Source organism: Nelumbo lutea, chromosome 5, assembly GCF_056320005.1.
Source record: "Nelumbo lutea isolate HS-2025 chromosome 5, American lotus-T2T, whole genome shotgun sequence".
NCBI classification, from domain to species: domain Eukaryota; kingdom Viridiplantae; phylum Streptophyta; class Magnoliopsida; order Proteales; family Nelumbonaceae; genus Nelumbo; species Nelumbo lutea.
In genome coordinates, this window is record NC_142688.1 from 24508395 (window position 1) to 24623433 (window position 115039).

Consider the following 115039-nt stretch of genomic DNA (forward strand, 5'->3'; position numbering starts at 1 on the left):
ACCCAGCTATCTGGGCTTGGGAAGGGTAGACTGGATACAGACCTAACCTCTGGCAGTTTTTTCCCCCAACAAAGCAACTGCTTTCAGACTTGAACCAACATTCTCATGCTTGTCATCCCAAGGTTTTACCATTACACCAAGGAATAGCCCCTATGATTTTTGTCAAATTATATGTATCTTTTCTCCTTCATACTTTTATTATTATTGTGTGCTTTAAACTTGTCATTTTATGTTGTTGAAGCGAAGATGTTAGATTGGTATGCTTCTCTTTTTTCACCACTTCAATGCTTTTACCTACATAGAAATCATATTTATGGTAGAATGTACTACACTATATTCCTACATTCATGGTAAGTGTGTTGCCCATAACATATTATTGTTGTTTATAAAAGGTTAATAGAACAGGATTCCATGTTCATGTGACCACAGGTTATAAAAGGTTAATAGAACAGGATTTCATCAAACACAACTAACTAACCCTTGTATACCACACCACTTAATGCCTGCCCATATGCCACAACCTAAGACACAGGTAGGGGAAAATGAGTTCTGCTTGTCTGATGTTCCTACTAATAGAAAACCTACTTCTACCATTAGTAGCACTAGCTGGACTCTTGTAAGTGATGCCTTCATCATTTTTGACAAGGCAAATGAGAAATGAGAACTTAAGTGTAAGTTTCAAATATTTGTACTACTCCTAAGTTTAATACACAATTTTAATAAAATCATTAAAATAAAATTACTCAAGGTCATGTGTATTTTAGGTGTACAACAATAGGAGTAAAAGATAAGAAAAGCAAAAAGTTGTATGAAAAATTATGGGAAGACAAGAATGTTATAATATTTACCTCATGTATAAACAATCCCCACAAAACTGTCCTTGGACAAGGTTGCATTTACTGCAATGGGTACGAAGACCAAGAGTTTTCTGCCTGCAAGAAATTGAGTCAATCCCTGAGTAGAGTATGTAAGATGTAAAGAATGTTTCCAAGTTAGGATATTATTGGTATAAGGAAGTAACTTAGCATGTATTAGATAAGTATAGTTTAGTACTTCCACAGTTACACTATGCATATTGAATTAGAATCAACGCCCAAGGATGTTGTAATCAGAAAGTAAAATGGGGAATTGAGTAAGTGCAAGGACATGAACAAAGATATGTATAAGTATGATATTATAGTTGCCACAGTTACATCACAAAGGTGGTAGCCAAAAGTTGCTCGAAGTTCTTCCAGAATATATGGACCACAAATTCCTACTTTGTGGCTAGAATACCTTTTGCTCAAAAGCCTGCCTGAGTATCTAGAATTCAAAACCCTCATCTTGCAAAGAGAATCTTCAAGAGTATGTAAACAATCACCTGATATAGATCTCCGAGAGGCTTAACCAGTCATAAGATATCTGAACATCAGCTTCTAAATTGTCTTATAGTCAGGCTGTATTTTCTAAGTGCCTAATTTTTTCAGTATTTCTTTTCTTGTATGTGAATTTTAAATCATAAAAGCCAGAAGATGAAGATGCTGATGACAAATTATCTCCCAAGGTAATAATAAGCTTTTATCGCTTCAAGCCCATCAGAACAAACTCCCAAGGTGTGGAAACAGAAATAGCAATAACAGTAATAGAACTTAAGAACATAAAGGAATACCATGACTTTGAGAAATTATTTAAACCATCTCCACATGGAGATGGGAGAACATAAACACGGTATGAAATGCAGGCCCAGATCTGTAATTTAAGATTAAATAGTGGCATAACTAATTAACAAGAAGCATTAGTGTCCTGAAAAATTGGAACAAGTAATAGTGCTCAAGGACAAAATGATGATCTTTAGAGGTTTGGTGCACAGGTAACATAATACAAAGAAACTTGTAGGCATAAAAAAAGGCATGATTTATAAGCCATCATTTGGGCCTGGTTTGACAAAATAGGCCTCCAAAGTGGACCTCTGTTGGTCCTGAACATGAGTCTTAATGGTTAGGCCCACAACCCAAAATTCCAATTGTATCAAGTTCAGTTAGGCCCATGCCTCAATGCAATAAAGGTGAATCCCATCACAAAGCAAATTACTTCCCAAAGATGGGGGCAGTACACAAGCTAAGACTAATACCCACTTATATGGATTTGGTTAGCAAAAGGGATGAGGAGGTAGCCACAACCCAAGCTATAATATAGGTGCCTAGGGGGCATCTGGAGAGATCAGCAAGCTTGCTCCAAAGTATGGGAGAAGAGAACTAGATGAATATATTCTAGAGAAAGATTAAGTCACTACCAAGGCCCTTTCTTAGAGAAGCATTCTAAATCGTCTTCATAGTCAATCAAGCATGAAGTTTAGAGCAAAGAAAAATAGAAAATCTACGCCAAAAATCCAAGAAGCATGAAAAGCATGTCTGAGGGCCTGAGGGCCTTATGTTTGGCCATTAATCAGAGGTTGCTCATGTTACTGAACAGAATCAAAGAACCACATCCCTTTGTATTTTCATTATTACAAATTTGACTTTGTAATTGTCTCCATATTTGGGATTAATCCAATACAAGAAAATTGTGTTGATAAAGCTGTAGATTCCAAGTCATGTGAACCAACATGCACACAGTAAACAAAAAATCATGAGACACATCAGTGAACTGCAATGAGAGAAATATGAATAAAGTCTGCCTAATTATGATGCAAATCCAATCTGGGGAAGAAGCAAGGAGGGAAAACCAGGCTACCGATAGAGATAAGCGCTCTATAACAATCCAATTAAAAAGAAACCCATAGCAGATACACCTTATTTACTACCTCCAAACCAATCACAAACTCATGTATTTAATTTGGATTTAGGATGAAGGGTAAGACCACTCAAACATTTTCAAGTAAAGCAAAGCACGAAAGTTAGTTTAAATAACATGAAATCATGAACATCAAATCTCCAGAGTTTCATTTGACCTTTTACCTTGCCAAAGGTCAGCATTTTTTTAACCTTCTACAGTTCTACTACATATTTTAGTTTTTCGTCAATGACGTTCTAACTCTTCCAAATGCACAGAAACAAGTTACTATTCAACACCCAATTAAAAGTTTCCCATGTGCATTAAGAAAAGTAGTTGATAAAATGGTTGTCCATACAACCACAACTCAGATAAGCAGATTTGATATCCAGGTTTCAAATAAAAAGAAACGCAAAAAAAAAAAAAAACAATAATAAAATCGTGTATTCGCAGCAGGGGGGGACTTGCCTACACTGGTGACAGGTCTTCCCCTTCACAGGATCATATATTCGCTTCCCGTCCTTGCCATATCCATCGACAAAGAGAGTCCAACTCGTCTCGCACGTACCTAACAGTTTGTCGTGTTCCTCGGTATAAATCTCAGGCTTTGAGCCTTCTCCTATACGAGGCTCTTCATCTTTCTCCAGTTTCTCCTTTCTGGGTACGCGCAGTTCGGTGTAGCTGACTGGTGTCACATTCTGTAACCTTGATTAACCAATAAAACCAAAAATAATATAAAAGCTTAGTCATTCGTCAAACCAGATTGATGAAACCCTGAACCCCCACCCCACCGTTTTAGTTGGGGAAAATTAATCAAAAGAAAAGCACAAAAGTTAAAAAAATAAATTAGGATTAAAAACACATTAGAGAAGAAAAACAGCAGACAACCATCTCCACGCAACGAGAGGCTCAACTTGGAACGGTGAAATGCCGGAAGATGAGTACCTGGAAGAACGTCTTGGGGGTTCAGAAGAGGGTAGTGGCGAACGCTGAGGAATTTTCCTTTCAGACAGGTTTCTCGGAGTGCGCTTGGGAGGAAGTTCTGCCTTAAGCTTTAGCGAGAGATCAATAATCCCGAGTTTCTGCATTCTCTGCATGTTTTCTTTGATCCTTTGATCTCTGAACTGCTCGTATCCAGAAACTTCATTGGCCCTTGGGGTTTGGATTTCTTCATTGTCGACTTGTTTCCTGTTTGCCGGGGTTACTAGGGTTCGAGCTCTCTTCCTCGGAGTCACCATTGTTTCGCGTCCAAGGGGACTCTCTTCACTCCAACGGTCGACTGAAGAAAAGACGGAAGAAGAAAAAGAGTCGCACGCCTTGTTGTCAATAATTCTGTGCGGTGTACAAAATCCAACCCCAATACGCCACTATCAACCCACTCAATTTTCCAATCGACGGTCATTAGCGACTGCCAAGTGCCAATTGCCAAATGCAAAGAGATCACCAATCAATGGTCAATAGTCCATACCATGGCATGGCGGGAAACTTGGCTAGGCGCCTAGGCTACTGTGATCTGTGAATCCACACCGCTGGAGCTGGATCGGTGGATTAAAATATAAAAATCTCCCCCCAAGTTTTCTGACAATAATAAAATCCTATGCTTCAGTTTTGAAAAATCAAGCATTTACCTCCCTTGTCCTATTCTGCCCTTATATCTATTAATTCAGATATAAATTCATTAAAAATATCCCAAAATACTATTCATCTTCTTCTCCAAAAATTAAGATGGTGTTTGATAAATTTGAAAAGTTAAAAATATATTATTTGTGTCTAAAAAGTTAAAAAGATATTATTCATCTTCTTCTCCGGATCAATAAATTTGTTTGTGTTGGATCAACCCTTTATCATCTGAAGTTTATTGATTTTATTATTTTACCCCTAGAACAAATTATTTGGAAATGTTGAGTTCAATTTGCATTATCTCATAAAAAAATAATTTTCAACTTCAAAATAATATTCAAACAATACAAATAATAAATAATAAATTAATAATTAAAAATTAATATTTAATAAATGAAACTATTCAAATTAAAAAAATAATTAATGACTATAAAAATATTAAACTAATTAATAATTTACACAAATAAAAATTAAAATAATTTTTTAAAATTAATGAAATAATTAAAAGTTATTAATAAATAAAAATAATTAATAATTAATAAATAACACAAGTAATATTAATAAAAAATAATTAATGTTTAACAAAAAATAAAATAATTAATAATTAATAATTAGTAAAAATAATTTATAATTAATTATTATTATTAATTATTGATCCCTCACCCTCTTGATAGCAAGCACCACTACTGAGAGAGAGAGAGAGAGAGAGAGAGAGAGAGAGAGAGAGAATGGGATAAGAGTAATTTTGACTTTAGGCCATGCATGAAACACATTTGAGCGCATTAGATGACGGGCCTAGATCTTTCAATTTTAGATCTAAAAAAACATTTCAAATCATATTTTAGGTGCAACACCAAATAAGCATTGCATTTGAAAAGTAGATATTTCAGACTTCAGACGTCTTAAAAAAGTGTTCTCAAATGCCGCCTAAGACAACCTAACAATTCATCCCTACATCTTTTCAACTCCCTCCCTTGAGTTTTTACTTATTTCCCTTATGTTGAAACAAGCATCGGTGCATTTATTATGAGCGGTAGCTAAATCATCCTTGCAAGAATAGCCCAATTCAATGGGAATTTCAAATTCCTCATTAGTTCTCTTCATTCTCAAAAGACAAACCTTGCAATCTTTGTCCACTTTAACCAAATGCACCTAATTTCCGGTACACCACTTTACAAATCTACCTTGACTGAACAATTTAACGTCGAAGAATTCTGGCGGTGGCCCAAAGTCCCCCAATCTCAAGATCAAACCTGTTGGAGAACCTATGCTCATCATACGACCCACTGGTAGTTGGTAGTAGAACGGAGAAGCAGATGCTTGCCTCACTCTTTTAGCGTTGCTTGCAACAACAAAATGACGATGACCTCCTTTTTCTAAATCAACATGGGAGTGAGGCTTCTCTACGGTTGCCATTTCCAAAACCCAAGACCTGAAATTTCATATCAAAGTAGTGAAGAGCAGGATAAAGGCAAAAAGAAGAAAAAAAAAATCCAACCAAATTTGGAATTGCAGAGATTATAACAAGTAGGTATCTGAGCATGAGATCTCTTTCTCACCTCTCATATTGTCGTTATCTAGTAACAAACAGAGAAAAAGATGTGCAAGAACTTCAATTTCTGCAACAAATAAATAGCAGGCTACAACTAGAGGACTTGAGGCAAACTTCAGTATTTTTTTGCAGTTCATGACGTGCTCTGTTCTGATTTCTAACAAAGAAATTTGGATTTAAGCCATGACACAAACATTGTAAGATGATAAAAAGTTAAAAAATGGGGTTTTGTAGAAGATTTGAGGGAAATGTTTGATAGAGAAGGATAGCGCCGAATATTTTCATATACTTCCATGGAGTGACGAAAATTTGTAGCGTACCAAAAATGGGAAGAAGTATGTTATCATTACATCATACTAATCACAAGGAACAAGTAAGTTATCAATATATCATACCCATGTCCGTTTAGAAGAAAGGCCATGGGTCTGTGATGGAAATGGCAAAGAGTAGGGTAGAGTTTAGAGAGAGAGAAAAAGGTAGGGATATTTGACATAGTAGGGAAGACGAAGTGGTTGGACAAGAATAGAGGTGTAAAGTGGGCTGGGCCGGGCCGGCATGGCATGGCCTCTGCAAAGTGTGGGTCATGCCGTGCCGCCCTCCCCGGTGAAAATTTTGGCGGTTGGCCCGGCATGGCCCACGGCCCAGGCCTGTGTTGTGCCACGGGCCGGGCTGACTCGTGGGTCGAGTCTTGGGTTAGGTCGGGCTGTGCATCGAGCCAAAGCTATTTATTTAAAAAAAATTGACAAAAAACTTGAAATTTTAATTTTATATGAATTTTGTGTATAAAATTGGTTATATATATAATAATTATTAATTTATAGATAGGAGAGAGAGAGGGGGGGAATTGAAACGATGGAGGGATGAACGATTAGGTTATCTTTGCTGCCTCTAATTCTTAGTTCTTGGAGGAAGAAGATGACTAATGTTCTGTGAATATTTTAATATCTTAATTAATAGATATAAGGGCAAAATAGGTATATGGGACGATGGAGGAAGGGAGGTAAGTGCATGGTTTTTCAAAACTACAGGGCAGGATTTTGTTAAAGTGAAAACGTAGGGGAGGATTTTATGTTTATCAGAAAACTTAGGTGAGTTTTTTGTATTTTACCCTAAAGTTAAAAAAGTCAGGATTGGTCAATGAATAGAGAAACCGTTGGGACAGGTTTTGGTTCGTTCCAGTTCAACCGTGACTCTTTCTCTGACCCAATACAAAATCAATGACATGGCATCTATTGGAAAATGCTTCCTACTTTATGGTAGTTTCCTACAAGATCTATCCTGTCTTTTGTGATGTGGATGGATGATGCGGCAGATCTGATCCGTTGATCATGTAAGACCCTTTGGACTTGTCAACAAATACTTGTAAGTAAAAGTTATAAGAATTAGCAGTAATATCTTCCGATAAAAACACACTATGTTACCAAAAATTAACACAAGTACAAAAATGTTACTATGCAAGACTGCAAGAACTGTGAGAATGAAATACATAGAACGGATTTTGTGAGGATGAAATCTGAATTAAGTTATATAGAATTTGCCTAACTTTTGGAAGGTGCCAACAGGCTCGTTAACTTCTTTGGTTGGTTGTAGGGATCCAAGCAAAAAGTCTGTGCACATGGCATCCAACCTGACATCAGGAATGGAATTCACATCTGCACCCCACAGCACATCCCAACCGTGTATAGGGAGCATCTCTCAGGCACTTATGGGGTGCAGATGTGAACCCTCAGGAATGTCCCTCTTATATATTTCAATACGTTGGGTTCGACACGGGTTTGCCTCATCCCTAACCCAACCCTCCAATGTCTCAATTTGAACGGGTCTAATCCGATAGCATTCCAATTATATTTTTAACACATTTTGAAATCCTAAAAGCCATTAATTTAAGTTAGAAATTTGTTTTATAGATTCATAAGTATCATTTTTTCATTAAAAAAAAAAAAAGAAAACCAAAATCATAATATATAAAAAAATCTTAAATTTTAAGAATATGGAGTTCGAAGTCAAAAAGTTACAAAAATATTAGCAAGGGTATCATGACCTGACAGGGCAGGTCAACCAAAGCCCAAACCTGGCTCACATCAAAGAATCAAAAAGATGAATTTACCGTTTAACCCAACCCATTGACATCCTTTGCTAAGTCTAGTTTTCTATACAAGTTACAGCCCATTTTTAAAGAGCAGATACCTTTACCTCCATCGTGTAATCGTGCTATAGACACGGTGGATCAGTACGCTTCATGCCAATATGCAATGTCTTCTCGTGTACCAAATTTCAGTCTGTATAAATCTGATTATCTTCGATTGTTGCTTTTTGCTAATTGAAACCAGAGAATTTATTAATCGTTGCTAACAAATCACAGAAATGCAAAAGCCGGGTGCATGCGGACAAAACACCCAGACTGTATGTGCATCCCAATTCCCAAACTCTGGAGGATTTCAAAACAAAACTAACCACCCATTGTGTTTACAATAAAGTAAGATCGTCATAAGCACGAGGGCCTCGTCAATTTATATGGTTATCATTCTTATCAAGGGAACAAGTTCCCACAAAAAATTAAAAATGAATGCTTAGCATGCTCAATCAACTAATCAACTCTACAGATAATGTGATAAAGTAGGTACCATGTAGAAGCGGTCAAGGAAACAATGGGTGACTTGAAATATTGCTGTAGATGGGACAAACAAAATATCGGTTCAGAATAATTATGAAATGCCAGAGTTCTACATGCATTACAGGTAGAAAACCAAAGAAAACCTTTGATTACGTAATTGAATTCCAGTGTAAAAAGTCTCAGCTAAAGAATGATTGCGTGTGTTGGTTGAAGTGGTTATAGACCACTATGAACTATACAGAGACTAAATATACAATCTGTACAGTTTGAATTAGAGAGATACAGGGCACCTCCCCAACGCTCAAAAAAGAATTTCAGTCATCAAGCAAGAAGATTCCGAACTCCCCCCCCCCCCCCCATTTCAGAATGTACAAAATAGGATAACCCAAGCACGAGTATCATCATAATTGTAGATGTTTTGCTGCTCTGAGCATCTGACCACTTACAAAAGAAAAGAGAGCACATTCTTAGAAGCTAAAGGTTTTGCCGCTTATTCTTGAGGTTCCTATGCTGGTTCAACATGCATGCTCTTATGTACATCCATAACAAGATCACGCAACTCAGGAAAGACTGAAATGAGCAGTAGTTCCAACATCCCATATGCAAGTTGCTTAACACAGATGGTAGACTGTAGTACACAACAAAACCAAAGCATGATCTTTGATATAAAAAATGAAGGAAAGAATAAAATATGACAATGGAAATTTAGGTTAGGATTAAACATGGTGCACAATTTCATCAAAGGTTTACCTGAAGGAAATAATAAATGTCCTTTGCACAGCGTCGATACTGTTTATGTCCTATCAAGCTGACTAAGGCAGTTGGAGCTCCACCTGACATCAACACGTTTCTGTTAGTTTTGTCTTGTAATAGTATAGCTTCTTGCCAAAGCAAAGACTAGACACTGGAGGGCAACGTGGGAGGGAAAGGGGAACAAGTAGATATATTTCCAATGAAATTGTAGGATTGAAGAAATTAACAAAAACATAGCAAATTTTAATGAAATTCCAAGAATGTTAAGTAAAAGCATACCAGATGAAATATCATCTTAACTGTCAGACTATCAGTATTGGAGGGCACCTAATCAAGTAATCATGGGCCTTATTTAATTTTCTATCCATGACATCAATGTTTTGGGCATAAGAGGAGTTGCAATAAACTGATTGTGGGTGTGAAAATGAGAAACAGATGAATGTCCATGGTGAGTGGATAAAAAATGCATATTCAGGCATTATAATTGTCTAGGCACTAATTCAAAAAGAACAGGAAAAGAAGAAAACAATTGACATGAGAGGACTTGAATTCAACTGATTGTGGGTGTGAAAATGAGAAACAGAGGAAGAATGTGCATGTGAATGGATAAAAAAATGAATATGCATGCATTATAGTTGTCTAGGCAGTAATTCAAAAAGAACGAGAAAAGAAGACAACAATTGATCACTGCAACAACAATATCTTTAGAAAACCTAGACGGTACATGCTTCATCTAGTGTAATGGACTCGCAAAAAAAAATCTTGTGTTTTTTTGCTGATGGTAACAGTAACCATAATATTCCTATTACCATCATTGCCTGTGCCACAAATTATGATCATTAAGGCATCCTCCTTATTCCAATCTCCATGTTTCCATATATTTCCATGACATACTTCTACTTCCAATAGAACCAAAACGATGTATTAAAAACGGGATAATCCATCCAACCAGAAGTGCTCCAATTCACAGTTCAACTATTTCAGTTGTGACATCAGTAATACACCTTAAAATTTTTTAGTACAGAAAAAGGGCATCTGGGTTCAGCCATGCTTTGTCCAGGTATTGACCAGAGTAGATGATTTTGGTTATATTCCACCTTTCCAGGCAGTTCATATTTAGGAACCCAGTTCAACAGCTTGTCTGATTTTCAAACGCATAGTATAAGATTTTTTTTTGAAAAAGATGGTACACCAATGTCCCACTAAGCAATGGATTTTAAACTTCTAGCATCTCGTGACAGTTCTAATGGTTCAGCAAGTTATGCATGGAAAGAACTCTCATAATTAACATCATATCCCGAGGTGTTCTGTTTTCTATCACAAAATGCAAAATGGTAGCTTCTTGTGACATAAAGATTTTATTCATAACTTGCTAAACAGATGAGCGAAAAAAAATTATACAAACTCCCAAGACCAAGTCATGTTAAACCAAACTTAAGACCAAAAATAACAAAAAGCAAGCATAAAAGGATGGACAATACAGTAACCATCATTTTATGTCCTTGATGCATTAAGGAAAATATCATTTACCAGAAATCTTAACAACAAAAGCAAATTCATGTTTAATGTTCAGATTCTCACCAAGGATCATTTTTTTGACATCACTAGCTCTGCGAGTTGCCTCAAGCTGTAGTTCAAATGACCCTGGTTTAGAGAACTTATTGCCAGCCAAACTGGTTGCACCATGCTCTGGTTTCTGATTGGGCTCTATATCACCTTGATTATTCTCTAATTTCAAAAAAAATGTGCCATTAGGCCAGAGAACCTGACAACAAAAGGCAAAGGCAAAACTTAGAGCAAACATACAAGAGCTTTAGCTCCATTTATGTTGAACAATCAAAAGAGTTTTATCATGATGGATGTTTACAAATGTCCTCTCCAATTTTCAAGTTGTTGCTCCAGGAAGCAACTTCTAATTTCTCCTAGAACATCAGACTTGATGTATCAAGAAATAATTATTATGAGTGCACATTCTACAAGCCAGGCCAATTTGTCAAAAGAAATCCTATTAAATATCATAGACAGTAAGATGAAACTTATGTGTAAATCTGTTTTCATGCATTATTTAAATTATACGCATAAATACCATAGCCCTATCTAAAGAAAAATTACTGAATTACTCGCTGTGGACGCTTTCGGAAACCTTTCCATCTTTGACACTTACATGATGTATCTAAGCAAAAAATCATTGACCTCTCTCACCTTGCAAATGTAAAACAACCAATCTCCTAACTGCTAAAGTCCCATCAATAATATGTGTAGAGTTAGTTAGCATGTTATTTATGTTGCTGTTAACATGTTAGTAGTGTTAGTAAGTTAGTTATTTCAGTTACTTTTAGCTGCTGTTTATTTATGTTAACAGTAGGGGCAATATTGTAAGTTTACTATGTTTTAAGTCAATATAAATAGCTGAGTGGGGCGACAATCATTATCTGACCCACACTCTTTTTCTGAAATCTCCTCTCTCTCTCTCTCTCTCTCTCTCTCTCTCTCTCTCTCTCTCTCCTGAACTTTCTCTTGTTGAATTCTCATCTAGAGTAAGACTGATTACAGTCTCTATAACACAAGTTGGTACCAGAGCCAACCTAGGGTTTCTCATGTGAGTCTAATCAGGCCGACTGCATGAGAACTTCCTAGGGTTGGAAGTTTTAGCAAGAATAGTCCATCGGCTGGTTCTTGGAGATCACTGGTTGAGTGCAGCAGCATTTCAAGAGGTTGTAGAGCATTGGAAAGTGTCCACTGATCAGGAAGGATCAGAGTGAAGGAAAGAATTTCAAGATTAGGGTTCAAATAAGGATTGGAAGTGGCGGCGAGGCCTTTCTGATTAAGTTTCAGTTTGTTGGTTAGAGTGATCTGGAAGGAGTGGCTGGTTTTCTCTTAATTTCTCTGAACTTTTTTTAGGGTTTTTTCAAACATATGACCAGTTCTAGTTGGTTAAACCCCAGCATTCTGATTGTTATTGGTTTCTGGGTAACAGTTAAGTCTTTTTTAGCATTCCAGATTGACTAATAATAATCTTTGGGAGATTATTAGATCTGTTTCAACATTTCTGGGTAGTTGGTTAAACCCTAGCATTCTGATTGTTATTGGTTTCTGGGTAACAGTTAAGTCTGTTTTAGCATTCCAGATTGACTAATAATGATCTTTAGGAGATTATTAGATCTGTTTCAACATTTCTGGGTGTTTGCTAGACCTTTTTCAACATTCTAAGTTGGCTGTTAACAAATTCTGAGTGATGATTACTTCTGTTTCAGCATAAAAAGGATTTCCTTTGATAAATTTCTTGATAAAGATGACAGGAACTGAGTTAAAGACTCAAGGAGAAGGTGTGTTGGGGGTTGGAAACTAGACTGAAAATACTTTTCAGATTACCACTGTCAAATTTGATAGATCAAATTATTTGAAATGGGCTCAGTTTAGGGGTGCCCATGAAAAACTGAGAAACCGAAGCGAACCGAGAAAACCAAACCAGAAAATGCGGTTAACCGAACCAACCAGTATATATATATATATATATATATATCTTAAATATATGTCACATATTTTCTATATGTTATATGTAAATATATGTGCATTATATATATAAACATATACATATATTATATTTATAATTAGGGGTGTACATGAAAAATTGAAAAACCAAACCAATCGGTTCGATTTTCAGTTACCCTAGAAAAAACTGACAGTTAACCGAACCGACTGATATATATTTACATGTATATTTTATATATCTTAAATATATGTCACATATTTTCTATATATTATATATAAATATATATGCATTATATATATAAATATACATATATTATATTTATAATAATCTATTTATAAATATATTATATATTTTTATAATATTTATAATATATTTATATCATTTATTAGTTATAATATATAATTATACATATATTTATATAATATATATTATAAATATAAAAAACCGAAAAACCAAATCGGTCAAAAAACCAAAACCGACGGACCAGTTAACCGGTGGTATTGGTTTGGAGAAATTGAAAAACCGATAGGACCGGTTTAGTTTACAAAAAATTGTCCATGGTTGAGTTAACCAAACCGTGGACACCCCTAGCTCAGTCAACTATGATGGACATTAGGAGTAGAGGGAAATTAGGCTATGTGATGGGGGATGTAAAGAAACCAGCCAAGGAAGACCCATTATATGCCAAATGGGTTCAGGAGAACTATTTGGTCATGACTTGGGTATGCAATTTGTTTGAGTCAGGTTATGCTTTGTCATAATTGGTTAGGTCATTTGTCATTTAGGTCTTTGAAGAGTTTATTTCCCAATTTGTTTGAGTCAATTCAAATGTCTAGTTTAAAATGTGAAAGTTGTGAACTTTGAAAAGCATCGTAGAACAACCTATTCTTTGAGCAATAAAAGTAGTAATATTCCTTTTGAAATTGTACATATTGATGTTTGGGAACCATATCACATCACTGCTATGGGTAACATAGATATTTTCTGCTATTTGTTGATGATTACACTCGTTTCTCATGGGTTTATCTTATGCGCTCTCGAGATGAGGTCCCTACCCTAACGGATTTTCCACCAAATGGTTTTGACCCAATTTGGAGTCAAAATCAAAGTTTTCATATTCGATAATGCCAAAGAATATTTTGCAAAACCATTGGCTTCATACTTCCTTGACCATGAGGTTATCCATCAAAGCACTTGTCCCCATACACCTCAGCAAAATGGGGTTGTTGAGAGGAAAAATAGGCATATATTGGAGGTGGCTAGAAGCATTATGCTAAACTCCAATGCTCCCACATGTTTTTGGGGGGGGTGCTATCCACACTATTGCATACCTCATCAGCCGAGTTCCTTCACGGGTCCTAGACATGAAAATTCCTTTTAACCTATTATATCTTGATAGAACCTATTTAATATTCCCCTTAAGACCTTTGGATGTACTTACTTTGTTTAGATTCTTAGGCCTCATCGCTCCAAATATGATCTTCAAGCTTCCAAATGTATTTTTCTTGGGTATGCACAAAATCAAAAGGGATATTGCTGCTACGAACCTATTTTTGGGAAATAGTTTGTTTCTATAGATGTCATGTTCTTCGAGGATGTACCCTATTACCGTAGAGTTTCTTCTTAGGGGGAGAGTAATGAGATGGGGCCACGTTCATTAGAAATTCCATTACCTGTCCCAATCACTGAAGGGGAGTGTAATGAGGAGGGTTGTCAAAGATACTAGGATTTAAGGGTGTATCACAGGTGGTGGAGGCAGGTTGATTTTGGTCATCAGTAGTCCAAGCCAACTCCAATTACCTCTACGGCTCCAGAACCAAGTAACACAATTCCTCTATCTTCCATTACAGATGAGATACCTCCCATTGTTGAGCCTTCTCCTCCATTATGATCTTCATCTTTCAATTGTAGTCCGTAAAGGGGAGCGTCGTACCTCATCTACAACCCGTTGTATTTCCCAAATTTTGTCTTATGATCATTTATCTCCATCCTATAAATCCTTTTTGCCTCTATTGTTGCTATTCCCATTTCTAGAACAGTGCAGGAAGCCTTGTCAGTACTTGAGTGTAAGGATGCAATGCAGGTAGAGATGAATGCTCTTTTAAAGAACAATACATGGGAGTTAGTTGAGCAGCCCAAAGGAAAGAAACCGGTTGGGTGCAGATGGATGTTTGCAGTGAAACATAATGTTGATGGCTCTGTTGAAAGATATAAGACCAGATTAGTTGCCAAGGGGTTTACATAGACATATGGCATAGACTATTTGAAGACCTTTGCACTAGTGGCCAAGATGAATACTATCAGAGTTTTACTATCCATTGCAACAAATTTCTCATGGTCATTGTTTTAGAGGAATGTCAAAATGCCTTCCTCAATGGTGATTTGTAAGAAAAGTTGTATATGGAGTTACCTCCTAGATTTTATAGTACAAAAGCAGGGAAGAAGGTTTGCCGGTTGAATAAAGCCATATATGAACTAAAACAGTCTTCAAGGGCATGGTTTGACAGATTTAGACAGGCCCTTGAAAAATTTGACTATGTTCAAGCTCAAATGCTCAATCATATTAAGAAAAAGAATTCCTCTTTGACCCTACTTCCTGTATATTTGGATGATATTGTGGTGACAGGGAATGATATCCATGAGATCGACTCTCTTAAGTAATTACTTCACCAAAAAATTGAGGTAAAAGATTTGGGAGAACTACGGTATATATTGGGCATTGAGGTAGCATGATCTAAACATGGGATTTTTGTTTCCCAAAGGAAGTATGTTCTCGACCTTTTGGAATAAACTATGAAGCTAGGTGTTAAACCTGCAGAAACACCTATTGAACAAAATCATAAGATAAGTTTAGAAGGTGGAGGGCCCCTTGAAGACAAGTTTATGTTTCAACAATTGGTTGGGAAACTCCTTTATCTTTGCCTCACACGACCAGACATTTCTTATGCGGTCAGTGTTATTAGCCAATATATGCATTCCCCCAGAACCACTCATCTTATTGCAGTTGAGAGGATCCTTGCTTATTTGAAGAGATGTCTAAGCAGAGGCATAATCTTCAAAGATAATGGTCACATGAAAATAGAAGTCTACACAGATGCTGATTGGGTTGGGTGTGTTGATGATAGAAGCTCTACCTCTGGTTATTGTGCTTATGTAGGAGGAAATCTTGTCTCTTAGAGAAACAAGAAGCAAAATGTTGTTGCTCGTTCCAAGGCTGAAGCTGAATACAGATCTATGGCAAATGGTGTGGTGTGGTTGAAGTATTATGGTTGAGACCCCTATTTGAGGAATTGGGCATTACTTATGAGAGGCCCTTGATGCTATACTGTGATATTCAAACCGCTATAAACATTGCCCATAATCCAATTCGACATGACAGAACTAAGCATATTGAAGTGGATCGACACTTCATCAGAGAGAGTTGCCTCTCAAGAAGTGTGTCTTCCATATATTGCCTCTAACATGCAGCTTGCTGATCCCTTCACTAAGGCAGTGCCAAAGATCAAGTTGGAGACAAATGTACGCAAGTTGGGAATGATTGATATCTACTCTCAACTTGAGGGCGAATGTAGAGTTAGTCGCATGCTATTTATGTTGCTGTAAGCATGTTAGTAGTGTTCATAAGTTAGTTATTTCAGTTACTTTTAGCTGTTGTTTATTTGTGTTAATAGTAGGGGCAATATTGTAAGTTTACCATGTTTTAAGTCATTGATATAAATAGCTGAGGGGGGCGGCAATCATTATCTAACCCACTTTTTTTTCTGAAATCTCCTCTCTCTCTCTCTCTCTCTCTCTCTCTCTCTCTCTCTCTCTCTCTCTCTTCTATTTTCTGAACTTTCTCTTGTTATTCTCATCTAGAGTAGGACTGATTACAATCTCTACAAGCCAAGTATATGTACAGGTAAAATCACCTTTTCTCAATTTCGTAGTGCTTTTTTGACTTTTTAAATTGGCTTTACCTAGGGGTGGCAAATGGGTGGGTTGGGTTGGGTTGGATAAGGGTTGAATACCAACCCACCCATCTTGACCCACCAACCCACCATGACCCATCATCAATGTTTGTTAAAGAGTCATAACCCACCCTAACCCTGACCCACCCATATTAACCCACTTGACCCATTCATATGACCCTTGCCCACCCTCACCCATACTAACCCACCTACCATCGTATATAAATACATAAACAGGTCAACCCAACCCGTTTACCCTAAACAACAATTTTTTAGAGAATCAATTCTCCCGAGACTGTCAAGTGGTATACACGGGTTGGATTGACCCATGCACCCGAAAATAACATTTTTGATGAAACACCTCTCAATGATGCCACATGGTAGAAACGGGTCGTGTCAGGCCGTACACCCAAAAAAACAACTTTTTGAGAGAAACAACTCTCCCGAGATTGCCATGTGCTATAAATAGGTTGGGTTGTCTTGTATACCCAAAATAATAGAAAATACCAGAAAATGCAGAAATTAATAAAAAAACATTGCAAAAAATTCACAAAAATGCAGAAAATTGCAAAAAAAACAAGCAAATGCAGAAAAATACGAGAAAATTGCAGAAAATGTAGAAAAAAAGCAGAAAATACCAGAAATAGCAGAAAATGCAAAAAATAGCAGAAATTTTCAAAACAAATACTAGAAATTGCAGAAAAATAGTAGAAATTTGAAAAAAATATAGTATAAAATTGCAAAAATAGCAGAAAATTCACAAGAATTGTAGAAAATTAAAAAAAAAACCAGAAAATAGCAAAAAATTCAGAAAATAGCAAAACAAAGCAGAAAATTGCAGAAACTTGACAAAAAATGCAGAAAATTGTAGGAAATGCAGGAAAATAGCAGAAATTATAGAAAATATCAGGAAATAACAGAAAATTGTAGACAATGCAGAAAATACCAGAAAATGCACAAAATATAAAAAATACAGAAAAATACCACAAATAGCATAAAATTGTAGAAATTACAGAAAATTGCAGGAAAAGCAGAAAATTATAGAAAATTGCAGAAATTTCAGAAAATAACAGTAAATTGCAGAAATACGGAAAATACAAGAAAATTGCAGAAAAGTACCAGAACATATTACAAAGTTGCAGAAAATAGCAAAAAATGCAGAAAATTTCAGAAGTAGCAGAAAATTATAAAAAATATAGAAAAAATAGCAGAAAATACAAAAAATGCAGAAAAATAGCAGAAAATAAAAGAAAATTGCAGAAAAATAGCAGAAACGCTGAAATTTTCAGAAATAGCAGAAAATGTAGAAAATACCAGAAAATTACATAAAATGCAGAAAATAGCAGGAAATTGCAGATAAATAGCAGAAAATACCAGAAGTAGCAGAAAATAACAAAAAAATTGTAGAATTGCAAAAAAATAGCAAAGAATACCAAAAAATTGAAAACAGTGATTCCTACTTCACTATGCCAATCACAATATAATATCTATGATATTCAAGACGATGAAAAATGTTTAAAGACTTACCTATCCAAAGCTTCGATTGAGCTCTGAGAAATAGTAGCGATGAGAACAGAACTGAGAAAAAACTTCAATGGCGAGAGGCTTGAAACCCTAACAGCTTTTGACCTGCCCTCGATTTGGTGACCAGTGGAACAAAGAAAAAAAAAAGGGCTTAATCTTCAATGGTGGAACAGATTTCTCTTCGACTGTTCTGGCTTGCAGTTGTAGCAGATTTCACTTCGACTGTTCTGGCTTGCAGTTGTAGAGTTGCAGGTAAACAGTGTTCTCTCTCGACCCTCTCCCCTTGAACCTCTCTCGACCCTCTCCTTGACCCAACTAATCCTAACCCATCACGACCCATTGGGTACCCGTGACCCAACCCACCCTGGCCCTCTTTTCCTGACCCTAATGGGTCATTTGACCCATATGACCCACTCCTGAAATGGGTGGGCTGGTAAAAACTGTACCATATGAATCTAAAATTGAAATGAGTACTAATCTTCCAGAGGTAAAAACTGCACCCCTAGCTTTGTCTCAATGGTTCTGATTTCTGAATTCAAATCATTAAGTTGTAACCAATAGACATCAAACAGAACTCAAATTCAATTTTTTATTGGTTACTTCCAAATTTTATTAAATTAAATAAAATAGTAGTATGCTACAAGAAGATTGTGCTCAGCATGGAAGGTTAGCCTATGCTACCTTCTGATGTCTCATGTCCAAATTTGATTTGATTTGATATGTTTACAGCCCTACAATTTTTACAACGTCACTGTTACTTGTCAGTTTTGTCTATATTTCACTATAAATATATGTTACCTGTTATGTATTCACGAAGCTGATGATTTAAAGGGAAAAAAAAAGCATAATTTAAAGTCATTATTTCAAACAAGAGAGACTACATATCAATATATAACCAAAGTATCTAAATCAATAAGTTGGAAACACCCATAACAATATGGAAAATAAAGAAAGCTATGACTTAGTGATGCCAATGAGTGGGGTTCAGTTAGGATCATCTGCCTTGAGTTAACTCAACATAGAACAGATTTGCTTGACCAAAACCCAATCTGATAGAAACAGGTCAAGGCAGTTTACCGTTTAAGTTGACCCATTCGCATCCCTACTTCTTTGGGGGCTCAAAGCCCATCCTCAGAAGTGATTCAACAGAGCTAAAAACTTTAGGTTCACAAAATAATCATTTTTAGCTCAACTTTCAACCTTCAAACGTTGAGCAATAATATCCCTACATCTTGGACCTAATGCTGTGGTTCAAGAGGAATAAAAAAAAGAAAGAAATCGGTTGTCCTTACATCTTGGACCCAACAAATCCCTTGAGCAATAACATCATCTCTCCGAAGCCAATAAATTTGCCTCAAGAGCCAGTCATCAATAGAATCTTCCATCATCAACTGTAGAATTTGCTTTGAAATCCATAGGACCTGTCTTCTGTGGAAAGTTATAAGCACATGCAGGGTTAATAAATCATGGTAAGTAAAGAAGAATGTAACATGATTGTATGTTATGTAGCACTCAATGGCAGTGCTGGCAGTCAATGTTTTTCAACCTATATGACTGGTGAAAAGAACAGAGTTCCTAAAAAAGAAAATTATTGGGTGCACAGCATTGCTTATGAGAAAATATGCACATTTCTAAACACAAATCTTAGTATCCTACAGTCCTTCACTATAATTTTCTTAATGCTGAATTTAAAAAATGACAACTAAAGCACTACTTAAATGAGGTCTGTACTAACTCACCTTAGCCAACCCCTTCTCTTTAGCTGAAAAATATTATCAACTAAATTCAACAAAGGCACACTAACATTAGGGGGTGTCCACTGCAAGGAAGTCAGAGTATGAACACGTCAAAAGAGTAATACATACAACCCTGAAATTGAATGCTTTGATAGAAATGGGGAAAGAAACCAAAATAATATGGTTTTTCTTTGCTAAACATGCAAGCAATAATATAGTTTGAACCACAGATACTGATGAAAATTAAATCTATTCCCACATCTGTTTAGTTACCTTAAAACAAAAAGTGGGATGAGGTGATTAGTTGCATCTTGATTTTTTGAAGACAGTTTTCCCCATCCCATGGAATAGCATTCTAATTATTATCCCCCCTAGAATTTTTATATATTTTCCCTTAAACTTTGTTATCGTTACATTTAATAGTATGATAATTGATTATTCTCATATATCTTGTATTACAATTTCACTAATAAATAAATAGCATGTCAAATTCTATTATTTAATATTTGTAATGGTTTCTCTTCAATTTATCAAAATAAAAAATGGTTTCTCTTCAGTCTTCCTCATGTCTTCAGAGTAGGATACCCTACTCTTTTGCGACTTTTTTATTAGTGGATAAGCAGACAAATTGTCAAGAAAATGGCTCATCGGACCATCCACAAGCAAGCATGTGGAAGGCTTGATTAATGATCTTATAAAAAAATTTCTAGTTGAACAGTCCTCGCAATTTTGTGGGCTATTGTATAATGCTGAACAGTCCTCACAATTTTGTGAGTCATAGAAGTCGTCAACCATGATATTATAGTTGCATTTTCCCTACACCAAGTCCTATAACTTGGTTCATCTTCCTTGGGCTCCTTAATCTTCCCATCAATGTAACCTTATAGTTCATGGCTCACTATGAACCATCTTGCTGAAATGACTCATTCCCTATATTTGTATTCATCTAGCTACACATTAGTAATCTGTACCATAGCTTCACATTACTAACACTGTCAACGGTCCTAGAACCTCTAGAGGAGACCTCACTCGTGCTGGAAGACATTATGAACTCACAAAAATCTGATATTTAGCAAGTAGAATAGGTCTAACAGCACTTCCCTTTACACAAACTTCGCAAACAAGCTTGGCTGGACTGTATACTAATCTCCTGGACTGATACTACTAGCAGTCCAGTAGCTAGACCTGTTGAATAGGTCTTTCTAGTAGTCCATACGACTACTCCACAGTATCTTGCCCTACCTGGGCATATCAGCAACTATTTTGGGTCTCCTTGGAGTTTTCCAAGGACAAAACCCTTAAAAAGCTTCAGCTAACCACAACCAGCAGTAAAACTCCTTGTTACTCCAATAATAAAAAAGAGAACTTAAAGAAGAAAGGTGATGTGAAGAAGATAGGCAAGCAGAATGAGATCGGCTTAATGCTCTGATACCATGAAGAAGACGAAGAAGACGAAGAAGAAGAAGAAGAAGAAGAAGAAGAAGGAGAAGAAGGAGAGAGATTTAGAATAGGGTGGCAGTCCTATAACCAGCCCTTCAAACTAATATTTATATTAGGGCAACATTAAAAAACATAAGATTACAACTTTACCCCCCATTAGTAAGAGGTAGTGTAACTTAAAATAAACAAGCCCAGGCCCATTAACACTTAATAACAGAAGTATGGCCCAACAATAAATAGAAAGACATAACATAAATGGGCTGAGGCCCACACTGTTAAGTCCCACAATACATATCAATCCACCTCTCCCTACAACCTGTGTTCCTGTCTCAATAGAGAGGAAATTGGCAAGAAAAATTATATCCTAAGTCTCAGAATTTGCAATGCAAATATGGAATCCAGAAATGACAGTATAGGCCTTTTATGAATCTGTTCCTGACCCTCTACATATCATCTCAAACGTGTGCAAGACTTATCAGCTGATGAAGACAACTTTGCTGACAAAATTTCCAAGCTATGGAGAAGTGACTGAGAGTGGAGGCAATAAATATTTTCTGCAAACTGCCAATGTATTAGGTTGTCAAAGTATGGCAGTTTCAAGGGAAGTTGGGAAGCTGCTGTTCCCAAAAAAGGACCTTTCCACATCTCACATCACAACGGAGAAAATTAAGAAGGGAAGTACCTCAAAAATTTCTTTCCAAGGGGAGTTTGAAGCTGCCTGAGGTGCTAGTTTTGCACTCCAGCCGTTGTCTGCTACACCATTGATGATACCAATGACCTTGTGCCATAATTTGTAGCCTTCTAGGGGAAACCTCCAAAGCCATTTTCCTAGGAGAGCTGTATTTCTATTAACCAGATTCCCTAGACCTAGTCCTCCTTGATCCTTGGTTTTACACACTTGTTCCCATTTTACCAGGTGGTCTTTCTGTTCATCTCCCGGTTCCCATAAGAAGTACCTCATTATTTTTTCCAGTTGCCTTGCAATTTTTACTAGGACTCTAAAGGTGGACAAGTAATAGGTGGGAAAATTGGCTAGTGTGGATGATGAGAATAAAAGTTATCATATTTGTATCCCTCAATATTCAGTATTTTATACTTAATTAGTACCTAATTGGACTCACTATTCTTGTATTTCGATTTAGGGCATGAAAGAAGGCGTAGGGTGAAAAACAAGGCTAATCGGGTAATTTTGCACAGTTTCGGCGCTGCGTGATAATTTGGGCATAACTCTCCCATCCATACTCCGATTGAGATGATTCAAGATGCATTGGAAAGATAAGGAAAAACTCTACAACTTTCATGTTTTGAGTTTTGATAGATTCAGACAGCGTCAAGGTCAAAATCGGGCCCGAATTCTAAGCGAATTCGTAGAGAAGCCCAGTTCGCAGCTGAAACCCAGTTCGCAGAGAAGCCTTGCAGCAGTCCAATTCGTTGAAGAAGCCCAATACGAATGCAAGAATAAGAAACATCAAAGAGTCCTATCAGATTCAATTTTCTATTGTATTTCTAGAAAGATAAAAGAGATTTAGATTACCAGTTAAGAGATAGGAGTAGATTAGATCTAATCTAGGCATTATCTATTAGAAAACTGAACTCCCAATGGGGAAAGAACTCCTTAGAGGACCGGGAGACAGCTCCCTCCTAAGTCTATATAAAGGGAGCGAACTAGAACCCACGGGGATCATCAAATCCTCCAAGAGAGCTTCAGCCTTCAAGAAGAGCAATCAACAACCAAGGAGGAAGAAGCAGAATTTGCTCCCTCTCATCTGGAAGTTGTGATTTCATCATGAAGTGCCTGTAAGGTTTTAATTTCTGGTTGAAGGGTTAGGGAAGCTTTGATTCTATAAACATTGTGAGATCTAATTGATTTTTATTTTAGTTCATTGTTTATGGGTATTCATATGTTTTCTGCGATTAATTGTGAAGATTATTTTTATTGATTAAGCAAGAAGGCGCCCTTGCTCATTCAATGAGAATAATCTATGGCTGATTGAACCTCCAGTTTCGTATATGATTGGTAGGTTTGATCATGGTGGCAACTAACAGAAATTGACTGCAAAAAAGTTTTCGATCTATGCTAGGAAAATGTATGATCTGGTTTAAACGGTCCGAGCTTGTGAGATCGCTAACCAGAATTGGGTCTCTCCCCTCTTAATGCTATTAATAGATTAAATCCTAAGAACTTGTTTAGGACTGTCTATTAATAAGAGAAGCAATCAAAGAGCTTGTTTTGGTTGTTGAATAATACGAGTAGAGGCTGGCTGTTAGAGCTTGTTAATGGCTATAACCAATTTATTCGTAAACATATGAATTTATCCTTGCATCGAGGATCAATGATAAGAATTAAAGCTGAACTTGTCCCTTCAACCAGAAATTATCTCCCATCGATTTGATCCTTGCTTTCTGTTGTTTTCTTTTATTTCATCTTATTTTCCTTATCTTTACAACCCCCTACTTTGTTTACATGGAAATAAATCCACCCAATCCCTGTGGAGACGACCTTGCTCACCACTATATACAAATATTTAAATTGAAAAGGACATTTATCTTTGGTTGGATTCGACACCCACCAGTGGATCTCATCAAGGTGATTGTTCCCCCTATAGAAATGTAGTTCCTTTTCCACATGGCTAACTTCCTTGCAAATCTTTCTATTATTGGTTTCCAAAAGCTATCTACTCTTGAATCCCCCCCCCAACCAAAAGGCATGCCAAGATAATCTAGAGGCCAATTCTTTACCTCACAGCCTAGAATTCCAGATAACAAGCAAACTTCTTCCTCTCCCAAATTCACACCTGCCACACAGCTCTTTTCCCAATTAATTTTTAAACTTAAGGTTCTCTGGAAACAATCCACCTTCAAATGTCTTAAGCTGGATTCCGAATAGTCCTCACAAAAAATGATTATATCATCAGCAAGTTGCAAATGAGTCACCACAACCTAATTTCTTCCTACCTGCCAACCTCTCAATTGGTTTCCCATATCAGCCTTTATGTGTCATACTGTCATCTATTCTCCTCAAATGGTTGAAGCATGAACAATCAAAAAAGGCATTCTGCTAGCAAGGTCCCTAAATATGAATAATATTGTGATGATATACTACTGCAAAGAATTGGTAGCTGCTTTGTTAAAAGATGGGAGGAATGCTCCAATTAAAGTTTTCTCATCCTCAAGGATATTCTTTTTGTCGCTAAAGATATCAACTACTGTTTTGTTTTTATAGGCAGAGAAGGTAGACCTGTTCATAGGCCAGGCCAGGCTAGGTTTGGGTCGGGCTTTCCCTCTTTATTAAGAGAAAATGACCAAGCCTGAACCCAACCCTTATATAAAGCCCGAATCCCAATCTGGACATGTACATATTATTAACAATATATTATATATTATATTATACTATCGAGCCAGGCTTATTTGAGAAAGCCCAACCCCGTGCACATAAAACTTTGTCCAAGCCCAATAAAGAATTTGCTGGGGCTACCCAGTAGGGGTGTTCACAGTCCAGTTTGGTTCGGTTTAGAGATCTCAGACCAGACCAGTAAATTACAGTTTGAGAAATTCTCAAACCAAACCAGACCAAACTGTTATAGAATGGTTTGGTCTGGTTTCTAATACAATTTGGGTGATTCTATTGGGCTTAACCCAATTAGAAAGCTGAAATAAGATGCATACCTACATAAATAACAACTCAAATATCAAATTGAAATGTCAACAAGTACCACCTATTACTATTATATAAATTACATCCACACTTTCTCAAACATAAACAACTCCTTGGACATCAAATTACAAGTTAAAAATTGAAACAAGCATCAATAATGTATGAAATGTTAGATGAATACATACATATGTCTAACCATATGTATCATATGTAATATGAATTAATAAATATATTATTAATAATTTGGTTTAAAACGGTTTATGGTATGGTTTGGTTTCTAAAATTTTGAAAACCAGACCAAACCAACAATTTTGGTTTGGCTTGGTGCAGTTTGACGGTCTAGACCATATAATGAACACCCATATTACCTGGCCCATGAACAGGTCTAAGAGAAGGAAACTCAGTAGCACATCATCAATGGGCTTTACAATCCCATACACCTGATTCAGGAATCCTTCCAATTGGCTTGATGCATTAATGTTGGAGTATAAATATGGTGGAGCTCCGTGGCAGTGCCTTTATGAGTCGTATGTGTTGTGCCTTTTTTTTCCCCTCTTTTTATTGTTAGGCTTTATTTAGTTTTTTTTTTTTTTTCTGTTATCGTTTGGTCTGGTCTCTATCTTCATTGTATGCATTTTCATTTATCCAAAAAATCAGGTAATGACCCTTGATTTCATTTATGCTTCTAAGCATTCTACAGTACATAGCCTCTAGGCCAAGTGATTTAAAAGGTGTGCCTAAGCGAACAGGTGAGGTGCATTTCAAGGTGGCCCAGGCGTAACTCCCTTAAAAAGGCATGTACTCGGTGCATCTTGCGCCTCAGCCCAGGCATTCACTTAGTTAAATTTTGTGCTTTTTGCTTTTTTTCAGCAAGGCCACTTGTTTACTAATGTTGTTCATTTGTACTTAATACAAGATATATTTTTTTTTTAAATATAAAGAACTATAATTAAAAATTAAAACCCTATCTTTTATGTATGGAATAAGAATTTAAGACCCTAGATGGACATAATTGGGCTTGCCTCAAGGGGCTCAGTACAAAGTGGCTTATAGAATTAGGGTAATGGGATTAGGGAAGAAATAAAGAGATTGGAAGTTTAACATGCCTGAACACATTTTATATGTTATGTTCATGTATTTTAATTTTTTGTGAAAAGGTAAAATAAGTAGTTTATTGATAGGATTTTTAATTCGAACTAATAGGCTTTTTTAAAACATTTAGTTTAAAATTTAAGTACACAATTTTTACTAAAACTATTTATTTTATTTATTTTTTATTTTTTGCTTGCTTTTGCTTTTTTTTGTTGAATAAAAAAAAAATTGCATTTCACTTCAAAAAGGCATGTACCTCACCTTGTGCCTTGTGCCTCGGTCACAAAAAGCCCCTTGCAATTTCAAAACAGTCTAGGCTAGTGGGCAGGAGTTATCAATAAGGTAAAGCTTATACCACTTCTAAGAGGCAAACTTCTGAGTTCTCTAAGCTACTCCAAGGTGGAGGTAGTGCGAATTCTGACGTGGTAAAAAGAATGGTTGTGAGATATAAGTGATGGTTCACAGTTATATTCATAATAGTCAAGGTATTGCCTAGGTGGCAACTGGCAAGGTGCCCTTGAGTTATGTTAAAGAACAATAATTTAGGCAACAAAAATAACAAGGTAGGCACCCATTTGCAATTTTATTACTGGAGGAGCATATCTTATTAGTATATATACTGATACAACTGTATAAATTGCTTATGTTTTATTTCCAGTTTATTATTGAAACATCAAATAACTTTGCCAGTCTGAGCTTGTTTTACACCACTGGTCTCAAGCCCAGACCTGCATCAGGTTAGCAGTCAACATTAAAATTTTTGGTGAACTATGAACATGAATCTTGAATGGTTTGTGCTCATGCTAGGGCATTACCAAAAAAAGTGGTTAATGACACCTTAATCTGAGTGCGATGAAAAATGGGCAAGAGTAGACCATGGTACTCTTCAGAAACAATATGCTACAACATCTGGTTGTGGTGAGAAATAGGCAAGGATTTTTGCATCCTTTTGGATTGGATGAGGGTGGATAAAAAAGTTAGTCCAAGAAGCATGAATTTAAATGGCCACTTGAATGAATATTAATAGGAAAGACTATGGAAGTAGTAGATACAATGAGAAGAGAAGGATTAATACAGCATGCTCACAAGAAACTAAATGGGAGGGGAAAGCTAAAAAAATTGATGGCTATAAACTACGGTACAAGGGAGAAATAAATAATAGAAATGGAATAGCAATAATAGAAAATAATTATCTAAAAAATGAATTTGAAATACTTTTTTGGTAATAAATAAAAAAAATTTAATGACTTGCTTAGGTTAGGGAATCATGGGCATAATTAGTGCATATACACCTCAAATGAGTTTAAAATAAAACATTAAATAAACAATTGGAAAAAACATAGATGGGTTAATTCAATAAATTTCAAATGAAGAGAAGATTTTTATAAGAAGATATCAACTATGGAAGCCATATTTTTATTGAGACAACTGAAAAAAAAAAAAAAAAAAGATTAAGAGAGATCTTGATATGGTATTCATTGATCTAGAGAAAGCATATGATAAAGTTTCTAGAGATGGTGAAAACAAACTGGTATAGGAAAAAGAAACAAAAGATAGATAATTAGTAAGATGATCTAAAGATGCCAAGAGTCAAAAAACTGGTAATCCAAGTGGACGTCTACGAACAAGGAGTCCAAGATCCCAAGTTTTAGGATGAAAATAGAGAAGTTGGATCTCCTGCAAGCAAAAACTCTGCATACATAGCACCCAGCCGCACATTGGGAATATCTCCCATACATACATGTAAAATTCACGAGGAGATGTTCCTAATGTGCAGCTGGATTCCCATGTTTGCAGAGTGTGTGCAGAATTTTTGCATGTATCCTAAAACTTGAAAACCAAGATGTATAAGACACCTATTATGGATTTATTCCCCCAAACAAATAATCCATCTTCCAAACACTTAAATGGAGTTTAGAAGGAAAATATGGAGGAAATACTTTTAACAACTTAAAAAAAGAAATATCAAATCCAAGTACAGAAAAATCTTCAAGATGATCAGAACTCCAAGTAACTGCACACATTCAAGTGTGCATTGATTTCTAAAACCAGAAATAAGATGGCTTTTTTTATGAGTAGAAATAAGATGGCTTCATAAGCACACAATACCTCGGGTGGCACTCCAACAGGATCCTCTACAGAATCATAGGTTAAGGAAGAACTAGCTAGAGGATATCCATCTGAACCAATCCTTTCAGCTTGCAAATCCAACCTTTGGCTTTTTTCAGAACCTAACCCTCTGGAGTCATTGCGACGCTTGACCACTCGAGGTGGGAAACCTTTAGAGTTCAATTCATTGTCTGAATGCCAACCATTAACTTCTGCCTCATATCCTATTCCCCCATGGCCACTGCCTACATTTTTGAGACTTTCCTCAAGATCAGATAAGCAATGTGAATTTTCCATGTGGTTGTAGCTTGAATCAGGTTTATTTGCAGAATGCCTACTTATGTCATCTGCACTCAAGGATAAACTCTTGCTCATAATTGAAGGAGAAGCTGCATAAGGTAATGAAGGTGAACCAACAACTCTACGCATCAAACCATCAGAAACCCCTTTAAATTGGCGCACAATGTCATCCATAGCATCATCTACATTAACTGCAAGCATTATTAACAAGCTAGTGTGTCAACCAGAGTTGGGTAAGAAGAGGATATAAAACAAAGTAGATAAATAAAAAAGATAATATAGAGAGTAGATTATCAGCAACCATATCGATATGACAATCAACTAAAGGTAAATAAACCAGAATGTTGGCCCCACCGATGAAAACAACAACCTAGAGCATGATGAATAATGAAGAATACACTATACTAAATAATGAAGAATAACCGGTCAAAAGTAAATAAATAAATGAATACATGCACAAAATAGGCCATTAGCATCAATATCAATATGACAATCAGCTATACAAATAAGGTGCACACACAACTTCCATGATTTTTTTTAAGAGGTTAAGTATTATGTTCATTGATCGCATGGCAAAAGATTACAAAGCTAGCACCCATGTACACTAAGGCTCTGCACAGTGGGAATGTACAATTCAATGAGATCTTTTAGGAGTTATAGTTTATAAACAAATTCTCATAACCAAAATATTAAAAACTTGTATAATAATCCTTAAAAAGCTTTGCATACCGGCAATCAAGAGAAAATGGTGCTGACTGCCCTTTTCACAATGATTGCTTCTGAGCATATCTCATTTTCAAATGTACAAGCATTCCTCCCCTCCTCCCCCCACCCAAAATGTTCTACATAATTTCAGCTGGTATACTTTGCCAAACAGCCTTTCCTCTTCTTCTTAGTCCTTTCAAATTCCAACTATGGAGAGCTTCCAGTGTTTATGGGAGACATCCTTCAACTCCAAAAATTCTGATGCATTTTACCTATAATAAGTTTGCCACCTTGCAATGAATGATCAGGTTACCTGCTATTCTCCATTGCTGCCAAAAACATGGTACACTGAAATGAGTACAGCACCACATTTCTCCTACTTAAACTGTTCCTTCTCAAACACTTCTCTAATGTAGCTGACCATACCAAAAAAAAGACAGATCGTTGCTCAAAGAATGTTTTATCCAATATGGTTGGCGATCTCCATTGAAGCAGCTCTGTGGTTGAAGGCTCGCAGAAGGGAGGATGAAGGGTTTGAGGTAGACTAGTTTTGTAGCGAGCAGGGATTGGTGAATTTCAAATTGGGTGAGGCTTTTCCAGATTTGGAAGGGCATAACAATTAACAAAGGAGGTTCAAGAGGTGGAAGTCAAAGAGTTGAGATGACTCACCTAGTCACCTAGGGAAGTCTGAAGGCGTTACATGTGACAGTTGCTTTCCTCTGGAAGTTGGCAGAAAAGGAGAAAAGTTAGACTCTTCAATGGCCGAGGCATGTGGGAAGAAGACAGACAGTTGGAGTCCTTTGAGTGATTCAACTCATACTAAATTTAATGGGTGGGATGGTGCTGAACCAGTAGAGTTGAGTCCAGGAGATCATGTGCTGGGTGTCAAGGATGGACTGGAATTAACTGATTGTGGACCTCATTTTAGGGGTCCTAATAAGCCCAAAGCTTCTACAAGATCACATGACAAGTTAGGGGAGCACATGAGGTGAGGATTCTAGTGCGATGATGATGGACCAATCTTTGGATCTGTCATTGCCTTCTTCTAAACCTTTCACAGGAGTCTGTTCACAGCAGAGAATTCCAAACAGGACTTTGTTTGGATAGAAAAGGAACTCGATGATGTTTAAAGGAAGAAAATCGGTAGGAGCCAAAAAGCTTTTATAAAAGTTCAGAGTGGATAAAAGTATAGGCAAAGAGGGTGATTGGGTACTAAATAGGCTTTCTAGAGTTGAAATTTCGAGCAATTTGGGTGGTATTGTGAATGAATCTCTTTCAGAGGAAAACCAGGAGTAGGCTGAGGAGATTTTTGGGTTGGATTCTACAAGCTCCATGAACAACAAACAGATTTTGGGCATAAAAGAGGTTGATAATTATCACATGTCCATTGGAGATGATTTAGGGGAAATGCAGATGGTGGCAGGGAACAAGATTGACTGGAAGCACGGCTTAAAATGCCCCTAATTTCCCTAATATCTCCACAACATATTCCCGTTTCAATGGAACTTTTACAGGAATTGACATATTCAACAATGAACATTACCAGCATTATGTAGAGTACAAGAAATAGTATTATAACATAAGTTGGTGACAATATTGTAGATATGTGGAGTAACAATGTTATTGCCCGCCTAACTTACATGATTACCACTTCAAGCCAGCTCAATATTCATTTCAAACATGAAATTAAATATTAGTTTTTGTTTGTGTAATAGATTATTCGGTTGATATATTACAGCCATTTACATTTTGAGTTTAAATTTTGTTTTAACTCATTCTGTCATTAATCTCTGAATCTTTGGCTCAGTTTTTTTTTTTTTTGATAATTGAAATGATTTTATAAAACAGCAATAGACAATAGTACAAAGACCTCAAGGAAAGGTACGAGTTGCAACCTCTCCGGGCTAGTCAAGTACAGATTTCCAAATTAATAACAACTTACATAGAAGCACAAAAAAGATCTTCCCTAGAAACTCCCTGTTTGGCTAAAGCATCAGCCAAAGAATTAGCAGACCTACTAACCCATTTTACCTCAACTCTCATATTACTGGTTAACCACTTTACTTTTTTTATGAGATCTTTGTAGCCCCAAATGGTGGTATCCAAGTTTCGGAGCCACTTGGTTACCACCTGAGAGTCCCCTTCAACTAGGAGATGCTCCACCCCAAGCTGGTTGGCGATCTGAATTCCTTGTACTGCAGCAAGGATTTCTGCCCTTGTGGAATCCCCCACTCCCACCGGTCCTGAGAATAGGGAAATTATGTTGCTGTCCTTATTTCTCAAGATACCCCCTATACCTGAAGGCCTGGGGTTGCCTTGGCTACTTCCATCAAAGTTCAGCTTGATGACACCTTCCAAAGGTGGAATCCATTCTGACAGAATTCTATCCTTCTTTGTTGAAGTGTTAGCTATTACTAGCCAATTTCTCCACAAATCATCAAAGGAGAAGTCATCAAAGATATCCACAGTTTTCAGCCAATGGATTGCTCTTGTTAGGATACAATCCTTCATTTCATCTAACCCTCCTTCCTTCTCTAAGAAAATTCTTGCATTCCTTTCCTCCCAAAGAGTCCACAGAGTGGCTGCCCTAACACATTTCCACATGACCTTACCTCTTCTAGTGTGCCCAAACAAAGACAAATGGATTGAATAACAAGCTTAAATCAGAAGGCAAAGACCACCTACCTCCATATAGTAGTGATTTGGCTCAGTTTGTAAAGAGTACAAATACAAATATGTACAGTGCAAATATAAATCATGAAGCTCTACATATTTGTATTTGTACTCTTTCCAAACTGAGCCTTAAGGCTTACAGGGCAACTTCAAAACGTATTCTTTTGTCTATAACCTTAGTTTCTTGGCTCTGTTTAGTGATTTGGAACAAGATAATAATTTAAAAAGGTGTGTTTATGCTTCTTTCATCATTTCATAAAATATCATTCTATATTTTGCATTATCTACAATGTTCCCACCATATCTATAATTTTTACAATGTTTCTGACATGTTTCTTATATTTAGGCAACCAATATTTCCACACTACCAACATTTTAAACCTTGCCTAGACATATAGGCAGGGATATGGAGGAAGACTAGGAAACCAATATTTTCTCTAAAGAGTTAGGAATGATTTTGGGTTTGATCATTGAAGCTTCAGTTTTGATCTCTGAAGTTAGCAACTTGAGTGCGGAAAAGGAAGGTCAAGTTTTCACTAATGCAAATGAAATTACTAGGGAAGGTGGTCTCACTAGATCATCTCAATGTCACACAGGTTATTCTTGGAAAGTTGGGAGTGGACTTAGGAATGAAAAGAATATAAATCTGTTAGAAGCAAGCTTTAAACTTGTTAGGGCTAAGGCTATGTCGAGAAAAATCAAACCCCCAAACACTGGACAACTAGTTCATGTTACTAAAGTTTCTTAGGCGCTGACACCTTTGAGGCGTATGCCTCGGGTGCAAGAGGCATATGCCTCATAAACTTTTTTCATGAGGCATGCTAGAGGTGTATGCCTCATGCACACATCATGTAAAAAGACAGAAAAAAATGAAAGGGAAGAGCAAGAAAAAAGAAAGAAAAGAAAAAGAAAGGGAAGAAAAGATAAGGGGAAAAAAAGTGGGTTGGCTGGACCCCTTGGCTAGGGGCTTTGCCCCCCAGCAAACCCCCCCCCCTTCAACTAGTGCTAAGCATCTTCATTCTTAATACAAAAGATTTTAAAACTCATCCCCCCCTCCTCTTAAGGAGTCTTATGCCTCCTTGTGTTCAGGAGGCTTATGCCTCTTTACATTCTGAACCATGCCTCACACCTCTAGGTAGTGGAATGCCTCATGTCACGCCTCCGCGTTTGAAAACATTGGTACTTAGTACAACCTCTTCAACTTCTATCAGTTTGGAGAGGCTTTGAAAAAGCACATGCAGATTTTATGGAGGGAATTACATACAAAGTAGGAAGGGATGATAGAGTACACTTCTGCTTAAACAGTTGGTGTGACAGCAGGCCATTGGGCAAGCACTTTCCAACTTCTGGTTAGTTGCTTGTCTTTCTCTGGATATAAAGGAGAAGGTTGGTTAGGTGTTTGATTTTGGGGCAGGTGGGGATTATTGGACACCCAAATTCAGAAGGAATCTACATGATCAGGAAGTTCAAGAAGTGCCCAGTCTATTGCTCAAGCCCCAAGGCCATGTTTCTAATTCCAATGGCTCAGACAGAAGATGCTGGAATGGACAACCAATCACTACTTCCAATTCTGTTGTCAAGCACTTAAACCAAGCTAATGGAAATTCTTTTCCCCACAGAGTTGTTTGAGAACCTGCAGCACCATCTAAAGTTGCTGGTATGGACAGCCACCTTTTGAAAATGCCTGACCAAGGACAAGTCATATAGAAGTGGAATGAATATCCAAATCCTAGTGTTTTTTCTCAAGTAGAAAAAGAATCTCCATCCACTGCCCAATGGCTTATTTCCTTTCAGTCATTAATCTGTACTGGACTATGCCCCACTTAATCAAAGATACACTGGAATAGGGGTGCAAATGAATCGGATTGTGATCCGATCCGATCCTATTTGATTGAATTTGGATCGCCCTTGTTTGGATCTTTGGATCGGATTCGGATCACTCCTATCCGATCCAATATATATTATATTTACAAATATATATATATATATGTTATTTATTTATAAATATATTTTTACATTATATTTTATAAATTTGTTTTTTATAAAAAAAACATGTATATATATGATGACTAATTAAAAAATACTTGTATTTTTTGTTTTTACTTTATTTAAATTAGTATATTTTATTTTTCTTTAATAATTTATTAACTTTTAAGGAAAACAAGTCGGATCGGATCAGATCCGAAGATCCGAATTACTGATAGGATTCGAATTCAAATCGAGTCCTATCAGATCCGATTGGATCAGATCTGACATGAACAGTATTGGATCGAATTAGAATCCAATCCCATCCGTTTGCATCCCTACACTGGAAATAATGGTAGACGAATGATCTGTCTGAAACAGGAAAGTTGTCTGGCACACTATACTAGCAGCAATTTTCTGGTCAACATGGACAGAGGAACAACAGATTTTTGAAAACAGAACTCTTATGGAGGATAAGTTGGTGCTAAGGTGGTTGGCAGAACAGGCACTCGAGTGGTTGTCAACAAGTGTTTTCAGAACTCAACGATTTGAGAGTATCTGGCTGGGCAGAAACTATTTGAGGAATGATGGACGTTGTTTTCCATCTTACTTTCTGTTGTTTGCCATGGGGATTAATACAGTCTCTCACTGTACGGTTGGGATTTTCCATTCATCCTTGTACTTCATGCTTATGTTTACTATCAATAAAATTTATTTCACCACCTTCAGCAAAAAAAAAGAAAAAAAAACTTGAAAAAAAAGCTATATAATATCAACCAAATATTTGTTTCATGGTTTTCAAAACTGGACCGGACCAGACCAGACAGTTGGACCAGAAAAACCGGGAACCGGTCAGGTGACCCACCAAAACCGGATTTTCCATAAAAACTGTTGATTTTGGTCAGCAAACCTCTGACCCGGACAGTTAACCGTTCGAACAGTTTTGACCGGTTTTCATTTTTTTTTAATTTTTTATTTTTTTGTCAGAACAGGCCGACTATTCGGTTCGAACAATCAGACCGTTCGACCCGGTAACCGGACCCCTGACCAGTTTGGTCTCCAGGTCGGTTTTAAAAACCATGATTTCTTCTATAGGGATGACTATTACAGTAAATGAGCAAAAATGACTGCTAGTTCCAGATAGTGACCAAGAACTTATGTTGTCAGTCAGTGCACATGATCCCCCAGCCCTGTTCCTTTTCACAAGCATATATGTATGGATATGAAGTGAAATTACAGAAGCACACTATATTTTACAACAACCCACAAAATGCTACTCAAATAGAAGCCAGAATTAGGATAAAATCAAAGAATAAGAACTAAAATCAAAGAATAAGAACTACATACCTGCCAACGTTCTCATTACTGAGGTAGATTTCCCAAAGGAATAATTCTTCAAAAATGAAAAGATAATTATCAGAACATCATACATTACTTGGATGAAAGAAATAAGTCTTGATGCATATCCATTAGACCTGTTCATGGGCTGGGCTCAGGCTTAGCTTTTGCCAAAATTTGAATGGGCCCGGCCCATGAACAGGTTGAATATCTATCTAAAAACTAGCACAATTGTATATCAAGAAAAAGCAAACCTTTGAGGAAATGCTTAAGAAATCCCACACTTCATGCTGCTCAGCAACATTGGCTATTGACAAAAGGTCCTGAAGAATGGAAACATGAGAAAAAGGATATACAAGTTGAACAAACACTTAATAGGGAAATTGCATTAGGAACCAGATCATACTTGCAAATATTTGTCAAGTTGAATGCAACGTTGATGAACAAAAGAATCATCAGTACTTGATGAAAGGAACCGCTTGGGAGGCAAATGTAATGTATAATTTGGTATATCCTTAAGGTGTCGGTGCAGGCGCTCAAAGTTACTGTACCTGCTCGCATTTACGTTCCAAAGCATCAACACAAAGAATGCTAGAAATAAGTCAAGAACGTGAGGCATAATCCCGGGAACTTTATTTGTGCAATAGATGATGTAAAACATTCTATACTTCCTCCACAAGGGAATACACACACACAATTTAATAAAATTGTAACATTGATACGGTAAGAAGGGTAAAAGTAAATAGAAAACAAGGTACCTTCTTTTCACAAACCATGTGTTTTTTTCTGCATCTGTCACAGCAATGGAATAAACTGCAAAAGATTTTGACCCATGTTTTTCAAAATATGCTCCAACAACCTGCAGAAACATTATAAGCACCAGAAACTGAAAATGAGAAAGTGGGATAGAAAAATAAACAAGGGTAACAGTATAGCATTCAGATGGACATGGGAACTGAAATCCAATCATCTGTCAGGAATCTGACTCGGAAAAACTAGAAAAAAAATTTGCTTGCTGACATATCTACAGTGAAATATATGGTTAAAAACAGTCCACATTACTTTTACAAATTTCTAGCAACATATTCATTAGGAAATATGACATTTATTGTGCATGTTGGCTTCTCACTTAGAAGAGTGTCAAGAATCCATGGAGTATCTGGTCTCAAGCAACTTGATGTGGAAGGTGATTCTAAATGCAAGTAGTTTGCATGCAATCTAACAGCTTGGGGATTTGGAGCCATAGGCAAGCTATGAGTGAGGAGAGATGTTTAGCAAGGTACATGGGGGTAAGGTTCAGATGTGCTAGAGATTTTTTTTTATCAGTGAAAGATAATTTTATTAATTTAAAAACAGATTACAAGTACTTTCCAGAGTAAAACAGTATAGAAAGTCCCCAGAATACAAAAAGATCATCTATCCTCTATTTTAACACATTCAGCTACAGTTTTTCCCAAAGAAAGAGAAGGCCTATCAACTCCCTGTTTTGCAGAGTGTCTGCCAGTCCATTTGCTGTCCGTTTGGTCCACCCAAATGTAGAGTTAAATTTCTTGGTCAGTAGTTCAATCTCCCTGAATGCAAATATGTACTTCCATGGAGCTGAGATCACTTGCTTAGCCCAAGAAATGACTAACAGTGAGTTCCCTTCTACTTCCAATTCTCTAGCTTCTAAATGCACTGCTAATTTCAAACCTTGCAAGAGTGCCATTGTCTCTACCTGAACTGAGTCTCCTTACCCAATTGGTCCTGGGAATAAAGCCACAATCTCTCCAAGATGATTTCTGAAAATTCCCCCTATTCCAGCCCTCCCCGAGTTCCCAAAGGAGGAGTTATCAAAGTCCAGCTTCAATTTATTTGGCTCTGGTGGTTTCCAATCCACCTTGGTTCTTTTTTTATGCAATTCCATTTGTGCCACCTCCTTCAATTTTCTTATTATATCATTTGTTGAAACATCTTTGAAGATATCTAATGTCATTACCCAGTGTGCAGATCTGATTTTTATAGTTTCAATTACCTCCTCTTTAGGTCTGCTCTTCTCAGAGAAAATCCTTTGATTTCTTTTTTCCCGTATCATCCAAACTACAGCTGCTCTTGTTGCCATCCATAAGCATTTGGCCCTTTCTTTCTGTTGCCGCAGTACATTGGATCTAAAATGACTCACCACGTCTTGTGGAGGATTCCATCTGCATCCAAAAAGTGAGGAAAAGTAATCCCAAATGCAAGATACAAAAGAGTAGGAAATCAGTTATTATGATTCGGCCTGCCCTTGAGTTCTGTTAGTCTGATAACAACCAAGAAGAGATAAGAAGAAAGAAGAAAGAAAGAGAGAGAGAGAAAAGATGAGAATGAGAGAAGAAAAGTCTAGTTCGAATAAGAGAAAAAAAAATTACCTCTCCCATTTGGCCAGACATGTTTTATATTACTAGCAAAATGGAAAAGACATGTGCCCCTACTTAAGTGAGGGACATCAGTTCTAGTATAGTATTACAGATCAGCAACCTCAACATAAGTATAAAGACAGAAATACCCCTACACTAACACTCCCCCTCAAGCTGGTGAGTATATATCATATAATCCCAGCTTGTTACATATGTAGTCCACTCTTCCCCGACTCGACCCTTTTGTAAATAAGTCTGCCCATTGGTTCACTGTGTTAACATATGCAGTGTCTATCACTCCATTCAGCACCTTCACTCCTACAAAGTGACTGTCAACCTCTATGTGCTTGGTTCTTTCATGAAACACCGGATTAGAAGAAATATGAACTACAGCCTGATTGTCACAATAGAGCTTCGTTGGAGTGTTAACATTGCATCCTATCTCCTGTAGAAGGTTCCTTAGCCACACTAGTTCACAAGTAGTATGTGCCATAGCTCTATATTCTGCCTCCTATCAGACATAGAACCGGCCCAGTCAGCATCAGTATATCCTTCTATTTCAAGTTTTCCACCACTTTTGTAGATCAAACCACGACCAGGAGCCCCTTTTAAATACCTCACAATTCTTAGAACCGCATCCCAATGAGAACAAAGGTTTCTGCATGAACTGACTTACCACACTAACCGCAAATGAAATGTCTGGCCAAGTAATGGTTAGGTAGTTCAGTTTACCTACAAGTCGTCGGTATTTGCCAGGGTCTTTAAACACTTCACCCATATCACTCTGTTCAGCTTAGTATTTGTTTCCATAGGTGTTTCAGTTGGTTTAGCACCTGACAAACCTGTTTCCTCCAGCAAATCAAGCACATATTTCCTCCGACACAAATTAATACCATGCTTAGACCTTGCTACTTCAATCCCCAAGAAATATTTCAATTTACCAAGGTCCTTTATTTGAAAATGTTCCTCTAGAAAAGTCTTCAACCTGTCAATGCCCATTTTATCATTCCCGATAATAACAATATCATCTAGATACACCACCAATAGGATTTTTCCTGCCTGAGAGTCATGACTGAAGACGGAATGATCAACTTGGCACTGTTTCATACCGAACTTCTTTACCACCTCACCAAACCTACCAAACCATGCTCGATGAGACTGTTTAAGTCCATAAATAGCCTTCTTTAGTCTGCATACCTTACCATCCTCCCCCTGAGCAACAAACCCCGATGGTTGCTCCATATAAACCTCCTTGAGCAAATCACTATGCAAGAAAGCATTCTTGATATCAAGCTGATAGAGGGGCCAATCATACATAGCAATAAGAGAGATCACAACACGAACCGAACCTATCTTAGCAACTAGGGAGAAGGTCTTTGTGTAGTCAATACCATAGGTTTGGGAGTACCCTTTTGCAACCAATCGAGCTTTCAAGCGCTCTACACTACCATCAGGTAAATACTTAACAGTATAAACCCACTTACAACCAACAGCCTGCTTCCCAGGAGGAAGAGTGGTGAGGTCCCAAGTATGATAATGAGTTAGAGCTGAGAATTCTTCTTTCATTGCACGGCACCACCATGGAGAGGCAAGGGCTTCCCAGACATCCTTAGGGACAACAACTAAGGATAACAAAGAGAAAAACAGGCGATGGGAAGTGAAAATGTGAGTGAGTGAAACATAATTAGAAATAGGATGAAAGGTACAAGTGCGTTTACCTTTCCGCAAGGCAATGGAAAGATCAAGATCAAATACTGGGTTTGGGGCTGGTGTGGAGATAACTGCTGGATCTGTCAACGTTGATGGAGCCAAAGGAGTAGCAAGCAGTATATGTGGGCGATGTGTATACACTTGACAGATAGGTGGTCGTTCAACAGGTGGTGGAACTGGAGGCAAGGACTTGGTCATGACTGGAACAAGGGGAACAGAATCCGCAACTGGAAGTGGAAGACGAGGAGGTGATGAGGAGGAAGAAGCATCACCAGACCCCAAGAAAAACAGAGTAGACTCAAAGAAGGTAACATCAGCACACACAAAGGAACGTCAAGAACTAGAATGATAACACTTATACCCTTTCTGGGTCCGAGAATAGCCAAAGAAGATGCACTTAATGGACCGTGCATCTAACTTGTCCTTCCCGGGGCCTAGATTATGGACGAAGCAGACACACAAAAACCCGAGGAAAAAGAGGAAACGGAGATAAGGTGAGAAACAAGGTAGTGAATGGGGAATGACCATGAAGGATAGACGTGGGCATCCGATTAATCAAGAAGCAAGAAGTAAGCACCGCATCTCTCCAAAAGGGTTTAGGAACATTCATGTGATGCATAAGGGATTGAGCTGTTTCCAAAAGATGACGATTCTTTCTCTCAGCCACCCCATTTTGTTGTGGGGTGTAGGTACATGAGGTCTGATGTATAATGCCATGTTGGTCCAAAGATTCTTGAAATGATGAAGAGAAATATTCACGGCAATTATCATAACGAAAAATTTTAATGTGAACACCAAATTGGTTGCGAATCTCAGTATAAAATTTTTGGAAGATGGTAAACAATTCACTCATTTCTTTCATTAAATAGAGCCACGTCATCCTTGAACGATTATCAACAAAAATGACAAAATATCTATATCCATTGTATGACATCATTTTATAAGGACCCCAAGCATCTGAATGAAACAAAGAAAAATGACTCGACACACGGTTATCAACCCTAGGACTAAAGGGAACACAATGATGTTTCCCCAACTAACATGACTCACAATCTAAAATAGAAAGTTGACTCAATGAAGGAACCAAAGATTTCAAAACTTTCAGCGAATGATGACCAAATCGACAGTGTCACTAGAGAGGTGAAAGAGATGACTGGAGAGTTGTTGATGTTCTTCCACTACTGTCAAGATAATACAATCCACGAGCTTCATGCCCTCTACCAATCTTCATCCCCGTCTTGAGATCCTGAAAAACACACAAAGAAGGGTAAAAAGTATAAGGCAATTGAGTGACTTGGTCAACTTACTAACAGACATAAGGTTAAACGGAAATTTAGGGACATACAAAACTGAGGATAAAGATAAGAGGGTCATGTTAACATTGCCAACACCACAAATCGAGGATGTGGAACCATTAGCAAGGGTATCAGATTGTGATGTTGAGCAATGAGAGAGGGAAGAAAACACACCTAGAGTTCCAGTCATATGATCGGAGGCTCTAGAGTCAACAATCCAGGGATTGGGTGTGGATGCCAAACAAGCCATACCTAAGTGTGCGAAAGTAGTCGTGTTCTGCTGAGATGTGGATTGGACAAACCTCTCATACTCATCACGGGGAACACTCACCATCTCCTTCCCAGGAACATCTGTGGATGTAGGAGGCATCTGATCAGCTGAATGACTCTCCTGTCTGAAACTGGTGTCACTAGTCAGGGCATGATTGGCCCAAGTTGAGGGTGGACCATGCAAGTCATAGAAATAATTAATGGTATGTCCATCCATACCACAATGAGTACATTTCCTCGGACCAGAGCCACGTCCTCTGCCACAAGTTCCCCCTGAATCTCTACCTCCAGTACGACCATCACAATGGTTATATGTAGGTCCACCACCACCACTTCGGCCATATACCGGACCACTGCTACCACCACAGCTAGACTGAGCTCCTCGAGCTCCACCTCTAACACCACGGCCCCTTGATACTACAAAGGTTGATCTATCAGAAACATTAGAGTTCTCAGTAGATCCAATGGAAGTCCTCCGAAGTCGAGCAAACACCTCAGATTTCAGCCCCACCAAAAATCGAGTCACATCAAGTTGTTCTCTCTGTTGTTGCTGAATTTTGACATTAGAAGTGAGGGGGTGATAAACATTCAACTCATTACGAATGCTTCTCATATTAGCATAGTACTCCTCAAGACAATATACTCTAGTTGTATTGTCTTGACTAAACCTGTTCATGGGCCGAGTCGGGCCGGGCTCGGACCGGGCTTTGACTCTTTATTAACAGAAAATTGTTAGGCCAGAGCCCGAGCCCAGCCCAAGCCCGGCCCGACCAACGGGCCTATAACTTGGGCCCGAGCCCGGCCCTGATAAAAAACCCGAAGCCCGAGCCCGAGCCCAAAGCCCGACCTAATAAAAGAAATTCAAAATTTTCCTTATTCAAATGGACATTTTTTATTTTAATTTATATGTTTTTCCCCTATTTAAATGAACAATGAGCTTACAAGTGAATCAATGACCTCAAATAAAAAAAATTATTCAAATAGACATCACATAGGGTTTTTACTTAGTTTTAACTATAGGTCGGGCCGGGCGGGGCTATTTTGGCAAAGCTCGAACCCAGCTCAAATTTTATGCGGGCCGGGCTTTTTGGCCCGAGGTTAAGCCCGCGGGCCAAAAAGCCTATTCAAGCCCGTCCGGGGTCGGGCCGGGCCGGGCCGGGCCCGCCCGTCCGGCCACCTGGCCCATGAACAAGTCTAGTCTTGACCATAATACAACTTCTTAGCATGGTCCCACACATCTTTAGTAGTGTCAGGAAACATGAAATTTACACTAATATTGGGTTCCATATTGTTCCATAACCACGTGATAATCTGTGCATCCTCTTGTTCCCAGTCATCATACTCATGAGAATCAGTGGAGGGTTTCTCCTCCCTTATGTGTTTTACCTTTTTCTTTGCCTTCAGAAAAACTTCTACAGATTTAGCCCAAGGTACATAATTCTCTCCATTCAGTTTAATGGAGGTCATTTGAACATTCAGGTAGTCAGTAGGTATCATCACATTAGATTTGCTATCACTGTTATCTCCCATTGCTGAATTCTGTTATTACTGAATTCGGCACACTGCACACTAGTTTCAGCACTTGTTATTGCTGAAGATTGCACTCTTTACACCACAAACCCTACCCTACAACTACCTAAAATCTCACCACTATATGAGGACCACTCCCCCTACAAATCACACAAAAAAACAGTATAAACCCTAGCACACTACAGTCTGAAATCCCATCATACGATCTGAAGCATACTTCCTATTTGATTCATAACAAATATATGCATAAAAATCTCTTACCTCATCACCCGAAAAACAAACCACACAAAAAGAAAATCAGACCACACAAGACACCCACTGCACCACACGAATCAGCCCTCTTCATCAATTAGGGGAGGGCTTCTTAGAAACCACAACAACCGACCATGAACAGCACAACTGGAGGCATAGAAACCTCCAAGGGAAGAGGGCGACCACTCCTTTTCAGCCCTTTCCCTTATCTCCAATCAAGAGAAAACCCTAGATTGAGTGCGCAGAAAACAGAAATCCGGGCAGATCCGAGTTGCTTAGTTGCACTCCGATACCATATTATGATTCGGCCTGCCCTTGAGTTCTGTTAGTCTGATAATAGCCAAGAAGAGAGAAGAAAGAAGAAAGAAAGAGAGGGAGAGAAAAGAGGAGAAAAGGAGAGAAGAAAAGTCTAGTTAGAATAAGAGAAAAAAATTTACCTCTCCCATTCGGCCAAACATGTTTTATATTTTACTAACATAATGGAAAACACATGTGCCCTTACTTAAGTGAGGGACACTAGTTCTAATATAATACTACAGATCAGCAACCTCAACATAAGTATAAAACAGAAATACCCCTAAACTAACATCAGTAAATGAGGAAGGGTCTCACCATTAGCCAAACAAAGAATACAAACACAAGGAGAAAGGCACTTTGTTGGCCTTCTTTTCTGTAGCAAGTCATAGGTGTTCATCTTTCCAATGAACACTTCCCAGCACAAGAGCCTACACTTTGGGTGGGATTGGCTTTGCACCAAATTTCTTTCACGGGGAAGTTCTCTCCCGTGGGCTCTGATAAGGGTGAGGATATTGAAGGAAACACAAGAGAACAAACCATCCAAAGAGGGAGACCATACTCTGCTGTCCAAGGAATTTTGGACCATGAAAACCTTATCCAGCTTTGAAAGCAAAAGAACAAAGGAATCACACTCATTATCCCCCAAACCCCATTTGAAGCCAAAGTCCCAGTTTAAGCCAAGTTCTGAGGGTGAGCCAAACCTGGCAACAGGTTCATCCTTATAGTCTGGTAAAACATAAAGCTAGAGAATTGTTGTTTCAGGGGTGAATCCCCCAACCAAAGGTCTTCCCAAAAAAGGACCTTTACACATCCTACATCACAACAGATAAAATCAAGAAAAAAAGGAGTACCTCAAAAATTGCTTTCCAAGGGGAGTTTGAAGCTGCCTGAGGTGCTAGTTTTGCATCTCAATCATTGTCTGCTACACCATGGATGCTACCAATGACCTTGTGCCATAATTTGTCACCTTCTAGGGGAAACCTCCAAAGCCATTTTCCTAGGAGAGCTGTATTTCTATTAACCATATTCCCTAGACCTAGTCCCCTCCTCGATCCTTGGTTTTACACACTTGTTCCCATTTTACCAGGTGGTCTTTCTTTTCATCTCCCGGTTCCCATAAGAAGTCCCTCATAATTTTTTCCAGTTGCCTTGCAATTTTTACTGGGACTTTAAAGGTGGACAAGTAATAGGTGGAAAAATTGGCTAGTGTGGATCTTATCAAGGTGATTCCCCCCTATAGAAATGTAGCTCCTTTTCCACATGGCTAACTTCCTTGCAAATCTTTCTATTATTGGTTTCCAAAAGCTATCTGCTCTCAAATCCCCCCCCCCAAAGGCATGCCAAGATAATCAGGAGGCCAATTCTTTACCTCACAGCCTAGAATTCCAGCTAACAAGCAAACTTCTTCCTCTCCCAAATTCACACCTGCCACACAACTCTTTTCCCAATTAATTTTTAAACTTGAGGTTCTTTGGAAACAATCCACTAGGGACTTCAAATGTCTTAATCTGGATTCCAAATAGTCCTCACAAAAAATGATTATATCATCAGCAAATTGCAAATTGAGTCACCACAACCTAATTTCTTCCTACCTTCCAACCTCTCAATTGGTTTGCCATATCAGCCTTTATGATCAGCCTGCTTAGTACCTCAACAACAAGGGTGATGAGGAAGGGGGAGATGGAGTCTCCTTGCCTTAGTCCTCTTTTGGCCGAGAAGAAGTCTTTTGCCACTCCATTTATCAGAATTGATAAATGAGCCGAGCTTAGGTGGCTTTTGATCCACATTTTCCATTTTCCTCCCAACCCAACTTTTTCCAATAATTCCAAGAAAAAGAACCAGCCCACCATATCATAGGCCTTTTCTAGACCTAATTTGCACACTAATCCTTTACCTCCCTGTTTTTTCTTTTCTGCCACACATTCATTTGCCACAAGGATATAGTCAATTATTTGTCTCCCTTCCACAGAAGCTCCTTGATTTTGTGTGATTACCAAGGGTAAGATGCTCTTGAATCTTCTTGGCAAGACCTTAGCAATTACTCTATACAAGCTACCCACAAGACTTATTGGCCTACAATCCTTCGGAGATGTAGTTTCTTTCTTCTTGGGCAATAGAGTAATAAATGTTGCATTTGTTCCTGGGGAGATCTTCCCTTTAAAGTGGAATTCATTAAAAACATCTATGAAATCTGATTTTATAATTTCCTAGCAATCCTGATAGAATGCCATAGAGAAGCCATTTGGTCCAAGGGCTTTAGATCTCGCCACTGAGAAAATTGCCTCATGAATCTCTTCCACACTAAAATGCTTTTCTAGGAGATCTTCCCTTTAAAGTGGAATTCATTAAAAACATCTATGAAATCTGATTTTATAATTTCCTAGCAATCCTGATAGAATGCCATAGAGAAGCCATTTGGTCCAAGGGCTTTAGATCTCGCCACTGAGAAAATTGCCTCATGAATCTCTTCCACACTAAAATGCTTTTCTAGGAGAGCTACTTGCTCTTCCGAAACTCTAGTCCAGTCCATATCCTCTACCTCCAAACTCCTTTCACCTAGAGTGGCAAAAATTGACTTGAAATGATCCACAAAAGTCTATACTATGTCATCCTCTGAAGTTAACACCTGACCTTCCACCTCAACACTAGAAATCAGATTTTCCCTCCTCCTTCCTCAAAATTTCCTCTAATTCTACCTTTAGGTGCCATCTCTCCGACCTTTCCTGCTCACTACACACTCTCTGAGCCTCCTTTTAATCTAACTCCTCAATCATTTTAGCAATTAAGTCATTTTTATCTTCAATTCTCCCAAATTCTTCTTTATTCCAATCCTTTATCCTTTCTTTCAACCTCTTCAGTTTTTTCATGAATCCCACTCCTTTATTATTGATATTGATCCCATCTTCCATCCACCACTCCCTTATTGTTTCAGTGAACTTTGGAAGCTACTCCTTACCCCATAGCTTGGGATACTTGGCTTTTTTTGAAGAATAAAGAGAAAACGTCATTAAAATAAAATGTCATACTTGTGCTGATACCTTATCACCGTATGTTGTACTTGGCATATTGTAATCACTTTTTATTTCTTTAACACAATTCAGTGTTTCTGATCAAAGAAAAAAAAATCCATGCAGTGTCACAATCTGATGCATGTCTGATGTGGATGTTCCATCCATTTAGGCCCTGTTTGGCATCCATTCAAAGAATCGTTTCTAACGATTCTGGCAATTCTCCGAATGAGAATGTCGTTTGGGTTTGACTAATCTTCAGAATCGCTTCATTTCAAGATGGAATCTCTACTCCAAATTTGCGATTCTTGGAAACGATAAAAAGTCATTTCTAAGGATGAGAATCTCTCATCCTTAGAATTCTTGCTACATCCTCTAATAAAAATACGAACATGTGTGCCCATGTTTCATGTGCAAACGTGTTCAGTAATTTCGCAAGAAAATTACGATAGGCTCGACAAAAGCCCCAAATCCTCTTCAATTTGGCGTGTTTTTCTCCAAGTTCCAACAGCTCTCTCTGCAACTCTAAAAACTCACTTTATCACTGTCATCACTCCTCCTTGTCAATCCAACCTTCTTCTCATTCTCGTAAGAGAATAACAACTAAGCGAACCACAATCAAAGAGCAAAGCAGTTCAACTGAAATCAAGGTTTTAGAATTTCTTGGATCTTTGCAAAAATGTCTTCAACTTTCAGTGGTGATGAAACTGCTCCCTTCTGCAGGTCAATCGGAGCTGCAGCAGCCCTCATTTTTTCCAGCATGGGTGCTGCATATGGGATGGCAAAGAATGGCATTGATGTTGCATCAATGGTATGCGGCCTGAGCTTGTCATGAAATTAATCGTTCTAGTTGTTATTGCAGGAGCGTTGGGTAATTACAGTTTGATCATTGATGTTATCATCAATACAATGATTAACCCTAAGGCAAAGTCATATGTTTGATGGGTATGCTCACTTGTCATCTGGTCTTGTTTGTGGGCTGGGCTCTCCACCGGAATGGCTATCGGTATCGTCGGTGATGTTGGTGTTAGGGCCAACGCATAGCAGCCCAAGCTGTTTGTGGGTATGATTCTCATTATCGTCTTTTCTGAAGCTCTTGTTCTGTATGGGTATCATTCTCTCATCTCGAGCTGGCCAATCTCCAGCAGATTAGTGAAAACTTGCTCAATTTTCTATTTTTGATGTATTCTGTATCTATACACCTTATGTATTCACATACCCAATTACTCGCTTAATCCTCTACATCAGCATAAGCAGAATACATGTGAGAATCAAACTCAAAAGAGGTCAAGTTCAGTTCCTGAAGTGCTTCATATTCCCTATCCTATATTCACATCTTTCTGAAGGAAAATCAGAGCTCTACTGGTGAACAGACCATGCAAAGACACGCTAAAAAAGAAAGAAAATCCCGCATACATCATATTCTGAGAACACAAAGACTCTCCCTAAGACCTTGTATTCATGCTACAACAATGAGTCAAGCGTAAGGGCTGAGCACCTCCATTCACACCCATCTCCCAGTCTACATCGTACTGCTTCCTGCAGCCAGGACAACGCCCATCAGCCTCAAGAATCCTCTTGTGGCAAAACAAACAGAGACGAAATCCACATGAGCATGGTAGAAAACTAGAGTCCGTGAGATCAAGATCTTTGTAGCAGATAGGGCACAAAGAAGGCTGTGAATTAAAACTGTGGCAGGCCCAGTTAATGGTTCCATGACCGCAACGCCTCTCCGCGTTCGTTGGAAAACTATGCTGCTTTGAGAGATTAGACAGACTCTGCGAACGGAAGACATCATCAGGCCTCCATGCACAACCGTTGGGCACGGACCTGGGGACTGTTCCCTTGGATTCCGGTTTCAAAGTGCCCGCTTCAGAGGTTTCATTGGTCGATTCAGGAGGAACGGCTGATGTAATTGGGATTTCAGGTTGAGTTGGAGTTTCAGTGGTTGGGTGTTGCTGTTTCTCATTTGCTGTTAAGGCATCGGCAACGGCTTCCCAGTCATCCAAGCAATCATCATCGTCTTCCAACTTGCTCAATTTTCTATTCCATTTATAATTTTAATCAAATTAACAAAACTTGATGTAAAAAAATAAGGCTCCCTACGTTTTCTTTTCAAAGGCAACCAATAGGCTGTGTGATAAAAATCTCATTGTTTCATTATGTTTTCTTCAATTTTCTTTGCTATCATACATTCATATTTTTCTTTTTTTCTCTTTCAAACATCCTCTTTGCCTCCATTCTTAAATTTTTTCCAGTCATCTTCAAGCTCTATTGTTTTGGTTCGTTAGATCTCAAAACCCACCACAAAAATTCCAGGTAAACTATCTTCTACTTCGCTTTTTTCTTAATTTCTATTGTATTGGTTTGCTTTTTTTATCTTTCAAGCATTTTCTTCTCTTATTCTAGACATTTTCAATGTTTTCTCCTCTCTTGAAAAACCTATACTGCAATATCAGACGATGGCTTTTGGGTTTTTTCATGCTTTGTGGTTGTGTTTTGCAAGTGTTATTTGGGGCCGCATACTTGTGAATCACCAGTTCAATGGATCTTTTTTTATGCCTTTTATCTCTAAAACTATAGTAGTAGTTTCAGAGATATTAAATTTTTAAGTCAAACTATAATCTACTTATCCTCATAGAGAATGTCAAAAATGCAATTGGCTATATATTGATAGAATATCTTCTACAGGAATGTCTTTTTATCAGTATGGTAAGGTTGAACCATATATATAGCAGATAACGTTACTGGATTAAGATGAAACTAAAATCTAGGGAGAAACAGAGAAAGGAAAATACTACTAAGAGGTTCAGAGATCAAGCAGTGTAACATGATTGGATACTTTTGTTCTATAAGCAGAGAAAAGCAAATTGTTGTGTTTTATTGTTCGTATATTACTTTGACACTGCTTTTATATCAATAGTTGATTATTAATCATTTAATACTGAGGCAGCATATTGCCTATAAATTACTGGAGCATATGGTGGATATGATGGATTCTATGAGTTAAATGGGAATTCATGACTGCTCCCAAAGAAGCAGAAATTCACCATTGCTTGATTTGGATTCCTTTATCATTTTGTGAGGCTAAAAGTTGTTGAACTTGAAAATTCAGTAACAATGGCAAGTAAAACAGAGACAGGTATACTGGCATAAGAAAATTTTCACATGAAAGAGTTGGTTGGACTCAAGGTGTTGGTAAGAATTTAATGGATAGAAAGCCAAATCTTCTTCCTCTGGTGAAAGTTGCAGAAGTGAAAACATGAATCTCAGATAGAGAACTGTTTGGATTGATGAAAGACTACTATAAAAAACATTGATGAGGCATGAAATTCTAGCTTTGCAGGTCTGAACCCATCCTCTTATTTAAAAGTTCAGTTCAACTGTTTTAAACCAAGGACAGGTCAGTTGGAATAAATTTGAGCCCATCCTCTACAGGACAGGTCAGTTGAAATAAATTCTAACTTTGCTTTAAACCAAGGACAGGTGAGTTGAAATTCTAGCTCTGCAGATTTGAACCCATCCTCTATAAGACAGGTTAGTTGAAGTAAATTCTAACTTTGTTTTCATTTAGAATATTGATATGAGGAAACACGATGATGCCAAACGTGATTCTAATTCTGAGAAATAAAAATCAGATGACCGTGCCAAACACATCTTGCAGATTCTTTGGATGAGAATTCTCAGAATCCATTCTTTTCTGGATGGATTCTAAGAATCAGAATCTGGAGAATTGATGCCAAACAGGGCCTTAGGAAGTCTATGCAACATTGTTGAGAAGCAGCATGCTCAGCCCACAAAACTACATGGACTTCAACTTCTCATTTCTTACAGACAATTTTTAAATCATATTTCCAGAATTTTTTCAACAAGCATTTGTAAATGGTTCTTACCCGGCACTTGAGCTTGGGGGCATGTTGTAGTCCTTCACTACAGAATACCACATCAGGGTTGCTGCTAACAATATAATCTTCTTTATGTGATCCAGAATTTGGGCTGTAGAAATCTTCAGATATGATAGAGCGTCCACCTACACCTATAAATGTTTTCTCTACATCAGGTTGGGTGTTCAAAGAAGAAGTACTATTAGATCGCTTAAGATGAGCTTTCTTGTCATTAGTAGCTACAGCAGTATTTTTTTTATCAGCAGCAGCTACAGCAGTATTATCCTCCAATATAGCATGCTCCCCTCCAAAAGATGGTCCTTTGTTCAGATCCTGAGATGACTGTATTTCAATGTCAGTTCCGTGACTAAATTGACAATCAAGGTTTAGTCCCTGTGTGAATTGCACATTAGCTTTATCCTCTGTTCCTGTAGGACTTGCATGAATTTTGGCTGGCATTTCCTTGCTCAACTTACTGACAAGCACAGTTCCTGGAGGCTTAATTACAGATCCTGGTAATGATCCTGCTTTAGCAAGCTTCTCAGCTTTATTTTTGTAATTTCTTCCCTTAGTCCACATGTTCTCGATATTTTCAGGAGCAAGAACTTGAGTTCTTCTCTGAGTTGCAGCCTCTAACACCCTAGCCCAATCTGCAGGTCGTGGGTGAATGCGGTCTTCATTAGACATGCAGATATTGCTTTTTGCATAAGTATCCATGCCCATGCCTCCTTGGTTGCTGCCTGTAGCCAATATCATGCCACTTGGTTGATCAGAGGTTGATAATTTTTTCTCCATTGTAGGTTCAACAACCTGTGTAGATCCAGTTGCACCAGAATGATCATGATGATGACCATCAGCTGACCGATCACCACTTGCCTCTCTATTGTCACCATCATTTGCAGCAAGGAAAAGATGTTCAATTAACTCATTGATGTACCTGCAGAAAAGAAATATACTATTGTAGTTGTAATATTCAACATTAGCATCTAAAAGAAGACCATTTTAACAATCCGGCTACCCTTTTAAAAAACATAGTGGCAGCTACAAGGATCAATAGTAAAAAATAGTAAATAACTGTTGCGCTTTTGGTTTACAGCTTTTTATTTGAGAGAGAGAGAGAGAGAAGGTAAAGTATTGTATTATATTATAAATGAAAACAAAAACTCATGTACAGCATGATACACAGGGGCTATACAAAAGCTGTCTCTACAGCACTATACCTCCAAACCCCACTTTACAAAATGCTGTTTACAGATTGTTTTTTATTTTTTTACGGGAAAATCTATGATGCAGGAAAGATATGGTATAGAAAGAGTTTTGACCAATCAAAACCCACTTATGAATTTTGATAAATAACACCTGATTGCCTACCACATTTATGATTCCACTTGATTGATCAGATGTTTTTGGGATATCATATCTTTTCCATATCATAGCCGAACCCTTTTTTACCAGTAGTTTACAGCCTTTACTTTTCTTGGAGTTGATATTTGTTTCTTTTTATTGAGATTAGAAATTGGTTGCCCGTGCATAATGTATTTAAAGATGACACTTTGTCTGCTTCTTTTTTTGTAGGGCCCTAAATGGATATAATGTACAGAACCTCATTGTACAGAGGTCCATACATCTTTGCTTTTAATGAAAATTACCTTACCTTTTCTCAAAAAGAAAATAATGATCTGTAAACTCTCTTAAATTCTTAGTGGAGATCCAATGAGAAATTCTCACAAGATCAACAAGGACGTTGGATTATCTCTCCTTGTTTCCAAAGATTCCGGAATTTCTCCCACTCCACAAGATGACCTTATACACTTTCAAATAATCTTTTCCTTTTAGTTTTGAGGGGAAGAAATGTGAACCAAATAGTTCTGATATATCTGATGGTGGGGACCATTAAACATCAAAAAGAGAGCCAAAATGGTCCCACATATCTGATATGAAGGGACAAGGAAAGGAATAGGTGGTTGCCATTCTCCCCACTTGACATGTATAAGGCACAAGGTGAAGATTATTAGATTTCCAACTATGTTGGACCATGTCTCAAGTATTGATTGGTTTCAAACTTCAAATAGTCGTCCCAGCAAAAGGCTTTGATCTTTGGCGGGGTAAGACTAACGCTGTAAAGCTGTATCCAGATAAAAGATTGAGGAGAAAAGGAGAGACATCTAAAACTTTGAAAAAAGGAATATCAACCATCACCTGGTATGTGGGGCGGGTAAGCACATGCACCATAAAAAATAGGACCAAGAAAAGGGCCCCAAAGTATCAATGGATGAATAGTTGAATACTCAAGTCATGGCCCTCACTTTGGTGAAAAACATCTTTTAGAATATGGTTAATAACCTCCACATTTTCAAAGTCACGATTTTATTAATAATGAGAACAATCCAAAAGCTGTACAAGAATTGACATACAGAGTAAAAAATAAAATAGAAAAAATAAAAAACAGCATAATGTTGAACCTTTAGACCTTTTAAATGATCCTCCTTTCCACCTTCTCTATTTGTTAATTCAGCCGACTAAGGCATCATCATGAAACGCAACAAACATATTGACAAAGATCAGGTTTGAATATGCTGCCAATATTTTAATTTTCCAAGTCTTTTTATAGATATCTTATTTTGATTATATCATCCAACAACATTTTATATTTAACTAAAGTCATTTTCTCCTGTCAATGATTTCTAGAGACTGACGTCTCAGTTACCCATCAACACCTAAATGCTTGTCACAGGTGCCATGTACCAAGTTAACAATGCTAGAATTCTACTAACAATAAAAGATAAGGAAATTAGAAAGAAGACAATTTAGCAAAATCTTACACAGGGCTGGCGAAATTCATGACAGGTTGCATCACCAAGCAAGTTAGAAGTTCCCTGCTAATGCATTGAACTAGAGGACATTGCGCCTCTGCTGGACTTAATACCACACTCAAAACTCCTCCCATGAGCCGTTGAAGAACCTAATAGGGAACAGTAAATATATAAGCATGCAAATACATAGTAAAGCAGAAAATAATAACCAAAATTTATCAGAACACTCCACTCACACCTTGTACTCACACTCGGGAGATATCAGAGCAGGGTGAAGGTTCTTAGATGCCATAAGGTAATGTTTCAGCCTCTCATCCTTTTCCTCACAAGATAGTGTTGCCATGACATCCGCACCAATGGCAGATTGATTTTTTCTGTAAAGATCAAGGTGGTCACCAATCAGGTCAACCATATCCCTGAAACATTAGAAAGTCACTTAGCTCTGATGGTCAAGAACTCATGTCCACCAAACTCAATAAAAGATTATTTGGTGACTTACAAAAGTAACACAAAAGCACCTTGTTAGCAATTCGACAAGGTTGATCTGTTTCACCCTTCCTGATATTTCACCTATGACATTAGTGATTATTAGGCGTATTTGCTCAGGTGCCTCTCTGTCAGGAGTGATCGAAGAGTACCACAAATCTATCACAAATTCCTGCAAAATCTTATTAATTAATTCATCAAGAGCAGCTTCCACCAAAGGAGAATCAATTTTACTCGTCCATTTTGATGAGGGAGGTGGAAGAAATGAAAGGCGAGGATCATCCAGAGACAATTGTTCCTTCTCCAGGTGAGATAGATATGTCTGCCTACGAACTGGTCGAACCCTCCAGCGAAACTCCACCTCATTAGTTAGAATGCGCAATCCAGAAACCAAGAGAATTGATATGGGAATATTCGTCCACATTGATTTACTTGTATCTGCAGTAAATAGAAAAGGATTTTGAAACAAAGTTGTCATTGAACAGATAAGAAGTACAGCAACTTTATAGCTAAATAGGGGAAAGATGAAATGGATATCCCAAGTGTCGGCATCTTTGTAGAAAAATAAAAGGTATTTAACATTGAATAGATGAAATGCATAAAAGAAAACACAATAAACCGGGGCAAAAGGTTTAATCGGCACCTACAGGTTTTCAGATCCATGGTAGGAATATTAGAAACCTAAAGAAACCATGTAATAAGTTTGTTGTAGATTAGCTAGATTGGATTTGCAAACTATGCATATAATAAGTTTATTGTAGATTGGCATTGGTAGACAAGCAGAGAGATGGAAACTACTTAATCTTTTTTATAGATGAAATAGAAAATGAGTGCGAAGTGCACCCATCAGAGCAAAACACTATAATAAGTACGAACAAAAGGCACCACTATATCTACTTAAAATACTTGTACATAATCGTTATAAGATTGTCAAAGATTGCTAATGCAACTACCAAATTAAACGAACTTCCACTGTAAAACCACACTACAGCATTATAGTATGATTAATCAAATGCTACTAGTAGAATTCCAGATAGTCCTCAGAAAAACCATAGAACCCAAAGCAATACAATATAAAATTGCAACATTGAAACCCTAATCGTGGTTAAACCAGTTAGCTGCAAACAACATTGGAGTCAAATTCTATATTTGTTGAATTCATACGACAGACAAACAGGTTCTCGCAAAATTTCCATTAACCAGAAGGAAAGAAAGAAGAAAAAGTAATCCCAGAAATCAAAGTAGCACAGCTTACGCGACAAGAAGTACGATACGGAGAAGATGACTAACGCCCACCACACAGTTCGAATCTTGGCTTCCTCGATCAGATCTTGCAATGTCTCCATGGGCTTCATGGTTTCAAAACTATAGAAATCGGTTAATCTTTCAATTCGCGCCTATTCGGTCCCAGGCAACAAGAATTGGCGCCAATACGATGTTTCCCTTTTAGCCTCTGTTTCGAAGAACTTATCTGATGAAGAAGTATTTATGAACAGAAAGAAAAAGTAAGATTATTTCTTCCCCTCTTTTAATTCCCTGAGATCATGCAGATCATAGATACTGTGGCAACGAAAACCCTTCCCCAAAAGACCAGGTCGGTAGACTCTTGGAAAGTTGGAAACTTATCGCTTGAACTCTCGCAGCTGGTCTATGGGGGAACAAAAGACGAACCTCGTCATTTCACGTTTGTGCTCTGTGGAAGATCACACCAGACCACGATGACTAAATTACCCCCACATTTATATTTTATTTTTCTTCTGACGTGGCATGTGTTGATTGAATATTAGAAAAATTATTCCATACAGCTTCTTATTGTTGGGAAAACAGCATTTATAATCAAATGGGTAGAAATACGCCACGCGATCTTTTTTCTTGTACGAGACGCTTTTCATCATTACCCCACAGGCCCAGACAAACTGGCACATCTTTTTTCAGTTCATATGGGCCCCATCTTTGTGTGCAACGATATTTGGTGTATGATACGCTCAAATATACAATAACCTGTATGCTTTGTTGTTTCCTCACTGTTGTAATGTTTTTTTTTTTTTTTGTAATTTTCGTGAGTTGTTATGTTGTTTAAATTCTGGTTCGATTTCACATGTATACCGAATAAAATCGCTCAAGTCACGGTGCGATGCACGTTGAAGGGATTCGAGCGAACCAATAAATGGTTCAACTAAACTGTTGCTTAGTTTTATTTAGGCTGCATTTGGTTGCAATATAATTTCATTTACACCAGTAAGGATTTAATTCTGGGGGTTTTACTTTATTCTGCTTCAATGTTACGAAAAAAAAAAAGGTAAATTTTACACTCTCCCCCATAATTCGGGGTTTATTTTAAATTATTTTCTGTGTGGAATTTGTGTCTGACAAGGCATATAAGTATATTTTGTATCTGGTTAGTAATCAGGTGAAAGTTTGGGAGAAAACTTACAGAAAAAATGGTTGAGGTGAGAAACTCCCCAAAGGCCCAAACTATCGGAGATTAATTTGGTTGTAGCGTAATAATTATAATAGAGCTTTTATATGACTTTTCTATGATGTTGAATTGATCAGATCGAGCTGGGCCAGGGCTGTGTTAAGGAAAATCGGAGGTGGCGCGTAAGCGTAACTGGTCTTGCGTCTAGCGATGTGGGCCAGTGTGGAGCACGGAGCACCTATTTGCGATCATTCAGTTAGTACCGAATGGTACAGCACTCAGCGATCATTCTGTAGCCTTCGGATCCCCACTCCCCGTTAAGCAGCAGTGTGAAGGACCCAAAAGTGGGCTGGACGGATACATGGATCGAGCGTGACAATTGACTGCATCTCATACCACACATCTAGAATGCATCTAACCATCGATCTGCCCTTATCATATGGGCAATGCATAAACCTCATATCATGGTTTTCAAAATTGGACTGGACCGGACAATTGGATCAGAAAAATCGAGAACGGGTCATGTGATCGGTTCCATTTTACCCCAGAACTGTTATTTTCCTAAAAACCATTGATTTGATCATCAAATCGTTGATTCGAGTAGTTGATCCGTTTAATGGTTTGACCTTTTTTTTTATTAGAATGGACTATTTGATTTGAATGGACGGACCGTTCAACCTAAACAGTTCATTGTCCAATTCGATTTTAAAAACCTTCTCTCATATAGCAGGGGCTGGACCTGTTTTAGATAAAATAAATTGGGTCAGAAGCGAGCCAACTACTGTCAGCCCAAGGATAATCTGTGCATGAATTGACATATATTGTTGGTCCAAGGAAGGTCCCTATTTGACCCGGTTATCCATGTTCTCTTATTACGCAAAATGAACCCAAAGTCCCAAAGGTATTGCTATTGGGCTATCAATAGCCAATAGACTCAATACTGATGGTGGCGGGCTGAGGTGGTTACTGGTTAGTTCTCCGACTAATTGTACTTGTAGCGGAAATTGGGATCAAATCGTGTTGCTACCCAGGGTTGCATTGCATGTAAACCGAGTTGACTAATGAGTCCACTCTCCCTCTTTATCCCAATTCTTGTTCCTTCTTCATAATCAATGGCTGGCCTGTCGAAATTAGAAAACCTCCTCGAAGAATCTTATCTACTTCCGTTAAAGCATCAAGAAAATTGGCTGGTTTCTCTTGTTAATATATTAGTGAAAGCGATTGATGACAATTGGTATTTTGCTGCTGTCTGCTGAATCCGAAATGCCATCCTAATCTTTCATAATCTTGCCACTGCTGTTTAACATTAAACCAGTCAAGCAACATCAAGGTCCTCTTCTTTGTTAATGGCGACTGTGTTCAATTTTTTTTTTCATATTTGGGAAAAATATCTCTGTAATGAAATATACTTTGAAGCCAATAAGCTCTCTGCTTTTTTTTTTTTTTTGGAATGGTAGGAGCAGTATTTTCCAGTTGACCGTCTTTCATCTTCCCACCGTGATCCACACAACATGGTATGGAGTGAGAAATAATGGATAAAGCCGCAAAAAGTATAGTTATTTCTGTAGGGCCAATTGTGTCAAAAAAATCATAAAATAACACCAGCAAACGAAGGTTCGTGGATGCCACCGAATGCCACATGAATATTACAACACTCCAAACTGGAGTAATGTGCATTTATTGTAAGGGATAAGTAGACTGTGCTCGCCCTCAAAAATCTGAAATTGCCTCACACCAACCTCATAGTAGGTTTAGCCATGTATCTAGAACTTTAAAATATTTAGTCATGGGAAGGCGCTTCCATGCATGGATGAAATAGATGAAACGTGCTGTGATATTGGTGTAAGGTTTTTGATAAATCTATACTATTTATAAAAGAGCGAATGCCCTTTTTTCTGAAATTTTCATTAAATATTTTATATTCTCATTGTCTAAACATACAATGGGCATAAAAAGGGCATATATGTCTGTTATTCTCATTTTAAAAACTATTCACTTATAACTGTCTAGAAATTACCCACTTATAACGGTTCAGAAACTGTCCATGAATTATAAATAGTTTTGTCTTAGAGATATTGTCACGTGCAAATGCATGTACATGTTTAATAGTAATTAAAACATTCTTAAGGCTCAATTTGGAAAGAGTACAAATACAAATATATATAATGCAACTACATGCAAAATGATACAAGATATAAGATTGTGTACTCTATATATCTATATTTGTACTCTTTCAAAACTAAACCTAAGGTTTTTAGAAATTTTGATTTTATTAAGGTTGTATTTGGTTTCATGGGTGTTTATCTAAAAAATGCTGCCATAGTAGCACCACATAGGCATTGGCGTTTATTGCAAATGAAACAAATGAGTCATCCGGTTGCTGTGTTGAAGTTGTGTGTACTCCAAGGGAAGCAAAAACCCCATTTATATAGATTTTTAGATAACTGTAATCTCCAATTGTGAGAGAAATGGTTGGAGACTTCATGGGAGAGTTCATTCTCAAACTAAACAGAATAAGAGGATGTGAAAAATATGTTCTTCTTTCTTGTTTCTGAGAAAGAAACAGCATAGGGTATTCATAACCGAAAGAATGAGGGTTTGAGGAAGAAAAACTTACCAAAGGATTCAAAATAACTAGAAGATAATGTTTTCTTTCTCGGTTCCAAGAGAGAAACCAAAGAGGAGACACGAAGTAGTGGGAGAGAGAGGATCTAAACGAAACACTCCTACAGTGATAAACATATATTTACCAATTTGCCCTTCATTGTCTAACGAATCAATTACACACACACATATATATAGTATTGGCCCCTTTTTTTTAGTTCCACTTTTTTTTTTTTGTTCAGAGGGGCCGGTTTAAGTCCTGGCTACCCTCTGAACCAGGCCCTGATCTAATACAACCCCTATAGGGGCATATCGGGAAGGGCCCAATACGATACGTATCGATATGAAACGATTTTTTGAACCTTGGGCACAATCTAATCCCTCTCACCTGGATAGTCGAACTGGTGGCCCATGACCCAAAGGCAAAAATGGCTTATTCTCCATGTCGATTTAGGGTATTTTGGTTAATTCAATTATTTATAACCCTATGAATACCGTACATGCACAATCTTATGATGACCCTTATAATTTTAAGGTACCAAGAAAGAAAGATAGTGATGTTTGAAATTAGTTTACCATCGATGTAGCGGAAAAAGGGCATGCGAGTTGTTTGGAATAAAATATAAATGTGATTTTTGTTATCAAAGCAGTGTTGGCACTAACTATTCGAAAAAGGCATAGGAAAATAATTATCCTATACTTGACGCTATGGCACATGATAATAAGCCCTCCAATGTCCATAGTAGATAGAAGAGAGGATGAGCTAAATGATGGATGAAACATCGAAATATGTGCATTTTTCCAAAAGATTTGTTGAATGCAGACATGACATGTCATCGAAGTATGTGCATTTTTCAAAAGAGGACATGACATGTCATCTTGTATCACGACTTAGAGGGACTTGAAGAAAACTTTTTATATTATTGTAAAATTTGATATTTTCATCAATTTTATTTGTACCTGGAAAGTTATTTGTAATTTTTTTCTATTTTGTTATAGAAATTTTCAATTTTATTATATATTTTTTAATTTTATTTAATCATCTTATATTTTTATTGTATAAAATAATTATTCACATGAAATGAAATTTTAAGATTATTTTTTTTTTCAAATTATTGTTACAATCATTGAATTTGTAATTTTCATTATTTTTTGTGTTTGAGCCTTTTATTTTTTTACAGCAAAAACAAAAAAAATAAAGAAAAATGAAATAATATGGGATGGCTCAGTCTGGCGCAAGGCCCACGGGCCACAAACCCAGACTTGTGCTGCGCCCTATCCCCAACCTGCATGGACCATGCCGGTACAGCCCATAACAGTGCAGGCAACACAAAAATGTAGGTCGTGCCAACCTAACACATGTAAAATGCCCTCTTTGGGTTTGTCTCCCAAGTATGACCGTGTGAGAGTTCAGCTGTCTCATCTTCCCCATGCTCTCCCTCCTCCTTCTCCTCTTTCATTTTTTTTTTCTTTCTCTTTTATTCTATTTCCTTCCTCCACTTCTTCACCATTGAACATAATAGAGGTGGCAATGAAAACAAAAATAGCTTATTGCTACACCTCTTTCCTCTCTTTCTCCTCCTCTTTCACCCTTATAAGAACACAGTGCCAGAAATATTAAGAACTCCTTTGATGTAATTCTTGTGGAGGTTCATATATTTATACTTGTAAAGAATTCAAAACAAACCTGTACACGTGTCACATAGTATCTGCAAATGGTTACAACAATAGAATGAGAGGTTAAGTTACAAGGAAATTAAGACTTCATGAGTTATCTCAATGTGCATGTTTATCCTGTTGGGGAGACAACATTGGACTTGATCTCTTGAGAATGGCATGGGGTGAGTGGCATGGTTACATTATATCACTAACACCCCCTTCAAGTTGAAGGTGGGGATAGCAATCTTCAACTTGCCACAAATAAAAGAAAGGCGAGGACTAGCAAGGGACCTAGTAAAGACATCAACAAATTGGTCCCAAGAAGAAATGAAATGGATAGTGATATGGCCAAAACCGACCACCAGTTAGAAACCAGCAAGTGACAGCATATTGGGGGCCAAAGTTGCCAATTGACGAGTTGACCCAATCTTGACGAGTTATGAGCTGATATAGTCCTAACGAGCTGATCTGACACCAATTCATAGCATGCACAAGCAACACATGATTGAGCTAATCAAAATGTCAATGCCAATACACTCAATACAGGCCCACTGCCTACCACGTGCACACAGCATGTCAATTGAGGGCATGACAGGTGAACTAAGCTCCGACCACGTGTGAGAGACATGTCGATTCTTCGATGAAGCCTCTCTCCTATAAATACATGAGTCCCCCATTCATTTGGACACAACGGAACATGGTAGTATGCTACTATGAACAAGACAGGCCGGACACCTCAACACATAGAGTTCACAAGCTCCCCCTATGAGCTCTTCAGCTCATCACATAGATCTCTTCAGCCCATCCATAAGAGCTCTCCTGCTCATACATATAAGCTCTCTAGCTCTTCTTACGAGCTCACTAGCTCTTTATACGAATTCTCACCTCATCTCACTAAGCTTTCAAATTCACCTTATTTTCCTTTGACATTACTGACTTAACCATCAGAATCTATGTCCTTGGGATCACCTAGGGCCTCTATGCCGAGGTGCCGAGACTAGATGACACCCTACTCCAATAACTTTGCATCCTTGCCCTTGTGGTCAATTTCGATCATTTTCAGATAGCAAAGCACTGAAACTGAACGTGCTGACACGCAATGTCCTCATACGTGTTTGGAATGGGTGTGAAAAACTGGATTAGATGACAGGTATATAGCGCTGATGCCATTACACCAGAGCACCAGCGAAGAGGAGCTTAGATTGTGCAATTCATCTAAAAATTATTGTAGCCAAAGTACCTCGGAAACTGTAATAGCAAGGGTGCGGTATTCAGCCCAGGTACTCTAACAGGAAATTGTGGCATGTTTCTTGAAGGACAAGGAGATGGAATTTGAGTGGTTGGGCCCATGAACCACTTTTGTGACTTGTTGTCATGGGGCAACCTGTCCAATCATCATCGCAATGTGGAGATAATGAGAGATTAGTAGAACGATCTATGGTGAATACAAAGTCCAGGTATACTTCAAATAGCGAAGGGCCCAATGGACATTGGTGGGACTATGCATGAATTGATTCACTTTAGTGTGAGAAGAATATAATGAAGGGCACCCATTGTGCGTGTGTACTCATCCGGTAGGGCTGTTTATGGGTCAGGTTTAGTCGGTTTATTGATGTTTTTCCAACTGGCCCGATTTAGTCGAGTTACTTAAAATTGAAACTGAAATTGATCCTGTGTTAAACAAAACCGACTTGATCGGTTTGAGTTGATTTGGGTTGGTTTCGGCTCTACTTAGGTGACTTAGTTGTTGTTCAAGTGTTCATTTCTGGCTCTACATTCCCAAAGGAAACCAACATTTCCTTGATATTTTGTGGCCCATCCATAGATCCAATTGTGGAGGGAGCAGAGTTTGAGAGACAACTTAGTTAAATAAGTTGTAATTAGGATAGAGACAACTTAGTTAATTAGGAACTAAGTAGATTGTAACTACTAACTAGAAACTAACTACTAAGTCGGTTCGGTTCGAGTCAATTTTGGTTTTTACACATGAAAATCGAAAACGAACTGAATCATCGGTTTATGATTTTTTATAACCTGAAACCGACCTGTGCTAAAGAAAACCCGACCGACTCAGGTAGGGTCAGCCCAGGTTGGTTGGTTTGATCGGGTTGGGTCTTCTTATGAACAACCCTATCAGCCGGGTCAGGGAGAGGATCGCCATCAGATTTAGACAAGGAGACACCTGCTGGTAATTTAATTGTAAATTACGAGGAAATTATTGATATTTTTCTTCTTTTAATTTAACCATAAATTAGTAATAATTATTGTAAATTACCATATATTAGCTTTCTTTTTTAAATTCAACGAGAAGTTACAATGAGTTATTGTTTTTTATAATTAATATTTAATAGTAAATTATCAGTATTTCCTATAAATTAACCAAAACTAGCATTATAATAACCTAAAATTAATAGTGGTAAAAATTAATTTGAGATTTATAATTTTATGAAAATTATTTTTGAGAATTTTCTTAATAACAATAAAACTATTGGTTTTTTATTTTAATTAATTATTCGTAAATATTAGTACTTTTTTCTTTTATTGTCAAGGAAAATTACATTTTCCCAAAACCTATTTTAGCGCTCCTTTTACTTTAATTTCCTTAAACCTATTTCCCATGACCCATGTCGTGTACATGAGAGAGTTAGATGGTACATTTTAAACAAAATTCACTTAATATCATTATAATAATTAATTATAACTTGGATAATTTAAATTCCCTTTAATTATTCAAAATAGATTCTATTGAAAATAAGGTAGAATTAATATATGATTATTATTATTATCATTATTTTAAGATTAATTAGTAAAAATAAATTTAATTTAATAATTAACAAAAATTAATAAAAAACAACATAGCCTATCCAACCATAAAATAATGCCTTTACTTGACAAACAAAGGGCACTAGTACTATACATAGATAATGTTAGGTTAAGTTACATATAAGGACTTCATAAATTATATTGCTGTACATGTCTTGAGACATCATTGGACTTGTGATACGTTTGGGATTCCTTTATGTTAAAAATAAGTGCTTATTCAAATAAGCAGTTATTAATTTTTGGCATCCAACTTTTTCAATCGTTTATTTTATATTGGGCGTTTGATAATCTTTTTCTCTAAGAAGCACTTAAATAAGCATTTGTGACTAATTTGTCTTTCATTTTTTTTTTAATTTCAAAATATACCTTTATGAAAGTACTTTTATTAAATTACTTTTATAAAAATATTTTTATAAAAACACTTTTATAAAATTAAACTAGAGATGATTTTGAAATAAAAAAAAATGGAATATATATGCTTATTATATGGGCTGTGAGCTGTAGATTACTTTTTCCTATTATATACAGGTACGATTATGATATAGAAAATATATGATATCTGAAAAACTTATTACCAATCAACTAAAATCATAAACCGGTAGCCAATCAAGTATTATTTATCAAAATTTATGGGGTGGATTTTGATTGATCAAAACGTTTTCTATATCATATCTTTTCAGCTTCATAGATTTGAATTTGAACTTAAAAATAAGTCCTTATTTTTAAAATAAACATTTATTTTAGACTTATTTTCCAAACATGAACAAGTATTAAATAACCTTAAAAAAAAAAAACAGTATTAAATGGTGTTATCTGACTAAATAAACACTTAGCACTCCCAAACATGGCCTTGATATCGTGCGATGCGTGGAACGGTGGAATGATAAGTGATAACACCTCTAACACCCGTCTCTTCTTCCTCTTCCCTCTTATTTTATTGCTTCTGTTCCTTCAACCTACAACCTTACCTGTATGCTGTTACCCTAAACCACCGGTCCCCTATTTTAATCCGCTATGTCGTCCTACTACGTTATCATCCACCGGGCACCTGTCCTCTGTCTCAAAAAAAAAGTGCAACGATAACGAACGACTATTTATTGAACTTCTACATTCGGTGGTTATCCGTTTAGTTCACGCAAACCGCCCACTGTTTCTCCAATTCACGTCGCCGCGTTCATCGTCACGGAGAAGACACTCCGCCTGATATTCCTACACTTGCTCATTTTAGTACGCAATCCGTACGTCACTCAGTTTAGCTTATTAGCTTAAGGGAATCCACCCCTACGAGACGCTGTTTGCCTTCAAAACCAACGGCTTAGATCCTGTATTTTCCCTCTCTTAGCGATTATCCATCGGCCATTGAGAGTTATGACATAACCCCCTCTTTTAAAAACCGGATTTAGAATTTAACGATAATAATAAAATATTATTTTTTTCATCCTTATCCGTTGGCTACAACGTCCTTATCCGTTGGCTACAACGTCCTTTCTTTCCTTCAATCAACGGCTTCTCCTGTTTTGTGTTAATATAAAGGACATAACTTTGCTCTGAGAAGCATGCATTGATGAAACCAGAACGAAGGAAAAATGTTGAGATCTGTTCCTCTACCTTCGTCGTCTAGCAGTTCTGCAATTCTGGAATCTAACGATCTTCACCGATCGAGGTCATCTTCGAGAGCTGTATCGACCATCTGTTCTTCTTCGAGAAGCCATGCTTATATCCCAAAGCTCGAACCTTTCAGCAGAAGCAAGATCGATCGACGTCTTAAGGAGCCCTCCCTAATACAGAAGACTGAAAACGATCTTGCCGGTATCCCAAAACTCTTAATTATTTCCTTTTCATTCCGCTCGTAATCGGTAGAGATTTTGTCGGTTAGGTGTTTGTTCTGTTTTCTAACTTGTATTCGTAATTTATGGGTTTTCAGGTTTTTAATTTTCATGTGGAGTTTCGTTAAACTGTTTATGTTTCTTAATTTTTCCTTCAGATTATTGTTCGACGCTTGAAGGAGATGCGTCCTACAGCTGTTGGAGAGCCTATTTCGAATTGAAAGATCTCGAAGTGAGTCGGCTTTTATAATTTTCTTAGAGTTGATTGATAATGGGGCGAGACAATAATTAATGTTGAAAAGTTTTATGATCCTAACTTGTAATACACAGAGGAAGTTGCCTAAAGAAGAAATTGAGAAGCTGCTTATTCAGTCGGGAGGAATTAAGTCGCTCATCGACTGCGTTCACGGGATTTCGGCTATTAATAAGAGGAAAAAGGAGGATGCTGAATCGAGGAAGCAATCGAGCACTGAGAAAGAAAGAAAGAAACCTTTTCCGGTGCCAGACGGACTGCCCAAATCGCAGGAAGAGCTGGAAGAGGAAGAGAAAGGCAGAATGCCAGACTCACCCTACACCAGGCTCCTCAGAACCAAGGGTAAATTCCCCGCTTGGTATTCACCTGCGCCAGACCACGAGACAGATTAATGAAACGAGTCAGGACTCAGGAGTCGGCAGGGAGTGAAATGGACCAGTTGGTGCCCTTTCTCTGTTTGCGCTTTCTGTTTGTAAATACGAAAGAAGTTAAAGCTGTCAACTGTGAGTCTGTGAAGTTGATTCATATATACTAGCTGGATAGTATAGTATAGGATAGCTAAACGATGCCAAGTTTTTCTGGTTTTATCTATAGCCGGATCCTCAACCAAAAGGCATGGAAGATGGGGTTGTATCTGCTTTGAAACCACATTAAATTAGAGATTCTAACTTGTAAGTTGTAAATTTGTAATTAGTTGGGTGTCAACCATGTATTCTGATGTTGTGCCAGACTGCCAGCTCTTGTAAATTATAAGCAAGGAAACACTATAGTATCAAGAGCGAGAGAGCGAGAGAGAGAGAGAGAGAGAGAGAGAGCGAGAGAGAGAAATTCTCTTGGTCGTCTAGACGTCAAGCTGAGGCAAGCATTGGTGTTAATGAAGATGAAGATAATATAAATGTGACATTTATAAAGTCTTCTGCTTCGACTTGTGGGCTGCATATAGATGAAGAAAATCAAGCTTAGGCTTGGATTTTTGGGTTTTAGCCTTTTAGGTCGATGTTGGGAGTCCAGATCATCTGCCTATAAAATCTCAACTCCGAACATGGGCCTAAAAGGAATTGATCTCAACTGAGATAGGATGGAAGGGGTTGAATTCAATTCCAGCCCAACCCAAGTTGTTCACTTGTTTGAACACCAAATTTCCAAGGCTCAATTATTTCCCAAATCCAATAACCACTATTTTTTTTTTTTGTTTTCAAAATAAGAACCAAAACAAGCTTTTTTTTGTTGTGCTTAATTGCTGATAATTCTAACTTAAAGAGTCGGGGGAAAAACACAGTTAATATTGCTAAACATCCTCAATGAGCCCGACTCCATCTTAGCATTCTCTCTTCTTTTAATATCGATTTAACCTAGCGTGTGTTCGTCATTATGGTTGATTATTTTTTTTTTTTCAAAACAAAGGTTGTGTTATTGAGGTCTAAATTGGGCCGGACCGTGCATACATCCGAGCTGTGTTGGGTTTGGATTTTTAAAATGTGTAATAATGATTAAATATATTTTTATATATACATTTTTATTTTTTATTATATTATATTATATTATTTTAATTGTATTATAATTTTTTAATTTATTTTTTATTTCATATATAAACAATAATATACATCAATATTTCATATAAAATAAAAATTTAAGTTTTTTTTTCAAAATTTTATCTATTTTATTAATTTATTTTAAAATGTTTATTATTTTTTTTTCATTTTTTTAAATATGCCTTTCATGGCCTAGCCTGCCTACAACACAACCTGACCTGGACTGGGCCTGCTTGGTCTCGTGCCGTGGATTGTATTGGGTCTGACCTCTAAAGGATCTTGGAGGAAGCAGGCACAACCTACAAGACTTATGGCTAGCTCACTAAAGAATGGGTGGTCCACAAAGTTGTGTCATATTGGTCTGACACGACTTAATTTATACTTCTAAACAAAAACCAATATTTTAAAAACTGGACTGGACTGGACAGTCAAATTGTTTGACTTGAGAATTAGTCATGTTTTTTTTATCTGTTTTTAGATTGGACCGATTTAGAAAAACATTGAATTGGTTAGAGAACTGTTGATTTGGATGGTCAAACTTTTAAATCGCTTGACTCCAATAGCGATTTATAGTTTAATAAAAAAAATATTTAATTTTTTAAGATTATTAATAGAGAGAAAAGGAGATTGGTGGGGGAGGAACTGGGACACGATCTTAGATCATATCAAAGAGAGAGAGAGAGCTCAGACTGATGAGATCAGAGAGATATATGTTGCCGTGGTTGTTACCATTACCATCATCATCACTATTGCCTTCTTTTTCTTTTTTTTCTTTCTTTCACTCTTTCTTTCATTTCCCTTTTTTCCTCTTTTTTCTTTTTTTTTTTCTTTTCATTCATTCATTCCTTTTTTTTCTTGTTTTCTCAGCCAATAGCCACCTAGCTCTCTCTCTTTTCTCATACAAGAAGAGAGATACAACCCTAATATTTCAATCTAAAACGTCAAAATACTTGAACCGTTCCACCTGAACATCAGAACTGCTAGCCCGAATATCAATGATCAAAATGGTTCTATTTCTGAATTGGTTTTTAAAATCTTGACAAAAACAACCGCCATGTCAACAAATTCATGTTCAATTTGCTGAACAAAATTAACCATATGGGTGAACACAACCTAAGTCCTCAAAAAACCTAGCTTCTGCCTCGGTAAACATAACCATCGGTTCTACTATCAGCGAACTCTACCACAAACACCATTCTCCCCTCAGCTATTATTAGTTTCAACTTTCACATAAACCTTCTTGAATTTTCTGATCATGGATTATGCCACCATTTTCGGCCTCGATGTAATCTTTGTCGTCTCCAATAAAATATACCCATACAACCAAGAATATATGTTCATAAACGAACTATTTTTTATTTGCTTTTAAATCAAGGGGTGTTTGGTGTGTGGCATTATCTTTATGGTCTGTTTGATTGTCGAGAAAGACAGATGAGAAAGGAATATATTTTTTTCTCAATTTTGCATCCCATATTTATTTTTCAAGAAACAATATGATTAAAATTCATCTTCCACGTTTGTTTTCTAGGAAACTTTAATCAACAAAATACAAGATCCATTGATCAACATTCCCATTGCAATTCTCATTTATTAATGTTGCAAGGGACAGGCCAACACACCATTGCTTCATTGGTGACAACAGAAACCGAACTGTATAGGAGTACACAAACAAAAACTGATCTGTATAGGGATGCACAATAAGGGATTTGTTACTTCAGGCTGAACCGATCGGAGGATCCCACTTGTTTTCTGATTCAAACTGAAAAAAAGAATTAAGGAAAACAAGAATAGAATGAAAAGAAAATTGAAGACATGAATCCAACGGGAAAACGAAGGAGATGACCACTGCATATGAACCTGGGCGGGAGATTCCTGTACATAAATGGTAGATCTAGAATGCCGATCCTAAAAATGGTAGTTCTGAAACAACTAAACGATGGGAGATATGTTCAATCGATAGAAAATACGATGCTAACAATGAAACCTGTTGTATTATTATCAAAAATAAAAACACCAGCATTAGAGTTCGGACAATTCCCATTATAAATGAAATACTTTTTTTCTATTATTCCAGATCTGCCAAGCAACCACAGAGAAATGAAAAATTAAGTTCCTTTTGTCCATCTTCGAGAGGGAGTTATCCTTAAGCCAATGAGGTACCAGGCCACGAACTGATAAGTTTAAATTCTCATCAAAACAAAATCCCAGCTGGGAGCCCATCCACACGGGTTGCAGCACTACAACAAATTAAGAATAGTATGAGCAATAGATTCATTTGGATTCATTTCTGGCGTATAGGACTACTAGCAGACGGACTTTTTTCCTCTTGTGCAGATTGCTCATAACAGGGAGGCTATCCTTTAAAAATTTTCCACATAAAAATCTTAATTCTAAGGAATGGCTCCTACTGTGATTCCAAATAACAGAGTTATCAGAGGTTTGATTCAAACTAGACAAATTCCTCAACTCCCCATCCAAACCATTTTCATGAATTATGATAAGTAGATCTTACTGAAAACTGCCCATATCTACTAAACATCCAAACAAGTCTGTCAGCCACAAAATCGTGAGGAATGTTAACATCTCCTCTACAACCGGGGAAAAAACACTGTTAAGCTTTTGATAGTCCCACTCACTCCCAGACTGACACAACAGGTCATTCATAGTGCGGTTAATCGAACCGATTGGTATATATATAATATGTCACATATTTTTTATATATTATATATAAATATATATTCATTACATATATAAACATATACTTATATTATATTTATAATGATCTATTTATAAACATATTATATATTATATATTTTAAAATATTTATAATATATTATATATCATTTATTATTTATAATATAATATTATACATATATATTTATATAATATATATTATAAATATAAAAAACCGACAAATAAACCGATGGACCGGTTAACTGGTGGTATCAATTCGGTTTCGTTTAGAAGAAATGGAAAAACTAGTACCACTGGTTTGATTTACAAAAAAAAGGCCATGGTTTGGTTATCTGAACCATGGACACCCCTAGTCATTCACCTTCTCCAAAGTGCAAATTGGGACTATGGATCTCTTGCCCACGCCTACCCACAATACACCACCCCCGTGAATTGGGAACATCTCCCGCTACATAGTATTATGCAGAGGATGAGATGTTCTTCATGTGTGGCTGCGATAAACATGGGCGGGGTTCTTGTAGGCAGGAGATCCAGGCTCGCAAATTGGAGGTTTTACCATAGGAATTTTATAACCTAGAAACGTAGGTATCCAAGGATATGTCCACATATTAACCATTCGTCGAGCTTTTCCATTTGCGTCACGCGTAAGTAAGAAATTAGACCTAAGGTTTTAAAAACTGACCCGGAAACAGAACCATTTCAGCTACGGGTTTCCGGGCCAGCAGTTCGACCATCCGGGTCAAACGGTTCAGACAATTCATATTAGGAAAGGCCAAATAGTATATGAGTCGTGAGAAACAGAGAAAGGAGGACTAGAGGAGTGGAGAAGAGTATTTTGTCGATGGAGAAAGAAGAGAAGACGAAAAGAAAGAAAAGAGAAAGGAAAAAAAAAAAGAAAAGAAGAGAAAGAAAAGTAAGGAAAGAAAGAGGGAAGGAGGGAAGAAGAAGGAAGAGGAGGAGAATGATTCGACGCTCACCGGTGACTGCAACAACAATAGCGGCGATGAGATGGTGACGGTGACAGCGGTAACACAACGCAGATGACAGATCTCATACGAGATCTCAGATCTGAGATTGATTTTTCATTTTTTTCTCAGATGTAAATCTGAGATCTTCTTCTTCTTCTCTTCTTTTTCTGAGATCTGCAATTTTTTCTTATTCTTCTTGGATATCAGATCTGAGTTCGTGTCTCAGATCTGCAATTTCTCAAACCGTGAACTGCTGTCTGGGTCAAACGAATCGACGGTTCAACCACCTGGGTCAATGGTTTTCTGACCAAGTCAATGATTTTTTATCCAAGAACGGGTCAAGGGTGAAACAGAACCGGTTACTTAAACGGCTTTCAAGCCGAACGGTTCGACCATCCAAATCAACTACGGTTTGAAAACATTGATTAGACCATATCACTGCCACGAGGACCGAGGCCCATTTTTTTCCCCTAAGCTATTATTAGGTGAAGCACTTCCTCGCTCTAGTGAGGTCATCTTCCAACTTGATGACTTAGGAGCCCTCTCCCACCTAAACCAAGGGCAAGTGTTGCAAATTCGTAGACAGATTTTACCAGGGTTGACTTTATTATCATTCAAATAAAGAAAATTTTAAAATTTTAATTATTTTTAACTTGTATGAAAAATCCTTGTATAATATCTTTATTTATACAATAGTGTATTGCAAAAATTGAACTTACATTTTTTATCAGGAAAATTCTCGATTAATACCTTATACTTTGGGCCTAATGCCACTTTGGTTTCTGAACTTTAAAACACGACAATTTAATAAGTGGCATTTGAAAAGACATAAATACCCTTTTAGTGTTATCTAATTCTCTTTATCAACAATCCAAACGTTGATAGAAAACATGGTTTTCAAAACCGGATTAGACTGGATGGTCGGATTGGAAAAAATGGATTTCCCCAAAAACCGTTGATTTTGGTCAGTAAACCACTGAACTGGGCGGTTAACCGTTTGAACCATTCGAATGGTTTTTATTTTTTTATCAGAATGGGCCAAGCATCCGATTCAAATGGTTGGACCGTTTGACCTAGTAATCGGACCCTTGACAGGTTTGGTCTCTAGGTCAGTTTTAAAAACCATGGTAAAAAATGAACAATCGCAAATTTTTACCTTTTTCTATTTAAGAAAGTTGGGGTCACGTTTCAATGGGACTGATCATTTTTTATCAATGTTTGAATGATTAACAAATAAAATTAGATGACACTCCAAACGTGTTTGTGTCTTTTCAAATGTTAGTTAACGGATGGTTAATGAAAGATTGGTACGTTTTGAAAGTTGTACACTACACTAAACCCAAAATACAGGGTATTAATCGGGATTTTCCCTTTTTATCAAATAAATTGGATGATCGGATTGGGCACTGGATTTTTGGATTCTGTTGGTAGCCCTAAGAAAATTCTTAATCTGCCTATGGCGACAACCAAATCTTGGCCTGACTTTTTATTTTTGCCCAAATCCAGCTTGGATCCCGAAAGCTCAAACCCAAGTACCCAACTACATCGTTAGGCTCAAGTTGGGCCACTCAATTGCAGCCCTAGTTCACTTTCTCCCCCTTGGAAAAAGGGGAGGATCATCACAAGTTGAAAACATGGCCACCACCAAACCCATGTTATCAGGTCAAGTGAGGTTCACCCACTTGCATAATTATTATTGTAGTGAGCATAGATTGGGCTGTCCTCTCACATGTCAATTCATAGCTTTCATCATTTCCTCCCATTACTGGTGTAGCGTAGCGTGTATGCGGTGATAAAGAACATATCAAAAACCTACACAGAGAAAGCAAGTTGATCTTCGTACAGCTTGAATTGGGGATACTGCCATTAGATCTGTGATAGATAAAAAGAACGGGCAGTTGTGGAGTATAGAGAGGGGTCATCATGCTTCATTGTAAATCAACATCCACCGCCGATTAGGAGTACAGTTTGGGTCGATCGGGTTGGGTTCGAAATTTGCTAAAAATTTTATTGGGTCAAACGGCCCAAACTTTAATTCAAGTCCGATGAGTGAAATTCTTTAATTTGGGCAATCCAACTTGCAACGGGAAAGCCACTTTGGAGCAGCAATGTCTCGGAAGGACTCGATAGTGTTTGGTTTTTTTCAATTTTCTAGATTTTAAATTCTATGGAAGGAAGAGGTTTAATGGATGGTGTGATAGTGGCCACATGAGAGAGAAGGTTTTACGCAAAGATAGGACAGTTATTGCCATACTATTGGGTTAGTAAAAAGGATGTGAATTTTCTCCTTACATCCACCTGACAGACTGACAGTATGTTGCAGCCACACGTTGGGAATATCTCCCTTCCCCCTACTTGTATGTTTTCATTCAGGGGAGATGTTCTCAATCTATGGCAGCAAGTGCTGTGGGGTGGATGTGAGTACCACTCCTTGAGGGAGATATCCGGATTCAAATAGAACATCCTACCGTAGTAATATGGATAGTGGTGTACCATATCATATCAAGGGGCCTTTGATAAGTGTTGAACTGTTGAATTTGTTGATGATTTATTGCTTTGCATTTTAGTGGGTAAAAGAATTGACTGATAAAATATAATCAAGGATATAGTATTCTTCCAGCATCAACTTCAGGCTTCAGCTATTAAGGAGCTCCAAAACTCCTTAATTAAAAACTTATTGAAAGACAAAGCAATAAGCTTTTCAGTTTAATCATTTCAACTGTTACCAAACGACCACTAATGTATATACATATAGTAGGAGGAAAAAGATAACCCATACCAAGACGATTTCCTCTAGGTGGTTGCCATAAAAATATCTTAATAAGACCTAACACAGCTCCTTTTTGGTAAACCTTGCCTTAGGGTCCATGAAAAGACATAAGGGTGACCTATTGCTCAAGGTTAAAAGTATGGAAAACATAAGGAATATTGGAATTTGGAAAGACAAGTGATCAGTATAAGAGCAAGTGTACAATTAAATGGTAAAAATATCATTTGCCTTATTAAGAGAGTCAAAAGGGGAGAATGGAGATGTAAGAGGAAAGAAGGGATTTCATGGAGGAGGGGGTTGAGAATGATTTTATTAGAAAATTTTAAGATCTAAGGGAGTTTTCATTGTAATTCCTTACATTTTATAATTTATTTAAAAATAGATAATTACATATGTGAAAAATGAGAGGAATAGAAGGAGCGTATGAAGTGGCTAGAGAACCCCCTCACTTACCCTCTTTCCTCTTTCTAATATAGATATAGATATGTATTAATACATGTTTTGGATGCATTGGAAAGACTTTAACCTAGTATGTCAAAAAATTATGATTTCTTCCCTTCAAGCTTTGGCTTCAACGTAGCATTGGCCTTTGAACATTTTGCTTTGAAAGCACAGTACTAAGCAACTAGTTTTTTGTAGGTGTTTGGCATCGGTATTGAGAACATCACACCGTTTTAAACAGTATTGTACATGTGGAATTATAAGCACCATTTTTTTTTGTTTGGAACTTGTGCTGTCATATAGTCATTTTTTTTTTAGAAAACAACACTGGTTTTGTTTGGCGTCATTGGCAGGTGTGCACCGTTTTCCCAGAAAACATCAAATCTGGCATTGTTCTATAACACACTTTCCTGATTTCCAAGGCATGGTTTGGAGCAACATTTTTTTTTTTTTCTAAAAAAATGATACCAAACAAGAGGGTGTTGCTTCTAGCATACTTTTCTCTAATATGGTGCCTACATGGCACCATTTTCACCGATGCCAAACACCGCCTTTATTTTTTCTTGCTTTTTTAAAGGATTTGCTTTCAAAAAGCTTGAACAAGTGGGTATTTATTAATTAGGGTATTCCACAACATATAAGTTTTTCATTTGTCGAAAACAATCCACATCAGAAAACACCTCCCAATTTCTGATAGCAATTTGATTCGTCATTGTGGGGCTCCACCCCGCCCTTCCACGTTGCCATTTCTCCTCCAAGGCCTTGTTTATTCATTGATATCTCATGGGGGTACGTTAGCCAATCATACTATTGACCAAATTATTTGCATTCTCGTACTATTATTATAGTATCATTGAAAATGATTTTTCATGGAAGTATCTATTACAGGTAACTGATACTTCCTTACACGGTGGATAAGTTATTTATCCTCTTTGCTTAAACGTAACCCACTCAATGGTTTTTAAAACCAACCCGGTGATTGAACCGATCAAGGTCCGGTTATCGGGTTGAATAGTTTGACTGTTCAAATCAAACGCTCGGCTCATTTTGACAAAAAAAAGGTTAAAACTATTAGAATGGTTTTAACGGTTAACTGCCCGGTTCAGTGGTTTGCTGACCAAAATCAACAGTTTTGGAGGAAAATCCGATTTTTGAGGAAAACTTTGGGAAAAACAGAACTGATCACCTAACCGATTCCCAGTTTTTCCAGTCCGATCATTCGGTCTGGTCTGGTTTTGAAAACCATGATCCACTCCTACATTGTACATTACCTAAATAAGTAATGGCACATAAGAATACTTTATTTAAAAGTTATGTAGGCAACTTTTGCTAAGGAACCACTTGCCCCGGGAAACACGTTATCAAACATCGAAAAATGAATGAGGCCCAAATGTTAATCGTCTAAGCAATTTCTAAGTGACAAATAAATTGAGAGTACATGATTCCATTGTATAAAAGAAAAGGGAAAATTTCACTTTAGTACCCTTAACTTTGGGGGTAGTGTCAAGTTAGTACCTAAACTTTCAAACGTGTCACATGCAATACCTAAACTTTCAAAAAGTGTCAAGTTGATCTTTGTCGTTAACTGACCGCCAGTTATCTATTGAAAATGTCAAAACTACCTTTCAAAAGAAGACAATGTTCATTGTCTTCTACCGACTAAACCGGTTGAGGTGTTTGGGATTGTAGATTAATGAAGTCATTGTCTTCTACCTTTAGATCTAAAACACATTCTTGTCTAGATATATATTTTTTTCTTTCAGTTATTATTTCCCTGTTTTCTCTCTTTGATGATAATTAGTTCAGTCTCATGGTAGAAGATAATGAACAATGTCTTCTTTTGAAGGGTAATTTTGGTATTTTCAATAAATAACTGACAGTCAGTTAACGATAGGGACTAACTTGACACTTTTTGAAAGTTTAGGTACTATAGTAACACATTTAAAAGTTCGGGTACTAACTTAACACTACCCCCAAAGTTCATGGTAATAAGGTGGAGTTTTCCCTAAAATAAATTGAAAGTATGTGATTCCATTGTATAAGAGAGAGAGAGAGAGAGAGAGTACGTGCTAATGTGCTACAATGTGATACTAGAGGCACAATACAACACAACACAGTTTGTTGGTTGTTGTTTAGGAAAAATTTAAGGGATTCTAGCCGATAAGGGCAACTTTTTGCCTTAAGTATCAATAAAAGATAATGTTTTTATAAAATAATCAAAAGAAGATAACTTTTTTTTAAAAATCTCAAGGAAGGGCAATGACACTGTTCATCGTCTTCCTCTTCCTTTGCTTGTATGACTGTTTTTAATCGATCATCAGGGAAGGGCAATGATCACTTCTTGGAACCAATAATTTGATTCATCAGCTTGTCTTTGATCTCGAATCGGGCTCGCTAGACCTTATCTGCTAGAAACCCTTATATTATAAATCATTGTTGGGGACATGGCTGAGCTGGCCATGAGGCCCCTCGCCATCTATACAGCTCGGCCATGTTGGCAGAGTCCGGCCGAGCTACGTCATTGCCATGATCCCGTCGAGCACATCAGCTATGCCCCATGGATAAGCCTGCCTAATGGATAGGGATGGGAAGACAACTCTGCCGAGGAGTAGGACTCTATCCCCTGTAACCTCAGCAGGGAACTCTGCCCCAATTTCCCTGGAAACCTACTCCACTTAGGATACGGATCCTCTGGCTATAAAAAGGTATTCCATGCTCGAAGTAAGGGACTTTTGGACTTCTAACACCCACACTGCTAATTAGCCTGGACCAGCATCCCTATAGCTTGGTCCGACCATCCACCACCTCCTACTGACTTGAGCGTCGGAGTACTTACCTAGGGGTAATTCCTCAGGCCTCTGACTTCTTGCCTGATCACAGATCTTGAAGCATGGCCTTGTCCTTGAAGCTCGGCCCCGACCTGCCAGCAAAGACTATATGATTTCCATCATCGGTTCGTGCATTACCTCGGATTGGCCTTTCCCGAAAGTCTCATCCCTCGTCGTGTAATTAAGAAAGCGATTAAGATGCCTAAAAACCAGTTTGAACGATCAGCTGGTCATTCCCCGTCTCGAGAGAACCAAGAAGCCCCACAACCTTTGGCCGTAGTAGATTCAACGCAATTCCGAGCCATGTAGGAAAATGTTGATAAGATCTTCGAATTCGTGCAAATACTAGGGTATGTCGCGCCACCCAACCGGACTGCCCCCCCATGCCCTGACGTGCATGGACGATCCTCGGACCAATGACCCCAAAACACGTTGGTCAAACGTAAGGGGAGAGCGGTCCGAGCGTATGAGGCAGGACACGACCTGAAGGCCCGCCGCCACTACCCGTTCCCGTGGGCGGGACTACCATAGCCAAACATACCAGTCAGCGCACATCCCCGCCAAAGAAAGGTTCGGGAAAAGGACACTACCCTTCATAGTCTCAGTCGTCGTCGCCGCGTCAAGCTCGATCAAGGATCACCTCACATGACCCAAAAAGGGAGGCCATACACACTGTAGTCCCAAACAACAGAGATGCCAAAATTAAAGAGGTATGCCAATGTCTAGAAGAGTTAGAGCGCACTTCTACCCACAAGAGCGCAATTCCCACCGTAGATCAACCTGTGCAGGCCACCATGCAATTCACCAAGGAGCTACCCTTCATCTAGGATATAGTGGACGAGATACCCCCTGTCGGATGGCGAGCCCCCCAATTCGACAAGTACGATGGGAACTCTGACCCTTTCAACCATGTCGCGACGCTCAAAGCCCAGATCATGGTGCGTCGGAGAGACTGATGTGCAAAGCCAAAGACCACAAGTGACAAGATCGCCAGACTGACTATAGGCCTCGCACCCCTCTGCCGACCTATCGGAATTTCACGCCACTTAATACTCTGCGGTCTGAAGTTCTGATGCAAATTCGTGACCACAACTATGTTAGGTGGCCCGAGAAGATGAAGATGCAAAGTAACAAGAGGAACCGAGACAAATATTGTGAGTTCCACAAGGACCACGAAGAACTATTTTGACCTGTGCAACCATATCGAAGATCTAATTAGCCGCGGTTATCTCAGCGACTTTGTAGACAGAAAGGAGAAGTCAGCCCAAGAGGAAAGAAGAGCGGAGAAGTCAGCTCAACAACCTCTACCCCGAGGCCCCCCCAACTGGCATCATCTACGTGATATCGGGAGGAACCACCTTCGGAGGGGAAAGCAGCTCGGAATGGAAAAGATATGCTCGACTCTGTGAGATCGATGACTGAGGTCACGGGAGGAGGCGTCACAAATCTATCACCTTCACTAACGATGACCTCTGAGGGGTCCAGACACCGCACGATGACGCCTTGGTCGTCATAGCCAAAGTGGCCAACTTTGAGCTATGACGGATCCTAATTAACACAGGGAGTTCTACCGATGTAGTGCTTGAAGATACATTCAAAAGGCTTGGCATTGACAGAGAACGGTTTACACCAGTTAGCACTCCCTTGATGGGATTTTCGGGAGAGTCCCTCATGCCCACTGGGAGGATAACTCTTCCTCTCTTGATCGGAGATGACGATGTGATTGCGACGGTCATGGTAGACTTCATCGTGGTGCGTTGCCCCTCCTCTTACAATGTGATCCTCGGTAGGTCGACCCTCAACGCCCTATAGGTCGTAGTGTCAACGTACCATGTCGCCTTGAAATTTCCAGCCAAGTATGGCATAGGGGTGGCATGTAGAGACCAGAAAACAACTTGATATTGCTATTAGTTATCCTACCGAGGACTACGTCCAATGACCGAGACATTGATGGTGGAAGCATATGACCTCGTCCTGGTCCCCCAATTTGAGGAAGATCCCGAAAAGACGGTTCAAGTTGGCTCCCTGCTAGGATACCAACTCTGAGAGGAGCTTGTTCGACTACTGAGGTATAATGCTTATGTATTTACTTGGTCGACAGAGGACATGTCTAGAATCGATCCCGAAGTTATCACACATCGGCTGAACGTTGACTCTCGTTACCGACCTGTGAAGCAGAAGAATAGAAACTTTGCCACAGAGCGGTGGCAAGTGATCACTGATGAAGTACAGAAATTGCTCAACGCCGGCTTCATTAGGGAAGTCAAATACCCCGATTGGCTGGCCAACGTAGTGATGGTGAAGAAGGCCAACGGAAAGTGGAGAATCTGCATCGACTTTACCGACCTAAATAAGTCTTGTCCCAAAGACAGCTTTCCCCTGCCAAGGATCAACTAGCTCATCGACACAATAGCAGGACATGAGATCCTAAGCTTCATGAACGCCTTTTCAGGCTACAACCAGATCCAGATGGACCCGGACGATCAAGAGCGAATGACCTTTATCACTGACTGCAACCTGTACTGCTACAAGATAATGCCCTTTGGCTTAAAAAATGCTGGCGCCACTTATTAATGGATGGTGAACGAGGTATTCAAAGAATAACTTGGTAGGAACATGGAGGCATATGTCGGCGATATGCTCATGAAGAGCAAAAAGGCCGAACACCACTTGGCCGACCTCTGCGAAGTTTTCGACATACTTAGAAAGTACAAGATGAGGTTAAACCCAACCAAGTGCGCCTTCGGGGTTGGCTCCGACAAGTTTCTGGGGTTTATGGTAACATAGAGAGGAATCGAAGCAAATTCGGAGAAAATAAAAGCCATTCTTGACATGCCATCTTCCCGGACCCACAAAGAAGTGCAACGACTCACCGGGAGAATAGCCGCCTTTGGCAGGTTTATGCCCAAATCCACCCCTCATGACTAAGCCGAGCTCAGGAGATGAGCTATTGCTCTAACTCTTGGCTGGGGATGAGGTCGTCAGCTCAGTATTGGTCAAAGAAGAGGACCGGGTACATAGGCCGATCTACTACACTAACAAGGTCCTCGGCGACACAGAGACCCGGTACTCCTATCTCAAAAAGTTGGCTTTGTCCCTCATCACCACAGCCAGAAAACTCAGGCCCTACTTCTAGGCCCACAACATTCGAGTACTCACCAGCGAACACCACTTGGTCGACCTCCGCGAAGTCTTCGACATACTTAGAAAGTACAAGATGAGGTTAAACCCAACCAAGTGCGCCTTCGGGGTTGGCTCCGACAAGTTTCTGGGGTTTATGGTAACATAGAGAGGAATTGAAGCAAATTCGGAGAAAATAAAAGCCATTCTTGACATGCCATCTTCCCGGACCCACAAAGAAGTGCAACGACTCACCGGGAGAATAGCCGCCTTTGGCAGGTTTATGCCCAAATCCACCCCTCATGACTAAGCCGAGCTCAGGAGATGAGCTATTGCTCTAACTCTTGGCCGGGGATGAGGTCGTCAGCTCAGTATTGGTCAAAGAAGAGGACCGGGTACATAGGCCGATCTACTACACTAACAAGGTCCTCGGTGACACAGAGACCCGGTACTCCTATCTCAAAAAGTTGGCTTTGTCCCTCATCACCGCAGCCAGAAAACTCAGACCCTACTTCTAGGCCCACAACAATAGTGATGTATGGGGAAAATATTTGGCTCAAATTTGCTTGCTCTAGATACCAGAAGTGTGAGTCAATAACCTCCAAATCTGTTTACCAAACATGTCAAGTTTGGAGTTCGCGGTTTGGGGGAGAGTTGATGTGGTCATGGTTAGACTGGAATGGATTGCAGCACTGGCTTGACTAAGTTAGTTCTTCCTGCTTTTGATAAGTGTTTTGAGCTCCAAGACTTTATTCTTGCCAATTAGAGATTTGCTGACATGTAGGATATGAGAGAAAAATCTGCGGTGTTGACGAGGGATGTTTCGACCAAAAAAGATGTTGGACTTGGCATAATTTGTCTTTTGGCTTGACATGGATTCAAAAGAATTTTGTAAACTGACAAGAGATTTTACTTGTTCAACTTCAATTTTGCAGAAAAGATGCAGTCATTAGCAAAGAAGAAATGTGTAATAGGTGGACCGTTGTGGCTAATCTGTGTCATTTCAAGTTGACCCAATGATGAAGCTTTGTTTAGAAGTTGAGTGAGAACCTCCATATCTATAATGAATAGGTAGAGAGAGATGGGATCACCTTGCCTTACCCCACGCTTCAGAGTGAAGTGGTCATGGGACTCACCAACTATTTTAATGGAGAAAGATGCAGTGTACATGCTCTTATGCAACATATTACCCCATTTACCTGGGGAATTCATCTTTTTAAGCACATGGTATAGAAAAGACCATCTCATTCTATCAAATGCCTTGGACATGTCCAATTTAAGGGCAATGTATCATTTACTTTTTTGCTGAAGCTTCATCTTATGTAGAATCTCCTTTACCAAGAATATGTTATCAGAGATTTGCCTCACCTTGAGAAAGCTCGATTTATGGGAGATATCAACTCTTACAAAAGAGGTTGTAGTCGCAGTACCATCCACTTAGATATAATTTTGTAAAGCACATTACACAAGCCAATGGGCCGATAACTTGAGGCATCCACTCGTTTATTGTTTTTAGGAACAAAGACCATATTAGTATTATTGATTTCTTTCAACAGGTATTATGAGTTAAAGAATTTCAGCACTATGGAGTAGATGTCTTGGCCAATCAGATCCCAAAATTGCTAAAACAAGAATGGGGTAAATCCATTCGGGCCAGGGGCTTTATGAGGACTGAAATGTTTGAGCCATAGTTCCCTGACTTGGCTCTCCATAGCTGTTCTTCCTTTAATAGCCAATAATTGTAGTGGTTGGTGAGTGACTGAAGCTTATTTTGTTCTTCACCATTTAAAGCTATCATTTGCGGTGCTGAGATTCGATCAGCTATTTTTTAGATATGGCTTTGTACTTGGCCAAATTGACTTTTATTCCAGTTTTTTAGAGTAAATTTGCAAGACTTCAACTTAATGATGGCTTGATGTGCAGGGGAGCTGTGTATGAATTGGTTTCAGGACTCAGAGACAATTTACTTACAATCAGGGTGTTCTACCCAGAAAGGTAGAAAATGAAAGCGTGGTTTACTCTGCCGGGGTGGTGAGGTGTTGAAAAATTTTCAGTTAAAATAGTTTTTTAACACACTATTAAAATCTTTTTAGTTAAAAAAGTTTTTTCTTGGAAAGAATACAAATGTAAATATATATAATATAAATACATATAAAATAATACAAAATATAAGATTGTTGTACTCCGTCTAAACTGAGCCTTAAGTTTTAACACACTATTAAAGTTTTAAATCCTTCCCATAAACAGGCAAAGTAGGTCCCACAGCTCACAAACGTGAGGACCTTGATCGGTTTCTCTCTCTCTCTCTCTCTCATTGTATAAATTGTATTGCGTACCCTAAAGCTCCTATATCACTATATTCACTTCCAGTTAGAGCTACTCTCCCCTCAGCTATTATTACTTTCAATCATGATGATAACAGAAGCGATCTCAGATTTTCCGGTCATGGCTTATGCCACTGTCGTCGGACTGTGTCTCGTCGCCGTCATGTTTGTTGTAAGGCTTCTCTCTACCCAACGTAGATCCTCCCAATATCCGCCTCTACCAGGTACTATTTCAGCTACCTTTTTGATATTCAATTTAATTAAGTCCTTCAGATTAATCCCTCCGGCTTCTACAGTGGTACAGATCCCTCCATCCTTGTCTCGTATGATTTATTGTTCTTTGTTTTGAAAGGAATTTACTACTGGTTTTGCAGAGGTTCCTGGGCTGCCACTGATAGGGAATCTGCTGCAACTAAAGGAAAAGAAACCCCACCAAACGTTCACGAAATGGGCTGAGCATTACGGGCCAATCTACAAGATTAGGGCCGGTTCTTCCACCGTCGTGGTTCTGAACACAATCAGCGTTGCCAAAGAGGTATCTGATCTTATCTTTGATTTTTTGTGCCTTTTTTTAGGATAAAATACAAAAAACCTCACCGGAAGTATCTGATGTTCTTGTAGTTTCATTTTAACAAAAACGTCTCCTGAACTTTTGAGAAATTCAACAAAAACCTTCCTTCCGTCACTGTCCTATACGAAAAGCGTTAGTTACATACAAAATTATTCAAATAATCCCATTTGTGGTTTTTTATGATCGTCAGCTTCAGGGAAGGGTTTTCTATTTAATCCTTCTTTTACGATGGTGAGGAGGAAGAGGATCTCTAGGGGCATTTAGGTCTTTTTCGTGATTTTTTACCCTCAAACAAGCCCAAATTTTCTTATCGGAAATCAATGTCTACAGTGTCTAGATGCAAAGCCTGCAAGGTTTTAAATTTTAATAGAAGCTCTGTCCGTTTTGATCCACGCGCTTTCTAAAAATTTTCAAAACTTGGGGCAACATTTTGTTGCCAGGTGTCCTCTACTATCAGCAGCAGGAGACCTTACCCGTCTATCGTCAGGTAGCGGCATATCTCCTCAAACATTCTTCCAAATTCCAAAGGCTTGTTTTTTTATTGAAATTATAATGTTTTATAAACTTATATTATATATAGATTTTGTACATAATAGAAACCAATGCAGTTTGAAAGGAATACAAATATAAATATGTACAGTATAAATATATATAAAATATAAGGTTTTATTCTCTTCCAAATTAAGCCCAAAGGAAAAATGTTTCTATTAAAAAAGTTTGAAATTTTCATGAAATTTCGTCAACTTTAAAACCATGCATAGCAATAAAAAATGATATAGGACAGGAATCTTTCCTTCACTGTAAAAGGGTTAAAGACAAAAAAAAAAAAGAAAAAAAGCACCAACGTCCCCGATGGCCCTTACATGGCAAAAAGGTCGTGGTTAATCGGAACTGTCGACAGGAAAAAAAAAAAAATCAGGTAATAGTTATAGGCATATAGCTCAGAATGGGCCCAAACTTTGTAGATGGACTATTCAGATAATGTGCAAACGTCCGAATAGGTTCAAAATTAGGTAGCCCATTGTCGTATTGCTGAATGATCATTGCATTTTTGCCACCACGTAGCCTTTGTCGTACTGGTGTGCCTCTATCCTGTATTTGATGAAATGATAATTCACGACGAAAACTGCACTTTTGCAGTTTCCCTGTTTTCAACAGCCTGGCTCTCAACGGTCAAAGTTTTTTTTTCTGAAAAAAAATAATAATAATAATTTTCCACCGAGATAATGATGATGATTACAAAATGTAATAAAAACCAAATTTTCTTTAATAACCTTTTTTACATCGGCAATAATTTGCATCCATCGGCAATAATAATGTGGCCTATTCATAACATTTACTATCTATTATCTATCTATTTATCTCTCTCTATGTATATATATTAAAATTAGTCCTTCCATGTCATGATCAGCCAAATGAAAATATTTTTTTCCATTTTTTTTCTAAATTATCTCTAATTCTTATTTATCTTTTAAATTATCTTTAACTCCTATTTATCTCTTAAATTATTTCTAATTTAATGAGAAATTCTCTCCTAAACTATCTCTAATTCCTATTTATCCTCTCCCCCACTTTTTATATATCTATCTAAAGAAAGTTTATATATATATATATATATATATATATATATAAAGAAAGTTTCAATTAAAAAAATTCAGAACTATTTAAATGTTATAACAAAATTATATACTAAATTTAAAATATTTATTCAAAACACAAAAAATTAATATATTTAATAATATTCATAATATTAATAATTCAATATTTTTACAAAATTCATCATGAAATTATATAGTAACAATATAAATTATAATTTTATGAATTATTAAATAATAAAAATTTAATATTAAAAAAACAAAACATTATTGAAATATTTCAATAACTAAAGATATTAAATAAAAATATTAAAAATAGATAAATAATATAACAAAATATTTAATATTACATAATAACATTAAAATAAATAAATTTCAAATAATGAACATTTTTAAATATTTTACATACTATTTAAATATTTAAATAACAAAATATTTAACATGACAAAATTTTAAATAGTTAAATTAACGAAATTATGTAATAAATTTAAAAATTTATTAAAAGTAGAAAAATAATTATAATAGAATTCATAATATTCATATTAATAACAATTTAATATTTTACAAAATTAATAACGAATTATGTAATAATAGTACAATTATAATTTTATGGATTATTAAATTCAATAAATAATTAATATTTTAGGAATTTACATTACATTATTATTATAATAACTAAATATTGTTGTAAATAATTAACTTCACTTATATCAATTAATAATTATAGAAAATAACTATCAAAAACTTATATTTATTAGTAATAAATTTTACAATAATAGTGTATGTTCATTATATATTTATATATACTATAATTAATATTTATTTTATTTTCAGTAATTATTTATTGTTTTTTTAAATATGCTTTTAATAATTATTTATAAATCTATTTCTATTTTTTATTTAATAAAAAATTATCAATAACTATTGGAGATTAAACAACTATTATTTAACTTTTGAAATTTAATTTATCGTATTTATTGTATTTTTGTTATAAATTTGTTTTTAGTAATTATATATTTTTTATAATTTATAGATTAATACTTATTAGAAATTAAACTATTATTTGATATTACACTATTTGTTAACTAATTTAGTATATTTTTAGTATTTATTATATATTTGTAATTATTGTATTTTGTTATATATCTATTATATTTTCATTATAAACTTATTTTCAATGATTATGTACATTCGTTATAAATTTTCAATAATTATTGGAGACTAAATTATTGTTGTTTATTAGATATTAGACTATAAATTTATTTGAAATTAGGAGTGTTCAATGATTGGTTCAGTTTAGTTGCAGGTTGTTTCGCCAAATAAATCAATCTGGTCAAGTTCGTAGTTTGACATTTGAAACTAATTGATCATTACTGAAAACCCACCAACTCGGGTTGTATCGATTTGGGTATATTTTCAATTTAGTTTGTTTGTTCAAAAGATTTAAACTTAAAAAATAACTTTAATTTTCATAAATTACAATGATATTATTAAAAAATAAATTATAAAAATTAAATTTATGATATAAAATATTTTAGACTAAAATATATGAGAATTTTTCTATTTTCCAATATTATGAAATTAAATTTAAAATGTAAAATATTAATATATATTTATTAAACCAAAGCTGATTTGAAATACTAGAAAACCGGCAAATTCTGATTGAGTTTGGTCGGATTGTTTATTAAAACGTTAAAATATAAAACAATTATATACTCTTATGTATTTCTATTGTTTAACTTTAGCTTAACAAAGCCCTTTCATCGCATGAGTCCCTTTCACCATGCCTCTCCTTGCTACATTATCCCCATCTTGCATTATCTTTGACTTTCTCTCATCTCCCCTACCCACCACTCTCATTAAGCCATGTCACCCATTTACCTAAAAATATTCATATAATCTCTCTCCTAAGGTATCTTATTTAAAAAAAAAAGGAAAGTATTATGTTGCCCCGCCCCCTAATCAATTTCTAAAATACATCCCCCATCTATATCCACTCTCCCTCATTTAAAATATTCATATTAATTAATAATTAGTTAAATATGTTTAATATTTAATCCCACCCATAATGAATATTAAATAATGTTATGACCAAAAGTTAATAAATACGGTTAGTAAATTATCAAAAATTAATAAATATTATTAATTAACTAATTAACAACATTTTATAGAAATTGAAAACTCTTTAACTAATTTCTATAAAATTAGTTATTTTTATTATTATAAAATTTTATAATAATCAAATACACATATTAGAAATTTTTGTTATTTTTATTATTATAATCAAACTCTTTAACAATTATAAAAAAGTATAAAATTTTAGTTATTTTTATTATTATAATTAATAATCAAATACAAATGGGGGAACAAAATATTATAATGTTAGAAAATGAAATTATTAATTAATTTATATTGAAAAATAAAAGATAAATTAGTATAATTTTGTTAGTAAACTACCAAATAAAAAAATATTTTTAATAACAATTTAAAAAATTTCAATAAATCCCCATTGTTACACAAAAGCATTTGAAATAAAAATTTTTTTATGAAAATTTATTACAAAGATTTTGAATTTTTTGTGTAATTTTCATAAAACTACATTTTCACAAATTATAAAATAACATTTTTGTTGGTTAAATTAAAATATATAAAGTTATTTGAAATTTTATTTAAAATTACATTAAATAATTATTAGAAATTTTTGTTATTTTTATTATTATAATCAAACTCTTTAACAATTATAAAAAAGTATAAAATTTTAGTTATTTTTAATTATAATTAATAATCAAATACAAATGGGGGAACAAAATATTATAATGTTAGAAAATGAAATTATTAATTAATTTATATTGAAAAATAAAAGATAAATTAGTATAATTTTGTTAGTAAACTACCAAATTTTAAAATTTTCAAATAATTTCATAAAACTACATTTTTTTAAAATAACATTTTTGAAATTAAAATATATAAAGATTTGAAATTTTATTTAAAATACATTAAATAATATCGAAATTTTATAATATTTTGGAAAATTTATTACATTTGATAGATTTTGAAAAACCATTGAAATTTTGTGTAATTTTCATTGCAAATTATTGAAATTTATTAAAGATAAATGACTATGGGAAATGAAAAACTATAATTTGAACAAATAATTTCACAAATTATTAAGATAAATTAGTATAATATTGGAAAAAAGGAAATTGTTGGTTAGTTTATATTAGAAATTATAAGATAAATTAGTATAATTCTGTAAGTAAACCATTTAAAAAGAAAATAAATTATTTAATAAAAAGTTAAATAAATTTGAATAAATTACACAAGTACAATAAAATTTCCAAAATTTTCATAAAATTACATTTTTGAATGTTAAAGACAATTTAGTGTACTTATTAGAAATTACCATGTGGTTGATACTCGTTATATCCTTTTGGTCATTTTTATCATCAAATTGAATATTGTGTTGACGGGGACAATGCTTTCGAAACTGGATCAAACCAGATGGTTAGACTAGAAAAATTAAGAAACGGACACCGTTTAACCTCAAAATCGCTTTTTCTCCAAAAACTGTTTATTTGGTTAGCAGATCATTGACCTGGGTAGTCAAATCGTCAACCCAGACAACAGTTTTTGGCATTTTTTTTTGTTTTTTCTAATTTTTTTTGTCAAAGCGAGGCATTCATTCGAACCAAACAATTGGACAGTTCGACCCCAGAACAGTTCGCTATCCGGTCCAATTTTAAAAACCTTGGACAGGGAGTAGGTGCCTTGCCCTAAGCTTGGCTTGGTGTGTGGCATGCCCTAACCCAAGGCTCGACCCCTGGGCTAGCCCAACCCACGGCACGACACGGGCCCATGCGATCTCGGGCTGTGGGCCATGCCAAATCGAGCCCCCAAATTATCCTAGAGGCACGACCCGAGACACATCGTGGGCTAGCACAACACAACTCGCACTTTGTGCTGACCACACATGTGGGTCATGTCATACCGACCCAACACAACCCAATTTACATCTCTACTTGAACCTGCCCAATATTGGGGACGGGGTAGGGAAATTCGAGGGTTCTCTATCTTTGATGAGGAGTGGGGTGTATTGCCCCTAAACTCGCCTGACATTGAGGAGTGGTTACCTTGCCCTAAACCCTTGTGACATTGAGGACGGGGCGAGAACGGGGTAGAGTGTCTTGATTATGGGGCAGGAAAAGGGATGGGGTGCCCTACCCTAAATCCACCCTATTGTCATTCTTATATAATTGTTAATTATTAATAAAATTAATAAAAATATTAGTTTTTATAATTATTTTTATTTATTTAAATTTAATTAAAATTTCATTTAAAAATAATAAAAAGAATAAAAATTATTAAAATTATTACATATTATTAATAAAACTGAATCTATTAAAAATAGTTATTCATATTAAATTAACAATAATTATTTTTTTTATAAATTAACATTAAATGAAAAATAAACTTATTAAATCTTCGTCCGTGAGCCAACGGCATGTGCTTCGTTCCCTTCGGCAGTTAGACACGACGGTGATTGATATACTCTATAATGGTGGTGGGTCACACGATAGTAAATCACTCGATCATAGGACATCAGTACATCGCTAATCTTAGCGTAGATTGCCTTCTTTTATCTGTATTAGCGTTGTACGAAATAATTGTAAAAATTCTAAAAAAAAAAGCGCGCAGCACATCAAAGGTTTCGCCTTGCCTCTAACAGGCATCACATAATGAAAGTGGATCCCATTTGTCTCATTAAGGGTTGTACGGATATCAGTCAATAATGTGTGGGGAATAGCCCAGATTATCAAGCTGGTCCATTGATGGGGAGACAGCGTGCCGCGTAGCAAGGGCCACCGGATGGAGATGCCCTGCCTAGTGCCTAGTGCCTACCCCTACCCTAACCTTTTTGACGGGCGTAACGAAATTAAATCGGATGGCAGCTTGATTTGCTTGGACGGTAAAGATCAGCAGAGCACAGATAGGAGTAAGCGAATGATGGGAGTAACGAAATTAAATCGGAAGGCAGCGGGATTTGCTCTTGGATGGTAAAGATCAGCAGAGCACAGATGGGAATTAGCGAGTGATTGTATGATGATTGATACGGCACAATTGTCCGTATGGGAGTCCTCGCACCTTTTCTTCACTTATTCTTTGTTCTATATATCCAAATTCTTCTTAAATGTGAAGAAAACAAAGAAAGAAAGAGAGAAAATGGGGACCGGCAGTGGCTAATTTTTTTTGATAAACACGAAACTAATAAGGGATAACCGATAACCCCTATAAGAGCCAAAAATTACAGATAGCTCAACGACTACGACCTTGACTCCTTGAGAAAGATGAAACCACCAACTTATCATAACATTCCTTAATTACCAGTTAATTGATTCATGACACGGTGGATATTAAGGGTATAAAACTCAACATGAGTTTTTAAGCATTTCTCTTAAACTTATCGTAACTTTTTAAAATATTTAAAATTCATCATATCATTAATTTAACGTTAAATAGACAAACGAGTGTTAATATATTATCATTTTAATTTTCATAAAAAATATAAATTAAATTAATGGGTGTTAATATATTACCATTTTAATATTTAGACATGAATAAAAGGGAAAAAACTCAAAAAATATTTTTAAATATAAAATACATAAAAATTACAAAAAATTAAAGAAATTGCAAACAAAATAAAACAAATATTTTCAAAATATAGAAACTATAGAAATTCAAAAAACAAAATCAAAAAATAAAAATTGTAGAAAAAACACCAAAAAATTTAGAAAAATCACAGAAATTGCAAATAAATAATAAAAAATACAAAAAAATTATAGATTGTAGAAAATAAAAAATGTAAAAAGACAGAAATCATAAAAAACATTGGAAATTATAACAAAACACTAACAATGCAAAAGGAAAAAAGAAAATTGAAAGCTGAAAAGACCATTTTTCTTCTAACTCACCATTCAAAGGCAATTTGGTCATGAAAATTGTTATTTATGTTGACATGGACACCTCTGCCACTAAGCATTAACGATGCACTAATAGAAGGTGAGTTTTGAAAAATAAAAACTTATCAACATGGTGGATTTTAGACATTTTGAAAATTTGTGGTGAGTTTAAGAGAAATATTGAAAACTCGTGAATTTTAGACAATTTCCCAAAATGTAAAACCATTCAAAAATTCTTAAAATTGAAAAAGGTGAACACAACGCCATCTTTTCAAAATTCTTCTTTCTTTTCTCGACACTCGACACTCAGTAGTCAAGTCAAATAAAAGGTGCTCCTCTTCGCCACAAAGAGGGAGGGAAACTTTTGGACGCAAGTTCTTGCATGCATGGTGTTGGAAAAAGAGGTCATTGTAAATTTGGAAGAGAAACTCTGAGGCGCGTCTAGAGACATTGTTTTTAGAACGTTATTTGCTCCTACTCAATTTCATTGAGTTTGTTGTTGGGTTAAAGGTAAATCCGTTCTCAAGATATAATAGAGTTTTGGGCGAGAATCTGCAACCAGCAAAGTTGAAGAATCTTCGAAAAACCTTCTGTAAGACTATAGCAGACCGGACTGAGAGAGAGAGAAAATGAATTTCGAAATTGTGTGTTTTTGGAATCTGATTCATGCTCCTTAAATAGTTTATGAAGAGGTATGAAGAAAAAGTTAGTTGTTGGTTTAGAGAAGGCACATTGAACAGTCACAATTTCAAATATTGTGACTGTTTAAAAAGTGGTTAATAGTTAATGATTGTTAAATTTGAATTGTGCCTGTTGATCACACCCGATCGAATCGTGACAGTTGATCTCATCAACAATGACCAACGGTCAACATTGCACCAAAACCAAAGTCGCCCTTCGCGATCCATGCGGGTGCACGCAAAATGCGCCTCATTGCGCCGCACACATGCGTGCGCGCGCATAGCACGGTATCAAACTGCCATACTCTCATCTACTATTTTTAAGGAGTGTAAATAAGCTCCTACTAAAATACTGAAAACAAAACTTATAATTTTCTAATGTGGGATAAATTCAAAACTGGGTTTTGTAAGAGAAAAGTTATTTTTTCAATCAAGTGTGTAGGTGTAATTTCTCATGTAAATGACCAATCAAACCCATTGGATTTAATCTCTTATGAGATTAAAATCCAACACATGGCAACACGATTTTCTACAACAAAAAATTCTGTACAGATTGCATCAGCATAGTTGTACATTGGGAATTTCTCCACCATCTAAAATAATAATAATAATTTTAAATTTCATCTTATTCACTTACACAGCTAATCAAAGATGAAGGAAAAATCAACAAAAGGAAATTAATAATTGAATAGTCATTAGATTCACAAATTCAACAAATAAAATTCAAACTACTCTTATCTACCAAATTAAAATCTTTCTTTCTCCCTCTATTTCTCTCTCTCAATCTACCTATAATGTTATATATGACTACATCAACCAAATACAATTAGAATCTCCCAAAATCTTTTACATCAAATTTAAGTGCTCAATTAATTGTGAATGTATGAATTAACACTAAGTAAAATCAAACAAAACACGTTCAACAAAAAAAATTTCAAATATACAAGCATGTGCTCAACACGGGTAACTCCACTAGCATTACACTTAACTTGAAGCATGAATTATTATAGGCCCATTTATACTTTATGCTGAAATTTAGTTAAACTATTCGACATTATTAAAACATCCCTTGGTAATTGCAATCACCTCTTCGTTTTAGCTATTTACTCTCTAATTAATCACAATTGGGTGGCAAGGATCAAACACTAGACCATTTTTTCAAAAAAATCTCATGAACCATTCAATCTAAAAAGCTGTTTGGCGAGGTCTCCTAATATATATATATATATTTTTATTTTCTAACAAACTGAAACGGGATGTTCATGTAATTGTAAGTTTTTTTCTTCTAATTCCTGTAATGTAAGGCTCCACTACTTTTGTCCTTCCTCTTGATCTAGTATTCGAGTATCGATTCAATTAAGTTAGTTCAAATATAAGATGAAAATGTATTTGGAACGGTTACGATATTTTCAATCAGTATGTTTTTTGCAGGCCATGGTGGCTAGATTTTCATCCATCTCGACAAGGAAGCTTTCAAAAGCTTTACAGATACTTACCTTCAATAAGTGCATGGTCGCCACAAGCGACTATGGTGAGTTCCACAAAATGGTGAAACGATTTATACTCAGGGGTGTCTTGGGAGCGAATGCTCAGGTTAGCTAATATATGTCGAGCATCCCAAAACACTTAAAACTTATACTCTTTCTCACTCTCTCTGATGTTTTTATTTCTGCAAATTTCAGAAGCGATTTCGTTGTCATAGGGATACCATGATAGAGAATGTATGCAACTGCTTGCTTGCAGATGTCAGGAAAGATCCTCTTCAAGCTGTAAACTTCAGAAAAATATTCAGGAATGAACTCTTTGGATTAGCTTTGAAACAAGTAAGAGATTGCTTTTGATTTTTTTTTTTTTTGCTTTCTTAACACTGAAAGCTGAAATTGGTGGAGGGTATTACTTATAGGCTCTGGGTAAGGATGTCGAATCATCCATTTACGTGGAGGATCTTGGAACCAGACTGTCAAGAGAGGATATCTTTGAAGTGTTAGTGGTGGATCCAATGATGGGTGCAATTGAGGTGGATTGGAGAGACTTCTTCCCATATCTAAGATGGGTTCCTAATAAGAGCATAGAAATGAAAATCCAGCAAATGTATGTGCGCAGACAAGCTGTGATAAAGGCCCTCATTGAAGAACAAAGGAAACGGATTTCCATGGGAGAGGTAACTATTTCTCAATCCTTTCTTACTGTAAAATCTGCTCATTTTCTTTCCAGTTTGGAAGTTTCTGTAATTTTGATGGGTTTGGAACAGGAAATAAACTGTTACCTTGAGTTCTTGTCATCCGAAGCAAAAACACTCACAGATGAACAACTACTTATGCTAATTTGGGAGACAATTATTGAGACCTCTGATACCACCCTGGTCACTACAGAGTGGGCGATGTATGAACTTGCCAAAGACCCAATGCGCCAGGCCTTATTTGAATGCTGTTTTCCATGAAACTTTGAGGAGGCATTCTCCGGTTCCAATAGTTCCGCTGCGTTATGTGAATGAAGACACTCAACTAGGAGGGTACCATGTTCCTGCTGGAAGTGAGGTGAGTGCTGTTGATACTGTTGTTGTTATATGGTTTGTTGATACCTCTCAGACTTTCATCACTCTTGGTCTTGTTGGTGAAACATTCACAGATTGCAATAAACATTTATGGGTGCAACATGGACAAGAATCAATGGGAGGAGCCCCAACTATGGAAGCCCGAGAGGTTTGTTTCGAGCAATTATGATCCTACGGACCTGTATAAGACTTTGGCCTTTGGAGCTGGAAAGAGAGTCTGTGCAGGTTCTTTGCAGGCAACATTGATTTCTTGCACGGCTATAGGCAGGTTGATACAAGATTTTGAGTGGAGACTTCAACCAGGAGAGGAGGAGAATGTTGACACACTTGGATTGATCACCACCAAACTCCATCCAATTCAAGCAATCATAACACCGAGAGATCAGTAGGAGACAGCTCCACGCTGCTCATATATGGTTTGGTTCATTGATAGGGGTTTAGTAACTTTTGATTATAGATCCTACAGCTTGAAGGTGTTATCCTTTTCAAAACAGAAAAAAAAATGAAAGAGTTAGTGTCTTCTGATTTATGCTCGTGCAACTTTAATCATCCCCAACCTTTGAAGAAAAAACCGCAGATGAATGCAATAGATTTTGGATTGGCTGCAGTCATTGTTTAATTCTGTCATATGTATTTAGAACTGCTGATCTAAGGTAATAAAAAGACATATAGTATGTGTTTTGTTCTGTTTAAGCTTTTTCATTCAATGTTTCTATTTCATTTGCTTGCAAACCGAGAAAGGTAATAATTGCAATCATTTATTACAATTAGGCACCACTAGGCTCCACATCAGCATAATAGTGAAAAAATGACTAACCATTTGTAGAAACTTTAAAAATAACTTCCTCAAATAGTAGGCATGTAGAAAAACCGAAGTTCACTTTTGCCATTTGTGATGCATAGGGAAGAGCAAGAGAGGGAAACTGCTGAAGTGGCGCCTATGTGGGGCTGACTTGATTCACTTGTTCAAATCAAAATCTGATATACATGGGGCCTAGCTTCTTACAAATCTGGTCAACAGATTTGGCCGGTCAGCCAATTATCCTGATGCATTGCCATCCTTAGTGTATGGTATCAAGAAACACCCAAGCAAAATTGGGATTCAATCATTATTAAGGGGTATTCAACAATATGAATGTGTTGATGAATATGTACAATTTTGTTTTTTGTGATAAAAACAATTGCCACATCAGAAAACTGATATGGCTTTTGCTGATTTGGCAGTTGCTTTTGTTTTGAAAAACAAAATCATATCATACACATTGCTGAACTTCCCCTTTGTTTTCCTTTCTTTTTAAAATCATCACATCAGCAAAGAACTTATAAACATATTCTTGAATTATCCTTTTCTTTTCAGAAGTAAAACAAGTTCTTTTTTTTTTTATTTTTTATGAAAAGACAATTTGTGTTTTTAAATCAACACAGCAATGGTTTCTAAAACAAAAACAAATTTGTAACATGGATATTATATGATCCATGAAAAACATGATAATAATATTACGAAAACATGGTTATCAAATCAGAAATTCAAAAACAATAAATACATATACAATCAAGAACATGTTTTCAATGTTATTATTTTAAGAACAGTTATTTATTTGTAGACCATACGATTTTGATTTGTTTTTAGAACTTAAAAAAACAAAAAAAAATCGCATTCCGGAGAACCCTTTTAAAATTGTTCCCTAAAATCCAACCAATGGTGGCTCAGTCGATAAGTTCTCTGACTAATTATAACAAAAGTTGGGGTTAAATTCCACTGTCACCTGGGCTTGTTTCAGGTTGAATTTTTGTCAATATTTGAGTCAACCTGGCTCGAAAACCAAGCCCAAAGCAGTGTAAAATGTTCAGCGGCGAGCCAAAATCTTATCCCATGAACAGGTTTGCTTACGCGTACAGGAAAGGGACCAGACTACTTTATTTTAGGGAACTTTTTTGTTCTTCAAAATACACGAAGCTTCCTAAAGATATATGAGGTAGGCAAAGACTTTGTAAACAATCTTTCTTTAAGGAGGCATTCTACCGTTATGTCTAAGTCGACCCTCCTGCTAACAACTACACCTAGCCTACAAGAATCAAAGGCCCGATTTTGTACCCGTTTTAGTAAAGGATGTTTCTATGTTTTTTTCTAGAATATCAGGCCTGTCATTCTGAGTTTTGACCGTTCTATTTCTAATCTAGCATTAGGTGAAGCATTTTTGAATGCAATCGGTGGAGACCGGATCTGCTCCTCACACCTGGCGTTTCACACGCACATCTTATTATGTATTGGCAACATCTCATTTACTTATTTATTATTATTCATGGGAGATGTTTTCAATGCATGGCTGTGAGACGCCCATTTGTGAGGAGCAGATCCCGTTGCCTACCGGTGGAGGAGCAGGTTCACCAGCCGAGGCTGGTATTTCCTCGCTCTAAATCCAGGTCAGTTTATCTTTCAACTTAGAGTCCGCGTTCTGTGCACCCGTGGGTTTTCTTGACATGGAACCCACCAATCACAATTGACCCATGTTGTGCAGGGCAAATATTTATAAGTTAACTGACCTTTGACCGTTAACATGGAATAACCGGTTCAACCAGACACAAAAAGACAAAAAATAAATAAAAAACATCCACTTTCACTCCTCTCGAGTTCCCTCCCATTTTGCATTTCGTTGCTTTTATAAATAAAAACCCCCGTTAGCAGTGGTGTTCAATTTTATAATTTTTTTTATTTATATTAATTATTAAATATTTTTATAAATTAATTTAATAATTTGATAATTATTAAATATTTTTTCATTGTTTCATGGACTTTATTACTATTTTTATTATTATTTTAACTTTAATAATTTATTTTTAATTTATAAATTTATATACATTTTCAATTTTATTCTTATTTTAATTTTTATAATTTATTCATATTTTTAATATAATTTTGAATTTAATAAATTATATTTTATAAAATAGTACAAATTGAATTCAAAATTAGCAAATACTCTAATTTAGGGATAAAATAATAAAATTAAAAAATTTAAAGTACTAAAAATTTAATCCAACAAACAAACAAACATCGATGTCTCTACACTTTCAATATCTTTTAACTTTCTAGATTTCATAGTTCAGATTTATCAAACACACTTACACACCTAAGTTATGGAATGCAAATTCCCAGATAGAATTGGTTTTCGTGGGGCAAATTCCCAACCACATTACACCTAAGTTCCCACCTACTGACCTACACTATGCTTTTATGTGGTCGGTTGTGTGATGCAATAAGCAAGCAGTTTTGACCTCAGCTGGCGAACCGCCTTACTGAGAACGTAATATCCCAATTCCCAAGTCCACGACAGGTTACTTAAGACGACAACAAAATAAGGCTGATGAACTACCATCCTAAACCCGGGTTAGTTTTTCCCTTCCACCAAAGAATATGTCAAACCAAATGCAAATCTGCATATCCAATAAAAGTGGCTTGCAAGGATCATTCATTCCTAGTAGTTTTTATTTTGTTTTCGGTGAAGTACAAACTCGATCGTCTATAAACTCACTTAGTAGGGGGAAGGTCGTAGACATGGTTTTGTAACTCTTGCTCTGTTGAAGTTACAAACCCAAGGGTCTCCATGAACTCTCAGATCCTGGTTCTGGCCTTCCTCTTCCTGTTATTCATTATCTCGCCCTTTGTTAGTGGAGGTCTAGATGATGATATCTTAGGAGCCTCTTACATTTTTGGAGATTCTCTGGTAGATGCTGGAAACAATAACTACCTCAACACATTGTCTAAAGCCGATATCTCGCCTAATGGCATTGATTTCAAGGCTTCTGGAGGGAACCCCACCGGCCGGTACACCAATGGGAGGACCATTGGAGACATTGTTGGTAATCTTTCTCTCTCTCTCTCTAGAAACGCGAAATGCTTTGAAGAGAAGAGAAGAAAGGCTTATTCACATTTCCATGTGAAATTATATTAATTAGATGATGTTTACTTTCTGGTTTGTAATCTTGCAGGGGAGGAACTAGGTCAACCAAACTATGCCGTCCCATTTTTGGCCCCAAACACTACAGGGAAAGCTCTACTTTATGGAGTCAATTATGCTTCCGGGGGAGGTGGAATAATGAACGCAACTGGGAGAATATTTGTAAGCCTTCTTTATCTATCCGTCTCTCTAGCTATTGTTGCAGATCAGTAACTTCTCTTTTCTCCATTTCCAGTTTCCATTTTTCATCTAAAGGAGGAATATTCATAATTTCCTAGGTATATATATATATATATGCTCATATAATTTCGTGGCTTCTAATTAATATATTCATAATTTCGTTTTGTTGCAGGTTAATAGACTCTCAATGGATATCCAGGTTGATTTTTTCAATGTGACAAGGAAGCAGATGGACAAATTGTTGGGTCCGACGAAAGCAAGAGAGCATTTAATGAAGAAATCCATCTTCTCGATCACCATTGGATCGAATGATTTCCTCAACAACTATCTCCTTCCTGTGCTGTCAATTGGAGAAAGGATTTCTGAGACCCCAGAAGCCTTCATAGATCACCTGATCACCAATCTGAGGGGCCAGCTTACCGTAAGTAGACTGACGCTGAGAACAGGCATTATAATTGATTTAATTCTTCTTCAGTAATCTCCTGATGACCTACCTGGTTCTTAATACATACATGCAGAGACTCTACAATCTGGACGCTCGAAAGTTTGTGGTGGGGAATGTAGGGCCAATAGGCTGCATTCCCTACCAAAAAACGATAAACCAGATTAACCAAGATCAGTGCGTGGAATTACCTAATAAGTTAGCGCTTCAATATGATAAACGATTGAAGGACCTACTGACGGAACTAAATGAAAACCTCCCTGGAGCAACATTTGTCCACGCCAATGTGTATGAACTGGTGATGGAGCTCATAACAAATTATCAAAAATATGGTGAGTCATGATCGATCATGAGTAACCATCTTCAAAACTGAAAAGCTTTGATCTTCGTGAGATACTGAAATAGGCAGTTGTGAAGTAATTGTAAAATTTCAAATTGGTTAAATGCCTTATGCATGTGCAGGGTTTAAAACGGCAAGCAGGGCTTGTTGCGGCAATGGAGGTCAGTTTGCAGGGATCATCCCCTGTGGGCCAACATCTAGTATGTGCGGAGATCGTTCTGAGTATGTGTTTTGGGACCCATATCATCCAAGTGAGGCTGCCAACCTTATAATCGCAAAGCAACTGGTCGACGGAGACAAATACACTACTCCCATGAATCTTCGACAGCTTAGAAATCTCTGATTCAAGCATTTCCTTCTTGTATTCGTATCTGTCCAAGCGAGAATTTACCTTCAATAGCAAACCAGCCAGAAAGAAGAACGTTTTTCGAATTGTGCTCTGATTGGCGAAAGTGGGTTGCCCTGTCTTGTTGTATTCCTTTTTACTTTTTTTGATTGGCGAAAACAATGAAATGAAAATCTCTTTTTGATGTGTCGTGGAATTCCTGTTTTGGGGTTTGAAGTTTTTAGTAGTATGAACTCCGAATTTTCAAGATTGGCTTTGATTTGCTTGCACCGCAGTTTCATTTGTTCTGGTGCAAAAAGTATGGAAGTGGAAGTGAAGTGAAATAAAACCTGAAGCGGCGTAAATTGAAATCCAAATTAATCCCGAGCGAACGGTTGACCAGACTTCGCATTTTTCTCATTTGCAATTTGATATGGATTACAGTGGACAAAATTTACTCTTTTTTAAATTTGAAAATTCATGTTATTAATTTGCATATTATATGCATTTATCCCAAATAATTCGCATATTTTTAAATTTATATCGCAATTTCGGGTTTTTGGTTCTTGAATAACCGCCATTTTCTGTGAGAATATCACAATATGAAATCGGAAACCCGCGAGATCCTGAAAAGAAATTCAAAATTTGGGAGTTTCCACTTTCCCAGTCCAGTTGTAATGGAGGAAGAAGCGCAGTCGACAGAGAAGAAAACGGTGGTTGAACCAGCAAAGGGAGGATGGGGAATCTCTCTTCTCCTATGTCAGTTCTATCACATCTATCTATCAGATCTTCAGAAAGCCGCTGCCGTCCCAGCCGAAGAGATTTCTCGTAATGTATTCCCGCCTCATATTTTTTTCTCTGTCTTGTCTCTCATCTGAGCCCATACAATGCTGAAATTTGGCTTAACAAAGTAGGAGTATAACCTGAGTATTTTGTTGTAAATTGGAAATGCTTAGGTCTTTTCAATTTTTTTGGGTAACTTAGAGGGACACTACCCTACGGGATCAGTGAGTCGGTGACAATTACCCCTGAATTTTCATTTACGACAAACACCCCTTCTCAAGTCTCAACTTTGGCTTTGCGACAAATACCAGTCGTTAATTATTAAAATATTATTTTTATTTTTTATTTTCTCTTAAGCCCCAGATAAAAAATGCTTTCCATTGCCGTGCCTCAATGGCTTCTCACCGGAAAACACTTTTGCTATTTCACTGGCGAAGAACTGTTACACAGGAGAAGGAAACAAATCTTTTGGGCAAAAAAAAGAAAATCCTTCGCATCTGGTTTCACTGTGCTGCCTCCAACTCCAGACTCTTCTCGTGTAGTAGCAGCAGGAGAATCATTTCTCCCACACCATCACTGGTTCCAGTTGTGCTGCACTCCGTCTCAACTATGCAACTTCTGGTGTTGCGATTGTTTTTGTTTGGTTCGCAGTTCGCACTGCCATCATTTAATTTCCGTAGCTGGTGTTTTGTTTGCAGCGATTCTTTAGTGCTCCCTCCTCTAGTTTGTGGTTGGATGGTTTCAACAACAATGAAGAGTATCCATTTTTTGAATTAAATTGGTATTTTTAATTGTTTAACATTAAGGGTAATATCGTGCAAATAAATACGAGAAGGGTAATTTGGGTATTTAATTTTTTTGGTTTTCAAAATTGACCAAGGGAACCTAACGGTAACGTAGAGGTATTTGTCGCAAAATGAAAGCTCTGAGGTCTTTGTTGTAAATGAAAATTTAGGGGTAGTTGTCACTAACCAGTAATCCCTATGGGGGTTCTGCAAATTACCACTTTTTTTTAAAAGAATTAAACAAGGGTTTAATTATAATATTGCTTAATGGCCACCCTGTATTGGATCATTTTTGTTTAACACCTTTATTTGATATATACATTTGTTATTTATTTAAAAAATAACCCAGTTTATGAATCCCAGTTTTTTTTCCTTTTTTTAGTAGAGGTAGCTAGCATTTGAAGTTCATATGTTTTTTTTTTTTTTGGTTAGAGCGTGAATAGACACATGTCTAAAATAAAATGATTCTATTTGAGTGGAAATAACTGTTCTTTTGATTATATACCTATCATTCATTTGCAACCCTACCCTAGTCTTATTTTTTTGATAAAAAAGCATTTAAATTTCAGAAGAGAAAAAGTCTTTCAGGAACCACTCAGGAACTTCCCGAAAATACAATTCAGATTCATTTAACCTATTTACAGCAATGGTATGGGCCAATCTATTTTCTTCCCTATTTACAAAAGAGACTAGAAACTTCCTGTCCTTAATAACATGTAAAATGTAGTCTTATTTATGCACATAACTGGATGCAAATGTGGTGTAGCCACATCATAATAGTCAGTAAAATCAATGGGCAAAATAAAATAAAAGGGTAAGTTACAAATTAGAACCCTATACTTTGAGAGGGTAGTCTTATTTTAGTACTCTAACTATAAAACATGCCACTTTAGTATCTGAACTTCCAAAAATTGCCACTTTAGTCCAATACCATTAATGAACGTTACAATGGACAATAAAATTACCAAACTTCCCTTTATTATCATGAATAATTAAATACATTTACAAAACCAAAAAAAAAAATTAGTCTCTTCCATTGCCAACGGATGAGGAGCACAGAGTACCCTTGTACTTGGTAGGTCGTCAATGACTTGGCCTCTTCTATATGCTACCTATATCGAGGGGACTCGCTTCATTTATCTAAGATTGTTAAGTGTTGGTTCAAGGAATTCTTCACAATGACATCGAGGCATCTTAGGGAGGAGGTGGATTGGTGGTGGGTTTGGCTCTTTGTTCACTGATGTTCTAATTTAGTCTCAAGAAAGAACTAAGAAGACAGTGAATAATTTCTTCTTTTGAAGGATAATTTTGAGATTTTGAAAGTTTTAAATCTCATATGACATCACATGTGCTAGATAATTGATGGAATGCTAATGGCAAGGCCTAAAGTGGCAGTTTTTGGGAACTTAGGTACTACAATGGCACATTTATGGTGGACCATCCTTCTGCCTACCTTACTAAACATTAAAAGCCTTTTTTATTGGAATTTACCCTAAGAGAGTATATTAGATTGAAGGGTAGGAACATAAATATCTAGCTTATTATGGTCTGTATGCAAGATTGTCTATGCTCTTTGGCTTTCACAGTTTCTTATCCTGTATTTGTTAGAACTATTTCCATAATACTTTTGGACGGTAAGACTTCAATAAGAAATTTCCAATCAAATAATAACTTGCGTAAAATTTTGTTTCATGAGCACAAAGGAGTTGCAGTTGCTATGGTAGATTGTCTTTGTCAGTCTCACTGGCAGCCATGGTAGATTGATTCTATATATTGCTATGCTTCAGTAATAGATCTCTGGTTTTGTGGATTGAGGCAGTTGCAGTTGCTAAAAATGCAGCAAAGGGCATTGCAGATGTGCAAAAAAAAATTATCCTGGATCTTCCAGGGAAGAAGAAGAATTAGAGGAATCAACAAATAAAGGGGAACAGGAGGAAGAGACAGACAAAACTCCCCAAGGCTGTCCTTGATAAATTGGAGGCCAGTGAAGATTCTCTCCTGGGGAAGGTAAGCCATACCTCTTAACTGAAAACATGCTGTTTGCTTCTTTATCTGACACCTTGGTTTTAAGCTGTGTTAATTTATTAGCCGATCTTTTAATGCGTATACATCTTGTCCACGTACTTCCTGGGTGAATGAGAGATTATAAGCTCATAACCTATTGGCTATTAATATATTTAATATCATGCATATATTTAATATCATGTAGATTAAATATTGCTTCCACGTACTTCCTCAGTTTTTATTGCTTACCTATTATTGTTATTGTAGGGATGCATATATTTAATATCATGTAGATTTCATCTCGGATATTATTTTAGATCATGCAGATGCCTAGGTCATAAGCTCATAACCTATTGGCTATTAATTTCTTACCACAAAAAAAGAAAAAAGACTTTGACTTATGAATTACTCTCCCTATAATTTGACATTACATTGTTACTTATACTGGAACCAGATAAGCTATTCAATCTGTATTTGTTTAGCCAGATATTATTCGGAAGTGTTATTTCTCTTAAGTACGATATATATTTTTAATTTTCTTGATTATCAGTTTTCTTTATCGTTTTTCTCTTCCTACAGGGTCTTAAGGTTCTTGACAACTCGGTGGAAAACCTTGTTTCAGGAGCATGGCAAGCATTAGACAGTGCATGGAAAGGAGGTTCTGATTTGGTCCAAAAGTATATGATACATTTGTAAGATAACTTTAACGTGTTACACTATTAATCATACACTAAAATCATGAGACGTAGAAAATTTGGTTCATATCTTGTGATGGAGATGGAGTACTATCTTGTTTTTTGGAATAACTAATGAAGTTTGGACTGACTTGAGTTTATTTGGCTGCATCTCACTAAATGTGCTGATCATTTGTTGCAATTTGTTTGATTATATTGTATATTTTTATAAATCAGGACAAACTTGTCATGCATTTTTCAACACTGAATTTTTGTTAATGAAGTGAGTATTCATTTTCTGATGTTTGCTATAGAATATCTTGGAGAAGGCATGTGCAAATTGATTTGTTGGAGTATGTTTCTCAATAAGAAGTTTTGGATAAAACCTCTCATAATTCAAATGATAAGTTTCTGTCAGAAGAATGATCTGTTTTTTTTTTTTTTTTTTCATTTGATTTTTCTGTTGAACCTTAAGAAGGTAGGATAGAATTGGGAGAGTTAGATTTAGGGACAGAAGTGTAGCGAGGAACCAGAATTCTAGATGCTTTCAGGGGTGAAGGTATGTATCAAATGTACCTGACATTAATTAGTAGAGTGTGGGCCAGTATCTTGGAACTAATCAATAATTGGGTCAGTTTAGGTCCATACATATCTAATGGGGAATCTCGGGTTCTTCTTGGCTTTGCCAATGGGTAGACAGGTTTTCTGTGATATCTCTTTAATACTATTATTCTACATATATTCAAGATTTGTTTGACAGAAAAGACTTTATGATTTGATCAGACAAAGGAAAGACAATTGTAGCAATGGGAGAGGGTAGAGTTGATGAGATGAAAAGCTTATGTGATTCAAGCATTAGAAATGCTGTTAATATGGCTGCAGGGTAATAATACTCGTACCCTTTCTTAGTTTACAACGTTCATTGTCAGAAATGGTGCTGCATTTGTTAGGTGCTTAAGTGTGCGCATGATGCATGTTCAAGTCTCTCTGAAAATTTTGTAAGTTCGCAATTGACCCTTGCTATTTGCATTGTCTGTGAATGGATTCTATATTCTCCAAATGGACTGAATTTCTTTTCCTGCTCTCACTCATATGCTCAACATAGTTCAAATTATGGTTTGCTTAATGCAATTTCTTTTGGGAAATGACAGCAATTTCTATTAGGTGTTATTCATGTTGCCTTCATCTCTCAAAAACTAGACTATTAGAATATTGCCTTTGGTGTGCTGATCCTGGGGCCATTGCAGTCTAAACTCTAAAGGTAAAATCTTGGGATGGAAAAACATGAGAATGCAGGTTTATCCTGGGGGCCATGACCTATGTGCTGATCCTGAGAACTTGGACAGAAACTCCAGAAGTATTAAAAGTGTGAACTGCCTATTACTTGCAAATGGGACCAGTTTAGTCACTTAACTGGTCTATTTTTTAACTGAAGATATGGCCTTAGAGTGGAATGGTAGAATGGTTTCATGTTAGCGAACCATAGTTGTTTAGGCTGCCTTTGTTTGTGGTATGGAAAGGGAAAATATGGAATATTCTGGATTAATATTCTTCCCTTCTCATGTTTGGTTTGTGGGATGATATGAGATGGGAAAATGTGGGATTATAGATCCCAATTCTTGGGATGTGGAGTTCCACCATTTTGGTGGGAAACAAGTGGGAATGTAGGGGGAAACTTATTTAATAAAAAAATGCCTTCCTTGTAGTATTTATAAGAGTTAATACAAGATCCATGATCCATAAATAAATTATTAATTATTTAATAACATATTAATAAAATAACTTAATTAAAACAAATGATAAATAACTTAAAATAAATAATTGATAAAATATTAATCAATTAATAATTTAATGATTAATTATTTTTTCAGCATAAAATATTAAAATTATTAATTAAATCATGGGTATTAATAAATTATAATATTAGTAATAACTTATAAACTAATAAAATGTAAAATATTGATAACTTAAAATAATTAATTAACTAATTATATAATTTAAATAATTAATATCTAATTAATAATAAAATAATTAAAAATAGTAATAATTAATTAACTAAGTAATTAATGAATACATAAGGATTTTATTATTAATCTAATTAAATTAATGATTCAATAAAAATGTTAAATAATTAAAAGTAAATAATAAAATGAAAATATTAATTGATTCCTAGTAAGTATTAATAAGAATAAATTTAAAATATTAATACTTAATTAAATAATTAGTGATGAAGGAAGATTTGGCCCGACCTCTTTATTATGAGACACGTGGCATAAACGACAGCTCGGCAAAAGGGGTCAAGCCTAGGCGTGAACAAGGGCACACTTCGTCGAACTAACCTACCTTGTAATAGCTCAGGATGGACTTCTTCGAACTGACCACCTTGTAACAGCCAGGCCTCGTCCCCAGGCCGAAGAGAGAGAAATGTCATCCCTGCCTCGCAACCCATGGGTGGGTCGGGAACCTCACCCACGAGGTCGGCACCCCGGCCCTCCAAACCCGAGCTCCCGCTCACCGAAAATCGATTCAGCGCCCTGGCGGCGGACTACCAGCACTCCGGGCCCATCGAGCTCGGTAACACGGAGGCCAGCAGCGCCAGCACAAGGCCCGCTCAACGGCGAAGGCGCCGGCGAAGCCGCCAGACCGCCACCCGCGCCTTGTCGAAAGTTAGAGGCAAAGCTACGAGCTCGGACGAGGTAGGGGCTACCCCGGCTCTCTCCGTTCCTTCCCCCTCGCATCGGAACTCCTGGCGGTCCCCTTACCCAGAGACTTCAAACTCCCACCTCTGGACAAGTACGACGGGTCCTTCGACCCCAACGACCACGTTGACGCCTTTCAGTCGCAAATGCACCTCGCCAGGGCTAGCGAATCGTAAATGTGCGTGGCCTTTACCACCACCCTCAGGGGGGTAGCCCGCACTTGGTACAGGAACCTGGCCCCCGGGTCGATAAAGTGCTGGGCCCAGTTCATGCAAGTCTTCACCACACACTTCGTCACCAACCGACGGTGCCCCAGAACAGAGGAAAGCATCTTTGGAGTGGTCCAAAGAGAAGGAGAGTCTATTCGGGGCTACATCAAGTGGTTCAACGAGGCATCCTTGCAAATACCACGGTTGGACCCCGCAGTGCAGCTCGCGGCGGCCAAAAGAGGGGTGACGCACAAAGAGTTCAAATGGCACATGGTGGCCAACCAGCCCGCGGCCGCGGCCGAATTCCTCAAACTCGCGGATAAGTTCATGAGGACTGAGGAAGAAATCAACCAACGAACCGAAGGCGGGAACGAGAAAAGAAAGAGAGAAGGCGAGCTCTCCAACCCGGTGAGTAGAAAAAACCCGACCTGGGAGCCGAAGCCGAACCAATCCTTCCGGGCCCCCTTAGCAGTTCGGACGGATTACACGCCGTTGAACACGAGGCGGACAGAGATCTTAATGACGATCAAAGACGCTCCGTACGTTAAGTGGCCACCTCGCCTTAAGGGAAATCCGAATGATAGAAACAAGAATTTGTATTGTAGTTTCCATAGAGACCATGGTCATAGCACCGAACAGTGTAATAACCTCCGGGACGAGATAGAGGAATCATCCGTTGCAGATACTTGAGAAATTTTGTACAGCACAACAATAACAATAAAGCAGGTCGGCAAGGGGAGCAAGAAAAGGATGCACCCGAGTCTAGCAACAGACCTGCCGAACCGTTGCAGAAGCAGCCTCTGGAAGAGAGGCCAGTTCGGGGAACCATCCATGTAATAGTGGGAGGATCCGTAGTAGCGGGGTGTACCTCGGCAGCAGCCCGGACTTCAGTTCGCGAAGTGGCCCTCGAAGAAAGGAACCCCCCAAAGAGGCCAAAGACCGAAGAGCCAATCTTTTTCATGGAGGACGACGCGCGAGGAGTCCACTACCCGCATGATGACGCGCTTGTCATTAAGCTAAGGATCAGCGATTTCGAGGTCAGGCGCGTACTCGTAGATTAGGGCAGCTCAGCGGACATCCTCTTCAAATCGGCATTTGACCAGCTGCAGTTAAAGAGGAGCGAGCTGAAGCCCGCGAACACTCCCCTGGTAGGTTTCAGCGGAGAGGAAGTTAGGCCCCTCGGGAAAATAACTGTCCCTGTGGAAGTCGGCACATGGCCTTGTGCGGTCAGACTCAACCATGATTTCCTGGTAGTCGCGACCCCCTCCCCATACAATGCCATAATAGGGTGGCCGATCACGCATGTCCTACGGGCGGCGGTCTCCACCTACTATTTGGCCATGAAGTTCCCTACAGACTTCGGTATAGGGGTAGCGCGGGGCGACCAGCTCGAGTCCCGCAAGTGCTACGTTGCCGCCCTAAAGGGAAAAACCAAGGCGGCCGACGACCTCGAGCTGGAGCGGCCGGCGGAGCAAGGTGATGAGCGAGCTTCGCCTACGGAGGAAACAATCGCAATCCAGGCTTCAGCTACGGACCCAGCTCGCACACTAAGCATCGGAGCTTCCATCGAAGATCCCCTACGAGCCAAACTAGTAAGTTTTTTACTCCAAAATTTAGATATTTTTGCCTGGTCCGCGGCCGACATGCCCGGCATTAGCCCCGGACTGATAAATCACAAGCTTAATACTGACCCTGTAGTCAGACCCGTTAGACAGAAGAAACGCAACTTAGCCCCAGAACGCTGGAGAGCGGTCGACGAGGAGGTTGAGAAGCTCCTCACAGCAAACTTCATAAGGGAAGTCCACTACCTGAGCTGGGTGGCCAACCCGGTGTTGGTAAAAAAGGCAAGCGGCAAGTGGCGCATGTGCGTCGACTACACCGACCTGAACCGAGCTTGCCCGAAAGATTGCTTCCCCCTCCCCAGAATTGACCGCCTAGTGGACGCGACCTCAGGAAACGAGTTGCTAAGCTTCCTGGACGCCTACTCGGGCTACAACCAAGTTAGGATGGACCCATCCGATGAGGAAAAAACCAGCTTCATTACCGAGTTCGGCCTGTATTGCTACAAAGTCATGCCCTTCGGACTAAAAAACGCCGGGGCAACTCTCCAAAGACTTGTAAAGAAGCTATTTCGACCCCTGATTGGTACGAAGATAGAGTGCTATGTAGACGACATGGTCGTCAAAACTCAGTTTTCACAAGAGTTAATACAAGACTTAGATTCTGTTTTCCAAATCCTGCGACACTTTAGCATGAAGTTGAATCCCAACAAGTGTGTCTTCGGCGTCACCTCGGGCAAGTTCCTAGGCTACATTGTCAATCGGCACGGTATTGAGGCCAACCCGGACAAAATAAAAGCCATTCTAGATATGAAACCACCTCGGAAAGTAAAAGAGGTCCAGAGGCTAAACGGCCGCATAGCCGCTCTAAGCCGCTTCTTGTCTAAGTCAGCAGACCGCTGCCTACCCTTCTTCAAGGCAGTCAAAGGCAAAGGGTTCGAATGGACCCAGGACTGCCAGTTCGCATTCGACGAACTAAAAGGTTACCTCGCTAGTATACCAACCTTAGCCCGGCCCGAGGTGGGCGAGGTCTTACAACTGTACCTCTCGGCGAGCGACGAGGCGGTCAGTTCGGTACTAATAAATGAAACAGACCGGGTCCAACGACCCATATATTATGTTAGTAAAATTTTGCAGGGAGCAGAGGCAAGGTACCCGGAGATAGAAAAACTAGCATACGCCCTAGTATTAGCAGCTCGAAAACTCCGCCCGTACTTCCAGGCTCATACAGTCATCGTCCTAACTGACAAACCTCAGACAAGTTTTACTCAAACCCGAAGTCTCCGGTCGACTGACGAAATGGGCCATCGAACTCAGCGAGTACGATCTCTAGTACAAACCGAGAACCGCTATCAAGGCCCAAGCTTTGGCAGATTTTATCACCGAGTGCACTTTCAGCCACGAAGTCCCACAAGTCGAGCCCGAGGTCCCCATTTATGGCGAACCCGGAGCTCCTGAGCCCATAGTGTTCGAACCCCGTTAAGTAGCATCCAGTGTGGCATCTCTCCTGATCAGGCGAAGAGCGAATTGGGATGAGGAGCCCTGGATCCTTCATGTGGATGGTTCCTCGAACCGGCAGGGCAGCGGAGCTGGAATAGTCTTGTGCGGCCCGAGCGGCACAAAAGTAGAGTACGCGCTATGCTTTGAGTTCGCGGCATCCAACAACGAGGCAGAGTACGAAGCGCTAATCGCCGGGCTGGACCTAGCACGAAATTTTAAGGCAAAACACTTGGTCATCTGCAGCGATTCTCAGCTCGTGGTAAACCAAGTTACCGGCGAGTACGAAGCACGCGATCTCTCCATGATCGCATATTTGGCCAAAGTAAAAGAAGCTTTGCTCAACTTCCGATCACACATCATCAGGCAAATCCCGAGGTCCGAAAACACTAAGGCCGACGCCCTGTCCCGGTTAGCCAGCACGAGTCACAACAATATGAGAACTGTGTACGTAGAGGACTTACCTCGGCCTAGTATTTTCGGGGGGACAGAGGAGGTCGCTCCCATCTTAGAAGCATAGCCGAGCTGGATCGATCCACTCGCAAGCTTCCTGATCGACGGAACCCTACCTGTAGAACGCAATGCCGCTAAAAGGGTGCAGCGCCAGGCGGCCAAATATGTCATAATAGACGAATGGTTATACCGACGGTCGTACACGCTCCCCTATTTGCGGTGCCTGCGACCTACCGAAGCCGAGTTTGTACTCCGCGACACTCATGAAGGCCTGTAGGGCGGACACTTGGGGGGCAGAGCACTCGCCCAAAAGGCACTTCGACAAGGATACTACTGGCCAACGATGAAGGCAGAAGCTGTCGAGCTCGTCAGAAAATGCGACAAGTGTCAGAAGCACGCTAACATCCACCATCAACCTGCCTCCGACCTCAAATACCTCGCCAGCCCATGGCCCTTTGCACAATGGGGCATCGACCTCCTTGGGCCATTCCCACCAGCAATAGGCGGGAGAAAATTCTTAATTGTTGCGGTAGATTATTTTACGAAGTAGATAGAAGCCGAACCTCTGGCAACTGTTACGGCCCGAAACATACAGAACTTCTTTTGGAAAAACATAGTATGTTGGTTCGGATTACCTCGGGTTCTAATTTTCGACAACGGCAAACAGTTCGAGGATATCAAGTTCCAAGAGTGGTGCCAGGACATGGGGATCCGGCAAAATTTCACGTCAGTCGCGCACCCACAGGCAAACGGTCAGACGGAAGTAATGAACAGAGCCATCCTGCACGAATTGAAAGCACGTCTGGATCGAGTTAAGGGATCGTGGGCCGAAGAGCTACCAAGTGTCTTATGGGCTCACCGAACGATCGAAAAACAGCCACGGGAGAAACCCCCTTCAACCTCACCTACGGCACTGAAGCGGTGATCCCGGCGGAAATCGAAATACCAACGTTGCGATTAGAAACATACGACGATCGGACGAACGGAGATGAGTTATGGACCAACCTCGACCTATTAGACGAGGTAAGGGACCTCGCGCACATCCGAACAGCGGCATACCAGCAGCAGGTAGCTTGCTACTACAATGGCAAAGTAAAGCGACGAAGCTTCCGAGTCGGCGACCTGGTCCTTCGGAAAATTATGGTGCCCGAACCCGGCGTCGGCAAGCTTAGACCTAATTGGGAAGGGCCCTATAAAGTAAGAACAACGCTCGGGAGCGCATATGAACTCGAAACCTTGGAAGGCAAACGAGTACCCCGAACGTGGAACATCGTGAACTTGAGGCGATACTACCTATAAACCACCTAGCGAAGTGGACAAAATCAGGCCATGTGCCACAAGGCAAGCCGAGGAACTTCAACACATTATCAGCTCGGCAAAAAACCAGTTCGCGGCATAATAGACCACGGAAATATAAAAACCCGGCAAAGAAACAGCTCGGGAAAGATGAGCAAGGGGAAAAAAGACACTCCATTGCAAGAAAAAGGACACTGGCAAAAAAAAAATTACATGCCCGGAGCCACTTCTTCTCCATCGGAAGGCACTTCAACAACACCCGAAGGCCCTGCCTCTCCTTCAAGTCCGCCATGTGCTTGACAACTACCCCCATGGCCTCGGCGTCACGCTGAGACCTCGCCTATTTGGCCATCGCGACGCGAGCAGCCTTTTCAGCAGCGTAAGCAGCCGCCTCAGCAGCCTGGGTATTTGCCTCTGCAGCACGCTCCTGTCGCGAGTTCCTCTCCACTTGGGCCGTCAAGGCATGAATCGAAGAATTCACCTACCGAAAGAAACAAGTGAGCAAAAAGACAACAGAAGCAACGGCAAAAAAAAAAAAGAATCTCACCACCATGGCATGTGTTACGGCGCGGTAAGCGACCTGATTCAAGGGAAGATCGGTCCACGCCGCGACCTCCTCGGGGAAAGTAGCATCCCTACTCTTTTGAAGAGCGTAGTATGAGTGGTTTCAGCGAAAGGCGCCCTGGCAGTATCGTGCACCGGTGGAGTCACTTCGGGCTCCCTGGGCAGATCCTCTGTCGTATGGTCTGGGGCTTGGGGCTCCTCATCCAGGGGCAGCTCGTTACGTGTTCGCTTGGCGACCCGCTTCCTCCTCTTCATACCTTGGAACAAACGCCCGCCGCGAGTTCTCTCCGCATCCATCACACCTGCAGAACGAGTTCGACATCAGAAAAAACAAAGGAACAGAGCAAGCAAGAAACCGCATAGCCAGAAACCTACCCGAACTCAGGCGGGCTGCAAAAAGCTTAGCCTCCGTTAAGTAGTGGTGGCACTTTAAGCCTTGCCGTGCCCACTGCCGGAGACTCTTCACCGTCTCTTTATCAAGAGTTACGCCCGAGTCGGGAGCAGCCTCACCCCACCCAGTCTGAAAGGGCCATCCTTGTGCACTTCGCACGCCGAAATAGTCACGCTTCCACGCCGGGCCCTTGTTAGGGAGATCGTGCAGAAGCTTAAAACCCTGGCGAGGAGTAAGGTAATACGCCCGTCTCCCCCCAGGAAGAGGACCCGCCTGTCTCTTGAGCATCAAGATAGAGGAGAATATCTCTAAATCCAAGGGGAAATTCTGCTCGCAAAAAAGGGATATCGTCCCCACCAGGTTCCGAATAGAGTTCGGATGAAGCTGGCCAATGGTGACACCGAAGTGGTTTATGACTTCGACGAGGAGGGGATGGAAAGGAAGTCGCAACCCTGCGGCGAGCTGCTCTCGAAAAATCACGATCTCGTCGGGACCGTGTTCCCAAGGAAAGCTACCCGAAGGAATGAAATATGTGTACCCCCCAGGAAGATTGTAGGACAGAAGTATGGATTGAAGCCCCTCAGGCGTCATGGTCGAAGGACCAAACCAGTCTAGCATCCAACCTCGGCGGGAGGTAGACGCCAAACTGCCCGAAGCAACTCGGCCCACTAGTTCATAGTCTTCAAGCTCCACCTCGGGATCACTGAGGCAGTCTGGAGACACGGCTCGGTTGGTGGAACCTACGTCGGCCCTACTCGAAGAATCGTCTGAGCTATCAAAGCTAGACATTGGGGAAAAGATAGATTCAAGAAAGTACTCATCGGAAAGTTTGAAGAACAAGCTAAAGAATTGTGAAGACTGTATAACCAGCCTTGACGCGAGCTGGAAGAGACTCAGACGCGAGTTGGAAGGTTGGACGCGAACTCGATAGACAACCGTAGAAGTGACAAACCAACCGGGGTCCCCCGCTATTTATAGCTACAGTAACCAAGAATCGACCGTGCAGAGTGAAGACGATTTGACGGCCCACGTTCTTACCAACCGCGCAACCCTTAAAGTCGAGACGTGATTGGCGCACGTCTTTCCGAAAAAAGCGAAACGTCAGCACGTCTTTTTGAAATCGACATCGCTTCGACACGCGTCTTTTCGAATCTGACGCGCCGCACGTCTCCCTGACAGTCGACGGCGTACGTATAGCAGTGGCGTGCCTTTTTGAAATGACCCGCTGTCACGTCCCAGCGGCGCGAGTTGGTTTGAAATTTAAAACGCACGGTCACAACCATCAGCGTTCTTGAGTAAGGCATGTTTCCAGCCTTCTCGAAAACTGAAAAAACCCTAGCAAAAGTGTCTCGTACAGTGAAGGTTTGAAGGACGGGACAAATCTACAACCACCTCGTGAAAACTCCCCACACCATGGCAAGGCCCTCGGCGCAAGGAGTGGGGGGCAATTGATGAAGGAAGATTTGGCCCGACCTCTTTATTATGAGACACGTGGCAGAAACGACAGCTCGACAAAAGGGGTCAAGCCTAGGCGGGAACAAGGGCACACTTCGCCGAACTAACCTACCTTGTAACAGCTCGGGATGGACTTCGCCGAACTGACCACCTTATAACAGCTCAGGGTAGACTTCGCCGAATTGCCGCCTTGTAACAGATCGGGATAGACTTCGCCGAACTGACCTTGTAACAGCTCGGGGTAGATTTCGCCGAACTGCCACCTTGTAACAGCTCGAGACACACTTCGCCGAACTGACCCACCTTGTAACAACTCGGGATACCTCCGAGCTCAAGACCGCCTCGCTCAGCACTTCGCATCATCTTCTAGGCACCAAAGCCAAACAAGTCGTACCTTGCCTGGCACCAGGGAAGTCCGTTCCCGAGGGCGTCACGCCTGACTGACTTGGGATCTGACGTTTTGGCAGCAGCACTCTAAACGGCCACCTGCCACCGCCACTGACGCCGCCATCTCCAGTTAGACGGTTAGGCAGTGATGGTTAGGCAGTGACGGTTCTGTCTCAGCAGAAGGGACGACAGCCGAGTTGACAAGCGCAAGGGTAATCATACCCGATCTGACAAGGGCCTCGGGACGAGTACGCGAAGCGACTATAAGAGCCCCCTGCCCCCTGACAACGGAGGGATGCAAACTTTGCGCTATCTGGTATTACCTTGCTTTTGAAAGATTCTAACTTGAGCTTCGGAGCCTCTACATCGGGTTCCCCCCGGAGCTTTCCCATGTCTCCCGTTTCAGGATCCCTGCTACCCCGTTCGAAAGCAAGGCAGCGGACAGCTAAGACCAGCCGGATCGCACTCCATCAATTAGCAATATTCATTTATTATAAAATTATTCAAATATAAATAATTAATAATTAATAATAATAAATATGAAATGATAAAAATGCTACTAATCAATTAATAATTATTACTAGGGTTGATTCTCCCACTATTTTCCCTTTTGCAACCAAACAACGGAACACGAAAAAATTCCACCCATTTTCCCTTTCCCACCACACCAAAATCTTCCCACAAATCAAACAGAGGCGGGGTAAGTTTCATATGACAATAATGATGATAATGTTCTTCGTATAGTTTCTAAGAATTTGATTCCCTTGCTTATTGCTTTGTTTTGGTTCCTGAAACACCTCCCATTTAATGAAACGAAACTGCATGCATGGCATGCTCACTATAATGAAGTAGTTATTTGTTGCTGCAAGTTTGATTACCAAAAGCAAGTTGTTGCAACTTTCTAACAAACAGTTTTCTGCATCAGTTCCTCTGCCCTGTTACCATGATTACTTGAATATAGGAACAGGATTAAAAGTTGTAGACATGTATATAACCTGCATTCTCATGCTTTAGTAATTTAAGTTCGTTCTACAACTGTTATTGCTTCATTAGGTTTTTTACTTCAAAATTGTCATGACTTTCTGAGCTGTGCTGCTTTGCGGTTTTCTCTCATCTCCAATTCAAACAACGTACAGCATGAAGATTTGGATGATGATGTAGAAGCAGTTTCTGATAGTTTCATCACAGGTACATTTTCTAGAATCCTGCCTCTCAATCATGATAGATATTTTGCTTTGGGAAACTGGGCTCCATTTTTGCCATTATTTTTTTTATCGGCAAATTGATAAAATCTGTGAAAGTGACAAATGTCCAAAATGTTTGAAATTGAATTTGAGAATGCATTTCATTGTTCACCTGTTTAGTATTTGTCAAGATATCTAGAACTAGTGAAAACTTAAGTTTTGCATACTTTATAAATAGTTTCTATGGTAGACCAACAATCAAAACAGAAGCTTGTAGTATATGCCTTTATTTGTGCTTTAAGAAATCAAATGTAAAACAAACACCACATTGAGTACCGATTAAAAACACCACACTGCAGAGAATGTTAAAACAAAAAAAAATACCACTCGCATGAAAAAATCTGGCATAAATCAAGGAATTTCACTTGGAAGTAATAAGTTGATCACTTGTTTGTTCAATCAGTCCATGAACATGTTTGCATGCTCATCTGGTACTCTTATTAAATTTTTTTCATCACTCAGGTATCTCAGATGTGTTTGTTTGTTCTTTTATTTTTCAGGTAAATAATATAATGATTATTTTAATCATAAAAATTCTATTATGGAAAGAGGTATTTTTGTCTCATCCAAGTGTATACAAATTTTTCTGAGATGGAAAAGTTAATTTATCCACCTATGAGATGGGTACCACTTATCCGAACAAGTGATAAATAAGAAAATAAACATTTCTTTATCATTACATAAATTTGAAAAAGAACATTAATTTCTTGGTTAATAGAAAAGTTTCACTCTCTCAAAATCCCAAAAAACAAAGCCCCCGAACACCCACTTATAGTAATTTCCAATTCAATGCCCACTACATACGACTGTTTCTTTATGCATTTCTCTTGACATGTATACAACTATTTATAATTTGATTGTATAAAGTTTCTATTATTCGGGTCGAGTAAAAGGTCTGGGTAGAAACATGCTCCATGTTGCTGCCATTACATTGCCGGTTCCATCCTGACCCATATCACACTGATCATAAACATGTACAAAAGAT

General features: G+C 37.9%; 6 protein-coding genes and 1 pseudogene across 9 annotated transcripts in view; 4 read left to right on the forward strand and 3 right to left on the reverse strand.

The window, feature by feature from the left end:
• The window catches only part of LOC148851064 (uncharacterized), a 9378-nt gene extending 5099 nt beyond the window's left edge, over positions 1–4279 (reverse strand). The window contains exons 1-3 of the mRNA XM_088947882.1: positions 3697–4279; positions 3216–3456; positions 849–928 (exon numbers count right to left, since the gene is read on the reverse strand). Of these exons, the coding sequence (XP_088804008.1) occupies positions 849–928; positions 3216–3456; positions 3697–3989 (614 nt within the window). The 5' untranslated portion in view covers positions 3990–4279. The remainder of the gene's footprint in view (positions 1–848; positions 929–3215; positions 3457–3696) is intronic.
• Positions 4280–8655: 4376 nt separating this feature from the next.
• Positions 8656–54903, reverse strand: LOC148851065 (uncharacterized). 4 transcript variants are annotated; one of them, XR_016099874.1, is made up of 15 exons: positions 54449–54903; positions 53226–53631; positions 52946–53123; positions 52717–52856; positions 49904–50831; positions 36025–36129; positions 35677–35817; positions 35525–35593; positions 35280–35325; positions 28290–28780; positions 19997–20076; positions 19550–19685; positions 10872–11018; positions 9288–9370; positions 8656–9165 (listed from the first exon to the last, which is right to left on the reverse strand). XR_016099874.1 is itself a non-coding variant. In XM_088947619.1 (15 exons), exons 1-15 carry the CDS (start codon positions 54546–54548, stop codon positions 9043–9045), a joined length of 3210 nt encoding a protein of 1069 aa, XP_088803745.1. In that variant the 5' UTR covers positions 54549–54903; the 3' UTR covers positions 8656–9042. The 4 variants fall into 4 exon arrangements, 3 of the variants coding, with proteins under 3 accessions (XP_088803745.1, XP_088803746.1, XP_088803747.1); XM_088947619.1 differs by having other exon boundaries at positions 10872–11055; XM_088947620.1 differs by having other exon boundaries at positions 10872–11055; positions 53207–53631; positions 54449–54871.
• Positions 46684–47163, forward strand: LOC148851066 (V-type proton ATPase 16 kDa proteolipid subunit pseudogene; annotated as a pseudogene).
• On the reverse strand, positions 47185–48070 carry LOC148851067 (uncharacterized; the record flags this gene model as incomplete). The annotated part of the gene is made up of 1 exon (XM_088943953.1): positions 47185–48070. A coding segment is annotated over one exon (615 nt), but the record flags the coding sequence as incomplete, so codon positions are not given.
• A 9092-nt stretch (positions 54904–63995) lies between the features above and the next one.
• LOC148851068 (CCG-binding protein 1-like) lies at positions 63996–65505 on the forward strand. The gene is made up of 3 exons (XM_088946931.1): positions 63996–64507; positions 64683–64756; positions 64855–65505. The coding sequence occupies exons 1-3, from the start codon at positions 64285–64287 to the stop codon at positions 65167–65169; spliced, it is 612 nt and encodes a 203-aa protein (XP_088803057.1). The 5' UTR covers positions 63996–64284; the 3' UTR covers positions 65170–65505.
• Positions 65506–81448: 15943 nt separating this feature from the next.
• On the forward strand, positions 81449–93497 carry GA3 (GA requiring 3). The gene is given in 8 exon segments (XM_088945357.1): positions 81449–81678; positions 81829–81989; positions 91689–91850; positions 91940–92080; positions 92161–92418; positions 92509–92669; positions 92671–92794; positions 92886–93497. Coding segments are annotated over 8 exon segments (1461 nt in total). The 5' UTR covers positions 81449–81539; the 3' UTR covers positions 93201–93497.
• Positions 93498–96182: 2685 nt separating this feature from the next.
• Positions 96183–98271, forward strand: LOC148851070 (GDSL esterase/lipase At2g23540-like). Its single transcript, XM_088945914.1, has 5 exons — positions 96183–96669; positions 96799–96929; positions 97120–97368; positions 97466–97721; positions 97852–98271. The coding sequence occupies exons 1-5, from the start codon at positions 96414–96416 to the stop codon at positions 98070–98072; spliced, it is 1113 nt and encodes a 370-aa protein (XP_088802040.1). The 5' UTR covers positions 96183–96413; the 3' UTR covers positions 98073–98271.
• The last annotated feature ends 16768 nt before the right edge of the window (positions 98272–115039 follow it).

What these genes read in the sequence shown, in the direction of transcription:
- LOC148851065 (XM_088947619.1), bottom strand. Translation starts at nt 54,548, where the DNA reads ATGAAGCCCATGGAGACATTGCAAGATCTGATCGAGGAAGCCAAGATT. An exon ending in ATGAATTTCGCCAGCCCTGT is followed by an intron (nt 50,832 to 52,716) that starts GTAAGATTTTGC and finishes TCTTTTCTGCAG; the next exon opens with GTACATCAATGAGTTAATTG. An exon ending in GGATTTGTTGGGTCCAAGAT is followed by an intron (nt 11,056 to 19,549) that starts GTAAGGACAACC and finishes TTTTGTTGTCAG; the next exon opens with GTTCTCTGGCCTAATGGCAC.
- LOC148851068 (XM_088946931.1), top strand. Translation starts at nt 64,285, where the DNA reads ATGTTGAGATCTGTTCCTCTACCTTCGTCGTCTAGCAGTTCTGCAATT. An exon ending in GACTGAAAACGATCTTGCCG is followed by an intron (nt 64,508 to 64,682) that starts GTATCCCAAAAC and finishes TTTTTCCTTCAG; the next exon opens with ATTATTGTTCGACGCTTGAA. An exon ending in TCGAATTGAAAGATCTCGAA is followed by an intron (nt 64,757 to 64,854) that starts GTGAGTCGGCTT and finishes TGTAATACACAG; the next exon opens with AGGAAGTTGCCTAAAGAAGA.
- LOC148851070 (XM_088945914.1), top strand. Translation starts at nt 96,414, where the DNA reads ATGAACTCTCAGATCCTGGTTCTGGCCTTCCTCTTCCTGTTATTCATT. An exon ending in GACCATTGGAGACATTGTTG is followed by an intron (nt 96,670 to 96,798) that starts GTAATCTTTCTC and finishes GTAATCTTGCAG; the next exon opens with GGGAGGAACTAGGTCAACCA. An exon ending in ACGCAACTGGGAGAATATTT is followed by an intron (nt 96,930 to 97,119) that starts GTAAGCCTTCTT and finishes GTTTTGTTGCAG; the next exon opens with GTTAATAGACTCTCAATGGA.